Genomic DNA, 144,179 nt, shown 5'->3' with positions numbered 1-144,179 from the left:
ATCTGAATCAATGGAAGATAAGGGAGATTGACTGCCTGGGCTGTGTGCCAAGCCCTCCTCTCCCGAGTCACTCCCACCTTCTTCTTCGTCTGAGGAAACTAAACTCTGAACTGACTCTGTCGGCAATAACACAGGCCTGTGACATGTTGAATTTTCCCCTGCATCCACCTCCCCATTCCCTGGGGCAGGAGCTGGGCCAGAGCCAACCACAACACCCAATAGACTTTTGGTTATTAAAAGGGTTAAATAAGGTTCAGGAGGGAAGTGTTTTTAATAGGAAAGGGAACACAAGAACAAGGGGGCTAACTATCTGAGGTTACCTGGGGGAAAGATCAGAAGCAACGTGAGAAAATATTATTTGACTGAAAGAGTAGTAGATGCTTGGAACAAACTTCCAGCAGACATGGTTGGTCAATCCACAGGAACTGAATGTAAACATGCCTGGGATAAACATAGATCCATCCTAAGATAATATACAGGAAATAGTATAAGGGCAGACTAGATGAACCAGGAAGTCTTTTTCTGCCGTCTGTCTTCTATGTTTCTATGTTTCTATCTTGACAGGCTTGAACATTGGGTGCTATCAAACAAAATGAAATTCAATGGTGAAAAAGTCAGGTTCTACATTGAATTTTGTGATAAAGAACATTGTTTTGAATTTTCAAACGTGTGTGTGTCTGAAATTTGTATCCTTGAATTTTTGGGAGGCTCCTACCAGAGAGCCTGGAAGAACATAAACTAATATAAACTAAACAAACAAATAAATAAATAAGGTTTCTATGTTTCTTTTGGCATGCAAACCAAAAAAGGTTCGCCATCATTGCCCTACATCATTTCTGACATATGTCAGTCTCTTCTTCAAACCTCCAGTGATGAAGCTCCCACAACCTCTGCTGTTCCACTGGTTTATTGTCCCCACTGTCAGAAATTTCCTCCTTCTTTCCATGTTTCCATCCGTGCCACACTACGCCGTAAATAAACCCTGCTGCAACCCACAGACCACACTAGCCCACCCGAAAAACCAACGTCAACCTAGCTAAACTTATCCCTGGGGCTAGCTAGGTAGGCGTTGATCAGCTCGGTTGTCTGAACGCCTGTCACGAAACAGCTGCGAAATGTCATTTAAGTTTAAGCCCCGTGTTGTTTCTGATCTGGGCCTCCTCATTTAGGAAGGACCGAGCAACCTTGGGAACTAAACGTTTTGCTTCCTTGCCCTTTACGGAAATGAATCACCAACCGGCATAGCCTCTCCTTGTATAAACTAATTTATGGAGAGATGCACGTTGAGAAGCAGCATCCTTTAAATAGAATTTTTTTAAACATGGGATTTTGCGCCTGGAGGGGCAAAAGAGGGGGGCAGAGGTGAGCGTGCTGTCTTGTGCCCCTGTCGAGGTGCAGCTAATTATAGCTGTCGAATTAATGCCCCTTGGCTTTCCTCTCCACTGGTTAATTCAATAATTAAACAGCCCTCGGAAAAGCTTTTTAGCCGAGGAGGAAGGGACGTTGAAATCAAACACTTGCAACAGTCAGCAGAACTTCAAAGCTTTTTGCTAACATGTGGTGTCGGGCAGGGGTCTCCAACCTTGGAGTGTTTTTTGTGGATAAAATAATAACACCGACCGGTTAGGTCCCACAGAGTTGGCCTTCTCCGGGTCCCGTCGACTAAGCAATGCCGTCTGGTGGGACCTTCTCTGTGGCAGCCCCGGCCCTCTGGAATCAACTCCTCCCAGAGATTAGAACTGCCTCCACCCTCCTTGCCTTTTGCAAGCTCCTAAAAACAGACCTATGTCGCCAGGCTTGGGGAAGTTGGTATTCTCCGTAGCTACTATGATTAATGTATGGTTTGCTTGGGTTGTGTGATTAATTTTTATGATAAGGGTTTTAATCTGTTTTTTTAATGTATTTAAATGTTTCGATCATGTCCCCCCTTTTCCTTCTGTCCTCCAGACTATACAGATTGAGTTCATGAAGTCTTTCCTGATACGTTTTATGCTTAAGACCTTCCACCATTCTTGTAGCCCGTCTTTGGACCCGTTCAATTTTGTCAATATCTTTTTGTAGGTGAGGTCTCCAGAACTGGACACAGTACTCCAAATGGGGCCTCGCCAGCATTCTATATAGCGGGATCATAATCTCCCTCTTCATAGAAACATAGAAACATAGAAGTCTGACGGCAGAAAAAGACCTTGTGGTCCATCTAGTCTGCCCTTATACTATTTCCTCTATTTTATCTTAGGATGGATATATGTTTATCCCAGGCATGTTTAAATTCAGTTACTGTGGATTTATCTACCACGTCTGCTGGAAGTTTCTGCTTGTTATACCTCTTCCTGCTTGTTTTACCTCTAGCTATGCAGCCAAGCATTCTACTTGGGATGTGTGTGTGTGTGTGTTAGCATATGTGCACATGCCCACACCCCTTTCCTCCCGCCCCCATGCATTGTGCATCCCCACGGCACTGCCCCCTGCGCATGCACGCAGGCCTTTCTAAAGCCTGGTAGGTGAAAAAAATGCCCAACGGGTAAACTGTAAGTTCACAAAATGCACTTCCGGTTTGCCCATTGTGCTGTTTTTTGCACTCCGGGGCTTCAGGAAGCTTCCCTGAACCGTCCAGAATGCAAAAAAACCAGGACAGTGGGCAAAACAGAAGTGTGTTTTTTCCAAACTTCCGGTTTGTAGAGTGGGCTATTTTCTTTGTCTCTGGGGTTTCAGGGCAGCTTCCTTGAAGCATCAAGAGGGTGAAACGGCCTTTCCCAAGGCTGAAAATCAGCTGGTTAACACATGGCAAAGTCTCACGTGTCCTCCGATGTGGCTCCATGCGCCACCTGTGGCACCCATGCCATTGGTTCACCATCATGGGTATAGGGTCTCTTGTTTGAGCAGGGGGCTGGGCTAGAAGACCTCCAAGGTCCCTTCCAGCTCATTCTATTCTATTCTATTCTATTCTATTCCATTCCATATTTTCTTTTCTCTTCTATTCTATTCTATTCTATTCCATTCCATATTTTCTTTTCTATTCTATTCCATTCCATATTTTCTTTTCTTTTCTTTTCTTTTCTATTCTATTCTATTCCATATTTTCTATTCTATTCTATTCTATTCCATTCCATATTTTCTTTTCTATTCTATTCTATTCTATTCCATTCCATATTTTCTTTTCTATTCTATTCTATTCTATTCCATTCCATATTTCTATTCTATTCTATTCTATTCTATTCCATTCCATATTTTCTTTTCTATTCTATTCTATTCCATTCCATATTTTCTCTTCTATTCCATTCCATTCCATATTTTCTTTTCTATTCTATTCTATTCTATTCCATTCCATATTTTCTTTTCTATTCTATTCTATTCTATTCCATTCCATATTTTCTATTCTATTCTATTCCATTCCATTCCATATTTTCTTTTCTTTTCTATTCTATTCTATTCCATTCCATATTTTCTTTTCTTTTCTATTCTATTCTATTCTATTCCATTCCATATTTTCTTTTCTTTTCTATTCTATTCTATTCTATTCCATTCCATTCCATATTTTCTTTTCTATTCTATTCTATTCTATTCCATTCCATTCCATATTTTCTATTCTATTCTATTCCATTCCATTCCATATTTTCTTTTCTTTTCTATTCTATTCTATTCCATTCCATATTTTCTTTTCTTTTCTATTCTATTCTATTCCATCCCATATTTTCTTTTCTATTCTATTCTATTCCATTCCATATTTTCTTTTCTTTTCTTTTCTATTCTATTCTATTCCATTCCATTCCATATTTTCTTTTCTTTTCTATTCTATTCTATTCCATTCCATTCCATATTTTCTATTCTATTCTATTCTATTCCATTCCATTCCATATTTTCTATTCTATTCCATTCCATATTTTCTTTTCTTTTCTTTTCTTTTCTTTTCTATTCTTTTCTATTCTATTCTATTCTATTCCATTCCATTCCATTCTATTCTATTCTATTCTATACTATACTGTTCTATTCCAATTTCTTTTCCAATTTATATTCTTTTCCAAGCCAGATACACTTAACAACCGTGTTTCTAATTTAACACCTGCAGTGCTTCACTTAGCAACTATGGCAAGAAAGGTGGTAAAACAGGGCAAAATTCACTTAACAAATGTTTCACTTAGCAACAATGATCTCCATTGTGGTCATAAGTCGAAGACTACCTGTATCCCCAGGGGATCAAGCTGCCATTGAGCGACTCTAGTTTCCGCCTTTGATTTTGCTTGTCGAAAGCCGGCTGGGGAAATTGTAAAATGGTGATCACGTCTGTCATAAGACGTGGTGTCATAAGAACATGCCAGTTACCAGGCAACCAAATATTGATCCTGTGACCAGTGTTCCCTCTAATTTTTTTGGGGGGTGGGCGGAAAAGTATAGTGTCTGAGCGGCAGTCCCTTCGGGACTGGGCGGCATAGAAATAATAAATAAATAAACAAACAAACAAACAAACAAATAAAAAACCCACCCTGTTTTGCCTCAGAGAATTTCAAAATAAAATACTGTACTGTGTGTCTATAAGAGTGAGCTCATAATAGGGCAACTCTATCAATATCAAAATGCCACTTAAATAGTTGAGCTAGTTTCAAACTAGATTTTGATTTTCTTTCTCTCTTCCTTACTCCCATTCTTTTTCTTTCTCTTTTCCTTCCTCCCTTTTTTCTATCTGTTTCTCTCTCTTCCTCTCTCTCTCCTTCCCTCTCACTCTTTCCCTCTCGGCTTCTGGGCAGGTTTGGAAAACTCTGAGTTGATGATGATTTTTAAGTGAGCGATTGCTCACTGCTCAGCTTACAGGGAACTATGCCTGTGACCATGGGGATGATGCAGTGGTCATAAATGTGAAACTGCTTATAAGAGACGTTTTTCAGTTCTGTTGAGACTGAAGTCACTTGGTTGTAAGGATGTAATATCACATCGACCAATAGGGCAAACTTTAAATTTCCCCAAGAATGTCTGTTTTGCCAAACTCTCAAACCATAAATGCAGCCAGCCTGCCACCTTCAGGTGTTTCCCAGAGCTGCAACTTGGAAGCCAAAATAAGAGAATAAAGTGGTACCTCTACTTACAAACTTAATTCGTTCCGTGACCAGTTTCTTAAATCAAGAGTCACTTTTCTCTCTCTGTTTCTCTCTCTTTCCTGTCATTCTCTGCCTCAATCATTTTCTCATTTCTCTTTTTTTCTCCCCTTTTTTCTATCATTCCTTTCTCTCTTCCTTCCACCCTTTTCTCTCTCTCTTGCTTTCTCTCTCTCCCTCTCTCCCTCTCTTGCTTTCTTCCTCTCTCCTCTCTCTCTTTCTTTCTTGCTGTCTCTCACTCTCTCTCTCTTCCTCCCTTTCTCCTCTCTCTCTCTCTTTCTTGCTGTCTCTCCCTCTTGCTTTCTTTCTCTCTTTCTCTCTCTCTCTCTCCCCTCTTGCTCTCTCTTTTTCTCACATTCTCTCTCACTCTCTCCTTTCTATCTCCCTCTGTCTGTTGCTCTCTCTCTTTCTCTCTCTATTGTTCTCTCTTTCTCTCTCTTGTTTTCTTTCTCTATCTCTCTTGCTTTCTCTCTCACTCACTCTTTCTCTCGTTTTCTTTCTCTCTCTCTCTCTTGCTTGCTTTCTCTCACACACACACTTTCTCTCTCTTGTTCTCTTTCTCTTGCTATCTCTCTTTCTCTTTCTCTCTTTCTCTCTATCTCGCTCTGTCTGTTGCACTCTCTCTCTCTTGTTCTCTTTCTCTCTCTTCCTTTCTTCTCGGCGGAGGCCGGCGAAGGTTTTTCTTATTTTGAATGTTCCAGGTGGGCTGGCAGAGGGATGGAAGCACACGCACGCGCGCCCCCAACATTCAAATTAACCTTCGCTGGCCTCCGCTGTGAGAAGAATGGCTGCCACGTCTCTCCTGCAGCCCGTTCGCTGACAGCCCGGGATGAACGCTCTCAGCGAAGGGACTACGAGAGGGGCTGGGCAGGCATTCCCAAAGCGCTCGGAGCGGCTAGCAGCCGGATGAAGAGGACGAGAAGCTGCAGCCGCTACTGCCACTGCAGCCACCGCTGCAGGAGGAGCCACGCCCCAAGGCGGGAGCCGGAGGAGGAGAAAGCCGGAGAGAGGGGTGGATTGGGCTGGGGACAGCGGCGAGAAGCCAGCGGCACGAGGGGGCCGGAGGCACTGGAGGGCAACCGCAGCCGCCATTCAAAATAGCCTTTGCCGGCCTTTGCACTTTTGTCGTTCCCTGCCCCCAACTCCAACCCCCAGCTCCTTGCACGGCCTTGGAAAAGGGTGCGCGGGGTGGTAGTTTTTGTGTGTGTGGCTGAACATTTCCCGGAGTGTGAAAAACAGCACAACGGGCAAAATGGAATTCTGTTTTCTGAACTTCCAGTTTTCCCATTGGGCTTTATGGACAGTAAACGGCTGCAAAAAATTTTACTACCACACTGTGGGCGTGGCTCATTTTGTGGGTGTGGCTTGTCAGCCATGTGACCAGGTGGGAGTGGCTTTGACGATCTTGTGACTGGGGTGGCTTAAAGGTCATGGGACTGTCTTAAAGGTGGCCAACTTGACGTCACTCACGTCAAGGGTTTGGGTTAGAGTGCCTAGACTCTTCTCACCTCAAAGAGACACAATTTTCCTATTTATTATTACTGAACATCCAAAATATACTATTTAATTCTATGTATATATGCCACATGTGTACATACGTATTACACACAGGCACACAAAAATATACATTATCTACTATATAAACTGTGTGTATATGTACACATACACATGTACATACAGCTATACTAAAATTATACACATTCTTTTTTTAAAAAAAATATTTGTTATTATTTTTGAAAAAACAAGACAATACAAACATTAAAAGACCAAACAAAACAGATAACATGAAAAGGAGCTACGATTGCTCCGCTCAAGAGTAGAAGTCTTCTTAATACAAAAAGGAAAAACTAATTACAGGTTAGATCAATTCAGAGAATTAAATTCCACTACAAATCATCACTACATAACTTATTCTTTCCAATAAGTTTAACTATTTAACTTTATATTTTAACATCCTTAAACATTCTTTTTTATTCCACCAGATATAAACCATCTGCCAAATGTTATAAAATTCAGATTCTTCTTGGTTATTTAACCGCCTCGTCATCATATCTAACTCTGCACATTCAATAATTTTCCTAAACACCTCTTCTTCTTTCGGTGTTTCCATTTCTTTCCATCTTTGTGCAAAAACAATCCTAGTTCTCGGTTCGGACCCTCCAGGTCTGATTGGATTGCTAAATTGTGACCGCCAAGGAGAAAAAGGAGGTTCGGGGAATGAGCTCTGTCCCCAGCCTCTCAACGCAGTGCCACTGCCACCCGGAATTATTTCTTTAAAAAATTATTTATTTTATTTTATTTTATTTTATTTTATTTTATTTTATTTTATTTTATTTTATTTTATTTTATTTTATTTTATTTTATTTTATTTTATTTTATTTTATTTTATTTTATTTTATTTTATTTTATTTTATTTTATTTTATTTTATTTTATTTTATTTTATTTTATTTTATTTTATTTTATTTTATTTTATTTTATTTTATTTTATTTTATTTTATTTTATTTTTATTTTATTTTATTTTATTTTATTTTTTATTTTTTTATTTTTTTATTTGTTTGTTTGTTTGTTTATTTATTTATCCAATACACAAAACATATTGAGGGGAATGGGCATGAAGTATTACATATAAGGAAATGATATGAAATTGTAGGAAAGTGAGGAAAGATATATGACATATGGGATAAGGGGAGACAAATTGGACAGGGGACAAAAGGCCCACTGGTGCACTTATGTACGCCCCTTACTGACCTCTTAGGAACCTGGCGAGGTGAATCGTGGATAGTCTAAGAGAATAATGTTGGGGGTTGGGGGTTGACACTACTGACTCCGGTAATGAGTTCCACGCTTTGACAACTCTATTGCTAAAGTCATATTTTTTACAGTCGAGCTTGGAGCGATTAATATTGAGTTTTAATTTGTTGCGTGTTCTTGTGTTGTTGCGGTTGAAGCTGAAGTAGTCGCCGACAGGCAGGACGTTGCAGCATATGATCTTGTGGGCAATACTTAGATCATGTTTTAGGTGTCATAGTTCTAAGCTTTCTAGGCCCAGGATTGTTAGTCTATTTTCATAGGGTATTCTGTTTCGAGTGGAGGAGTGAAGGGCTCTTCTGGTGAAGTATCTTTGGATGTTTTCTAGGGTGTTGATGTCCGAGATGTGGTGTGGGTTCCAGACAGATGAACTGTATTCAAGGATGGGTCTGGCAAATGTTTTGTAGGCTCTGGTGAGTAGTGTGAGATTGCCTGAGCAGAAGCTGCGTAGGATCAGGTTAACAGTCTTAGAATTACACACATTCAATCTCATTTACTGTGATAGCAAAAAAGAAAAGAAATCAATTTTTTTCTACCTGTTCTGCACACCTGATGGTACTCGTAGGAGCCTATCACTGACTCATGGGCTTGAGGGAAGCTTCCTCGGAGAGGGGCGGCATACAAATTTAATAAATTATTATTATTATTATTATTATTATTATTCCCTGAAACAAATAATATGAGGCTAAAAATCAGGTAGCTAGCACGCGTGTGTGTCAAAGGGCAATGCCTCACGTGTCATCCGATGTGGCTCCATGTGCCGCCGTTGTTGGCATGCATGCCATAGGTTCGTCACCACGGCTCTAAAGGGTCAGCATGACAATTCTCTCCATAGTCATAGCTGTCTTATCTTGTCCTCCAGTAGTTTTGCTCCTGGGCAACATTCTTATCTTACTGTGATTATAGCCTGAGCAGGAGTCTACCAGTGGCCGGGCCTTGGGTGTGTTCCAGGAGGAATTAACTCAAGTCATTGAGATAATGGAGTCGTTGAGACTCTAGAAAGAGTGCAGAGAAGAGCAACAATAGATAATTAGGGGACTGGAAGCCAAAACATAGGAAGAACAGTTGCAGGAACTGCTTATGTCTGGTTTAATGAAAAGAAGGACCAGGGGAGACATGATAACAGTCTCATAGATATCTCTTGGGGATGCACTTGGGGAAAAGGAATCCTCAATCTGAGTATTGCATTGGCAGTTCTGTGTTAGCAAAAACTTCAGAAGAGAAGGATTTAGGAGTAGTGATTTCTGACAGTCTCAAAATGGGTGAGCAGTGCAGTCAGGCGGTAGGGAAAGCAAGTAGGATGCTTGGCTGCATAGCTAGAGGTATAACAAGCAGGAAGAGGGGGATTATGATCCCGCTATATAGAGCGCTGGTGAGACCCCATTTGGAATACTGTGTTCAGTTCTGGAGACCTCACCTACAAAAAGATATTGACAAAATTGAACGGGTCCAAAGACGGGTGTACAAGAATGGTGGAAGATCTTAAGCATAAAACTTACCAGGAAAGATTTAATGAACTCAATCTGTATAATCAGGACAGAAGGAAAAGGGGGACATGATGAAAACATTTAAATATGTTAAAAGATTAAATAAGGTCCAGGAGGGAAGTGTTTTTAATAGGAAAGTGAACACAAGAACAAGGGGACACAATCTGAAGTTAGTTGGGGGAAAGATCGAAAGCAACATGAGAAAATATTATTTTACTGAAAGAGTAGTAGATCCTTGGAACAAACTTCCAGGAGACGTGGTTGATAAATCCACAGTAACTGAATTGAAACATGCCTGGGATAAACATATATCCATTGTAAGATAAAATACAGGAAATAGTATATAAGGGCAGACTAGATGGATCATGAGGTCTTTTTCTGCCATCAGTCTTCTATGTTTCTATGTTTATAAGAGGAGATTGGACTGCCATTTGTCCGAAATAGTGTAGGGACTCTCGCCTGAGAGATGGGTTTTTTTTGCCTAGATGACCTTCAAGGTCCCTTCCAACTTTAATAATCATGTAATCTAATATGATCTCCTTGTGGTTGAATTGCAGAAAGTCTACTGCCATTTGGAGTATGCAGACATGGTCAGCCTGCCCAGTAATAAAAAATGGGCAAAGTTGCGCGATAGCTGGAGGCTCGCCAGTTGTGGTCTGAAGTTTCAAGAAAGTTGTGATTTTCCAGAGCGAAGAATGCCTATGGAAAGGTAAGCAGGATAGGTTTCTATGTTTCTATCTCAGGGATTGCCACAAAGAAGAAGGAGTCAAGCTATCCTAGGTCTAGAAAGCTTAGAACTACGACGCCTAAAACACGATCTAATTATTGCCCACAAAATCATATGCTGCAACGTCCTGCCTGTCAATGACTACTTCAGCTTCAACCGCAACAACACAAGAGCACGCAACAGATTCAAACTTAATATTAATCACTCCAAGCTTGATTGTAAAAAATATGACTTTAGCAATCGAGTTGTCGAAGCATGGAAGTCATTACCGGACTCAGTAGTGTCAACCCCTAACCCCCAACATTTCTCCCTTAGACTATCCACGATTGACCTCTCCAGGTTCCTAAGAGGTCAGTAAGGGGCGTACATAAGTGCACTAGCCTGCCTTTCGTCCCCTGTCCAATTGTCTCTCCTTATCTCCTATATCATATATCTTTTCTTCCTTCATATATCTTCTCCTCTATTTTTATATCTTCTCTTTATATACTTCTCTTTATATTCTCTTCACTGCTCACAGTCACTCATGCCCTCATCACCTCGAAGCTCGACTACTGTAATGCTCTCTACATGGGGCTACCTTTGAAAAATGTTCGGAAACTTCAGATCGTGCAGAATGCAGCTGCGAGAGCAATCATGGGCTTTCCCAAATATGCCCATGTTACACCAACACTCCGCAGTCTGCATTGGTTGCCGATCAGTTTCCGGTCACAATTCAAAGTGTTGGTTATGACCTATAAAGCCCTTCATGACACCGGACCAGATTATCTCAGGGACCGCCTTCTGCTGCACGAATCCCAGCGACCAGTTAGGTCCCACAGAGTGGATCTTCTCCGGGTCCCGTCAACTAAGCAATGTCGCTTGGCGGGACCCAGGGGAAGAGCCTTCTCTGTGGCGGCCCCGGCCCTCTGGAACCAACTCCCCCCAGAGATTAGAATTGCCCCCACCCTCCTTGCCTTTCGTAAGCTACTTAAAACCCACCTCTGCCGTCAGGCATGGGGGAATTGAGATCCTCTTTCCCCCTAGGCCTTTACAATTCTATGCATGGTATGTCTGTATGTATGTTTGGTTTTTATATTAATGGGTTTTTAATCGTTTTTAACATCAGATTACTATTGTACACTGTTTTTATTGTTGCTGTTAGCCGCCCCGAGTCTCCGGAGAGGGGCGGCATACAAATCCAATAAATAGATAGATAGATAGATAGATAGATAGATAGATAGATAGATAGATAGATAGATAGATAGATAATACTTCATGTCTATTTTCTTCAATATGTACTGTGTATTGGACAAAACAAACAAACAAACAAACAAATAAATAAATAAATGTTATAACAGAGTTCATGTAGAACAGCAATAAAAGCCATAGAGGAAGTCCATTTCATCGCAATGTAAACTAGCAGGGAAGGTAAGTAGAATAAGACCTCTCCTGGTAATATGCCCAGTTGGGCTTTTGAGTGCATGGCAATAAGGCCCAGCACTTATTTCGGGGTTCAAAATAAAATCTATAAGACAGAGTTTTATTTTTGGGGAAACATGGAGTTTCCCCACCAGCTGGGAAATTCAAAACATTAATTAGAGGATGCTGAAGATGATAGCAATTACAATAGCCGTTATATACTGCTTTACAGTGTTTTATAGCCCTCTCTAAGTGGTTTACAGAATCAGCCTCTTGCCCCCGACAATCTGGGTCTTTATTTTAATGACCTCAGAAGGACGGAAGGCTGAGACAACCTTGAGTCGGTCAAGGCCAAACTCCTGGCTGTAGGCGGAGATAGCCTGCAATACTTCATTATAACTACACCATCACGGCTTGCTGGCTGGCTTGTTTGCTTGGCTGCCTCTTTCCTTCCTTTTTTCCCTTTCTTTTCCTTTCCTTTTTCCTTTGCCCTTTTCTTTTTGCTTTTTCATTTCCCCTTTCCTTCCCATTTCCTTCCTTTTTCCTTTTTCCTTTCCTTTTTCCTTTCCCCATTTCCATTCCTTTTTCCTTTTTCCTTTCCTTTTTCCTTTCCTCTTTCTTTTCCCCATTTCCGTTCCTTTTTCCTTTTTCCTTTTTCCTTTTTCCTTTTTCCTTTTTCCCTTTTCCCTTTCCACATTTCCTTTTTCCTTTCTCCTTTCCCCATTCCTTTCTTTTCCTTTCCTTTCAATAGCCCTTAGACTTATATCTATATATCACTTCCCAGTGCTCTACAGCCCCCACTGGCCCAGTGACAGGTGCCTCCCGGTTCGGCACGATGATGTCACGCAACTAGTTCGGTCAGTGACAGTCCATGAGTGCCACCATCTTTTACAAAAAGGTTAATTTAATTTTGGGGGGCATGTGCATGTGCAGAAGCTAAATTCCCAGCATTGTTCATGAGGTCGCCATCTTGTTTTTGACCTTTTAAAAAAAGATTGGATTTTTTGCCCCAAGAGGTGCAACTGTGCGACGTGGGAGGAAGCGAACCACCAGCGAGGTAAGAGAGACCCCACCCCCTGCCTGGCCTTTTTCACGAGTCAGCATCTTGCTCCCAGCAATCTGGGTCGTTGTTTTACCGACCTTGGAAGGTGGTAAGATGGATGGTCCCTAATCTTTCCCACTCCTTCTCCATGGATTTTTCTTTTGGTTTTTAAAATACCACCCGGTTGGCAGTAGAGATAGCAATGAGCTTGATCTAACTCTGATGGAAGAAACCTTTTTTACATTAGCGTTAAATTGTGGGGCCCTTTGGTGCTCTTTGAGCAGGTGGAGGAAGAGGAGAAGGAAGAAGGAGGAAGAAAGAAGAAGGGAGGAGGAGGAAGAAGGAGGGAGGGAGGAGGAGGAGGGAGGAAGGAGAAGGAGGAAGAGAAGGAGGAGGAAGGAGGGAAGAGGAGGAGGAGGGGGGTCAGAGGAAGAGGAAGGAGGGAGGGGGAGGAGGAGGAGGGAGGAAGGAGAAGGAGGAAGAGAAGGAGGAGGAAGGAGGGAAGAGGAGGAAGGAGGGAAGAGGAGGAGGAGGGAGAAAGGAGAAGGAGGAAGAGGAGGAGGAAGAAGGGAAGAGGAGGAGGAAGGAGGGAAGAGGAGGAAGAGGAGGGAGGGAGGAGGAGGAAGAAGGAGGGAGGGAGGAGGAGGGAGAAAGGAGAAGGAGGAAGAGGAGGAGGAGGAAGGAGGGAAGAGGAGGAAGGAGGGAAGAGGAGGAGGGAGGGAGAAAGGATAGTGATCTTGTTTGCTGTGTTGTATTGATGATGATGATTATTATTATTATTATTATTAAATATTAAATATTTTTGTTAATAATAATAATAATAATAATAATAATAATATATGGATGACTTGGAATCTCTGCAGAGTGGAGTAGGTGGACACGGATAGGAGAAGGGTGTGGCACATGGGCTTTGTTGTCTCACAGTTACTAAGGGAGGAATGCCCAACAGAGACAGAAGGAAGATCTGGTTCCATCTGGACCACAGACCAACTGATGCTGCTAGGAACTGACACGGTGGGCCGCCATTGGCCGCCATATCAACTGACAGAACCTTCAGGCGGACAGGCCACGCCCACAGTGAACGCCCACCTCTGCTTTCCTTCTGAACAGGAATCAATCTAGATGCACCGATCCAGATGCTCGTCTCCGTTGCAAGTGACCGCAAGCCCACTGACCTTCTACTAGCTGATTGAAGCCACTGTCGGAGAGGCTACGGCCAGGATGGTGCCCATCGAAGTGAGGCTCGTCCACTACGTGGGCGGGTTCACCGAAGACACCTTTAAAATAGCAAGTGTCCCCAAATCCACGTTACTAACGTTTTCAGTGTTCAGAAGTTACAGGCAGCCCTTGACTTACGACCATTCGCTTAGCAACCTTTCGAAGATTAACAATGGTGTTTAAAAAAGGAGACTTCAGTGGTACCTCTGCCTAAGAATGCCTCTACTTAAGAAATTTTCTAGATAAGAACCGGGTGTTCAAGATTTTTTTGCCTCTTCTTAAGAACCATTTTCTACTTAAGAACCCGAGCCCAGAAAAATTTCCCAGGAAATTTGAGAGCGACACAAAGGCCCGTCCAGTTTCCTGCCATTCCCCCTGGGTTTCTCTCTCTGGCGCAGTGGATGGGAGGCAGCCTCACGCCGCGTGTATGGGAGGCGCGTGCTCCTCCTCGCCGTCTCAGAGTCCCTCTTATTTTTTTTAAGCCTTAAAGTTTTGGATTTTTTTGATTCCCCTCCCCTTACCTTCTTCCTTCGGCAGCGACTGTCCTCCTCCTCTTCTTCCTCCTCCTCCTCCCACCCAAATTCCGAGCTTTTATTTCTTTCCTAATGGGTTTGCACGCATTATTTGCTTTTACACTGACTCCTATGGGAAAAATTGCTTCTTCTTACAAACCTTTCCACTTAAGAACCTGGTTGCGGAATGAATTAAGTTCTTTTTAAAAAAAAATATACTTTATTAATTTATACAAAAAGGAATAAAACAGGGAAGGGGGATGGGAGTACAGAAAAGAAAAGTGGGAGGGGAGTGGGGTAAACAGTATTGTTATATCACAGTTTATATATATTATTGTATATACATTTCAGGTATTTGTCCATATATAAATATTTCGTATTCAGAGGTCTTATTTAAATATCTTATAGCTGTAATATTTAATACTCCAACAGTAACGTGGGAAAAGAAAGGGTAGAAAGGGAGAAAAGGGAGAGAAAAAAACAGAGAAGAGAGAAAGAAGAGAGAGATAGTAAGATAGAAACATAGAAACATAGAAACATAGAAACATAGAAGTCTGACGGCAGAAAAAGACCTCATGGTCCATCTAGTCTGCCCTTATACTATTTTCTGTATTTTATCTTAGGATGGATATATGTTTATCCCAGGCATGTTTAAATTCAGTTACTGTGGATTTATCTACCACAACTGCTGGAAGTTTGTTCCAAGGATGTACTACTCTTTCAGTAAAATAATATTTTCTCATGTTGCTTTTGATCTTTCCCCCAACTAACTTCAGATTGTGTCCCCTTGTTCTTGTGTTCACTTTCCTATTAAAAACACTTCCCCCCTGGACCTTATTTAACCCTTTAATATATTTAAATGTTTCAATCATGTCCCCCCTTTTCCTTCTGTCCTCCAGACTATACAGATTGAGTTCATTAAGTCTTTCCTGTAGTACCTGCAAGCAAGCAGGCGTTTGAATTGTGACGACTTAGATGGATTATATTTATTGTTTTTGTTAGTGAGATTTAATCATAGGTTGTAATATTAGTAGATTTCTAATAACTATCAAATGAATTGAACTCAGACAGGGATTAAATTATTTTTTATTCGATTTTTGGTTATACATATCTTTATTTTAGTTTATATTAAACAATTTTGATTATTTTTCGCTTTGTCATTTTTAGAGTTAGATAGCCATCTGAACCATTTCTCCCAGGCCTTGTAGAATGAATGGATTAAGTTCTTAAGTAGTTGCCCTGGTTCAGAAACAATGGTCTATTATAATGATGACAATGGCATATTAATGGTATATTATAATGATGACAATGGCATATTAATGGTATATTATAATGATGACAATGGCATATTAATGGTATATTATAATGATGACAATGGCATATTAATGGTATATTATAATGATGACAATGGTATATTAATGGTATATTATAATGATGACAATGGCATATTAATGGTATATTATAATGATGACAATGGCATATTAATGGTATATTATAATGATGACAATGGCATATTAATGGTATATTATAATGATGACAATGGCATATTAATGGTATATTATAATGATGACAATGGCATATTAATGGTATATTATAATGACGACAATGGACCGGGACTCATTGCTCACAGTCACTCATGCCCTCATCACCTCGAGGTGATGCTCTCTACATGGGGCTACCTTTGAAAAGTGTTCGGAAACTTCAGATCGTGCAGAATGCAGCTGCGAGAGCAGTCATGGGCTTACCTAGGTATGCCCATGTTTCACCATCACTCCGCAGTCTGCATTGGCTGCCAATCAATTTCCGGTCACAATCCAAAGTGTTGGTTATGACTTTTAAAGCCCTTCATGGCACTGGACCAGAATATCTCAGGGACCGCCTCCTGCTGCACGAATCCCAGCGACCGATTAGGTCCCACAGAGTGGGCCTTCTCCGGGCCCCGTCAACTAAACAATGTCGGTTGGCGGGCCCCAGGGGAAGAGCCTTCTCTGTGGCGGCACCGACTCTCTGGAACCAACTCCCCCCAGAGATTAGAACTGCCCCTACTCTTCCTGCCTTCCGTAAACTCCTTAAAACCCACCTTTGCCGTCAGGCATGGGGGAATTGAAACACCTCCCCCGGGCATGTTCAATTTTATACATGGTATGCTTGTGTGTGTGTCTGTTAGTATATGGGGTTCTTTTAAATCTTTAAATATTTTAATGTTATTTGGATTATTTATGATTTGTTCTATCTTGTTGTGAGCCGCCCCGAGTCTTCGGAGAGGGGCGGCATACAAATCTAAATAATAAATAAATAAATAATTAAAAAAAATATTATAATGACAAGGTCTCCTTTAAGTAAAACATGACTCCTGGGATTTACTCAAGTAATACTGTCAGCAGAAACTATTTATCCTTTCTTTTTTTTCCAACTTCTCTGCATTCCAGTGCAAGGATTACTTGAGACCTTTTAAAAAAACCCTCCAGAGGCTGAATATGCCAAAAGATTACCCGAAGGAAAGGAAGCTACTCAGCACCAGAAAGAATCTCAACATCCTTGGGGAACATATCAATATGTTTCTTGTGTATAACTGCAAATCGTGGGAAGTGAAGCACTGGAAAAAGTAAGGAAATAACTTTTTCTTTGCAGAAATCGTTAGCTGTAAAATCAAGAGGGGTTTTATTTAGTCTGCTGAGCCCTTTGGTAAAATAGGATCTGAGCCAGAAAGGTAGATTGGTCCCTTTCCGTTTGTGCATAGGTAAAGGATAGCTCTCCTACAGATTCAAGGTGAGAAGACTTTTAGGAAATGTTCCCCGAAGCCCCGGAGTGCAAAAAAACCCCCGCCCAACGGGCAAACTGGAAGTTCAGAAAACAGACTTCCGGTTTGCCTGTTGTGCTATTTTTCACACTCTGGGGTTTTATGAAGCTTCCCTGAAAGTTCTGGAGTATGAAAAACCGGGAAACCGGGAAACCTGTTTTTCCAAACTTCCAGGTTTGCCCGTTTGACCATTTTAGAAACAGAAACACAGAAGATTGATGGCAGAAAAAGACCTCCTGGTCCATCTAGTCTGCCCTTATACTATTTCCTGCATTTTATCTTAGGATGCATACATGTTTCGTAAGCTACTTAAAACCCACCTCTGCCGCCAGGCATGGGGGAATTGAGATGCTCTTTCCCCCTGGGCCTTTACAATTTCATGTGTGGTATGTCTGTATGTATGTTTGGTTTTTTATATTAATGGGTTTTTTAATCATTTTTAGTATTTATTGGATTATTATTGTACATTGTTTTATTACTGTTGTTAGCCGCCCCGAGTCTCCGGAGAGGGGCGGCATACAAATCCAATAAATAAATAAATAAATAAATAAATGAATGAATGAATGAATGAATGAATGAATGAATGAATGAATGAATAAATAAATAAATAAATAAATAAATAAATGTTTATCCCAGACATGTTTAAATTCAGTTACTGTGGATTTACCAACCACGTCTGCTGGAAGTTTGTTCCAAGCATCTACTACTCTTTCAATAAAATAATATTTTCTCACGTTACTTCAAATCTTCCCCCAGCTAACCTCCGATTGTGTCCCCTTCTTCTTGTGTTCACTTTCCTATTAAAAACACTTAAACATAGAAACATAGAAGATTGACGGCAGAAAAAGACCTCATGGTCCATCTAATCTGCCCTTGTACTATTTCATTCATTCATTCATTCATTTATTGGATTTGTATGCTGCCCCTCTCCGTGGACTCGGGGCAGCTCACAACAAACATAGAATACAAAATAAAACAATTTGATCCATTTAAATAACAGTTAAAAGACTTAAAAAACATCCTAAAAACTAAAAACATTCAATTATCATTCACTCAATTAATAGATTATTCTAAACACATTTGTTGGTGGTGGGGGGAGAGATCTAATGGCCCCAGGCCTGGCGGCAAAGACGAGTCTTCAAACTATAAAACTATATTTTATCTTAACATGGATCTATGTTTATCCCAGGTATGTTTCAATTCAGTTCCTGTGGATTTACCAACCACGTCTGCTGGAAGTTTGTTCCAAGCATCTACTACTCTTTCACTGTCCCAGGTTTCTGTGAGACCTGTTTGCATGCATGGGGACTGGGGGAAATTCTGTGCATGTGCAGGGGCAGTGAGTGTGGGAGTGCACATGCATGGGAGGGAGGAAACACCCTTTTGACACGTGAACCAAACAAGGTTCGCCATCATTGCCCCATACAATCTCAGATAAGTGATTGCCCCAGCTCTTCTTACTATCTAGCTCAATGTTTCCCAACCTTGGCAACTTGAAGATAATTGGACTTCAACTCCCAGAATTCCCCAGCCAGTGAATGCTGGCTGGGGAATTCTGGGAATTGAAGTCCAGATATCTTCAAGTTGCCACAGTTGGGAAACACTGATCTAGCTTTCTAACCTTGAAACCACATAATAAAGCCAGCTGCAGTTTATTTACACAGCCTAGTTTGTGCCACAGATTTGATATTATTTTTTACTTTTGTTTGGAGAATTTATTTTGAAGATACCTAGAAACCTCTTCCTGTGATTTTATAAATAGAATATTGAAACCTATAGTTTTTATTTTTATGTTGGGGCTTTTTTGACTTTGAGTCGGAGTTTGATTAGGAAACTTTTTAGCGTGATAGCTATATTCATATAGCTATAGATATATAATTATGTAATTTTTCTTTTTTCCATTTTCTTGTTTTTTATTCAAGTTTTTTATTTAGATGGAAATCATTATAGATTTTTAAATTTATAAATGTTTGTTTAATTTTTTTAAAATTATTATTTTATTTTTTTCCTCTTTTTTCTGGTTCATTTTTCCTTTTTTCCTTCCTTTTTTTGGGTGGACAATTGCTGAATTTCTTGGGGTTTTTTCTTCTTCTCACTTTTAAATATTTATCTTGGTAGATTTAATTTTTTGGAGCTTTTTTTTCCCCTTCTCCTTTTCATTTTCCTTCCACTATTTTTTAAAGGTATTTTGGGCCCTTTTTTGTATGGTTGTAATTGCAAGGCCTGGTTCTTTTCCCCCCCCTGTTGTAAGTTTGGACCGTCACTAAAGGAACGGCCGTAAGTCGAGGACTCCCTGTAAAATGCTTCCCTCTCCATTTCAGACTGCTCTGGAGGTTTGTCTCCCTTTTCTCAACCCTGGATGAGAAGCAGCTATATAAACTGTACAGATACAGCAAGACAGACCAATTCACCAAATTCCTGGTAAGGATTATATTATTTTATATTTTTATAAAATTTATAGTCTATCCCCGGAACCTTCAAGGTCCCTTCCAACTTTAATAATCATGTAATCTAATATGATCTCCTTGTGGTTGAATTGCAGAAAGTCTACTGCTGTTTGGAGTATGCGGACATGGTCAGCCTGCCCAGTAATAAAAAATGGGCAAAGTTGCGCGATAGGTGGAGGCTCGCCAGTTGTGGTCTGAAGTTTCAAGAAAGTTGTGATTTTCCAGAGCGAAGAATGCCTATGAAAAGGTAAACAGTCTACTACGCCCTGGTCAGACCACACCTGGAGTACTGTGTTCAGTTCTGGTCACCACACTTCAAAAAAGACATTGAAACTCTGGAGAAGGTGCAGAAAAGAGCAACCAAAATGATCAGGGGTCTAGAAACCAAGACTTACGAAGAGAGACTGAGGGAACTGGGCATGGATAGCCTAGAGAAAAGGAGGGCCAGAGCGGACATGATAGCAGTCTACAAGTATACGAGGGGTTGCCACAGAGAGGAGGGGATCACTTTATTCTCCAGGGCACTAGAGGGCCGGACGAGGAACAACGGCTGGAAGCTGACCAAGGAGAGATTCAACATGGAGATAAGAAAGAACTTCCTGATGGTCAGAACGATCAACCAGTGGAACAACCTACCAGCGGACGTTGTGAACTCCAATACTCTGGACATTTTTTAAGAAGAAATTGAACTGCCATTTGGCTAGGATGCTATAGGGTTCCTGCTTAGGCAGGGGGTTGGACTTGATGACCCGCATGGACCCTTCCAACTCTAACAGTAAATAAAAAAATAAATAATAAATAAATAAGAGAACTGCTCTGTCCAAAGATTAAGGCATCTGGCTAGCTAGAAAGTGGGGAGATCATGAGTTCAAATCCTGCCGTAGGCATGAAAGTCGACTGGATATCTTTGGGCCAATTACCAGGAGACAGTGAGTTCTAGTCCCGCCTTAGGCATGAAAGCTGATTGGGTGACTTTGGGCCAATCACCAGGAGTTGGTGAGTTCTAGTCCCACTTTAGGCATGAGATCTGGCTGGGTGATTCTGAGCCAATTACCAGGAGACAGTGAGTTCTAGTTCCACTTTAGGTATGAAAGCTGGCTGGGTGATTTTGAGCCAATTACCAGGAGACAGTGAGTTCTAGTTCCGCCTTAGGCATGAAAACCAGATATTTAAGTCATGTAAAGTGCTAATGCTATTTTATAAGGCCTTGGTAAGACCACACTTGGAATATTGCATGCAGTTTTGGTTGCCACTGTACAAAAAAGATGTTGAGACTCTAGAAAGAGTGCAGAGAAGAGCGACAAAGATGATTAGGGGACTGGGAGCGAAAATATACAAAGAACGTTTGCCGGAACTTGGTATGTCTATTTTAATGAAAAGAAGGACTAGGGTGAGACAGGATAGCAGTCTTCCAATATCTCAGGGGTTGCCACAAAGAAGGAGTCGACCTATTCTCAAAAGCACTTTAAGGTAGAAGCAATGGAGAAGCAATGGGTGGAAACTAAACAAGGAGAGAAGCAACTTAGAACTAAGGAGAAATTTCCAAATAGTTAGAACAATTAACCAGTGGAACAACTTGCCTCCAGAAATTGTGAATGCTTCAACACTGGAAGTTTTTAAGAAGACGCTGGATAACCATTTGTCTGAAGTGGTGTAGGGTTTCCTGCCTAAGCAGAGGGGTGGACTAGAAGACCTCCAAGGTCCCTTCCAACTCCTCCTCCTCCTTCTCCTCCTCCTCTTCTTTTTCTTCTTCTTCTTCTTCCTCTCCTTCTCCTCCTCCTCTTCTTCTTTGTCTTTTTCTTCTCTTCTTCCGCCTCCTCCTCTTCTCTTCTTGTTCTTCTTCTTCTTGTTCTTCTGTTTCTTTTTCTCCTCCTCCTTCTCTTCTTCTTTTTCTTCTCCTCCTCCTCTTCTTCTTCTTCTTTGTCTTTTTCTCCTCCTCCTCCTCCTTCTCTTCTCCTCCTCCTCCTCCTCCTCCTCCTCTTCTTCTTCTTCTTTGTCATTTTCTTCTCTTCCTCTTCCTCCTCCTCTTCTTGTTCTTGTTTTTGTTCTTCTTGTTCTTCTTCTTGTTGTTCTTCTTCTTTCTCCTCCTCCTCTTCTTCTTTTTCTTCTCCTCTTCCTCCTCCTCCTCCTCCTCCTCCTCTTCTTCTTCCTCTTCCTCTTCTTCTTCCTCCTCCTCTTCTTGTTCTTGTTTTTGTTCTTCTTGTTCTTCTTCTTGTTGTTCTTCTTCTCTTTCTCCTCCTCCTCCTCCTCCTCTTCTTTTTCTTCTCTTCCTCCTCCTCCTCCTCTTCTTCTTCCTCTTCCTCTTCCTCCTCCTCCTCCTCCTCTTCAGGTAAGATAGACTTAGCTCCTTCAAACGTTCATCATATGATTTAAGAACCTAAGAACCTAAGAAGAGCCCTGCTGAATCAGGCCAAAGCCCGTCGAGTCCAGCATTCTGTCTCACACAGTGGCCCACCAATTGTCCATGGGGATCTTGAGCAGAAAGAGAAGGCATATTTAGTCTCCAGCCCCTTCATCATCTTTCCACTTTTTTTAGAGTCTCAGCATTGCTTCTGTACCACGCTGACCGGAATTAGATGCCCTGTTCCAATATCCTAGTGAGGTGTACAGCACGTTCTTTCAAAATGCCCAAAACTGTTCCTGTTGTTCCTCCATCAGGTGCTCAACGATCCAAGGCAAGAGATTTATGAAGCAACGATGTGCCACCTGCGATGAATTTGATGAGCTTTCTTTTACCACGAATGAAGAAACAGCTAGTTCTTCATCATCAATTCTCTATTAAAGACAGCTTTTTAAAAAAAAAAAAAAAAGTGTATTAAATAAAATAATAAATCACATTATTGGATGACCTAAATTAGACTCTTTTGAATTTTTTGAAGGTGCTCATGGTTAAGGCTTTTGCAGACATTTAGTGAAATATCCAAAATCTCACTCTCTCTGGCATGAAATGTTTCTGGCAATTAGCATTAAATTTAGCATCTGGGTGGCAAACATTAATGGCGAGTATTCTGAGCAGAGACAGGTTACAAGCGGTGTGCCACAAGGGTCTGTTCTGGGTCCTATTCTTTTTAATATGTTTGTGAGTGACATAGGGGAAGGTTTGGTAGGGAAGGTTTGCCTATTTGCCGATGACTCTAAAGTGTGCAATAGGGTTGATATTCCTGGAGGCGTCTGTAATATGGTAAATGATTTAGCTTTACTAGATAAATGGTCAAAGCAATGGAAACTGCAGTTTAATGTTTCCAAATGTAAAATAATGCACTTGGGGAAAAGGAATCCTCAATCTGAGTATTGTATCGGCAGTTCTGTGTTAGCAAATACTTCAGAAGAGAAGGATTTAGGGGTAGTGATTTCTGACAGTCTCAAAATGGGTGAGCAGTGTGGTCGGGCGGTAGGAAAAGCAAGTAGGATGCTTGGCTGCATAGCTAGAGGTATAACAAGCAGGAAGAGGGAGATTGTGATCCCCTTATATAGAGCGCTGGTGACACCACATTTGGAATAATACTGTGCCCAGTTCTGGAGACCTCACCTACAAAAAGATATTGACAAAATTGAACGGGTCCAAAGACGGGCTACAAGAATGGTGGAAGGTCTTAAGCATAAAACGTATCAGGAAAGACTTAATGAACTCAATCTCTATAGTCTGGAGGACAGAAGGAAAAGGGGGGACATGATCGAAACATTTAAATATGTTAAAGGGTTAAATAAGGTTCAGGAGGGAAGTGTTTTTAATAGGAAAGTGAACACAAGAACAAGGGGACACAATCTGAGGTTAGTTGGGGGAAAGATCAGAAGCAACATGAGAAAATATTATTTCACTGAAAGAGTAGTAGATCCTTGGAACAAACTTCCAGCAGACATGGTTGGTAAATCCACAGTAACTGAATTTAAACATGCCTGGGATAAACATATATCCATCCTAAGATAAAATATAGTAGTATAAGGACAGACTAGATGGACCATGAGGTCTTTTTCTGCCGTCAGTCTTCTATGTTTCTATGTTTCTAAGCTAGTCTCTTCTTGAAAGCCTCCAGGGTTGAAGCTTCCCCAACTTCCGAAGGCAACTTCTGTTCCATTGATTGATTGCTCTCACTGTCGGAAAATCTCTAATTTCTAGGTTGAATCTCCCTTTGTTTAGTTTCCATCCATTGCTTCTTGTCCTGCCTTCAGGTGCTTTGGAAAATAGTTTGACCCCCTCCTCTCTGTGGCAGCCCCTCAAATATTGGGAGACTGCTATCATGTCTCCCCTGGTCCTTCTCTTCACTGGACTAGCCATGCCCAGTTCTAGAATAGAATAGAATAGAATAGTTTATGGCCATAAAACATAGTTTTATGCTTTAAAACATAGTTTGTATGTTTTAGCCTTCAGTCCCGATTGATCATCTTTGTTGCTCTTCTCTACACCCTATTCAGACTCTCAAAAATCTTTTTTACAATGTGGTGACCAAAACTGGATAATAATAATTACTAATAATTTATTAGATTTGTGTTGTAGTTGGCTCTGGCCCAGCTCCTGCCCCAGGGAATGGGGAGGTGGATGCAGGGGAAACTTCACCATGTCACAGGCCTGTGTTATTGCCGACAGAATCAGTTCAGAGTTTAGTTTCCTTGGACGAAGAAGAAGGTGGGAGTGAGTCGGCAGAGGGGGGCTTGGCACACAGCCCAGGCAGTCAATCGCCCTTATCTTCCGTTGATTCAGATGATGACATTTTGGACCCACGCAAGCGCAGAATTATGCGTAGAAGAGACCAAGTAAGGACATATTACAGAAAATAAGGGAGGCCACCTGTGTTTGGGTGGGGCTCCAGTAATTAGGGCTGCTGCTATAAATAGCAGCGTGTGGGTTTGGCCATTGTGGAAGAGTATCTGATCGCAGTTCTTCAGGAATCGTGTGTTGCTGTTTTCTGGACTTTGTCAATTTTTCACGCCTTTGAAACCAAACCAGAGCAACGTGTGTGTGTGTCTCATTTTGGTGGAAGAAGGGGTGTGAAGTTTCTTCACAGCTGCTAGCTAAGTACTTAATGACTGCTTAAGGGAAATTGTACAGACTACCCGGTTGTTTTGGGAAGAGTGCTCTTTGCAATACAAAAAGAGTGCTTAGTTTATTTTGCCTTTTGTGATAAAGAACATTGTTTCGAATTTTCAAACGTGTGTGTGTGTGTGTCTGAAATTTGTACCCTTGAATTTTCGGGAGACTCCTACCAGAGAGCCCGGCAGAACAATAGATATTATTTTCTATCGGTGTCTTTCTAAATCAGCCAAACATCACACACCCCAACACACGTGTGCAGGAACACTATATTTATTAAGTCAATAGTTCATTTTAGCAATACAGTTACAGAATATCACAATGTTGGTTACAAACATACTCAGGATGCTTGGATGTGTACAAAGAATAAAATTCAAGCACGGCGGTCTGGCGTGACATCGGATACAAAAGAGGGGCATGGGATGGCTGAGGATGATCAAAAACCCCTTCATATAAGTAACAGTGGCACAGAAAAAGATGGATTTTAAGAGATACTGGGTGGCGTGACTCAGCTGTCGGCTGGTTCCTTCCCAACCGCATTGCTGATAAAGACAGTTTCTGCTTAATATATATGTACATATTTTTAATCCCCTTGTTAAGATCCATGGAGTATTAAAAAAATAAACAAGTACTGAAACGGGTAATATTAAATAAAAAATAAAAAGTTCATCCAACGCGCCCCCCCCCATCACCCCAAGAAATAACGCTAAAGTTTTTTCCTGTTTTAAAATCTTATTTTCATGGCAACGTAGTTCAATAACAAGGAAGATACATACAAAGGAAGCTGTGAGATGGTTACACATATGGTGCCTAGTGAGGGTTAGTGATCCAACACTGAAAAAAAAACCTGGATGTCAAAACACCAAGTTTCTAGATATCTCTATATATTTATATAGCATATATATTTTTTCCATCTTATTATTATTATTTTTTAATGTCTTCAAACCAAAGAAATCTGCACTTAAAAACAACGCACTAAGGCCGCTTCATGCGATTTAAGATAAACCTACAAATTGCCATGATAGTACTTGTGTTTGCTAACAAGAATCCGGACGTGGGGTTTAGGAGGGGAAAGGAAGGTGGGCTTCGCTGCCTTAAAAAACATTTCCTGAGTTTGGGGAGGGGGAAACGAAACACACTACTGATCCCCTTCACTGTCCAAAAGGAACCCTACTGCAAAAGCCCATTTGCCCCACTTGACCTTCACCCTTTTTCTCCACCGCAAGGTTTATTCCTCCCCAAGGCCAAGGGTCAACCCCTGCCACAGAATCCAACTTGTGTCCAAACCCAAACCCAACTGAAGTTTAAAAAAAGAAAAAAAAAGAAATAGCCAGTTAACAAGCAAAACAGACACTTTCTATTCGGGCTTGAATGTCGAAGCCAAGGAACGTGACCCCCAAATTGATCTCATCTCGGTCCCTTCTCCTCCGTGCCCAGTATTGGGGCAGCTTTGACCACAAGGCAAAAAAAAAATTATTCAGCATCTAACCTGGGGTGCTGTTTTGTTTTGTTTTTAAACTGGGAGTGATGGGAACGGTGGTCCAATTCATGTGGAAGGCACCAAGTTTGGAGTGGCTTCAATGTCCGAAGAGAAGGCACGAAGGCTGTGCACACTTAAAAAACAGAACAAAATAAATAAACAAAATTCAGAGGAATTGCTAAACACCCCACTGCAGTTCATTCAAGCAACTCTTCTACTACTATTATTATTATTTTTCCAGGGTGGGGTGCGGGGAGAAGAGCTGTAAGAAAGTTAGCACTTTCTGAGTTTGTTAACCGAAAGGGATCACACGATTCCTTCAAGCGGTTGGCTCTATTTTCAGGGGGCCTTGTTAGCGGCCCGGATGAATTCACGACTCCTTTCATAGGTTGACCAGAGGTCTTGGGAGTTACTTGAGGTCTGCAGCAATTCTCCTGAGCCCAATTTGAAGTCTATGTCGCTCTAGGACAGCGATGGCAAAACTGCGGTATGTGGAGCTATATCGGAGGGCACACGCAAGGCATTGCCCTATGTCAGGCCCAGCTGATTTTCGGCCTCGGGGAAAGCCGTTTTGCCCTAATTTGGAAAAAACGGACTTGTGGTCTCCCCTTTGTGTTGTTTTTCGTACTCCGGAGGCTTTAGGGAAGTTTCCTGAAGCCCCAGAGTGTGAAAAACAGCCACAACAGAAGTTTGGAAAAACGGATTTCCGGTTTGCTTGTTTTTTCGCCATCCCAAGGTTCGGTGAGGTGGGGGGTGGGGGTCTGCATGTACGGCAGGGAAGGGAATGGGTATGCGCACATGTTAGTGCACACACATTCCCTTTTGGCACGCGAACCAAAAAAAGTTTGCCATCACTGCTCTAAGAGGCACGTGAAAGATGTATCAACTGCTAAGCGCCGTCTTCTCTCCCACCCCCGTGGTACGAGATCGAGTTCTGCCATGCACGGAGAGCGAAACGTAGTCATCGGTGGTGCTAAAAAGGCATGGTCCGAAGGAGAGGGAGCTCGTTGCTCTCCCAACTCCTGGTCCTCTTTTTATAGCATGTAATTTTATCTGCCCTTAAGATAACAAAAACCCAGTTGGGATGGGATTAAGGGAGAAGGACATAGATGTGATGACAGTTACAAAGAAATGAAACATCCAAGGGGGAAGGCAATCACACGGAGTTTAGACACGGTGCAGAGAAAAGAGCAAATGGTGTTTTCAGGATTTATTGTTTCGATAAGTCTGGCCAATTATAGAAGACAGCGTTTGGGGTCTCTCGGTTTTGGTGAGAGACTCCGAACCAGAGGTCTTCAAACTTGGCAACTTCAAGACTTGTGGACTTCAACTCTCAGATTTCTGAGAGTTGAAGTCCATAAGTCTTAAAAGTTGCCAAGTTGGGGGACCCCTTGCTCCAAACTGACTGAAGGAGTCTTCCACTTTGGCAAGATTATGTCCTTTGTGTACAGAAGCAGACAAGTTCAAACTATTGTTCCCTACTGTATACAAGCCAAGAAAGGAATTTGCATCCTTCGAAGCAGCAGATTTTAAAAACAGTCGCCTCAAACCGCAAGCAACTCGGTTCCAGTTCCAAGAATGCACCTGGGGGGTGGGTGGGAATGGCTCCTCAACCACCTGTTTGGTGACCTCTGCCCTGTAGATATGCACCAAAAGTAAACACCACCTTCTACGCTCACAAATAGGTTTCTACCGAATCAATATCTTAAATCCAGAAATTACTTAACCTAGATTTGATCATTCCTATTCTGGTTGCCTAGCTAAAGCATCCGTCCACCAACTTCCATTTGGAACCAAGTTCTGAAAATTCACAAAGGATTACCAACAAGTATACAGTAGTCTTTGCTTAACTAGGGCACCATGAAGAAAGCAAGCTGGGTGAACTGGATTATCCCACTCTCTTGCTTCATCACCTCCAGCCAAATTTCAACTTAAGGCCAAAATGAAAGAGAAATTAAAACAAATGCAATGCCTCTCAACAAGACCTACACCTGAAACGTTCTTTCAAGAGCCGTCTAATTCTTTAATAGCAGCTGCGAGCCGCTCTGTGGGAAAAATTCTGCAATAATTGTAATTTTATCGAAGGAAGAGGAAAAGGACCTACAACAGCAACATGTCGTACCTGGGTCAGATTTTAAGCCTCTGCTCCACTACTGCCCCTGTTTCTCAAATGCCCCTGCTCAACAATCACAATCCTGATCAAATGGGGCAAAGAATTGGAAGTCCAACATGTTTTCAGGAACACCAAAGCAAAGGAAGGAGCAAATATTTCCTGGGAGGAAAAACATTTCACTTGCAAAGGTGCATCTTCATATATTTATTACAGTTTTGACTAAACCTTAATCAGAGCAGTTCCCACGACTGTGCAAACTTATTTCACAACTCGAGTTCTCAGAAGTAAGGAGAAAGTGGGGGGGGGGGGGGAGGAATGGCACACACCCTGCCTTAAGACTTACAAAACAACAGCAACAAAACCCCACTAACTTTCAAAGGGTGCAATAACCGTAGTTTCTCTGTGTGGCCTACACTTGAATACCCCCTGTACCCTCTCAACTGGCCTACACTTGAATACCTCCTGTAACTTTAACTGGCCTACACTTGAATACCCCCTGTACCCTCTCAACCTTTAATTAACATCAACACACCTGAGGTTCGGTGTAGTTCTTCACACCCACATAGCGTTTACCTTTCACTCTATTTTTCAATGGTTATCGTAGCACGCTGGCAGTGTTCAAAAGTGACTCTGAAATAAGACCTAACTTTTTCTTCTTCTGCTCCCAGTTGCTCTAGATCAGGGAGTCTCCAACCTTGGCAAAAGACATGTGGACTTCAACTCCCAGAACTCCCCAGCTAGCCATGAGAAACTCTGGGAGTTGATGTCCACAAGTCTTAAAAGTTGCCAAGTTTGGAGATCCCTTGATCTAGATAACAGCTTACCAGGATTTCTGGATAGGTGAAGGCAAAGGGATGGGGGAGAAAATATTTTTTGCTAAATTACTTTAAATACCTGGATGTCAGGGTTGGAGGAACAGATTAGATAAACAATTCCTTGCAAATATTGAAGGCAGTACTTCACAACTGGCTCCTTCTGGTGCCACTATGCGTGATTCACTGCAATTTGGATCTCCTATTTTAGTGATAAACACATTCTCATGCTCCGAAATCCACCACTGGTGTAAACAAAGCAAGTGATATGGACTAGAAAATAAATATTTATATCACTGGCAACAATAGCACTGGCACGGGAAAATAACCCCACCTCAAAAAAACATCAACTAAGGCTTAAAGCCCACCAATATTTCCAGTCATGTCTTTCCTGCAGCCAAAAGATTAAAAAATATATATCTTGTGAGGTTTGCCAAGTTTCTCCATTCGAATTTCAAAATATCCATCCAGTTTCCCACCCCCCGAGTTTTAATTGTCGTTTCAGGAAAAAAGAAAGCAACCGCAGCCAATTTTCCACAAGCTTTATATTACCGCATCATCCCTCACCTCCAGTGACCCGCAATAACAGGTGGGGGAGGATGGGATTTGTGGTCTGATAGATCTGGAGAAGGCAAGGGGTAGAAAAGACTGGTCTAAGATTCAAGGAGGCACACCCTGGAATTTGCGAGAAAGAAAAGGCTTTCAAGAGAACCACAGAGGAATTGAGAGCAGTCTACTCTCAAAGGATTTGGAAAGGATAGGGGGAGCGGGGAATCAAGGATTTTGCACGACTTTATTTGGCTGCGAGATTTTAGTGTGTCATGATATTCAAAATCAAGGAACCTAAGAGCCAGCATCCGAGAGCTCAGTTCATGCCATCAACATGGGTCTAATTCTGCAATGAAAAATTTGGGAGGATGGATCTACAAGTGACAAACCAACTCTGAATATGGGGGGGGGGGGACTTTATCTAAAGATAGTGACAATATTTCCTGTGTTTTCTTGGCAAATTTTTTTTTGGGGGGGAGAAGTAATGTTCCAGGCACATTTCTTTTGGATATTGTCCTTCTCTCTTCTTCCTACTGTTAGCCAGAATGACTAGGGTGATGTAACATGCCAGCACAAAAAAACAACATGGATTGATTTAATTTTCCCTTCCAGGATTTCGATTAATTAAATGCGACTCAGAATACAATCGTCATGATTTAGGAAAGAGGCAGCATTTGTGTGAGAGGAGATAGGGAAGGAGAGAGAAGCAATGGTTTTAAAACCTACGATGGGAAATAAAACAAAGGGAAACGTTTGCACTGCCATCTCTAATGCAGAATCCCACTTAAAGACAAAAATGAACAATGGGAATGGAAAGGGCCAGGAAAAGCCCAAAGATCCAGAAACCAAAGAAAGAAGGAAAGAACTCTTCAGACAAACTAGCCAACTCCTTTGTCCCTAAAACAGTAAATCTTAGAAACATATATTTTATTATAAGACGGGTGGGGTGAGGGGTGGGGAAACAGCCTTAAAATATTAACAGCACCCATACAGCTGTCTGCAAAAACAGAACTGAAGATCTGCAAATTCTTACTAGAGACACTAGTCCAGGTGGAGGTGTGGTTTTCACCTGTCATCGCTGCCCCAAATCTTTTGGTCAGAGTCCCAAGACAAGCGGAATATCTGCTTGCCAATGTTCACCTCCTAACCACCTTTTCAAGGGATCGATCCAGAACTCAAGACACCATGCCCCAAACCAAATACCAACCTTCGTGGAACCAACCGTCAACTTTCTAAGTATATTTTTGCCTGGTCTGTCCCTGCTTCATAAAATTTGCTTCTAAATTTTTTATTGATGGATGGAAGGAAGGAAGGAAGGAAGGAAGGAAGGAAGGAGAGAAGGAAGGAAGGAAGGAAGGAGGGAGGAGGGAGGGAAGGGAGGGAGGGAGGGAGGAAGGGAAGGAAGGAAGGAAGGAAGGAAGGAAGGAAGGAAGGAAGGAAGGAAGGAAGGAAGGAAGGAATTCTTAAAAGGCACTAGTTTAAAACCAAAAGGACTGTCCTGCAATATTCTACTTTAAAAGCCAATGGTATTGCTATATTCGGGATAAATAGGAATATATAAAGTCACTCATTGCTATTCTTTGTGGAATCCATGACTTTAAGACAGACATGCAGATCTTTCATTTCCATCACCCCAAAATTAAATGGTAAATAAAATTCATTCCAAATCCTAGAGGTGCTTTCTGCTAGCCATAGCTCTTTCCCTGGCAGCTTATAAAACCCCTGAAAATAGGGGTGGCTACCCACCGATACTTTAACATACAGAGACAATGTCAGTGTCTCCATATTTAAAACTGAGGTAAGGGCAAGTATTTTTGTTTCTGCTTTCCAAACCGGGCACAGATTCCCCAGGTCTTTCAAAATTTCAATTATTACCTCAATATTTAAAAGACAGTTCATTTAAAAGAAAAAAAGGCAAGTCCACCCTCAAATTAAGACAAGCTAGTGAGACAGGCATTAATGCTTTTTAAAAAAAGAGAAAATGACAAGCATATAAGAATGAAGTTAAGGAAATCGCGTTGTGGTCGTTGGTTCACTGTAACAAAAATAATGAGGCTTAAAAACAGAAAGGGAAGCAAACGAAACGGTTTGCCTTGCTTGCTTTTTTTTCTTCTTTGGATATTATTTCAGTGACCTCTGAAAGGATAAAAGGAATGGTCATCTCCAAAGATATAAAATAAAGCCGGATATTTTAGAAGGAAAACAACAACAATTCAGTTAACACAAGCAAGTTGCAACCTTTAGTTTGAAAAGGCAGAAAGATGGAGAAGCATTTTGAAAAAGTTTTTGTTTATGCAAAATAACATTTAGTATGTATCCATCATAGTTTAAAAGGCTGAAAACGGTGGAATCTGATAATATATTCTGTGTGTTTGTCTTGCCGTGCCTTGGATATTGTTGAAAATGCACCTTTCGTTAAATTAATCTATTGGGTCAAAGGGAACAGTTGTGGCGGGCATGAAAAACAGTACACTGTTCCACAACTTCTTTTTCAAAGGGCTGGCTGGTCCCCTTTAATTTATCCTGGTCCTGTCACACACGGAAAAAGGAAAACCCAAAGAAACCGAATAAACACCTTGCCAATATTACAAGAAGAAAGCAAGTTGAGGCCCAGGGGCTATTTTGGAGACTTCTCACCATAGTAGTGTGAATCTACTGGTCCAGTTCACACACTCTTCTGAAAGGCCCAAAGAGCTGCTCACAAACACGTGTTTCTTCTCCAAAGAAATCTCCCTTGCTTTAAAACAGAGGTCCCCAATCTCGGCAACTTTTAAGACTTATGGACTTGAATTCCCAGAATGCTGGCTGGAGAACTCCCAGAATGGAAGTCCACAAGTTTTTAAAGTTGCCAAGTTTGAAGACCTCTGCTTTAAAAGATGAGAAGGAAAATCTTTCCCAGCTTCTTACATGTGCAGGTTTTTGCTTTTCAATCTTTTTTTTTTAAATCATCCATACTGTGGAGAGATCTGGGTGCAGAGGACAAAAAAGAGTTTAGGAGCAAGCTTGACCAGGCAAGGAAATTCTTACACCATCTATTTCTGGCGTTGTGGGTCAATGGCAGATTGCTATTGCTGCGTCAACCTGGGAAAATATATTCCCCCCACCGCCCCCGAACGAAGCTAGGTGTCTGTCTGGACACCTGATAATGCTTTTCCCCTTTGCATCCAGATTCTGCAGGCCCTAATACTGAATAAAACTCTTCTGTTTATTGTAGAAAGAAAAATAATCCTGGCACCCTCTTGTTCTCAATTAAGAATGCAACTCTTTAAAAACTGTTAAATGGTTTTATTTCTCTCTAGTCAGTAAAGTGGCTGTTTTTTAGAACAAAAAAAAATTAGAGAAGATTATTAGAGATCTTTTTTCCCCCTTCCCCCGTGTACATGCTTGTGTGTAGGTGTTTGTGAACCATACAACTACACACACACGCACCTTGAATCCAAACAAAATATGCTGTGCTCATGTTCGTGCATATTAAGCACGTCCGGCTCATGGTCACTCCATCAAAAGTTGACATCATCCCCCCCAAACGGGGGATTATTTATGGACTGGACCAGTGTTTCAATGCAATTTTTTAAAAAACAGCTCCGGGAAAGGAGGGGAAAAAGAAAAATATATATATATGAAATTTTCAAATTTCACAGTATGACTTTTCCCGTGTAAATCTGGAGGGGGGGGGGACGAAGAAGGAAACAAGAATTGGTAAAATTGACCAAGTTCCTTAGCAAATGGGTCCTTCGACGGTCTGAGACATCAGGAAAGACTGGACCACTTGTTCAGTTGATTGAGAACTGGTGCTTACATCCTCCAGGGCATCTGTGACCGAAAACTGCCGATCTCGCAATCGGTTCCAGTTGGCTAAGATGTTGTGGTATTCAAATACTTTCTCGTAATTGCCAATGGAGTTGTACAGTTTAATGAGGCCCCTGTAGTCATATTCTAGTCCGCTGTAACCTTCCCCAAAAAGCTTTTTTCCTAAAACAGCAAAATCAGAAAACCAAGAACAATATTATAAAGGCTGCCATATTGAAGTTGTGGTTTCTGAGTTATAAAATTACAGATAGAATTATATACAGTATATAGATAGGATAGAATTTTTAAAAACTAGAATTATTTTTTTTGGAGTTTGAATAAATAGTTCTAGAAACGGACCTCTTCAGATTCTTTCAAGAGAGTTTGGACTTGTAAACAGATTAATCCATGGGGATGGGGGAAAGAGATCCTGGAAGAACGCCAAAGTTTCTTTTTCTGGGAAGAAGTCATCATCTCCAACGACTACAAAAAAGCTCAACTGTTTGCTAAAAACCCTCCATTATTCTTCCTGCTTTTTTCTTCAAAGGGAATTTACATCCACTGATTAACCAGTTAATAATTTAGGTCTAAAATATAAATCTGGGGTCTTATTTTAAATGCTTTAAAACACAATCATCAGGAGAAGCTAAGTGATCAGGAGGATCTCCCAAGAGGCTTGCTTCAACTGGATTATAAAAATCAATCCATGTATATGTGTGTGTTTGTGGTATGCATGTATGTATGTATCATCTATTTGCCTGTCTGACCATCTATCTATCCTTCCATCCATCATCTCCCTCTTCCATCTCTCTCTCTCCAAATCTATCTGTCTGTCTGTCTGTTGTGGTTAGCTCTGGCCCAGCTCCTGCCCCAAGGACTGTGGATGTGGGGGAGACATCCACATGCTGCAGGCCTGTTTTGCCCCCAGTGGAATCTGCTGATGAAGGCTCCTCTGACCAAGAAGACATGAGTGACAGGGAGGAGGAGAGTGGGGCAGACAGCTCAGAAGGAGATCAATTATCTAGCTCCTCCTTGGATTCAGAACAAGAGTTAATGATACAGCCCGGCATGCGGAGAGCGATGCATAGGCAACAACAACTGAGAGATTATTATCAAAGAAAATGAGGCCACCTGTGGTTGGGTGGGGCTGTGGTCATTAGTGAGGCTGCTATAAAGAGCAGCCTGTGGGTTTGGCCATTGTGGAGGATTATCTGATCGTTGTGTTTCGTGACTGCTTTACTGACTTTGACCTTTTGTGTGCTGATTTTCCCCCGCTTTGAAACTAAACCAGGGCAAAGTGTGTTTCACTTTGTGAAAGAAGAAGGACTGTGAATTGCCTCACAGCTGCAAGCTAAGTATCACAGAACTGATAAGGGACTTGTACAAATTACCAGTTTGTTTGGAGACCAGTGCTCTTTGCTATACCAAAAGAGGGCTTGGTTTAAGTGAATTTTCATTATAAAGAACCTTGTTTTCAATTTTCAAACGTGTGTGTGTCTGAAATTTGTACCTGTGAATTTTTGGGAGGATTCTACCAGAGAGCCCAACAGAACACTATCTATCTATCTTTCTAATCTATGATCCATCATCTATCTGTGTGTCTGTATCAATCTTCCTCTCTCTCATCATCTGTCTGTCCGTCCGTCCATGTCAGTCTCTATCTATTTGTCTATCAATTTTTTATAAGCGAGGGTCAAGGGACTCCCAGCACCCCGGTTGCCACCCCTCCCCTGAACAGTTAAAGAATTGACCCACCAATTGCGATGGATCTCAAATAAAGCTTCTCAGCGTTTTCGTACTGATTCATGTCATAGTTGTAGAGCGAGGCGAGGTGTCCCACCGAAAGAGCGACTTCGTAATCTTCTTGACCGAGCAGCTGCTCCTTGATCTGAATTGCTTTGATGTGCATCTCTTCTGCTTCCTGCAATAACCCAAAATGGTAAGATGCTGACTTTGGAGTCATTATGGCTATATATATATATTTTTATCAAGCCCAAGTAAGTTACTCCGCCTGCATGAGAATAGAAAGCTAATGTTCTTAAAAGCCTAAAACAAAAAGCCTAGCTTAAAACTTTTCGACAAGAGGGGACCCGGCTGAACAAGAATTTTGAGATGGAGTGAGATAATTTGGAAGAGGTGGTGGGGTGGCTAAAGTTGAACTTGCTGTATTTTGGCAGTGAACATCTGTAAAACATTTATTATATTCTTGGGAATGCTGAAAAAGGCGCTTGTCTAAATTAAGCGCAGAGGTAGAGAGAAGGAAGCAGGTATACCAGATATTCCCCAACCGCTACTATTTCTTCCAATCAAGATTTTTTTTTTAACAGCTGGGTCCATAATGCCGTCTCAGTAATACACCTGCCTTCCTTCTACATACAGGCAGTCGACGACGTAGAACCGTTCGTTTAGTAACCGAAGTCACAATGGCACTGATGACAGTCTTTTCACTTACAACTGCATGTCTCACTGAACAACAGAAATTTAGGGTTCAATCATTGTCATAAATCGAGGACTACCTGCAATGGAATACATTAGCTGACTTATTCTAATATCATATTAACAGGTCTGACTTATTTTGGAGCCATATAAATGCATGTCATTAAAAAAAAAAAAAAGAATAAAAATGAAGTAAAAGTTATTTATTTTCATGTCACTTAATTAAAAAAAACCAGGCAGTGAATGCAGAAAACTTGAGCATCAAGCCAATGATCTTCTTCATAACCTGTCATTGTAGCATGGACAAGTTTAGTACCTTTGGCGATTCAAATACAAAAAATTAATTAGCATAGAAACATAGAAGATTGACGGCAGAAAAAGACCTCATGGTCCATGTAGTCTGCCCTTATACTATTTCCTGTATTTTATATTAGGATGGATGGATGTTTATCCCAGGCATGTTTAAATTCATTTACTGTGGATTTACCAACCACGTGGGCTGGAAGTTTGTTCCAAGCATCTCCTTCTCTTTCGGTAAAATAATATTTCCTCACGTTGCTTCTGATCTTTCCCCCAACTAACTTCAGATTGTGTCCCCTTGTCCTTGTGTTCACTTTCCTATTAAAAACACTTCCCTCCCGAACCTTATTTAACCCTTTAACATATTTAAATGTTTTGATCATGTCCCCCCTTTCCCTTCTGTCCTCCATACAGATTGAGTTCATTCAGTCTTTCCTGAAAAGCAGTTGTTATAACAAAGTAATACATTTCAGAGAAAATACAAGTAGTCCTCAACTTACGACTAGTCGCTTAGCAACTATTTGAAGTTATGATGGATCCTCCAAGAGCTGCTCATGACCCTGTTTTGAAGTGAATACATGACTTTCCTCTCTGCCCCCCCCCACCGCCCCACCGGGATATTACTGCATCTCGGGCATTTGGCAACTGGCCCATATCTATGGCTGTTTTGCAACATCTAGGCGTGACTGTGATTTATGATGTTTTTGCCCAAAACCAGTCATGTCGAAGACTACTTGTATCCTGTTGTGACAAATTGACCATTTTAGCGAAACTCCTGCCCACCGCCCTGAGAAAGCTTGGCTTTACCTTAAATTTCCTCATTGACTGATAGAGCCGGCCAAGGTTGCCGTAGTGTTTTGCTGTCTGAACGTTGAACTCCCCAAACGCTTTCTTGGCCAGCTGGAGAGAGGAGAGGTGCAGGTCGTGAGCTTCTTGGAGCAGCCTTTGCTCAGTTTCCTTATTGTGGCAGTCGATTGCAATCTCCTCCAATATAAGCGCTTTAAAAAGGGGAGGGAGTGGGTTAGCAATAGCACTTAAGACTTATATTGATTTATTTATTAAATTTGTATGCTAATAGCTGCAGTAATTGCTTCACAGCCCTCTCTAAGCGGTTTGCAGAGTCAGCACATTGCCCCCCAACAATCTGGGTTCTCTTTGACCCACCTCGGAAGGATGGAAAACATCCTTGGAAAAGTGTTCGGAAACTTCAGATCGTGCAGAATGCAGCTGCGAGAGCTATCATGGGCTTTCCTAAATTTGCCCATGTCACACCAACACTCCGCAGTCTGCATTGGTTGCCGATCAGTTTCCGGTCACAATTCAAAGTGTTGGTTATGACCTATAAAGCCCTTCATGGCACCGGACCAGAATATCTCCGGGACCGCCTTCTGCCGCACGAATCCCAGCGACCAGTTAGGTCCCACAGAGTTGGCCTTCTCCGGGTCCCGTCAACTAAACAATGTCGTTTGGCGGGACCCAGGGGAAGAGCCTTCTCTGTGGCGGCCCCGACCCTTTGGAATCAACTCCCCCCAGATATCAGAGTTGCCCCCACCCTCCTAGCCTTTCGTAAGCTCCTTAAAACCCACCTCTGTCGTCAGGCATGGGGGAATTGACATGTTCCTTCCCCCTAGGCTTATAAAATTTATGTATGGTATGCTAGTGTGTATGATTGGTTTTAACTTGTGGTGTTTTAAAATTAATTTAAATATTGGATTTGTTTACATTGTATGGCGATTGCTGTGAGCCGCCCCGAGTCTGCAGAGAGGGGCGGCATACAAATCTGATTAATAAAAAATAAAAATAATAAAAATAATAAAAAAATAATCAACCTTGAGCCAGTGGTGAGATTTGAACTGCTGAACTACAGCTAGCGATTAGCTGAACTAGGCTGCACTGCTACACTCTAACCACTGTGCTACCCTGGCTCTGGGGGGAAAGAATGATGTTTTAAGGGTGCCAACCTATTCCTACAGGTTTCTAAAGAAAAGTTAAACATATGTTATAAGGAAATTAATACCATATAAGGCTGGGTGGTTCCTATTAATTCAAAGTGTTGGTTATGACCTATAAAGCCCTTCATGGCACCGGACCAGAATATCCTCGGGACCGCCTCCTGCCGCACGAATCCCAGCGACCGATTAGGTCCCACAGAGTTGGCCTTCTTCGGGTCCTGTCGACTAAACAATGTCGTCTGGCGGGACCCAGGGGAAGAGCCTTCTCTGTGGGGGCTCCGACCCTCTGGAACCAGCTCCCCCGAGATTAGGATTGCCCCCACCCTCCCTGCCTTTCGTAAACTCCTTAAAACCCACCTCTGTCGTCAAGCATGGGGGAACTAAAACATCCCCCCCTTGCCCATGTTGTTTTGCCGTTTGATTGATTGACTGTGTGCCTGTTTTTTATATATATTGGGATTGTTTTATGATTTTTTTAAAAATTTAAAATTGTAATTAGATTGGTGGGAATTGGATTTGTTACTATGTACTGTTTTTATTATGGTTGTGAGCCGCCCCGAGTTTGCGGAGAGGGGCGGCATATAAATCCAATAAATCTAATCTAATCTAATCTATTACTGGCAGCCAGGATTTGGAGGTTATCTGCTAGCCATCTCTCTGTCCCATCACTTCCAAATGATGTTTTAAACCAGCTCTCTCTTTTTTCCAGTTGTTTTTCTTAACAACCACTCAACTTATCTTAACATGCCTTCAAATGATCAGTCCTTTCTGCAGGCACTCCTTAAGTCCAGTTATGGTCTCCCCAAGACACATTTATTTATTTGTATCCCACTATATAAGTATTTCAAGGAGGCAAACATACCCACCGCTTCATCCTTCCATTTCCCCACAAAAACCCTGTGAGGTGGGTTAGGCTGAGAATGACTGGCCTGAAGTTAACTTAGCTGGCGTTCATGCCTAAGATGGGACTAGAACTCACTCTTTGTCTCCTGGTGATTAGCCCAAAGTCACCTAGCCTAAAGTGGAACTACAACTCACTGTCTCTGATGATTGGCCCAAAATCACCTAGCCAGTTTTCATGCCTAAGACGGGACTGGAACCCCCAATCTCCTGGTGAAGTCACCTAGCTGACTTTCATGTCAGAACGCAGCCGCAAGAGCCATCGTGGGGCTTCCCAGATTCGCCCACGTTTCTTCAACACTCTGTGGCTTGAATTGGCTGCCGATCAGTTTCCGGTCACAATTCAAAGTGTTGGTCATGACCTTTAAAGCCCTACATGGCAATGGACCAGATTACCTCCGGAACCGCCTGCTACCGCACGAATCCCAGCGACCGATAAGGTCCCACAGAGTTGGCCTTCTCTGGGTCCCGTCGACTAAACAATGTCGTTTGGCGGGCCCCAGGGGAAGAGCCTTCTCTGTGGCGGCCCCGGCCCTCTGGAACCAACTCCCCCGGGAGATTAGAACTTCCCCCACCCTCCCTGTCTTTCGTAAACTACTCAAGACTCATTTATACCGCCAGGCGTGGGGGAGTTGAAATAGCTCTTCCCCCTAGGCCATTACAAGTTATGCATGGTATGTTTGTGTGTATGTTTGGTTTTATAATAGGGGTTAGTTGTTATTATTGGATTGTATATGTTGTGTTTATTATTGTTGTTAGCCGCCCCGAGTCTGCGGAGAGGGGCGGCATACAAATCCAATTAATAATAATAATAATAATAATTATTATTATTATTATTATTATCATCATCATCATCATCATCATCTCCTGGTGATCACCTTGGTTTTCATCTCTAAGGTGAGATTAGAATTCACGGTCTCTTGGTTTCAAGCCTGGTGTCTTAACCACTACTAGTCCTCGGAGAGGGGCGGCATACAAATCTAAATAATAAATAAATAATAAAATAAATAGACCAAACTAGCTCTCTTTCTGAGAGATAAACCTCTCACAAAGGTTTGTCTCACTTATCACTGTTTCCTCCAACTGTGGAATTCTCTAAAGCCGCTAGTAGCCATTTCTGTTTCCTTCCCGTGGCAGCTAAATCCAGCCGGCAGGTAATACCTTTAACTCTTTTGGAGGAGGCCAGGAGCAGATGGTCTTCCGGGAGGATGTGGGTGATGATGCCAATCGCACGTTCTGCGTGGAATCTAGAAGATCAAAGACAAGCAAGAGGGAAACTTGAGCTCTTGGACCTTAACCTGGAACTTGGCTAGTCCATCTGTGTGACTTGGTGAAAAGCCACGACTTTCCCACTTGAAACAAAGAATACTGTATGTCCTGGTGATAGAAAAGGACCGTTGTACCTACCTGAACGGTCTTCTCGATGCACTGGAAGGAGTGTCCAACGTGGGTAGTTTCACCAATCCCATTGGTAGAGACTGAGTTTAATTATCATAACTAAGCACCGCCCCCTTGCAGCCCCCATGAGCTCAGTTTTAAAAACTCAGTCCAAGTGTAGAGACTGTTGTTTTTTGCTTCTAATAAAGATAGAAACATAGAAACATAGAAGTCTGACGGCAGAAAAAGACCTCATGGTCCGTCTAGTCTGCCCTTATACTATTTCCTGTATTTTATCTTAGGATGGATATATGTTTATCCCAGGCATGTTTAAATTCAGTTACTGTGGATTTATCAACCACGTCTGCTGGAAGTTTGTTCCAAGGATCTACTACTCTTTCAGTAAAATAATATTTTCTCATGTTGCTTTTGATCTTTCCCCCAACTAACTTCAGATTATGTCCCCTTGTTCTTGTGTTCACTTTCCTATTAAAAACACTTCTCTCCTGGACCTTATTTAACCCTTTCACATAGGTTATATTTTAGAATAATGTACCTTTTTAATGTTTTCTTCTTTGTTTTTCAGATTCCTGGAGATGTTCAAGAAGAGGTCTCTGCCCTCCGCGGGCACCCCCCCCCCCATCGTTTCTCCTCAGGGGCCTCTTCCCTCAGAGGGAATAGCCCCGGAGAGGAGTGACCAGCCTGGGGTCCCTGGCCTCTGCGGCCAAACCCGGCTGCAAGCCGAAGGTGGGGGGGTCCATCCCTCCCCACTGGGAGGCTTGAGGCAATCCCCGGGATTCCCCAACGTGGATCGAGCCGAGGAGCGTGTCTCAGCTGTTAGGCGGCTGGAGCGCTTTGCCGCTGCCCCTAGCGCCATGCCCAGCGAGGGGAAGAGCACGTCCCGGAGAATATGCGGCTATCATTCACTAGACCACTCTTTCTCAACCTTGGCCACTTTAAGATGGATGGACTTCAACTCCCAGAATTCCTCAAGCTGGCTGGGGAACTTTGGGAGTTGAAGTCCACCCAACTTAGACAAGTTGAACTCCATCCAAACTAGACAAAAGTTGAGAAACACTGCACTATGTAACTTATGGAATCTTCTGGACTGGTACCCAGAAGCAAACTAGCAATGGCCCCGGCCCTCTGGAACCAACTCCCCCCAGAGATTAGAATTGCCCCTACCCTCCTTGCCTTTCGTAAGCTACTTAAAACCCACCTCTGCCGCCAGGCATGGGGGAACTGAGATACTCTTTCCCCCTAGGCCTTTACAATTCTATGCATGGTATGTCTGTATGCATGTTTGGTTTTTATATAAATGGGTTTTTAATCGTTTTTATTATTGGATTATTATTGTACGCTGTCTTATTATTGCTGTTAGCCGCCCCGAGTCTCCGGAGAGGGGCGGCATACAAATCCAATCAATCAATCAATCAATCAATCAATCAATCAGTCTTATATGGATATCTGGAGGCATGCCCATCATTGCTTGCTGGAGCAATTGGAAGCTTCCAGATGGTCTTTAAGGGCTGCCCCATCTAGAGACATTGCAGTAGTCAAGCTACAATGCGACTGGGACATGAATTACTATCTGAAGAACTCCCTGATTTGCAGGAGTTGTTTATTGGCCAAGTGTGATTGGACACACAAGGAATTTGTCTTTGGTGCACATGCACTCAAAAAGATACTTTTGTCAAGAATCAATTAAGAATCAATTAAAATTCAAAGAATTAAATAGAAAAGCTGAAAGGCAAGTTGAAGGGCAGGGGCCACAGCAAAAAAGGCTCTTCTGCTGGATCCTGCAGGCTGAAATTCTTGGGATCTGAAGTAAGCCCTTCTGCTGGGCTATGAGATGGTTCTGGGATACCCTGGGCCCATGAGATAAAGGACTTTTAAGATTCACAGAGTTGTGAATCTTAACTCTGACCTCCAGATTGTATACACGTAATCCTGGACTTACGGTCACAATTGAACCCAAAATTTCTGTTGCTATGTGAGAGATAAATTAAATTAATCTGGTCCCATTTTACATCCAGATGTTAAGTTAATTACCGCAGCGTCAGGATTCTCCACGGACTCTGCTTGTCAGAAGAAAAGTCAACCAACCTTCCACTTAGCAACATATACCCTGTGCTGAAGTGGGGTTGTAAGTTGAGGACTACCTGTACTTGTTTTAAAATGTGAATAGCCTGATTTTGTTCTATAGGGAGTCCTCAACTTAGGACCACAATTGGGAATCATGCCTGATTATTACGATCTTTTTGCCACAGTTGTTAAGCAAAGCGGTAAATATAGCTAGTTCTCATCTTACAACAACAATTGAGCCCAATATTTCTCGTTAAGTGAAAAATTTGTTAACAACAGGCAATAGCATTTAGGCATATATATTGCTTCACAATGCTTTTACGGTCCTCTCTAAGGTAGGGGTCTCCAACCTTGGCAACTTTAAGCCTGGCAGACTTAAAACTCCCAGAATTTCCCAGCCAGCAAAGCTTTAAGAGACCTCTGCTCTAAGTGGTTTACAGAGTCAACTGTCAGTGTTCCAATTAACATCTAAGTTTAAATCAGAGTCCAATGCAAAGACTTCCTCAAAGTTCCAATTTATTCTTAGGGTCATCTTGGCACATCTCTGGCGAACCCCAAATCTGATTTCCCCAGGATTTCTACTTCCAGGTTACAGTTCATTCTCCTGTCCCACACGCACAAGTTCATTACATGGATCACTAATCTTCTTCCACTAGGTCTGTGCATGTCCATCTTCTTCCCACCCGCTGACAAAAGATGACCTTGAAACGCTAAAAGGATTTCGTTTTGTCTACTTCTAACTCCTCATGCAACCGCCCCTCCCAAGTTCCTACCGCAAAAAACTTTCCAAAAGAACATAACATAGCATAATGGGGCAGGCTAAGACCTCCAAGCATTCTGGCTTCGGCCTGACATCAGCCCCTTGTCCCCAACAAGAGTCCTCATTTTACCCACCTCGGTAGATTGGAAGGCTGAGTCAACCTTGAGCCTGATGAGATTCAAACCTCCTGGTTATGGGCAGAGTTAACTTTGGTGTGCAGTGCTAAGAGTGCAGTACTGCAAGCTACTTCTGCTGATCACCGGCTGCCAGCAATTTGGCAGATCAAATCTCACCAGGCTCAAGGTTGATTCAGCCTTCCATCCTTCTGAGGTGGATAACACTTTGAAAAGTGTTCGGAAACTTCAGATCGTGCAGAATGCAGCTGAGAGAGCAGTCATGGGCTTCCCTAGGTATGCCCATGTTACTCCAACACTCCGCAGTCTGCATTGGTTGCCGATCAATTTCTGGTCACAATTCAAAGTGTTGGTTATGACCTTTAAAGCCTTTCATGGCATTGGACCAGAATATCTCCGAGACCGCCTCCTGCCGCACGAATCCCAGCGACCAAATAGGTCCCACAGAGTGGGCCTTCTCCGGGTTCCGTCGACTAAACAATGTCGATTGGCGGGCCCCAGGGGAAGAGCCTTCTCTGTGGCGGCCCCGACTCTCTGGAACCAGCTCCCCCCAGAGATTAGAACTGCCCTTACCCTCCTTGCCTTTCGCAAGCTCCTTAAAACCCACCTTTGTCGTCAGGCATGGGGGAACTGAAATATCTCCCCAGGGCCTATACAATTTATGTATGGTATGCTTGTATGTATGTCTGCTTAATAATGGGTTTTTAAAAAATATCTTAAATTGTAAATTATTAGATTTGTTATGAACTGTTTTTATTGTGTTGTGAGCCGCCCCGAGTCTACGGACAGAGGCGGCATACAAATCTAATAAACATAAACATAAAATGAGGACCCAGATTGCTGGGGGCAAGGTGCTTACTCTCTGTAAACCGCTTAGAGAGGGCTGTAAAGCATTATCTGTCACACTGGCAAAAGGATGTGAAATGAGTTCTGAGATTTACCATCAGAGTAAAACATACAATTTTCCAACTTCAGAATGGACTTTGAAATAAAGAACCAAATTGTTTAGGTCCTAAATGAATACAATACTCACAGTGCATTATCAAATTTCCCCGAACTGTATTGGTGAACATAAGAAGAGTATGCTAGGTCTTCATGAGCTGTAGCTACATGGATGTTTTTGCCGCCAAACACCGATTGTCTGATGTCCAAGGCTGTCTGAAATGATTTGTGCAAAAAAATATCTAAGCCAGTAACTCAATTTGCAGTCAAAATATTTTTTTTACATATCAGACTAGTTGCAAACAGAATCTTCTGCCCCTTATCCTAGGGTTGATTACAGCATGTTTTAACATCATAGGGACTTGTCCCAAGTGTGTTTTTTTCAAAAGGCAACTGGACCTTCGCTTCTCATCCAGGAAGCTTCTTCAGCTTCAACAGAACTGAGGAAGCTTCTTAGATGAGAAGCAAAATGTCTTCAAAGAAAAAAAAACCAAGAAAGTCCAGCTGACTTCTGAAAAAGTAGTTTTGGGACAACTCATGCCCTCATTACCTCGAGGTTCGATTACTGCAACGCTCTCTACATGGGGCTACCTTTGAAAAGTATTCGGAAACTTCAGATCGTGCAGAATGCGGCCGCGAGAGCCATCGTGGGGCTTCCTAGATTCGCCCACGTTTCTGCAACACTCCGCGGCCTGCATTGGCTGCCGATCGGTTTCCGGTCACAGTTCAAAGTGTTGGCAATGATCTTTAAAGCCCTACATGGCATTGGGCCAGAATACATCCAGAACCGCCTTCTACCGCACAAATCCCAGCGGCCAATAAGGTCCCACAGAGTTGGCCTTCTCCGGGTCCCATTGACCAAACAATGTCGTTTGGTGGGCCCCAGGGGAAGAGCCTTCTCTGTGGCGGCCCTGGCCCTCTGGAATCAACTCCCCCCAAAGATTAGAACGGCCCCCACCCTCCTTGTCTTTCGCAAATTACTGAAGACCCACCTTTGTCGCCAGGCATGGGGGAGTTAGGATATTCCTTCCCCTAGGCCATTACAAGTTATGCATGGTATGTTTGTTTGTGTGTATGTTTGGTTTTTATAATAAGGGTTTTTAGTTGTTTTATTAAATTGGATTGTTACATGTTGTTTTTTGTCATTGTTGTTAGCCGCCCCGAGTCTGCGGAGAGGGGCGGCATACAAATCCAATTAATAATAATAATAATAATAATAATAATAATAATAATAATAATAATAATAATGACTGAGTATCTCCACAGACATAGCATGGATGCCATTGCCTTAACTAAGCATGTAAGACTGAAAAGAGGAAACTTGTTCCAGGTTTGGGATAAGATAAATATTTTAAACTATAATTTAGATTTGTCATGAATTGTTTTATTTTGTTGTGAGCCGCCCTGAGTCTGCGGAGAGGGGCGGCATACAAATCTAAATAATAAATAAATAAATAAGACAGCTTTACTTGGAACATTCCAATGGAATTTGGCCAAGGTCAGGTATCACATCAGAGGGAACAAGTGGAGAGGTGACACTATAACCCCCCTTACTCTTTTCTTTTCCATCCTATGGTCCCAAAGGGAGGTAGAATAATACTACCAACTGTATGTTTTATTTTAAAATGTGGGGGCCTTGGTGCTCTCTGAGCATGGTGGTTTTCTTGCAGACGTTTCATTACCCAATCATCAGTCATCATTTTATATACAGGCATCATGGGATCACCATTTGCAACCATCCCAGCTAGTTTCCAACTAGCAAAGTAATGGTGGAAGCCAGATTTGCTTAATGAGTGCATGATTCACTTAACAACCACAGTGATTTATTTAACAACCGTCCCAAGAAAGATAAAATAGGGCAAAATTCACTTAACTGCCTCGTTTAGCAACAGAATTTTGGGGCTCTATTGTGGCTGTATGTCGAGAACTACCAATATATAATTTTTAACAGGGATGAAATGCAGCCGGTTTCTCTATCGGCTTGGAAGTGCACATGCCGTCATCACATTGAGGTTTTGACCCTGTGTGCATGCGCAGGCTTTGTGCATTCGCAGAGAGTGAGAAAGCAGCATTTCACCTCTTGTTTTTACTTTTTTTTTTTTTACTTTACTCTTTTCTGTCTTGCTTTGTATTGCCAGCTTGTTCTACTTAAGGTCCAAAATTGGGCATGAAGATACTAAAATATTTTCTGTTTTGACTTACTTACTTACTTATTGGATTTATATGCCGCCCCTCTCCGAGGATTCGGGGCGGCTTACAAGATATAAAAGAAAATAGAAGCGTTCTAAATCCAATTAATTAAAACTAACTAATCTAGTCTAAAATCCCGTTATGTTAAAATCAAGAGTTCCCACTCAAACAACACTTATTTATTTATTTATTTATCAGATTTATATGCCGCCCCTCTCCGCAGACTCGGGGCGGCTCACAGCAGTAATAGTACAATGCAAACAAATCTAATATTTAAGTTTAAGTTAATTTAAAACCCCAATTTAAAAACCAATCATACATACTAGCATACCATGCATAAATTTTATAAGCCTAGGGGGAGGGAAAGTATCAATTCCCCCATGCCTGACGACAGAGGTGGGTTTTAAGGAGCTTATGAAAGGCAAGGATGGTTGGGACAACTCTGATATCCGGGGAGAGTTGGTTCCAAAGGGTCGGGGCCGCCACAGAGAAGGCTCTTCCCCTGGGTCCCGCCAAACGGCATTGTTTAGTTGACGGGACCCGAAGAAGACCCACTCTGTGGGACCTAACTAGTCGCTGGGATTCGTGCGGCAGAAGGCGGTCCCGGAGATATTCTGGTCCGGTGCCATGAAGGGCTTTATAGGTCATAACCAACACTTTGAATTGTGACTGGAAACTGATCGGCAACCAATGCAGACTGCGGAGTGTTGGTGTGACATGGGCGTATTTAGGATTTAACACGAATCCCAGCGACCGGTTAGATCCCACAGAGTTGGCCTTCTCTGGGTCACGTCGACTAAACAATGTCGTTTGGCGGACCCCAAGAGAAGAGCCTTCTCTGTGGTGGCCCCGACCCTCTGGAACCAGCTCCCTCCAGATATCAGAGTTGCCCCCACCCTCCTTGCCTTTCGCAAGCTCCTTAAAACCCACCTCTGTCGTCAGGCATGGGGGAATTGAAATTTTCCCTTCCCCCTAGGCTTATAGAAGAACCGTTGTACCTACCTGAACGGTCTTCTCGATGCCCTGGAAGGAGAGTCCAGCATGGGTTTAGCTCAAGTCTTATTGGTAGGACTGAGTTTCAAATTAACATAAATAAATAATAATTAGGTACCGCCCCCTTGCTGCCCCAAGTACCCAGTTTTAAAAAACGAAAAGATGTAAAGGTAATGAATTTTATTAACAACCATAATAACATAAGAAACCAGTATCATCAAACCAAACTCCCATGGTTCTTCGGGAGGGTATGGACTCTCCTTCCAGGGCATCGAGAAGACCGTTCAGGTAGGTACAACGGTTCTTCTCCCATGCCTCCTGGAAGGAGAGTCCAGCATGGGATATACCCAAGGTCCAAGGTTCAGGGAGGGAGATTGTGAACCATGGGTGGTACCTCCCCGCACACCTTCTGGAGTACCCGTCTGCCAAAAGCAGCTTCAGCTGAAGCGAAGGTGTCCAATTTGTAATGGCGAATAAAAGTTGTGGGTGAACTCCAGGCCGCGGCTCTGCAGATATCTTCAAGGGGGGCTTGTGACGCCCAAGCTGCCGAAGAAGCCGCACTCCTTGTCGAATGAGCCTGTATACCACTCGGTGGAGTCCTGGCGCTCGCCTTGTATGCCTCAACTATACATAGTCTCACCCACTGGCTGATAGTATTAGAAGATACCTTGAGGCCCAGTTTGCTAGCACTAAACGAGACAAACAAAGCCTCAGTCTTGCGTGAACTGCCGGTACGCCTGATGTAAAGCTTCAGTGCTCTGCGTACGTCTATCTTGTGCCATTTAAGCTCTAAAGGATGAGTACCGTGAGCACAGAAATCCGGTAACACCAGCTCTAGAGCCCTGTGAAAGTGAGTGTTAATCTTTGGAAGAAAGGTGGGGTCCAGACGTAAACAAACTCTGTCTGGATAAAATTGACACAAGTCTGATCTGACCGACAGGGCGGACAGTTCGGAAACCCGCCTTGCCGAGGTGACTGCCACCAAAAAGGCCGTCTTAAAGGAAAGGTAACGCAATGGAACAGTTCTCAATGGTTCAAACGGTGGCCCCGTGAGGGCCTGAAGGACCAAGGTCAAGTCCCATGTGGGAAAACGACGAACAGGAGGGGGATGCGTGTTGGTAGCCCCTCTGAGAAAATCCTTAATCCAAGGGTGACTAGTTAAAGGTCCCCCATCGTCCCGCTTTATAATGGTGGCAAGCGCTGCGACCTGGCGTTTTAGCGTGTTTGGCGCCAAACCGTTCTCCAAACCCTTCTGCAAGAATTCCAGGACAGGGATGACTGAGGAATCCTGTGGTCGAAGGTTCCTGTCATTGCAGAAGGAATGAAAGGCTGCCCATGTTGCCTGATAAATTCGGACTGTGGAAGGGCGTCGAGCCGCTTGAATAGTCGCGATAACATTCTCGGGAAGGAGACAGCTCCTCAACCTGTCCCCTTCAAATGCCATGCGGTTAAGTGAAACCATTGAGGTTCCGGGTGGTACACGAACCCCTGGCTGAGGCATATCCGGTCGTCCGGTATCCTCCACGGTGGAGAAATGGACAGTTCTCTGAGGTCCGCAAACCACGGTCTCCGAGGCCAATGAGGCGCTAGCAAGATCACCTCCGCCTCCTCCGACAGGATCTTCCTTACCACTGATGGAATGAGTGGGATCGGGGGGAAGGCGTACAGTAGGACCTTTGGCCACTGAAGATGTAGTGCATTGACTCCTTCGGCTCCCGGGGTCGGAAACTGGGAGTAGAACCTCCGGAGTTGGGTATTCTGGGGGGTAGCGAAGAGATCCACCACCGGTTCCCCGAACCGACGCGAGACTTCCTGGAACAGGTCCGGATCGAGCCGCCACTCCGCCGGGTCCAGTTCCTGGCGACTGAGCCAATCCGCCTGCATGTTGTCCTCCCCCGCGATGTGCTCTGCATGGAGGGAGGAAAGATGAGTCTCCGCCCAGTTGAAGAGGAGGACCGTCTCTTCCATCAACCTGAGAGAGCGCGTTCCGCCCTGGTGATTTAAATGCGCCCTGGTCGCAACGTTGTCCGTGCGTACAAGGACGTGGTGACCTTCCAGTAAGGTGGCGAAGGCCAGCAAGGCCAAGCGGACAGCTCTCAACTCCAAGAAATTGATGTTTATTGGACATAGTTCCTGGGGGCTCCAGAAGCCCTGAGCCACCTGAGACTGGGTGTGAGCCCCCCACCCCAACAGGCTGGCGTCTGTGGTGAGGATCGTGTGATGGCATGGTCCGAAGGAAGTGCCCTGCCGCAGTGCTGCAGATCTCCACCAGCGGAGAGAGTGTTGCAACTCGCGTCCCACGACGGTTAGACGGTGTGTATGGCTCAGTCTGCGACGCTGAAACGGAAGCAAGGTCCACTGGAGCAGTCGATAATGGTAGCGGGCCCAAGGGACAATGTCCACACAGGATACCAGGGTCCCGAGTACCTTTGACAGGAAGGACAACGGCACCGTTCGGCTCTGCTGAAGGCCGCCTATGAGAGAACAGATGCGGTGCTGTCTCTCCGGAGATAGATACACTCTTTGAGAGACCGTATCTATCACCGCACCCAGATGAATGAGTCTGGTGACAGGAGCCAAATGGCTTTTTGGCATGTTGATGGTAAAACCATGACGCTGTAGACAAGACATCGTGGTTCGTAAGTCCTTGTGCGCCCTCTGGCGGGTTGGAGACAGAAGTAAGATGTCGTCCAGATATGCGAGAATCCGTATAGGTCGGGACCGCAGATCGGCCAGTAGTGCATCCAGTACCTTCGTAAAGGTACGTGGGGCCGATGATAGGCCAAAGGGCATGGCCCTGTACTGGTAATGGACGTTGTGTAGACAGAATCGAAGAAATTGTCGATGGTACGGGTGTATGGGGATGTGCAGGTAGGCCTCCTTTAGATCCACCGAAGTAAGCAGGTCCCCTGCCCGAACAGAGGCCAGGATGGAGCGGAGGGAGGCCATCTTGAACCGTCGGTACAGAATATACTGGTTGAGACGTTTGAGGTTCAAGATGAGCCTGCAACCCCCGGAGGCCTTGGGTACAAGGAACACCCTTGAATAGAATCCCGTACCCTTGGAATTGTCCTGAACGGGTTCGATCGCCTGGATTTGTAAAAGGTGGAGAATTTCCTGATCTAACAGAGACCTCCTTTCGAAGTCTCTGGGGACCGGACAGGCAGTAAAATGGTTTGGAGGATCGTGTAGAAACTCGATCTTTAGCCCCTGCGAGATAGTGGCTAAGACCCAAGGGTCTGAGGTGGTAGCTCGCCATCTGTCGCTGAACTTTTGTAGCCTGCCCCCCAAAGGAATGTCGTCCAGGCAGTCAATTGGCACGTCTGGCGTTCCGTTGTTGGTATCCCCGGTATGGGCGTCTCGTCTGGGAGAAGCCTCTGCCTCGTTCCTGGGAATACTGTCGGTCATTCCTATAGGATGTGGAAAAGGCCCCCTGCGAGTAAGGTCTGGTCTGCTGCGAAGGGGCGGACCACGAGTCCCACCGAAAGGACTGCCTACGGGAGTACGGGCCAGCCCTGCGGTCCTGGCGGCGGAAAGATCTTGGGAGGACCTTTCTTTTATCCTTATCCTCCACCAGGACAGGATCTAGGGCCTCCCCGAACAATTTTGTACCCTCAAAGGGAGCTGAAGACAGAGTCCACTTGGACTTGGCATCCACCTGCCAGTTCCTGAGCCAAAGCAGGCGCCTTGACGCAATGGTGGAAGCCATAGCCCTGGAGGCAAATTTCGCGGCATGCAGAGTGGCATCTGTGGAAAATTCCGCAGTCGCGAGGAGCTTATTCAGGTCCTGCCGCAGTCGAGTCTCCTCAGGAGCCAGCCTCGCCTGAACCTCCTGAATCAACATAATGGACGCCCGACTGAAGAAGGAGGCCGTGGAAGCTGCTCGAAGAGCCCAAGCGGCCATCTGGTGGGTCTTTTTGAGAAGAGTTTCCGCTCTCCTTTCATCCGGTTTCAAATTGTCCGCCGTCTCTGAAGGCACAACCGTGCGGGAAACCAAAGTGGCCACCGGCTTGTCCACGGGGGGGAACTGGAGCAGCGTCTCCATGCTGTCATCAAAGGTATAAAAACGGCGTTCCAGGTTAGAAGGCCCTTGCGCCGCCGCCGGATGTTGCCACGGGCGCTTGACATTTTCAAGGAAAATCTCCAATGCAGGAACCTTGTCCGATTCCTTAGCGGGTTCCTTGCATAGAGCAGCCGAGGTGCGTGGCCCGTCTGAAGACTCCACTAATGACGTTGCTCCTGGTACATCTAAGGCTTGCTTTGCCTTGCGCAATAAAACCCTATACAAGGAGGGTTTAAAAAGTCCCGCCACTGCTGGCTGCTCTGGAACAGTGAATTCATCATCTGACAGGCCGTCACCGTGGTCACTGTCCTCCTCAAAATCAGTGTGGTCAATGGATACAGAACCCAACCCAGTCGGGGGCGGTGGTGCTGACCAAATGTCTCTGGGCTGGATAGGCTGAGAGGGAAATACATTGGCTCGTTGTGATGCCGCAGCTATGCCCTGCGTAAATGCATTGGCCACAATGTCCTGTATGGCAGGGGCAAATGCCTGCCAAGCATCTGCATTGTCTCTAAGCCCCGCTGCCGTGGGGGTGAAGGTAGATGAAGGCAAATAACATGGTGCCTGTAACTCCACTTGAGACAGAACCTGCCTATGAGAAGAGGTAGGCCTCTCAGACCTCGCTGCAGGTGATGGCAATGGAGGGGGGATCTGCCTGTCAGGGGACCAGTCTCTCTCCGTTGCGGTGCCCTGGAGACCCATGGAAGCAGCAGGTGGAAGGGCAGATGGAGGAAGAGGCTGGAAAGGGCCTATAGTGAGTCCACCTACGATGGGGGGGGACAAGGCCGCCTCCAAACGTTGCTCTAGGGCCTTGATCTTCCTCTCAGCCTCACGAAGGGAGGAACCTGATTGGGAGGACTTATTCTTAGGCTTGGTGGCCTTATCCTTCCCTTTGATAGGAGTGACAGTCTGGGCCTGTTCCTCTGCAATGACCAGTTGGTCTGCCATATTCATGAAATTAATATGGGGCAGCGTACTCACGATCGAATCCACAAAACGTGCACAGCCACAGTTATATTGAGAAACAGAAGGCTCTCACTTGCAAGCAATGGCATGAATACAGAGCTGACAGTGAAAAAGGAAGCGTTTCAATAGGCTGACAGCCTACCACGTGACCTCGTCGGCTGTCTCCGGGCAGGTTTCAGGAGACTGACACTTGGCCCGCTGCCATTTCGCGCCTAATTAAAACGGCAAGGCTATGCCGTTCGCGCTCTTGGCCCGTTGCCAACAAAAAAACATGGCGGCCAGAGGAAAAACGCCTCACAGGGCGAGTATGTACTTCAGCGAGGTCGGGAAGCCTCGCCGCCGCCGCCAGCGACAATTGCCCGTCGCAGGGAGGCTGCCAAAGCCTCCTCTTGCCGCTCGCCCCTGCGAGCTATCGAACAGCTGTTAGGCGGCTTTAAAAGGCCGCCGCGGCTTTCCTTAGGCGCTCTCTGTCCCACGCCGCCGCTCTGAGGCTGCCGACGCCTCCCTTTGCCGCTCGCCCCTGCGAGCGGTCAATCAGCTGTTAGGCGGCTTTGAAGGGCCGCCGCGGCTTCCTTCAGGCGTTCATAGCCATCCGCAGCCCCCGAAAATGGGGAGGGGCGGACCCCCCCCATCTGGGGTGATTTGGGCTTATTGGACCATCAGGCCCTATAATGACTCCATTATAGCCCCGTTGCTCCTCGGTGGGCAGTACCCGCTGAGAGAAGAGGCCCCAAAAGGAGAAAGGTGGGGGTGGTGCCCGCGGAGGGCAGAGACCCCATCAGATCAGGAACCTATTGAAAAGAAAAGGGAACAAAATTAAAAGGTTCACATAATATTTATTATACATTAATTCACTTTATATACTCAACCTAAAAGGGAGAGAAAAAACTCATGTCCTTAACCTCGACTGAGTTTTTTAAAACTGGGTACTTGGGGCAGCAAGGGGGCGGTACCTAATTATTATTTATTTATGTTAATTTGAAACTCAGTCCTACCAATAAGACTTGAGCTAAACCCATGCTGGACTCTCCTTCCAGGAGGCATGGGAGAAGGGCTTTATAGGTCATAACCAACACTTTGAATTGTGACTGGAAACTGATCGGCAACCAATGCAGACTGCGGAGTGTTGGTGTGACATGGGCGTATTTAGGATTTAACACGAATCCCAGCGACCGGTTAGATCCCACAGAGTTGGCCTTCTCTGGGTCACGTCGACTAAACAATGTCGTTTGGCGGACCCCAAGAGAAGAGCCTTCTCTGTGGTGGCCCCGACCCTCTGGAACCAGCTCCCTCCAGATATCAGAGTTGCCCCCACCCTCCTTGCCTTTCGCAAGCTCCTTAAAACCCACCTCTGTCGTCAGGCATGGGGGAATTGAAATTTTCCCTTCCCCCTAGGCTTATAGAACTTATACATGGTATGCTTGTATGTATGATTGGTTCTTTAAATTGGGGTTCTTTAGATTATTTTTAATATTAGATTTGTTTACATTGTCTTTTTTATTGTTGTTAGCAGCCCCGAGTCTTCGGAGAGGGGCGGCATACAAATCTAATAAATCTAATAAATCAGATAGATAGATAGATAGATAGATAGATAGATAGATAGATAGATAGATAGATAGATAGATAGATAGATAGATTTATTTATTTGTCGGCCAGGGGGCTGGGGTCTAATAGCCCCAAGCCTGGCAGCATAAATGAATTTTAAGATTCATGCGGAAGGCAAGGAGGGTGGGGGCAGTACGAATCTCTGGGGGGGAGCTGATTCCAGAGGGCTGAAGCCCCCACAGAGAAGGCTCTTCCCCCAGGCCCCGCCAAGTAACACAGTCTAGTTGATGAGACTTGGAGAAGGCCGACTCTGTGGGACCTAACCAGCCGCTGGGATTCACGCGGCAAGAGGCGGTCCCGCAAGTAATCTGGCCCGATGCTCTGTAGGGCTTGAATTGCACCCGGAAACCAATCGGCAGCCAATGCAGTCCACGGAGTGCTGAAGAAACATGGGCATGCCTAGGCAGGCCCATGATCGCTCACACGGCTGCATTTTGCACGATTTGCAATTTCCGGACATTGCAGTAGTCGGACCTTGAGGTGCTAAGGGCAGGAGTAACTGTGAGTAGAGACTCCCTGTCCAAATAGGGCTGCAACTGGTGCACCAGGCGAACCTGGGCAAACACTTCACTTTGGCACGCCTATTATCTGACCTCAACACTGTCAGACTTTCTACTAAATCTGCACTTAGAAACATAGCAACATAGAAGACTGACGGCAGAAAAAGACCTCATGGTCCATCTAGTCTGCTCTTATACTATTTCCTGTATTTTATCTTAGGATGGATCTATGTTTATCCCAGGCATGTTTAAATTCAGTTACTGTGGATTTATCTACCACATCTGCTGGAAGTTTGTTCCAAGGATCTACTACTCTTTCAGTAAAATAATATTTTCTCACGTTGCTTTTGATCTTTCCCCCAACTAACTTCAGATTGTGTCCCCTTGTTCTTGTGTTCACTTTTCTATTAACTATTCCTATTCTATTCTACTAGTTTTTCTCATCATTCCTATCATCCTTTTCCTCCCACTTAGGACTGTATGACTGTAACTTGTTCCTTGTATCCTAATATTTTTATTAATATTGTTTCTTCATTGCTTATTTGACCCCTATGACAATCATTAAGTGTTGTACCACATGATTCTTTGAGAGCATATGCAGCAAGACAAATTCCTTGTGTGTCCAATCACACTTGGCCAATAAAATTCTATTCTATTCTATTATGGAGAAGAAAGCATGGCATACAACAGTAGCATATACTTACTGGCTTGCGATAAATTACAAAACCAAAACCGTACCTGATAAATGGCAACTGACTGGCATATGTTATCTACATTGAGTAAATAAAATCCATAGTCAAGTAGTGTGTCCGAATATTTAGGATGCTTGGCTCCAAAATGCTCCCTGAAAGATTAAAACAAAAGAACAAAAACACTCCAGGTTAAGAACATCACAAAATTTTCCCAAAAGGACTGAGCAGGTTGTAGCATTTGAAGAGACCTCTTACGTACCGTGCTAGGTACACTGCGTGTTTTATCAACTGCTCAGCTTTCTTAAATTCACGTTTCACAACGCAAGCCTAAAACAGAAGATATTAAGAGATTAAGGCTCCATGGATATTCAAAGGCCTGTCTTGTCTGCTATACCCCACACCTCAAAGGAGGTCCCAAAACACAACCTGTGATCTCAACTACAGAGTGTGAAGGCAGAGTCAATGTTTAGGTACAAGTAATCCTCGAGTTACAACAGTTTATTGTATATTGTTTATTGTTTGCCGCCCCGAGTCCTCGAAGATGGCCAGCATACAAATCCAATTAATAAATTTATTTATTTATTTATAGAAACATAGAAGATTGACAGCAGAAAAAGACCTCATGGTCCATCTAGTCTGCCCTTATACTATTTCCTGTATTTTATCTTACAATGGATATATGTTTATCCCAGGCATGTTTAAATTCAGTTACTGTGGATTTACCAACCACATCTGCTGGAAGTTTGTTCCAAGGATCTACTACTCTTTCAGTAAAATAATATTTTCTCACGTTGCTTTTGATCTTTCCCCCAACTAACTTCAGATTGTGTCCCCTTGTTCTTGTGTTCACTTTTCTATTAAAAACACTTCCCTCATGAACCTTATTTAACCCTTTAACATATTTAAATGTTTCGATCATGTCCCCCCTTTTCCTTCTGTCCTCCAGACTATACAGATTGAGTTCATGAAGTCTTTCCTGATACGTTTTATGCTTAAGACCTTCCACCATTCTTGTAGCCCGTCTTTGGACCCGTTCAATTTTGTCAATATCTTTTTGTAGGTGAGGTCTCCAGAACTGAACACAGTATTATTCCAAATGAGGTCTCACCAATGCTCTATATAAGGGGATCACAATCTCCTTATTTGACTTCTATGCCGCCCAATCCTGAATGACTCAGGGCAGTTCATTTATTGACTGCTCAAAGTGACAATGGCACTGGGGAAAAAATGACTTATGAGCATTTTTCACACTTAGAAGCATCCCCATGGTCACATGATGAAAATTCAGAGGCTTTGGCAACTGGCGTGTACTTATGACAGTTGCAGTGTTCCAAGGTCATGTGATCCCCTTTTGCGACCTACTGGCAAACAAAGTCAATGGGGAAGCCAGATTCACCTAACAACTGTGTTACTAACTGTAACAACTGCAGTGATTCACTTAACAACCATGGTAACAAAGGCCGTAAAAAGAAGCAAAACTCACTTAACAAATGTCTTGTTTAGCAAACATAAATTTTTGGGCTCAATTGTGGTCATAAGTTGAGGAGTACCTGTATTCTTCCCTCTGCCTTTAGGAACAGTTTTATTAATTTTGCAAATATTTATTTTTCCCTCAAGAAATCGGGTTCTTGTAGGCTCTGCCCTCAAGGAAAAATGTGTCTGATTTCCTGTCCTCCTCAGTAAGTGGTCAGTAAGGGGCGTAGATAAGTTCACTAGCCTGCCTTTCATCGCCTGTCTTGTCTCTCCTTATCTCATATATCATATATCTTTTCTTCCTTTCATATATCTTCTCCTCTACTTTTATATCTTTTCTTTATATATAATACTTCATGTCTATCCTCTTCAATATGTATTGTGTATTGGACTAAACAAACAAACAAACAAACAAATAAATAAATAACATCAACAATTGTTCAACTTACCTTTGAGGCTTGCCGTAAAACATCCACAACTACTTTTACAGGCAAACCAACCGAGATCTCCTTCATTGCTTCTATACACCATTTGTAAGCCTGTGAGGTACACAACAAGAGTTTGGAAAAGTATTTGTTACTAAGGCTATAGAGATTTCAAAGAAACACACACTGGTCACATCCAACAATTTTACAACTATCTTCCATTAACTGGGACCTCTGGGGAAGGCAAACGTCAATCCCTATAATCCCCAATCAACACAACCAAGGCTGCCTTATTGTCAAACACAAAACCCAAGAGTGCCTGGAAGCTACCAGATCTGGACACAGAGATGAAAGTCTCAGATTTTTCGGGGAATCGTTCTGAATGCAGAAGCTGTTTTCAGGAATACACTAATTTTAATTACTGGTTTGATTTGTTTTTCACACATCTCACCTCAAGGTGATTCTTTTTGATGATGTTTGATGGACTTGATGGATGTTTGAATCGTTTGTTTGGGGGGGAGGGGAAGGACAACTTAAACTTGGGGAAAGGGTTAAATAAGGTTCAGGAGGGAAGTGTTTTTAATAGGAAAGTGAAGACAAGAACAAGGGGACACAATCTGAAGTTAGTTGGGGGGAAAATCAAAAGCAACGTGAGAAAATATTATTTCACTGAAAGAGTAGTAGATCCTTGGAACAAACTTCCAGCAGACGTGGTTGGTCAATCCACAGTAACTGAATTTAAACATGCCTGGGATAAACATATATCAATTGTAAGATAAAATACAGGAAATAGTATAAGGGCAGACTAGATGGACCAGGAGGTCTCTTTCTGCCATCAGTCTTCTATGTTTCTATGAATGTTACTGGAAAGAAGTGGAAGCTGTAGACAGAAGATTGTGAATACTAGTCCTGTCTCAGGCATGAAAGTCAGCTGGGTGACATTGAGCGAATCACCAGGAGATGATGAGTTCTATCCCCACATCGGGCAGGAAAACCGGCTGGGTGACTTTGGGCCAGTCACTCTCTCTTTCAGCTGAAGCCACATCACAGAGTTGCTTTGTGGGGAAATAGAAGGAGGATGCATATTTTGAGAGACTTGTAAAATAATAAAGCAGGATAGAAATCTAAACAAACAAGAACTAATAAAGAAGATTATTGTAGCTCAGGATTGACATGAGAGGTCCTTGGTGCTCCCTGAACTTGGTTGGTTTCTTGCAGACGTTTCATTACCCAAACAAGGTAACATCATCAGTGCTAGTGATGTTACCTGACATATAAGCACTGATGACATTACCTAGTTTGGGTAATGAAACATCTGCAAGAAAATAAGGAAGCTCAGAAAGCACCAAGGACCCCTCCTCAAATAGAAACATAGAAACATAGAAGATTGACGGCATAAAAAGACCTCATGGTCCATCTAGTCTGCCTTTATACTATTTACTGTATTTTATCTTACAATGGATATATGTTTATCCCAGGCATGTTTAAATTCAGTTACTGTGGATTTATCTACCACGTCTGCTGGAAGTTTGTTCCAAGGATCTACTACTCTTTCAGTGAAATAATATTTTCTCATGTTGCCTTTGATCTTTCCCCCAACTAACTTCAGATTGTGTCCCCTTGTTCTTGTGTTCACTTTCCTATTAAAAACACTTCCCTCATGAACCTTATTTAACCCTTTAACATATTTAAATGTTTCGATCATGTCCCCCCTTTTCCTTCTGTCCTCCAGACTATGCAGATGGAGTTCATGAAGTCTTTCCTGATACATTTTATGCTGAAGACCTTCCAAATAAATAAATACGTTCAACCTCATCCCACACTTCTTTCATACATGTCCATTTGGGCATTCAAACTTTGAGTCTTGAGGTACTACTGTTTTAACCAGTCAAGTGTTGCAGGACCGACCACTGAATCAAGACACACCAGAGGCTTAGACCATCTACTGTCGACCTCACCCCATTCCTAAGAGGTGTGCAAAAGTGCACCATCGTGCCTACTGCCCCTTTTTTACTGTCCTATTGAGCTCATTTATCTGTAATTGCTTTGCTTATCTGTACGTTTACAGTATACCTATACCTGCTATCTTGTACATATTTGACAAAGAAACAAGCAAACCAACAAGCAAGCTAACAAACAAACAATTATATAAATAGACGTTTGGTGCTGAAATCAAGGGAAAAGAGTTTTAGGAGCCGGGGTGGCGCAGCAGGTGGAGTGCTGTACTGCAAGCCACTGAAGCTGACTGTAGATCTGTAGGTCAGCGGTTCAAATCTCATCAAGGTTGACTAAGCCTTCCATCCTTCCGAGGTGGGTAAAATGAGGACCCGGATTGTGGGGGCAAAGGCTGCCTCTGTTAGAAAGTGCTATTGCTAACATGTTGTTGTAAGCCGCCCTGAGTCTAAGGAGAAGGGCGGCATAAAAATCGAATAAATAAAATAAATAAATAAAGGCTGGCTGAGGCCAAGGAATATTGGCTAAGGCCCTGATAGCGGACCTGTGGCATATGTGCCACAGCTGACATAGAAACATAGAAGACTGACGGCAGAAAAAGACCTCATGATCCATCTAGTCTGCCCTTATTTTCTGTATTTTATCTTAGGATGGATCTATGTTTATCCCAGGCATGTTTAAATTCAGTTACTGTGGATTTATCTACCACGTCTGCTGGAAGTTTGTTCCAAGGATCTACTACTCTTTCAGTAAAATAATACTTTTTCATGTTGCTTTTGATCTTTCCCCCAACTAACTTCAGATTGTGTCCCCTTGTTCTTGTGTTCACTTTCCTATTAAAAACACTTCCCTCCTGAACCTTATTTAACCCTTTAACATATTTAAATGTTTCGATCATGTCCCCCCTTTCCCTTCTGTCCTCCAGACATGCAGAGCCCTCTCTGTGGGCACACACGCAGTTGCCAGCTGCTCTTCTGGTTTCCGGTGTGCATTTCAGCTGGTCTTTGTGAGTGCCCGAGCAAAGGAAAAAGGCCGGAAAACGGCCAAAACCCAGACCATTTTTCAGGCTGTTTCTGGGCCTTTTTCAGTCCGGAAACACTGGCCAAAAAAACCCCATGCATGCATGCACTGGTCAGCTGGTCTTCAGGTTTCCGGTGGTCTGGTGCACAGACATGAACTCACGTTCCAGTTTGGGCAATCGGTACTGAAAAGTTTCGCCATCACTGGGCTAAGGTGTGGAAAGGAGACCTCAACAGCCAGACCTCAATAGCTGGTAAGTGAAGTGCCAGTTCCTGCTAGCCCGGCCTTACTAGGGCCAAGACAAACTCGGTGTTCATGCAGATCTCAACATTTACACCTGGGAAGGCGGCTAACTTTACCCAAGCACTGTTTGCATCACGTGAGAATCTTGCTGCAAAATCATCGGAGCATTTTCTATTGTGGTTAGCTCTGGCCCAGCTCCTGCCTCAAGGACTGTGGATGTGGGGGAGACATCTACATGCTGCAGGCCTGGTTTGCCCCCGGTGGAATCTGATGATGAAGGCTCCTCTGACCAAGAAGACATGAGTGACAGGGAGGAGGAGAGTGGGGCAGACAGCTCAGAAGGAGATCAATTATCTAGCTCCTCCTTGGATTCAGAACAAGAGTTAATGATACAGCCACGCATGCGGAGAGCGATGCATAGGCAGCAACAACTGAGAGATTATTATCAAAGAAAATGAGGCCACCTGTGGTTGGGTGGGGCTGTGGTCATTAGTGAGGCTGCTATAAAGAGCAGCCTGTGGGTTTGGCCATTGTGGAGGATTATCTGATCTTTGTGTTTCATGACTGCTTTACTGACTGACTTTTTGTGTGCTGATTTTTCCCTGCTTTGAAACTAAACCAGAGCAAAGTGTGTTTCACTTGGTGAAAGAAGGACTTTGAATTGCCTCACAGCTGCAAGCTAAGTATCACAGAACTGATAAGGGACTTGTATAAATTACCAGTTTGTTTGGAGAGAGTGCTCTTTGCTATACCAAAAGAGGGCTTAGTTTAAGTGAATTTTCATTAGAAAGAACATTGTTTTGAATTTTCAAACGTGTGTGTGTCTGAAATTTGTATCTGTAAATTTTTGGGAGGATTCTACCAGAGAGCCCGACAGAACAATTTTCTATCTGTGTGTGGATGCGCTGTTGGCTCGGTTAATTGAAAGCAAAACTCTCGCTTGGAGAGAAAGCATCTGCCTGTTTTTCAGACTCACCTCATCGTAGTGACTCTTGGCAAAGAGGAGAGCGCACAGCTCTCCGTAGAGGGCAGCTTTGTTGGCTTGCTGGCCGTGCTCAGCTAGTTTTTCCATATAGGATTGTGCTAACTTGAAGGTTTCTTCTCCCAAGTGATATTTACAGTTGCCATTCCGGACATGCAATAACCTAGGGAAGAGATCCAGGAAATTGTTTTAGCACCCAGAATTTCTCATACAAGGCTACAGAGGATCCTCAGCGTACAACAGTTCATTTAGTGACCATTCAAAGTTACAACGGCACTGAAAAATGTGACTTACACCATTTTTCACACTTACCACTTTTACAGCATCCCTACAAGTCATGTGATCAAAATTGAGATGCTACAAATTGACTTGTATTTATGGTGGCTGCAGTGTCCTGGGGTCATGTGATCTCCTTTTGAGCACCTCCTGACAAGCAATGTCAATGGGGAATCCAGATTCACTTAACGATGAGGTTATTAGAGCCAGGGTGGCACAGTGGTTAGCAGGCAGCACTGCAGGCTCCTTCAGCTAACTGCTAGCTGTAGTTCAGTACAGTAAGACCTCACCTATCGCTGGTGTTACGTTCCAGATCCGGCCACGATAGGTGAAATCCGCGATGGGGAATTTATCGACTGATAGTACTTATTTAAGTATTTATATTGTAATTGTTTGGTAAGTTTTCATTGTTTTCAGTGTTTATAAACCCTTCCCACACAGTATTTATTTTAGATACAGTATTTAAATACAGTATTTACAATTTTAGATATATATTTTTTTTAAAACCTGCCAATCGAGTTCGGCGGGCTGTTTAAATCTGCCGATCGACTTCCTTAGAAACCCGCGAACCAGCAAAGATCCGCGAATGATTTTTCTCATTAATATTTCTTGAAAACTCGCAATGAAGTGAAGCCGCAGTAGGTGAAGCGCGGTATAGCGAGGGACTACTGTAGTTCCAATCTCACCCTTACTCAAGGTTGACTCAGCCTTCCATCCTTCCAAAATGGGTAAAATGAGGACCCAGATTGTCGGGGGCAATATGCTGATTCTGTAAACCGCTTAGAAACGGCTGTAAAAGCACTATGAAGCAATATATACAGTGGTACCTCAGTTCTCGACCACAATCTGTTCCAGAAGTGTGGCCGAGAACCGATTTGGTCGAGAACCGATTTGGTCGAGAACCGAATTAATTTATCCCATAGGAAATAATGGAAATGGATTTAATTGGTTCCCAGCCCACTGACTTGGGCCTTCTCCGGGTCCCGTCAACTAAACAATGTCGTTTGGCGGGCCCCAGGGGAAGAGCCTTCTCTGTGGCGGCACCGACTCTCTGGAACCAACTCCCCCCAGAGATTAGAACTGCCCCTACTCTTCCTGCCTTCCGTAAACTCCTCAAAACCCACCTTTGCCGTCAGGCATGGGGAAATTAAACATCTCCCCCTGGGCACGTTTAATTTATACATGGTATGCTTGTGTGTGTGTCTGTTAGTATGTGGGGTTTTTTAAATCTTTAAATATTTTAATTAATTGGATTATTTATGATTGTTTTCACTTGTTGTGAGCCGCCCCGAGTCTTCGGAGAGGGGCGGCATCCAAATCCAAATCCAAATCCAAATCCAAATCCAAATCCAAATCCAAATCCAAATCCAAATCCAAATCCAAATCCAAATCCAAATAAATAAATAAATAAATAAATAAATAAATAAATAAATAAATAAATAAATAAATCTACAGTATTTCCTATGGGATAAAGATCTGAGGGGACGGGGTGAGAGGGAATGGGAGTCGGAATCCCGACATGCCCCTCCTGGCCGCCCTCTTAACAGCCTCCCAGTCTCTACCTTGTAACTGCTCCAAGCTGCAGGAAGGGTAGGGCTGGCTGCAATACCGGCAGCTTCGGGGGGCTCCTTTCCACAGCGGTTCCGTTCGTTGCCTCCAGGCAGCTGCACCAACTTTTTCTTTCCCAGCGGCAGCGGCTCCGGTAGCTTCCCTTCAAGGAGCAGCAGCAGCGTCAGGAACGTCACGTGATGAAGGGAAGCTGCTGAAGCCGCCGCCGGCGGCGGGAAAGAAAAAGTTGGTGCAGCTGCCTGAAGGTAATGAATGGAACCACTGAGGAAAGGAGCCCCCCGAAGCTGCCGGTATTGCAGCCAGCCCTACCCTTCCTGCAGCTTGGAGCAGTTACAAGGTAGAGAATGGGAGGCTGTTAAGAGGGCGGCCAGGAGGGGCGTGTCAGATCCCGACTCCCATTCCCTCTCACCTCGTCCCCTCAGATCTTACATTTCGGATAGTAAACAAAATTTTCTGTTCAGTTTCCGAATTTTTGTTTGCCTACCGAAGCAAATTTTTGCAGAAAATTTTGTTCGGTATCCGAAATGTACGAAAACCAAGGCGTTCGAGAACCGAGGTACCACTTTAAGTTTAAAATGCACTTGCTATGCTATCAGTTTCACAAATACAATTATTCGCTTAACAACGGTGGCAAGAAAAGTCGTAAAATGGAGCAAAACTCACTTAACAAATTTCTCACTTAGCAACATAAATTTTGGCCTCAATTGTGATTGTAAATTGAGGACTGCCTTTACACACAGTCCTCGACTTACAACAATTGAGCCCAACATTTTTCTTGCTAAGTGAGACAGTTGAGTTTTGACCCGTTTTTACAACCGTTCTTGCCACAGTTAAGTAAATGACTGTAGTTGTGTTAAGTTACTAACAGTTATTAAGTGAATCTGGCTTCCCGGTTGATTCTGCTTGCAAAAAGACTGCAAAAGGTAATCACACACATGACCCCGGGACACTGCAACAGTCATAAATATGAACCAATCACTAAATATCTGAATTTAAATTATGTGACTGTGGAGATGCTACATGGCTGTTAAGTGTGAAAAACAGCCACAAGTCACTCTTTTCAGTGCTGATGTTAGGTTTGCCATCATTGCCATATACCATTTCAGTCAAATGTTTTTTCCAATCTCTTCTTACAACTTTGTGTGTTAGAGCACCCACAACTTCTGGAGGCCAGTTGTTCCACTGATTAATTGTTGCAAATGTCAGGAAGTTTCTCCTTAATTCTAGGCTAGGTCTCTCCTTAGTTAGTTTCCATCCATTTCTTCTGATTCTGCCCTCAGGTGCTTTGGAGAATAGCTTGGCGTGGCAGAGGCATCCCCTCAGATATTGGGACACTGCTATCACGTCTCCCCTAGTCCTTCTTTTCATTAAACTAGATATATCCAGTTCCAGAAAACATTCTTTCTACGTTTATCCTCCAATTCTCTTATCATCTTTGTTGCAACATCTTTTTAAAATTGTGGCGACCAAAACTGGATGCAATATTTCAAGTGTGGTTTTACCAAGGCATTGTAAAGTGGAACTATATACAACAACCGATTTGTAAATCTTCAGACAGCCCAGCAGGCTTTTCTACATGGAGATGTGTTTTCAGAGGGGGGGGGACACAATAACAATGACATTTGTCATTAGCTTAGTGCATATGACTAATATTTCCTCCTCCAATTTTGAAATCAAGCTTATCGTCTTTCACATACTTAATGCATGCAGGCTGAATAAATAAACAGACAATAAGCAGCCTTGTCTAATTTCTTTGCCAACCTGAAGCCAATGGATCTCATCATATTCTGTCTGTAGTGCAGCTTCCTGATCTGCACATAGGTTTCTCATAAGGAGACGTTCTGTGACTGCCATTTTCCTAACCACATACCACAGCTTGACACAATCAAAACAACTCACAGTCCATTTCTCCATTTTTTTGAAGCACATAACTGCCTTCTTTTGGGTACTTTTCACCTTTCCCAATTATCTAGCCCGCATCTGGCACTTCCTTGTTCAGGTAGGGCCCTGACCTGCATTGGCTAATCCTAAACATTATTTTGCAAGCCTGTGAAATTAAAAGCACTGTATAATACTATGCACATTCTGTTAAGTCCCTTTGGGGGGTGGGGGGTGTTGTGTGTACTCCCTTAGAGCATGAGGAGTTTTCCTGAAACTTGCTCTGAAGTGTGATTTATTATCTATTTCTTTATGACTCCTGGCTAGCCTTAATTAGCCATAAATTTTAGAATGACTTGTGGAATGTCTTTCATGCTACTTCCAGGCTTATCTACTTTATTGCTGAGATAATAATGATGAGGAAAGAAAACTGTGTGCAGAGTTGAAATGTAAGGAGAAATAAAGAGGATATGTTTTATAATGAGATTCATTGAGAATCCCTTTATTCCAAGTACAGTAATACCTCGTCTTACGAACCTAATTGGTTCCAGAAGTAGGTTCGTAAGGCGAAATGTTCGTAAGACGAAACATTGTTTCCCATAGGAAACAATGTAAAAGCGATTAATCCGTGCAAAAAGGGGGGGGAAATGGCGCTCCGCTGGGCGCCGCCGCTCGGCTGTCACCTTTTAAAACAGCCGGAGGGCTTCTCGTGATGTGAAAGCTCCGCCCATGGAATTCCCTATTGGGATTCCCCACCTCCTTTCTAGCCTCCAGATCGGCCGAGAACGACGACGCCAATCACAAAAACGGCGCTCCGTTGAGCGGCGGCGCCCAGCTGTCACCTTCTGAAACAGCCGGGCGCTTCTCGGCGGACTCCAGAACCCAAACCCGAACTTTCGGGTTCGGCGTTCAGGAGAACTCCGAGAAGCCCCCCGGCTGTTTCAGAAGGTGACAGCCGGGTAGCGGCGCTTCTCGGCGGCCTCCTGAACCCAAAAAGTTCGGGTTCGGGTGAATGCCGAGAAGCCCCCCGGCTGTTTTAAAAGGTGACAGCTGTGCGGCGGCGCCCAGCAGAGCGCCATTTTGCGATCTGCGGTGGGTTCGTAAGCCGAAAAAAGTTCGTAAGAAGAGGCAAAAAATTTCCAATCCCCGGGTTCGTATCACGAGGGGTTCGTATCACGAGGTACCATTGTATTATGCGAATCAGCCTGAAATCAGAACAGGTGGATATCTATTAGAATGCATATTATATCCAATAGGTTAGCCAGTGCTGTTCTCCCCGTTTCCTGATATAGCTTCATTAATGTTGGGCTGGAAAGACCATATCCATACTTCTCAATTAACAGTCAGCACTTGGTTAAAATTAGATAAGGGTTAATGGCTCTCAAGGAAGGCTGGACTTAGCTTGTGGCTACAAAAGAATTCTAAGGCTGATCCCTCTTTTAACTCCAATGCCTGATATAGCCAGTCCTTCTCCTAGTTAGAATTTGTACTGATTCTTCTTCTGTTGCTTGTCATATTTCTATGGGTAAAGTATTCCATTGGTTCCCGCAATCCTCCAACTTGGGAATGAGCAGAGCACTGTTCTAATTTTTAATCATCTAGTTCTAGAGGGTCTTGTAAATAAAGAATATATTCTAAGGTATCTTGGATGTTGGTATCTCTACTGAATTTCAGTATATACGGAGTCTTTTTCAATGACATCAGTTAAGATCAGCAACTGTTGTTAAGGAAAGTGTCACTAAGTGAGAAATCACATGACTCACAAGACTAATCAGGTTCATACCTTTCACTTTTGTTTGCCTGCTAAGCACTCCGCTGCTCCCTGGAATTAACATTGGAATAATTTTAATTAATTTGCATTTACATTCATTGGAGGAAGGGATTACAAGAGAGTAAGTAGATAAAAAATGGGAAATATACATAGAAAGCAATGTGGTGGCACCCGCAGCTGCAAGTGCACTACACAAACATTCTGACATATTCCCCAACTGCATAAGTCTCTTGTAATCCCTTCTTCTCCAATTTTGTGCTCTGCAAGTGTTGGGAATGAGTCAGATGCAGGAGACTGTTTAAAGAAATCACTTTTTTCTTCCTCCATCTCAGTGTTCGGAGGACAGGGAAAACAATCACATATTCTAACAACTGAGTAATTCCTTCATAGTGGTGAAATTATATTTGCAATTGGAGAGGAATGGATTACAAGAGAATATGTAGGCACACAATGTGGAATAGACATAGAAAACGATGTGCCTGCACCAGCAGCTGCAAGTATACTACACAAGCAGCTTGGTGTACAGTGTTCCCTCGATTTTGGCGGGCTCGAACTTCGCGGAAAGTCTATACCACGGTTTTTTAAAAATATTAATTAAAAAATACTTCGCGGGTTTTCCCCCTATACCACGGTTTTTCCCACCCGATGACGTCATATGTCATCGCCAAACTTTCGTCCACCTTTAATAAATATTTTTTAAATAAACTTTAATAAATAAACATGGTGAGTAATAATCTAAATGGTTGCTAAGGGAATGGGAAATTGTAATTTAGGGGTTTAAAGTGTTAAGGGAAGGCTTGTGATACTGTTCATAACCAAAAATAGTGTATTTACTTCCACATCGCTACTTTGCGGAAATTCGACTTTTGCGTGCGGTCTTGGAACGCATCCCCCGCGAAAATTGAGGGAACACTGTATTACCAACTGCTTACTCTCTTGTAACCCCTTCTTGTGGGGAATGGGTCAGACAAAGGAAAGAATGTTTACAGAAATATCTTTTTCCCTTCCTCCATCGTTTTACTCCTGTTTGGGGAGGACAGAAAAGGCAACCATTTATTTATTATTTATTTATTTATTATTTAGATTTGTATGCCGCCCCTCTCCGCAGACTCGGGGCGGCTCACAGCATGTGTTGTAACATCTGGATAATCCATTTATGTAAGCAGAGGTGCATTTTGCTGCTTGAAATTTCAGCCTTCAAGACAGAGCAGTGCTTACCTGACGCAACATTCAACAGCACGAAACCAGTGGAGCATCTCATCATGAAGGGTACATAACTGAAGGCAGGAAAGGAAGACCTTTTCAGCATCACTGTACCAGCCAGCATCAGACAGGAACCCTCCTGGAAAGATCAAGGTATCACTGCCTATTTCCAAAACACAACTGATCTTATTTTAAAAGACTTTGACGTCCAGTCTTGACTTGAGTCCCACGGGATTAGGCGGCATATAAATTAAATAAATTAAATTGAATGCTAATACAATAAATGTTGGGTCACATTTATCCAGTCTGTAACCTCAGGAGGTCTAAATAAGAAATTCAAGCTGTCGGCTAATATTTAAGCATGCTGACTAAGAAAAGAGGTCAGTTACTGGGGTGATTTTTCAATAGTCATAAAGAACACATCGATTGATATATAAACGATGATGGTAAGATTCTGCTTTGTTTTAAACCCCACTGACAAAAAATGGTGGCGTACCCAAAACTGAATGTTTGCTACTTCCAGATGGTCTTCTAGGACAGTCCCATGTACATTATTATTATTATTATTATTATTATTATTATTATTATTATTATTTATTAGATTTGTATGCCGCCCCTCTCCGTGGACTCGGGGCGGCTCACAACACAATAAAACAATTCATAATAAATCTAATAATATACAATTTAAAATTTAAAATAGTTAAAAAAACCCATTTTTAAGCAGACATACCTACAAACATACCATACATAAATTATATAGGCCCGGGGAAGATATCTCAATTCCCCCATGCCTGACGACAAATGTGGGTTTTGAGAAGTTTACGAAAGGCAAGGAGGATAGGGGCAGTTCTAATCTCTGGGGGGAGCTGGTTCCAGAGAGTCAGGGCCGCCATAGCAAAGGCTCTTCCCCTGGGGCCCGCCAACCGACATTGTTTAGTTGACGCGACCCGGAGAAGGCCGACTCTGTGAGACCTAATCGGTCGCTGGGATTCGTGCAGCAGAAGGCAGTCTCGCGGATACAGTGGAACCTCAAGATACGAACCTAATTGGTTCCAGGGGGAGGTTCGTAAGACGAAAGGTTCGTAAGACGAAACATTGTTTCCCATAGGAAACAATGTAAAGTCAATTAATCCGTGCAACCAAAAAAAAAAACCCCCGCAAAAAAATCGCTGCCGCCCGGCTGTGACCTTTTACAACAGCCCCGCGGCTTCCCAGCCGGGCTGGGAGGCTTCCCGGCAACCCCCCAGCCCGGCTGTGACCTTTTAAAACGGCCGCGCGGCTTCCCAGCCATCTCCCGAAGCCAAATGCCAAACCCAAACTTCCGGGTTCGCCGTTCGGAGGCTCCTGGGAAATAGGAAGGAGTGGGGCCAATTGAAATTCTCCCATCTGCAGCGTCATCGGTCTCCAGGCAGACTCTCTCTCAATTTCGGCCGAGGGAGAGTCTGCCCGGAGACCGATGACGCTGCAGATGGGAGAATTTCAATTGGCCCCACTCCTTCCTGATTCCCAGGAGCCTCCGAACGGCGAACACGGAAGTTTGGGTTTGGCGTTTGTCTTCGGGAGATGGCTGGGAAGCCGCGCGGCCATTTTAAAAGGTCACAGCCGGGCTGGGGGGGTTGCTGGGAAGCCCCCCCAGCCCGGCTGTCACCTTTTAAAACAGCCGGTAGCCCTCCTTCTGGCCTCCCTTGCCTGGCCCCGCCCTGCCTCACCCCTCACCTCCTGAGGTCCTTCCCGCCCCCCTCCAAGGAAGATCCTGTGAATCCCTTTGGATCAGGCAGTGGGATTCCCCGCCGGTTCCTTCTCTGCGCCAAGGGAAGGGATCATGGAAAGGCTGCTGAGCGCAGAATGGGGCTTCCTAGAAGTTAGGAATTAGCAACCTCCAGGAAGGAGTGGGGCCAATTGAAATTCTCCCATCTGCAGCGTCATCGGTCTCCGGGCAGACTCTCCCTCGGGCGAAATTGAGGGAGAGTCTGCCCGGAGACCGATGACGCTGCAGATGGGAGAATTTCAATTGGCCCCACTCCTTCCTATTTCCCAGGAGCCTCCGAACGCGTTCGTAACTTGAAAAAAGTTCGTAGGAAGAGGCAATTTTTTTCTGAACCCCGGGTTCGTATCACGAGTTGTTCGTAAGACGAGGGGTTCGTATCTTGAGGTACCACTGTATTCTGGTCCGATGCCATGAAGGGCTTTATAGGTCATAACCAACACTTTGAATTGTGCCCGAAAATTGATCGGCAACCAATGCAGACTGCGGAGTGTTGGTGTGACATGGGCATATTTTGGAAATCCCATGATTGCTCTCGCAGCTGCATTCTGCACGATCTGAAGTTTCCGAACACTTTTCAAAGGTAGCCCCATGTAGAGAGCGTTACAGTAGTCGAGCCTCGAGGTGATGAGGGCATGAGTGACTGTGAGCAGTGAGTCCCGGTCCAGATAGGGCCGCAACTGGTGCACCAGGCGAACCTGGGCAAACGCCCCCCTCGCCACAGCTGAAAGGTGTTTCTCTAATGTGAGCTGTGGATCGAGAAGGACGCCCAAGTTGCAGACCCTCTCTGAGGGGGTCAATAATTCCCCCCCCAGGGTGATGGACGGACAGATGGAATTGTCCTTGGCAGGCAAAACCCACAGCCACTCCGTCTTATCCGGGTTGAGTTTGAGTCTGTTGACACCCATCCAGGCCCCAACAGCCTCCAGGCACCGGCACATCACTTCCACTGCTTCGTTGATTGGACATGGGGTGGAGATGTAAAGCTGGGTATCATCAGCGTACTGATTGCAGTAATCCAAAACGGGAGCTGACTATGACTAAGGCCTGAAGTGGTAACTGATATAATGGCATTTAACATTTAAAAAGAATGAGCTATAAATTAGGGAGTGTCCTATTATAGTTTAAATATATCTTTCCTCCATACTTTTTCAGAGTGAAGGCTACATTTCTCTTTCTTCTTGACAATTCATCAGGACAATTGATTTGAGAAATGCCTTGTCATTATAACGTGTTTGTTGCATGGATTCTCCTAGAGGCTAAACTGCCCATTCCTATTTTTGAAGCAGAGACAAGCAGACAGAGCAGTTTCAAGAAAAGAGACCTTCCCTTCATCTTCTACGCACATCCCTACTGCTGAAGCCCCAGAAGGGGTGAAAAAGGGATGGAAGCACTGGATAAATGACGGCAACAATGATGCTGAACCCAGGTAGTCCTTGACTTACAACCATTCGCTTAGTGACCACTTGTAGTTACAATGGCACTGAAAAAAGTGACTTATGACAGCTTTTCACACCTAGGATTGTTGCAGCATCTTCATGTTCAAGTGATCAAAATTCGGACGCTTGGCAACTGGTTCATATTTATCATGGTTGCCACGTCCCGGGGTCATGTGGTGATCACACGACAAGCAAAGTCAATGGGGAAACCAGATTCATTTAGCAACTGTGTTAGTAACTTAACTGCTATTATTCACATAACAACTGTGGCAAGGAAGGTCATAAAATGGGGCAAAACTCAACAACAGTCTTGCTTAACAATAGAAATGTGGGGTTCAACTGTTGGTTGTTAAATCGAGAACTACCTGTACACCACACAATTTTCTGTTTCAAAAGGGAAAAGCGAAAGCTTGCAGCCTTGCTCCTATAGAAAATAGTTATTCCTTGAATATGATCAGCGGGACACCTGATCATTATTATTATTATTATTATTATTATTATTATTATTATTATTATTTATTAGATTTGTATGCTGCCCCTCTCCGTAGACTCGGGGCAGCTCACAACAATAACAAGAACAATGTAAGAACAAATCTAATAATTTAACAAACACTAAAAACCTCATTATTAAAAGCAAACACACACACATACATTCCATGTATAAACTGTATAGGCCCAGGGGAGATGTGTCAGTTCCCCCATGCCTGGCGGCAGAGATGGGTCTTAACAACTTTACGAAAGGCAAGGAGGGTGGGGGCAGTTCTTAACTCCGGGGGGAGCTGTTTCCAGAGGGTCGGGGCCGCCACAGAGAAGGCTCTTCCCCTGGGTCCCGCCAAACAACATTGTTTAGTCGACGGGACCCAGAGAAGGCCAACTCTGTGGGACCTAACCGGTCGCTGGGATTCGTGCGGCAGAAGGTGGTCCCAGAGGTATTCTGGTCCGATGCCATGAAGGGCTTTATAGGTCATAACCAACACTTTGAATTGTGCCCGGAAATTGATCGGCAACCAATGTAGACTACTAAGCAAGTCTACACTCGACTACGAATTTGAACCGGAATCTGGCTAACTTTCTGGCTTCTCTTTACAACATCTTCAACTATTCATTGGACAAGGCCATTGGAGCTGTGAGTTCCGCCACCTGTTTACTGGATCCGTGTCCCTCTTGGTTCCAGAATACCTCCGGAACCGCCTTCTAATGCACGAATCCCAGCGGCCGATAAGGTCCCACAGAGTTGGCCTTCTCTGGGTCCCGTCGACCAAACAATGTCGTTTGGCGGGCCCCAAGAGAAGAGCCTTATCTGTGGCGGCCCCTCAACTCCCCACAGAGATTAGAACGGCCCCCACCCTCCTTGTCTTTCACAAGTTACTCAAGACCCACCTATATCGCCAGACATGGGGGAATTAAGACATCTCCCCCAGGCTTTCTTATATTTTATGTTTGGTACGTATGTGCTGTATGGTTTTTAAATTGTTGGGTGTTTTTTTAATATAATTTTATTATTAGATTTGTTCCATTGTTATACTGTTGTGAGCCACCCCGAGTCTTCGGAGAGGGGCGGCATACAAATCTAATAAATTGAAATTGAATTGAATCTACTTAATGAGACAAACTAAACTTTCCCTGTTCAGTTTGCTGGAGATGGTTTGTTTTTAAAACAACAAAGTGCTAAATTTTCACATAACCCTTAAAGCAACAGCAGTAGCACTTAGCCTTCATTGTGCTTTAAAGCCCTCTCTAACATGTTTACATACTCTGCATATTGCCCCCTACAATTTGTCTCCTCATTTTACCAATCTTGGAAGGATAGAAGGCTGAGTTAACCTAGAGCCGGTCACGATCGAACACCTAGCAGTCGACAGAGTTAGCCTGCAATACTGCATTCTAACCACTGCGTCACCATGGCCCTTTTACCTATAAGGAAGTGAAGTGGCTAATATTTTATCTGCAGAGAGTTACCTAAGATGAACCCAATCTGGATCGCCTTTTCTTTTACGGCAGCATCTGATTCTGCGATGTAGGAACACCTCCGGCTGAATGAGTAGGCCAAGACTGAAGCAACTTTTACGCCGTGATCCATCAACGCCTGGAAGCAGTGATGAAGGAGATGCCTAGAAAAGAAAAAGCACCACCAGGGAGATAAGAGCATCTTCTTGCCTTCTATCAATACTAGAGATTTGAAGTCTTTTTTAATGTCTATTAGCAATGTAGGTGGTCCTTGACTTGCAACTGCTCCTTAAGCGACCTTTCAAAATTAGGATGGATCCCTCCCAAGGATATGTGCAACTCAGCTCCAAAGTTCTGACACGCAGAGGTCATGTGACCAAATCTCAGGCACTTGACAACTGCCCTGTATTTATGGCTGTCTGCAGCATCCCGCAATCATGTGACCACAATTTAGATTTTTACTGAAAACTGGCATGTATTTTGGGGGGTAAAACTGCACCATGGGCAGTAATGGGCTAAATATAGGTAGTCCTTATGACCACAATCAAGCCCAAAATTTCTGTTGTTAAATGAGAGATTTGATAAGTGAGTTTTTGTAGTTGATAAATTAGTAGCCCTGCTGTTAAGTGAATCTGGCTTCCCCATTGAAGTTGTCAGAAGGCTGCAAAAATTGATCACATGACCCTGGGAAGCAGCAATGGTCATAAGTATGCACCAGTTGTTAAGCACGTGATCCTAGGAGATACTGCAATGATCATAATGATGAAAAACAGTTGTAGGTCACTGTCAAGGTTCCAGGTATTATTATTATTATTATTATTAATAATAATAATAATTTATTTATTTATTAGATTTGTATGCCGCCCCTCTCCGCAGACTCGGGGCAGCTCACAACAATAAAATTAAAACAATATTATTACTATTATTACTACTATTATTATTTATTAGATTTGTATGCCGTCCTTCTCCGAAGACTCCGAGGTAACATCCGAAATAAATCTGAGTCCTCAAAAGTTCCAATGTATTTCCGGAGCCATCCTGACACCTACGCAGGGAAACCTGAATCTGAGTTTCCACTCAGTTGAAAGTTCACATCCCCTGTCCCCCACCCATAAACTTGGCAGACACATTTTTCAGTGCCATTGTAACTTTGAATCGTCACTACGCAAACTGCTGCAAGTCAAGGACTACCTGTAATTGTTGCAAAAAGGTCATAAAATTGGATCCGGTCATGTAGTTGCCTGCTGTATAAACTTCACGATGTAGGACCCTAACGGGTGGGCTTCATTACGGTCATAAGTCAAGTACTCTGCCTGCCATATAAATTAAATATAAATATCTATCTATCTATCTATCTATCCTATCTCTCTGTCTGTCTGTCTGTCTATCTATCCTATTTATCTGTCTGTCTGTCTGTCTGTCTGTCTGTCTGTCTGTCTGTCTGTCTGTCTGTCTATCTATCTATCTATCTATCTAATCTCTCTCTCTCTATATATATATATATATATCCTATTTATCTATCCTATCTCTCTCTCTCTCTCTCTATCCTATTTATCTATCCTATCTCTCTCTCTCTCTCTCTCTCTCTCTCTCTCTCTCTGTCTATCTATCTATCAAGTTACAGCCTCTTGCAAATTTTGGAGGTCCACTGGAACTTTTTTTAAAAATAGCACATTCAGGACGATGATTATCAAGAGAGATATATTCTTGAAAAACATGCTTAGGGTGACCCTGCATCTTCCTGTTTAGTCAACAGATACTGAGATCAGCAGTGGAGCCTGATTGGAAGTCTCTGCATTGATTCGTTTAATCCCTCTCAAACAGATTCCCACCCACTCCTCAAACTGGTATTATTTTTTTTCCTCTCTGCAGATGCAGAGGAAGTCAGAACAGCAGGTGAAATTTTAACACACTCACCCAACTCATTCCAACAGCCCCCACGTTTTATATTACGGAAGAAACTCCTGCCACGTCCTCAGCGAAGGGGGAAACACAAACACAAAATGCAATCTACCCGGAAATTGGAACTCTAATCCAAGTCTGCTAAACAAGGAGGGCTCCATCAGTCAGCATTACAGCCAGAGATGGTATACGCTACCCAGTGGAAAATGTGAACCCAAGAAACTTAATGGAATTTTAACAAAATTTTAAATACATGGTCCCTAGTTATTGTTTTATATGTTTTATTTGGTATTTTTATTGAATCCCTCTATAGTTGCCACGGAAAAATGGGAGGCATAGTAGTCAAACAAAGCAAGCAGGCACATGCATAAGTAGTCCCTATGAATACATTATGGAATTTTGAGGGGGGGAAACTTAGAGTCAGGTGCAAAAAATGAGGAGTCAGGGAGTTCAAAAGCGCTGCAAGTTTATTCCATGCAACCTATACACAAGAATCTGACCTTTTAAATATATGGAGCTTTATTCAAGCCACATGTTCGGTAGTGTAAGAATGCATTTTAAAGGAGGAGAAAAAAACTAAAATATGTTAAAACTATGTAGGTGAATTTGGGGTGAAATTTTATGTTTGCCTAAGGAATATACATAGAGACTTAATTAGTAAATTTAATAAGGGGAATGAAATAATGGGTGCAACTCAGATGACGAAACTAGATAAAGGAGGAAGCATTAGATAAATGGCATATACTTAAAATTAAAATATAATGGAATGAATATATGGATATAATAAAGGAGAGTTATGATAAATTTAGATTGAAAATTAGTTTTTTCAGAATGCTAAATAATTGAATTAGAAACCTTCCACTCATAGAAAGGTTTTTGAGGGTGTAAGGGGAAGGAAGGAGAGGAGAAGGGGAGCTAGGGAAGAAAGAAGAGAGAGATGGAAAAGGAGGACGAAGGAAGGGGAAGGAGAGAAGGAGTAAGAAAGTAGGAAATGGAGGTGGAATAGCCATCTGAGATGGAAAGAGGGGAGTGGGGAGAGAAAAACTTGGGACAAACTTAGCATTATAATTAAAAAAATGTTTTGTAAATTTAGGTTTCTGTTTGTTAGAGATAATACATGATTATTATTCTATAATGAAGGTTTATGTAATACAGTAGTACCTCGTGATACGAACTTTTCGAGATATGAACCCGGGGTTCGGAATTTTTTTGCCTCTTCTTACGAACTTTTTTCGCCTTACAGGCGGAGCTTTGACGTCACGGAGACGTCCTTCCTGGCCGGCTGAAACGTGGACTCCAGGAAGGACGTCTTTGTGACATCAAAGCTCCGCCCCTGGAATTCCCTATTGGGATTCCCCACCTCCGTTTGAGCCTCCCGACCGGCCGACAGCTGCACGGCTCTTCTGCGAAGGTGATAGCCGGGCGGCGGCGCTTCGCGGCGTTCTCCTGAACCCAAATGTTGAACTCAAACTTGTGCCGAACTTTTCAGGTTCGGCGTTCGGGAGAATGCCGAGAAGTGCCTGGCTATTTCAGAAGGTGACAGCCGGGCGGCAGTGCCCAGTAGAGCACCATTTCTGCTATAGAAGACTGACGGCAGAAAAAGACCTCATGGTCCATCTAGTCTGCCCTTATACTATTTCCTGTGTTTTATCTTACAATGGATATATGTTTATCCCAGGCATGTTTAAATTCAGTTATTGTGGATTTACCAACCACGTCTGCTGGAAGTTTGTTCCAAGGATCTACTACTCTTTCAGTGAAATAATATTTTCTCATGTTGCTTTTGATCTTTCCCCCAACTAACTTCAGATTGTGTCCCCTTGTTCTTGTGTTCACTTTCCTATTAAAAACACTTCCCTCCTGAACCTTATTTAACCCTTTAACATATTTAAATGTTCCGATCATGTCCCTCCTTTTCCTTCTGTCCTCCAGACTATACAGATTTGAGTTCATTAAGTCTTTCCTGATATGTATTTATTCATTTTTTTGCTTGCACGCATTAATCGGTTTTACATTGTTTCCTATGGGAAACATTGTTTTGTCTTACGAACATTTCACCTTACAAACCTCCTCCCGGAACCAATTAAGTTCATAAGACAAGGTATCACTGTATGTTGTATGACTGCAATGGTGGAGAAAAATAAAAATCAATGCAAACTGCCATCAAATAAGAGCCAACAGACCTGAAGGGGAAGAGGCTGGAATTAGATCTTATTTGAAGGTGTAGGGACTCATGGTCCATTTGACCCTGCCCTTGGGTTCAACTTCTATACTAACGGAACACATCCAAGAAACATTTGAACTGTTCTGTGGAAGTTTTTACTGGCAAAACTATTAGATATATAATACGGGAAGAGCAACATTTGTAAAATGTACCTTTTATCTAAAGCTCGAAGCACCTTTGCGAAAACTTCTAGTTCGCAGAATTCGCTACCCAGCTGGCATAGTCGGCCTTGTTGGTAAAGCTGCATAAAAGAGAGGAGAAAAAAAGAGATGGTTTTTATTAGTATAACAACAGGTGCTAATTTCATGCACAGGTTGGGTAGAGTGTTTGCTCAGTTTCAAGACTCCCCTGAAGAGCTGGATCCTGAGCAGCTTTTCAAGCCAAAGACATGTCACAATTTCCTGAATTTGGCAAATTTCAATTGGGGTGTGCCCCCCATTCCTTCCAACACAATTATTCTTTTTCACACATAACTCTTGTAGAGCCTCACTTGGCAATTGACATGTATTTAGGATGATTACAGTGGCCCAAGGTCATTCGATAACCTTTTGCGACCTTATGAAAAGCAAGGTCAATGGGGAAGCCAGATTCACTTAACAACCATGTTATTAACTTAACAACTGCTGTAATTCACTTAACAATTGTGGCAAGGGAAATTGTGAAATGATCTGGCTTAGCAATGGAATTTTTGCACCCAATTGTGGTCATAAAAGTTGAGAGCTACCTATAATTAGATTAGATTAGATTTATTGGATTTATATGCCGGTAATGTAGGTACCTACCTACATATAAAGGCAGTTTATTTCTGATTACCAGATACTACAAGCAAACAAAATGATGTTATTTTATTTACTATCTGCTTTATTTTCCCTGCACACACACACCCTTCACATTTTAAAATCTTTTCCAATTTAGAGTTTTCATTTCATAAGATTTTTGAGATAGTGTGGCTACTGCTGAAAATTCTGGGACTTGAAGACTATACATTGGGAGTATAGTAAATTTAGGGAAAGCAGCTCCAAACAGATAACTAATGGGACCATGAAAAAAAGAGAAGACAGGAAGACAATTCGACTAAGCAATGTCATTTGGCGGGACCCAGGAGAAGAGCCTTCTCTGTGGCGGCCCCGACCCTCTGGAACCAGCTCCCCCCAGATATTAGAGTTGCCCCCACCCTCCTTGCCTTTCGCAAGCTCCTTAAAACCCACCTCTGTCGTCACGCATGGGGGAATTGAAATTTCCCTTCCCCTAGGCTTATAGAATTTATACATGGTATGCTTGTATGTATGAGTGGTTATTTAAATTGGGGGTTTTAAGATTATTTTTAATATTAGATTTGTTTACAAATCGGGCAGTAGGAAAAGCAAGTAGGATGCTTGGCTGCATAGCTAGAGGTATAACAAGCAGGAAGAGGGAGATTGTGATCCCCTTATATAGAGCGCTGGTGAGACCACATTTGGAGTACTGTGTTCAGTTCTGGAGACCTCACCTACAAAAAGATATTGACAAAATTGAACGGGTCCAAAGACGGGCTACAAGAATGGTGGAAGGTCTTAAGCATAAAACGTATCAGGAAAGACTTCATGAACTCAATCTCTATAGTCTGGAGGACAGAAGGAAAAGGGGGAGGGCATGATTGAAACATTTAAATATGTTAAAGGGTTAAATAAGGTTCAGGAGGGAAGTGTTTTTAATAGGAAAGTGAACACAAGAACAAGGGGACACAATCTGAAGTTAGTTAGGGGAAAGATCAAAGGCAACATGAGAAAATATTATTTTACTGAAAGAGTAGTAGATCCTTGGAACAAACTTCCAGCAGACGTGGTTGGTAAATCCACAGTAACTGAATTTAAACATGCCTGGGATAAACATATATCCATCCTAAGATAAAATGCAGGAAATAGTATAAGGGCAGACTAGATGGACCAGGAGGTCTTTTTCTGCCATCAGTCTTCTATGTTTTTATATTGTTGTTAGCCGCCTCAAGTCTTCGGAGAGGGGCGACATACAAATCTAATAAATACAAATACAAATTCTTAAAATAGCTCCTTAAGGCTACTACTTTCATCCCAGGATGTTTTTTTCTCATTGGGGAAAGGATAGACTACCATTTTTCCCTATTAAAACTGTATATTTGGATTGTGATTTAATTAGTTTTTTAAACACTCAAATAATTTGGCAGCTTTGCTTTCCCTGCCTTAGCAAATAAAATATTGTTCTCCCAGGAATCTGGAGAACTGTATTGGGCGGGAGGGGGGGGGGGAGAGAGAGAATAGGCGTTGATTGCTTACCTGAACGCCTCTTCTCGTACGGTGAGTGGGTACAGCAGTCACATGGGTTGCTCCTGTCCAATCCGTTGGAACTGAGCCTAGTATTAAAAAAGAGTGCTGGATCCGCCCCTTCCCCAGAATTCGCGAATCCATAGACTAGGCTCAGTAGTGAAGCTCTTTAATGTTCAACTGTCATGTGTTATAAGAAAATAGAATAGAAGGTAAAGAAGACCACACAAAGGGAGGGAAGTGACTGCTGTACCCACTCACCGTACGAGAAGAGGCGTTCAGGTAAGCAATCAACGCCTATTCTCCGTACTGAAGGAGTGGGTCCAGCAGTCACATGGGACATACCCAAGAGATAGGTCCCTAGGGTGGGAGTACATAGCTATCGTGAGAGATAACGGATTGGAGTACTCTTCTGCCGAAGGCAGCGTCCGCTGATGCGTACGAATCGTTGATGAAGGAATTTGGCGAGGCCCAAGTGGCTGCTTTGCAGACTCCTTCCAACGGAGCCTGAGTCGCCCAAGCGGCAGATGTGGCAGCACTTCTGGTGGAATGCGCTGTAATATTCCTTGGAATGGAAAGGGAAGCTGTCTCGTAGGCCTTAGAGATGGTCCCTCTGATCCAACGACCTATTACTGTAGAAGACACTCTGGATCCCAAGGATCTGGGATGGTAGGCTATGAAGAGTGCTTCAGACCTCCGGATGGATCCTGTGCGTTGGATATAAACCTTTAGCGCTCTAGTGAGAACCAGAGTGTGCCATCTAGTTGCCAGGGGATGCTCTCGTTGGAGGCAGAAGGAAGGTAATATGATATCCTGAGATCTGTGGGACATGGAACTGACCTTTGGTAGAAAGGTGGGGTCCAGTCGCAGAACCACCTTGTCCTGGTGAAACTGACAAAGGTCCTGTCTGATAGAAAGGGCTGCCAACTCAGATATGCGTCGGGCGGATGTAATCGCCACCAGGAATGCTACCTTGAAGGATAGGTACCTGAGGGACGCAGAGTTCAGGGGTTCGTAAGGTGCCTGAGTAAGAGAATGGAGAACCCGTGGCAAGTCCCAGGTGAGATATCTGTGGATCTTAGAAGGCCTGAAGTTGGCCACTCCTCTTAGAAATTCTTGGATTTCTGGAAGGGAGCGGAGGGGCTGCCTGCGAGGCCCCGCCAAGACGGAAGAGATGGCGGCCAGGTGTCGGCGGATGGTGCTGGTAGAGAGGCCTTGGTGGGAGCCTTTCATGAGGAAGGTGATTATCCTGTGGGTGGGAAGACACAGGGGAGACAAGCCCTTCTGCAAGCACCAATGATGGAATTTGGACCAAGTATGGTCGTAGATCCGGTTGGTAGACCCTCTTCTAGACTTCAGGATGATTTCCACTGTGTCCGGGTCATACCCTCGCAGGTCTAAGTTCCTCCGGATAATAACCAGGCGGTGAGGTGAAACCACTCTGGGTCTGGATGGAAGGAGGCCCCCTGTCGCGACCTATCCTCCGAAAACGGGGAGTCGCCAGGGGTCCCGGACGGACATTGTTGGAGGTCCGCGAACCAGGGCCTGCGAGGCCAGTGAGGGGCAATCAGAGTTACTCGGGCCTTCTCCAGGAGGATTTTGTTGATCACGTCTGGCAGAATTGGAATTGGAGGAAAGGCATACAATAGACCTGGAGGCCAAGGGCTCCTGAGGGCAGTGATTGCCTCTGCTCCCGGAGACGGGAACCTGGAGATGAAGTGAGGGAGCTGGGCATTGGCTTTTGGTCGCCAATAGATCCAGCACTGAATGGCCGAACCTGAGGCAGACTTGGTGGAACAGTGACTGATGGAGATTCCACTCGCCTGGATCTATGGTCGCTCGCGAGAGCCAGTCCGCTTGGACGTTGAGGCTCCCCGAGATGTGGTCGGCTAGAAGCGACTGGAGATTCTTCTCTGCCCAAAGGCCTAACTTCAGGGCCTCCCTCCTGAGGGCCTAGGCTCCTGTGCCTCCCTGTCTGCAAATATGGCTTTTGGTGGCTATATTGTCGGTGAAAATCGGCACATGCTGGTTGGAGATGTGAAATTGGAATTGTTTTAGAGCTAGAGACACGGCTCTTAATTCTAATCAATTGATGGGCCTGGAAGCCTCCTCCAGTGCCCATGTGCCCTGAGCTAAAAGACCCTGGGCGTGGGCTCCCCAGCCCGAGAGGCTGGCATCTGTGGTGACTACAACTGGTCGGGGCACTGGAAGGGAGATCCCTTGTCTAGGGCTGGAGAAGTCCACCACTTGAGGGATCTGCGAACCGTCGGTGGAATGGCGACGATTCGAGTTGCTGTGGCCCGATCTCTGGGAGGTAATAGAAGCCCCTGTAGTTCCCTGGCGTGAAGACAGGCCCAGGGGACAATACCAATAGATGACACCATTTTACCCAAAGGGAAGATAGGGTGGCAATGGAGGTAGATTGCTGGGGCAGGATGCGAGCAATGAGATCCAAAAGGCTGCGTTTTCTCTCAGTGGAGAGGAAAACCTGGGATAACTCAGAATTAATGATAGTTCCCAGATGCAGAATGGAAGTGGATGGATCAAGGTGGCTCCTTTTAAGATTTATGTAGAAACCATGATTCTGTAGAACCGACATGGTAAAAGAGAGGTCTGCCGGCACCCAGTTCTGGAATTTCCATGAATTAAAACGTCATCTAAATAACATAAAATATGAATGGGAGAAGCCCGGATATGAGCCGCCAAGGATCCCAAGAGTTTAGTGAAGACTCTGGGAGCTGAGTAGAGCCCAAATGGCATGGCCTTACACTGAAAATGCCTGCCTTGAAAGGCAAAGCGCTGAAATTTCCTATGGACCTTGACAATGGGGATATGGAGGAAGGCCTCCGTGAGATCCAGAGACACCATAAATTCTCCCAGATGTAGAGCTGCTAAAAAAGGAAGATAAGTAATGCATTTTGAAATCCTATATTTTATAAACCGGTTCAATTTTTTTTTATTTTTTTTTTTTAGATCTAAGATGGCTCTCCAGCCTCCAGAGGTCTTAGGGACCATGAAGAGGATGGGAGAAGCCTAAACCTCTCTGGAGAGAGGGGACCGGTTGAAAAGCTCCAATAGTCAACAAAAGAGAAACAGCCTCCTCCATTCGGATACGAGATGGAGGGGAACTGGGAGAAGGACACGAAAGAAAACGGTTAGGGGGAGGTGAAATGAACTCTAACCTTAGGCTCCTTTCCACAGTGTCAATGACCCAGGGGTCCTTACAAGAACGGTGCCAGGCGGAAGAGAACCAGGCTAGGCGACCGCCTATGGGAAAGGAGGAAAACTTACCATCTGGCTCTTTTGGAAGCCCTGGTAGAAGAGGATCCTCTCTGATAACGGGAACCTCTGCCCCTGGTGGTTCTAGATTGGGATCGAACCGAGGAGAAAACTGACCTGGACTCCTTTGAAATGCGAAGCTCTGATCCTGTAGACGCCCTGTGCGCCGAAAGGGCTACGGTTTAGGGACCTTCTAGGTGGTAGGTCCCAAGACCTTTTTCTTGTCTGTGGTCTCTGTAAGGAGAGGGTCCAGAAGGTCTCCGAAGAGGAGGTCACGTTTCAGCGGACCCATGGCTAACTGCCACTTCTGTCTTACTCCCGCCTGCCAAGGGCGGAGCCATAGACGTCCTCTGGCCGTTGTGGAGGCTGCTACTGACCTGGCTGCAAACCTGAAAGATTGGAGGGTAGCATCTGCTACATATTGGGCAGCTGCGAAGATTTTGTTGAAATCCTGTTGGCCCCGTAAGTCATCTGGAGGCAGGTGTGGTTGGAGCTGACGAAGTCACAAGAGCATAGCTCTGGAAAGGAAGGATGCCGCTGCAGCACTCTTAAAGGCCCATGAGTCTGCAAGAAGACTCCTTTTGAGCATTGCTCAAGTCGTTTGTCCTCTGGCCGGAGGACCTCCTCTGCTTCGCCAGGCATGGCGGCAGTCGAGTGGAGGGTCTTCACTGGTTCATCTGGCTTGGGACATGTTAGGAGTTCCTCATAGACGGAGGAGAGCTTGTAGAGCTTCTAGTCCTTGGGAGTGGGAGTAAAGCCAGCAGTTGGGTGGTCCCACTGTTTAAGCAAGGCATCCTTAAACAACTTGGGCATAGGAATTACCTCATTGTCTTCCTGTTCTTTCATGAAAAAAAGGAAGATTATCCTCCGGAGGATTTGAGGAAGAAGTAGCCTGTTTTTCTTGCCCGGCTAGCCCCGTGGATACTCTAGCCTTAAGCAGGGGAGATTTGAAAGGCTGCGAAGGAAAGATAGCAGCTGGGGCTGGAATCTTAATCTGAGATTCCTCATCTTCCGACAGACGCTGAAATGGGTCATCATCCTCTTCTGCATCCACGTCCTCATCCTCTTCCTGAGAGGAGTCAGAGACCTCCATGGCTGGGGCTCTGTAGGAAGGAGAAGAACTCACGGGACGGGAGGAGCGTGGAGAGGGATGAGACAGAGAAGGCACATTGAAAGATGAGAGTTTAGCGTCAATGGTGTTAGTCAGAATAGTCAAGATAGACTGAAACTCCGGTGGCAAGGAAGAAATATCAGCCGGAAGGGCCGGAGGATCCCTGAGGGCCTGAGCAGGTTCTGGCTGGGAGGAATCCTCGGTAATATCTGGCTCCTCTGGACCTAAACCCCATAGGTTAGGTTGGGGTGGATTTAGGTTTGGCTCATCCAGGGATAGCACAGGAACCCCAGAAAGAGGCAGGTTAGAGGCCTCCGGGGGGGTTGGATTGATATGCACTTGGGCCTGCACCTTAAAAGTTTGGTTTATCATGTATTTCTTGTAGGGCTGGGTCCCTTCTCTTCTCAACCCTGGTGGGCTTGGCTAAGGAATGGGTGCCTGAGAAGGAGGAGGAAGAGGCCTGGGGAACTTCAGTAGAATTACCAGTAGGCCTAACCTCTTTGGGACCTTTGGTAGTGCCTCTCTTGGGAAAAGTAGCCATAGTCTGACAATTAACAGAAGACAAGGCTGAGCCAATAACTGAATAATAAGGAGAAGAATTTCAAGGACTTCCCAAGAGGAATGGATCCTGCTTCGAGGCCTCGAAGCTGCTGAAGAGTGAGGACAATCTGGGCAAACCCAGAGTTCGTGCCCCCAAATCCAGCGGGGCCAGCCTCCCTAAACTTTATAATTAAGTAAACCAAGGCACTCTGGTTGGAGGCTTAGCCGGTGGAGAATTTAGCCTGGGACCCCCAAGGCCCGCTCCGGGATCCACGCGGTGGACTGAGGCCTACGCGGCTGGCAGGAGGCCAACACGAGAGGCCTAGATTTAAAAAAGGGCGCGAAGGCCTTCGCGCCGAAAAGATCGCTCCGTAGAATTTCTTAAGGGAAAAGCGATCGACTAAGTCCAGGAGACTGGAAGGCGTCTCACTCCGCAGGAGGTATTATTTTAAGCCCTTAATATATTTATACGATAAATAATCAATGTAATCGATAAATACTTGCACCAGGACCTCCGGGCCAAGGGATTAGAAGAATCCACTAGCGGCCGCAGGAATCGTAACCGGCAAAACCGCCGGGGGAAAACGAAACCGCAACTTCTCCTAAGGGAAAAAGCCGAGCCGCTTTTTTACTTTTTTTCTTTAAACGGCTGGCGCAATGGTGCAAGTAATAAATAAAGACAATAAATCTTACTATTTTTTGAAGGAAAGATCGAAGGGAAGGTGTTAGAATGTTGAACGAGCTATCACAATACAACCGCAGGATATGCGAACTGAGCGAATTCTGGGGAAGGGGCGGATCCAGCACTCTTTTTTAATACTAGGCTCAGTTCCAACGGATTGGACAGGAGCAACCCATGTGACTGCTGGACCCACTCCTTCAGTACGGAGAATGTTTACAGCGCTGCATGCTTTCCCCAAGACAAACAATGTGTTCTAGTTTGAGGGAACTAGATCTAATGTTCTATTAAAAAAGAACATTTCCTTGGGTTTTTTTTAAAGAACAACTTTTACACAGAAAAAAAAGCAAGCAAGTAAATTCAGTAGCATTGAGAGGTTGCTACAAAGAAGAAGGGGTCAAGCTAGAATGGTGGAAGGTCTTAAGCATAAAACGTATCAGGAAAGACTTCATGAACTCAATCTGTATAGACTGGAGGACAGAAGAAAAAGGGGGGACATGATCGAAACATTTAAATATGTTAAAGGGTTAAATAAGGTTCAGGAGGGAAGTGTTTTTAATAGGAAATGAACCCAAGAACAAGGGGACACAATCTGAAGTTAGCTGGGGGAAGAAAGATCAAAAGCAACATGAGAAAATATTATTTTACTGAAAGAGTAGTAGATCCTTGGAACAAACTTCCAGCAGACGTGGTTGGTAAATCCACAGGAACTGAATTGAAACATGCCTGGGATAAACATATATCCATTGTAAGATAAAATACAGGAAATAGCATAAGGGCAGACTAGCTGGACCGTGAGGTCTTTTTCTGCCGTCAGTCTTCTATGTTTCTATCCTGCAAAGGCAAGACAAGAAGCAATGGATAAAAACTTGGTCAAGGAGAGAAACAACTTAGAAATAAGGAGACATTTCCTGACAGTGGGAACAATTAAGAGAAATTTCCGGACAGTGGTGGAATAAACTGCCTCCAGAAGTTGTGGGTGCTCCAGCACTGGAAGTTTTTAAGAAAAGACTGGGCCGTGATGGTGAAGCTATGGCATGCGTGACAGAGGTGGTAGAGAGAGCCATCTCTGCTAGCATGCATGCCGTTGCAGATCAGAGCTCCGTGGCATTTCCTTTGTGAGCTTCTGTCTCCCTGCAAACAACGAAACAGAAGCTCACGAAAGAAAAAGATCTTACCACTGGCTACATGCTGCTGGTGTTGCAATGCTGTCTCCCGTCAACCAGGTGGTCTTCAGGTCTCGGCTGCGTGTGCACGCATGCCTGCACATGAGCACATTCGTGCATGTCCAAGCCCGTCCCTTTCAGTTTGGGTGGCGCGCATGCGCAGTTTGGGCACTCAGTGTCTAAAAGGTTCCCCACCACTGGTATAGGGTCTCCTGGTTGTGCATGGGGTTGGATTTGAAGACCTCCAACGTCCCTTCCAATTTTTTTCTTCTGTTAGCAAACTGTCCTATGTAGTGAAGTTAGCAGACTGAAGTAAATGAAAATGGCTATTTAGCTTACAGTCCAAATAAGTACATTATCAGCTTATATCAGCAAATAAGTACATTATCATCCACGAAGCAATGGAAGTGATGTGCCGGTGCCTGGAGGCTGTTGGGGCCTGGATGGGTGTCAACAAACTCAAACTCAACCCAGACAAGACGGAGTGGCTGTGGGTCTTGCCTCCCAAGATAATTCCATCTGTCCGTCCATCTCCCTGGGGGGGAAACTACTGACCCCCTCAGAGAGGGTTCGCAACTTGGACGTCCTCCTCGATCCACAGCCCACACTTCTTCAACACTCCATGGCTTGCATTGGCTGCCAATCAGTTTCCGGTCAAAATTCAAAGTGTTGGTCATGACCTTTAAAGCCATACATGGCAATGGACCAGATTACCTCCGGAACCGCCTGCTACCGCACGAATCCCAGCGACCGATAAGGTCCCAGAGAGTTGGCCTTCTCCGGGTCCCGTCGACTAAACAATGTCGTTTGGCGGGCCCCAGGGGAAGAGCCTTCCCTGTGGCGGCCCCGGCCCTCTGGAACCAAACCCCCCCCAGAGATTAGAACTGCCCCCACCCTCTCTGTCTTTCGTAAACCACTCAAGACTCATTTATACCGCCAGGCATGGGGGAGTTGAGATAGCTCTTCCCCCTAGGCCATTACAATTTATGCATGGTATGTTTGTGTGTATGTTTGGTTTTATAATAGGGGTTTTTAGTTGTTTTTTATTATTGGATTGTACATGTTGTGTTTATTATTGTTGTTAGCCGCCCCGAGTCTACGGAGAGGGGCGGCCTACAAATCCAATAAATTATTATTATTATTAAATTATTTAAACTTTAAATCCACCTATTTTTCCTCACATCCCAAAATTTCAGTTTTGCCACATTCTAGTGGCATCAGTGCTGCCTACAAATATGAAATAAACAAATGAAAAAAGGCTGTAGCTTTTAGCTCAGTGACGTATGTTAATCATGCTACACTAACTTGTTTAACAAATCAAAGATTAATGTAGGTCTCAAGCTCAAAACCCACTCATGCTGTTGCAGCCATTATCGCTTCTCAGCTTGCCAACAACCAGGGGGGAGGGATGGGTGAGAAAATATGCAGACTCCAGACTTCAAGAAGGAGAGGCCTGAGTGAGACTCAAGGAGGCATCTGCAGCTGTCTGCCAAACTCATAGACGTTTTCTCATAACAATACAATATCATTTATTTATTTATTTATTTATTGGATTTGTATGCCGCCCCTCTTCGTAGACTCGGGGCGGCTAACTACAGTAAAAAAAACATCATGTAAATCCAATATTAAAAACAACTAAAAAACCCTTATTATAAAACTAAACATCCATACAAACAAACATACCATGCATAAATTGTAAAGGCCTAGGAGGAAAGAATATCTCAATTCCCCCATGTTTGACGGCAGAGGTGGGTTTTAACAAGCTTACGAAAGGCAAGGAGGGTGGGGGCAATTCTAATCTCTGGGGGGAGTGGATTCCAGAGGGCCGGGGCCGCCACAGAGAAGGCTTTTCCTCTGGGCCCCGCCAAGCGACATTGTTTTGTTGACGGGACCTGGAGGAGGCCCACTCTGTGAGACTTAACCGGTCGCTGGGATTCGTGCGGCAGAAGGCGGTCTCGTAGATACCCTGGTCCGGTGCCATGAAGGGCTTTATAGGTGATGACCAACACTTTGAATTGTGACCGGAAACTGATCGGCAACCAATGCAGACTGCGGAGTGTTGGTGTTACATGGGCATTTTTGGGAATGCCCATGATAGCTCTCGCAGCTGCATTCTGAAGTTTCCGAACATTAAACAAACAATGTGACCTGCACTAATATAGGGGAGGGGAATTTTGTGGGTTTGCATGGGAAGTAGGTGGAATTGGTTTTGCCTTCAACGGTGCCGAAATGATGTTCCATGATTCAATCAAGTTTTACACCGAGATATTAGTACGTCTTGAGTGTGCTTTAACAAGACCAATAAACATGTCATTAGTACTAATAATTTTAATATTAATAGTTTGATTAATCAGGTTTTAAAGTCATAGTATTCTGCTTTGCTATGTATAATGTACATTACAAATATTACACACCTTTGGCAATTTCCCTGTATCTTAACTGTTCTTTAAAATAGCAGGAAACATTAATTATTTAGCAATTATATAATGGAAGTATTTATCAAGTAACCTCATTTGTTATTAAAACCCTTCAAGAACAGGCCACCTTGTTTTAGACGGCTCATTTAATTGGCCAGGTGCTAAATTTTACATGTAGGGCAATTCCCACCAAGACTGTGGGAACTAAAAAAAAAGATTATCAACTTGATTACGATTGAAATGAATAGCAAGTGCATGAATTAGGTAAAACATAAGAACTATAGTGCTCAAAAAAATAAAAGGAACACTTAAACAACAGAATATAACTCCAAGTAAATAAAACTTCTGTGACATCAAACTGTCCACTTAGGAAGCAACACTGATTGACAATCAATTTCACCTGATGTTGTACACATTCAACTTTGCACAGAACAAAGTATTCAATGAGAATATTTCATTCATTCAGATCTAGGATGTGTTTTTTGAGTGGTCCCTTCATTTTTTTGAGCAGTATATTTAAAGCTGCACTTTTAATGTCAAATTCACCCAAACCAACACAGCCTTCACATTAAAAAAAGAAACCTATAGTGCAGTGATGGCGAATCTGTTTGGCACAGAGTGCCCAAAATGGAATGCATGTACAGTGTTCCCTCGATTTTCGCGGGTTCGAACTTCGCGGAAAGTCTATACCACGGTTTTTCAAAAATATTAATTAAAAAATACTTGCGGGGGTTTTTCCCCCTATACCACGGTTTTTCCCACCCGATGACGTCATATGTCATTGCCAAACTTTCGTCTGCCTTTAATAAATATTTTTTTAAATAAACTTTAACAAATAAACATGGTGAGTAATAATCTGAATGGTTGCTAAGGGGATGGAAAATTGCAATTTAGGGGTTTAAAGTGTTAAGGGAAGGCTTGTGATACTGTTCATAGCCAAAAATAGTGTATTTACTTCCGCATCTCTACTTCGCGGAAATTCAAGTTTCGCAGGCGGTCTCAGAACGCATCCCCTGCGAAAAGCGAGGGAACACTGTACACACACTGGAGCAGCGAAAACCCAAAGACCAGCTGGCTGATGCATGTATGCTTGTTTCGTTCCATTTTCCAATCATAGCCTGAAAACGGCCCCCCAAAGTGTCCAAAAAAACATGCATGCGCACTCCATTCAGATGATCTTTGGGTTTCCGGTGCTCTGGTATGCATGAGGACCCGATGCTTGCCAGAAGCCCGAAAACTAGCTGGCTGGCGCACTCATGTTCACCGGCCAGCTGGTCTTCGGGTTTCCAGCATGCACATTCTGGTTTGGACATTTGGAGTCAAAAAGGTTTGCCATCACTGCTTTAGGAAGGGTGCTGAGAAGAGCAAAAAAGAGTAGACACTAAATGTTTAAATGGGAGAGTCCTACTGAATGAAAAGCAGCCAAAAACGGCCTGAAAACAGCCCAAAAAAACAGTCTGAAAATATTCATAGAAACATAGAAGACTGACGGCAGAAAAAGACCTCCTGGTCCATCTAGTCTGCCCTCATGCTATTTCCTGTATTTTATCTTACAATGGATATATGTTTATCCCAGGCATGTTTAAATTCAGTTACTGTGGATTTATCTACCACATCTGCTGGAAGTTTGTTCCAAGGATCTACAGTACTACCCTTTCAGTGAAATAATATTTTCTCACGTTGCTTTTGATCTTTCCCCCAACTAACCAGATTGTGTCCCCTTGTTCTTGTGTTCACTTTCCTATTAAAAACACTTCCCTCCTGAACCTTATTTAACCCTTTAACATATTTAAATGTTTCGATCATGTCCCCTCTTTTCCTTCTGTCCTCCAGACTACACAGATTGAGTTCATTAAGTCTTTCCTGATACGTTTTATGCTTACGACCTTCCACCATTCTTGTATCCCGTCTTTGGACCCGTTCAATTTTGTCAATATCTTTTTGTAGGTGAGGTCTCCAGAACTGAACACAGTATTCCAAATGTGGTCTCACCAGCGCTCTATATAAGGGGATCACAATCTCCCTCTTCCTGCTTGTTATACCTCTAGCTATGCAGCCAAGCATCCTACTTGCTTTTCCTACTGCCCGACCACACTGCTCACCCATTTTGAGACTGTCAGAAATCACTACCCCTAAATCCTTCTCTTCTGAAGTTTTTGCTAACTCAGAACTGCCAATGCAATAAATACTCAGATTGATGATTCCTTTTCCCCAAGTACATTATTTTACATTTGGAAACATTAAACTGCAGTTTCCATTGCTTTGACCCTTTATCTAGTAAAGCTAAATCATTTACCATATTACAGACCCCTCCAGGAATATCAACCCTATTGCACACTTTGGAGTCATCGGCAAATAGGCAAACCTTCCCTACCAAACCTTCCCCTATGTCACTCACAAAGAATACAACGAAAATACAATGAATACAAAGAATACAATGAAAACAGCCTGCAAAATAGCCATTTTTCAGGATGCTTTCCTGCCCTCCAGTGCCCAAAGACCAGCTGACCGGCGCACATGTGCGTGCCAGAAACTAAAAGACCAGGTGGCAATGATGCCCATGCCCACGGAGAGGACTTTGCATGGATGGTGGAACTGCATTATTTATAATAATAATCTCTGGTCAGAATTTCAACCTGAAACACCAGGATTCAAGAGCATTCATGAAGCATAAGTGTATCATTTTGCTTTAAATTCCATTTCAATTCATCATCACTCATGCAGTTAGTGAGTGCCTGTTGGCAGGCATCTAGGAAGGTTAATGACCTGACTTCAGAAGGATGACACAAATTGTTTTGAGTGGCACCAACATCTTAATAATACACAGCACCAAACCTTCTGGTGACCTTACTCAGTAATTTTATAAAGGCATTACACCAAGCACTGGTGACAAGAGGGAGTCCGGAGGCATTTCAGTTGAAGATAATGCACTAAACCACTTCCAAATTTCTCATACAGTTCAGGGTATCATCACCAGTCCAAAGAGATCAGGAAGGGGGGAAAACAAAACAAATCCAGGTCTATTATTGTGTCTGTTAAAAGCCAGTACTGTATGTTAGTGAAAGTCACCTACAGTGTTATTTTAACACTAGTTTATTCTAAACCAAATCAGTGTTATTTTAACACTAGCTTATTCTAAACCAAGGGGGTCACACTGGATTGACATTCTGCAGGCCAGTGGGGAGGGGGTGTGTGTAGGGAGGGAAGAGAGACAGGACAAATGCCTCCTGCAGCACCTTGCTGGCCAAAATGTTTTGGCTGCCAGAGGCATCACAGGCTGGTCCTTTGCTATTTCCAGGCAAGCCCCACGGGCCAGATTTAAGCACCCTGCAGACCAGCCTTGAGTTTGACCCCCTGTTCTAAACCCCTTTTTTTAAAAAAAAAAATTTGATTTGTATGCCACCCCTCTCCGCAGACTCGGGGCGGCTCACAACACAATTTTGAAATGGGTATTAATAATCTATTTTATCCCGGAATTGTTGAAGTTAATTAGTCACCTGTTGCCACTGATTCAAAGCCCATCACAAGATTTATCTGAGATAGATTTGGCTAATACTCTTGTAAGTCATCTAGTCCACACACACCCTCCCCCAAAGCAGGAGACCCTACACCAGTGATGGTGAACCTTTTTTTCCTCGGATGCCAAAGGAGCATGCATGAATGCCCACACCCATAATTCAATGCATGGGGAGGGAAAAAACAGCTCTTCCCCCCCCCCAAAGCCGGAAACGGACCGTTTCATAACTTGTGGTGGGCCCAGTAGGCTCGTGTTTCACCCTCCCCAGGCTCCAAAAGCTTCCCAGCAGCCGGGGGAGAGTATAAAGGCTCTCCCCCTCCCCGAGGCTCTCTGGGAACCAAAAACCAGCCTCCCAGAGCCTTTGTGTGAGCCAAAAATCAGCTGGTCAGCACACACATCCACACTGGAGCAGAGCTAGGGCAACAGCTCGCATACCAGTAGATATGGTTCTGCGTGCCACTTGTGATACCCATGACATAGGTTCACCATCACTGCCTTACACCATTTCTAACAGATGGCAGTCCAGGCTCTTCTTGAAAGCTTCAAGTAATGAAGTTCCACAACTTCTAAATGTGGTAGTTACAGTCTCTGTTCTGATGGCCAAGGGTAGCATTTTTCTGTGATGGTTCCCCAGTAATGGAACTCTTTCAACGTGGGAAATATGACATGCGTCCATGCTGTCATATCTCTCCCCTAAGTCATCACCCATAGTAGCTAGATTAACTGCATTAATACCATTATACCAAACCAAGAGCACACAAGGCTTAGCATGAAATCCAATCTTATAGAACCACAGTATTTCAAGGGTGAAAACTGCCTAAGTTGGCTAAAATAAAGTTCTAAGTTCTGAAAAGATAATCAACTAGTTAGTGTTGATTTATAAGTTAAGAACCAGCTGACTGCTCTTCTTCGAATCAGTATACCTTAAGTAATTTCTGAAATTCTACTTCCCAAATACCTGTCATGTTTTACCGAGGTCTTACATCCAAAAGAGTTGACTATATGTCCCCTGAGTTTTCCAAGCAAAGGTCAGTCCTACCAGGAATAATTGATGTCATCAAAATAAAACAGGTACACAGATCAGCATTTGGAATTTTATCAGAAACAGAAGCTGGTCAAGCAGTGCTTTGGACCACTCCTAGCTAGAGCCACCTTGTCATCAGATAACTGGGTGTTTCAGGGCCTAACAAAGAGCTCCCACAACATACTAGAAAGCCATGTACAGTATTATAATCTTTTGAAGTCTCTTATATCTAGTATTCCATCTCTTCCTTTCTGAAAATAATTGTTTGCACACACCATGTCATTTCTTTCTAGATTAAAATCCAAGTTGTGACTTGAAGGCTTCTCTCTTTTACATCTTGCCTTTCAAAACATCAGCCTCTATGTAATCTCTCTCAGAATTATTATTATTATTATTATTATTATTAGTAGTAGTAGTAGTAGTAGTAGTATGCCATCCATCTCCGGAGACTCGGAGCGGCTCACAACAACAAAACACAGTACAAATCCAATTATTAAAAACTCTTCCGGAAGGGGAGGAGTGTGGGGGCAGTGCAAATCTCTGGGGGGAGCTGATTCCAGAGGGCCAGGGCCGCCACAGAGAAGGCTCTTCCCCTGGGTCCCGCCAGACGACATTGTTTCGTCAACAGGACCCGGAGAAGGCCAACTCTGTGGGACCTAACCGGTCGCTGGGATTTGTGTGGCAGAATCCAACACCATCCCGGAGGTATGGTGTTGGATTGGTGCTGCAATCTAACCAAGATTAAGACTATTATTGCGGGTAGAACTCTGCATGCCAGGATCCAAAACTGCCACAGGAAAGGAGAAACTGTAGGCCAAAGATGAAAGGAAGCAAAGTTATAAAGACACTACTGGATAAGCAGGCAAAACGTTTCAAATCAAAGAAGAAAAGAAACCCAATTCCCATGACTCAAACTCCTGACATCGCAAACCAAAGGATTAAAACAATTGTGTTTTGAAGGCAAGACCCAGGCCAGATTCAAACATGGTACTAAACCATATTTTCGTTTGCTTCCTGGCTTAGTATCATTTGTTTATTTTTTTATTTATATTTGTCAAACAATTATAGAATTGTAATTTGTATAAATAGAACATTAGATAAGTAATGATAAAAAAAACAATGATAGAAGACAATGGAACAGTAGGACAGGGACGGTAGCCACAATGGTGTGCTTATTATGCACACCCCTTACAGACCTCTTAGAAAGGGGGAGAGGTCAATTGTAGATAATCTAAGGTTAAAGGTTTTAGAAACCAGGCGTTGATTACTCTATTGCTGAAGGTGTATTTTTTGCAGTCTAGTTTAGATTGGTTGGCATTTGGTTTAAATCTATTACGTTGTTGCAGTTGAAGGCCATGACTTCAATAACCAATGATTTAAAAAATACTGGATAAATTAGGTTTAGCTATAAATCAGGGAAAAAAGGAATTTGTTCTGGAGATTAAAGGGAAACAAATGATGTTAGTGTGATTAACATTTCAGAGAGAAAAAATCAATCAAACTGAGTTGCGGCTAAAAAGGACTGATTGTTCTGAAAGCTGCATATGAATTTAATTTTAATGTATGTAAACTTTGTGTCAGTCGCTCTTTCTCAGCCTAACTCACCTCGTTGTTGTGGTGGGGAAAGGAGCAGGAAGGATATTTGGTATGTTTGCTGCCTTGAGTTATTTATAAAAATAATAAAGGTGGGATGAAATGATCTTTAAAAAATTAAATACACACATCTTATTTGCATGCAACTCCCAGATACCATAGAATTTCCCCATCATAGTAGAGAAAGGTAGAATAATCACATTGGATTTGCACCAGAGCAACATTTTGATGAAAAAACTGGATGATGTATTCTATTCCGTTTGGGAGAAAAAGCAGAAAGTTAAATAAATATTCCAATTTTTTAAAGAGCTGCAGTTTAAACATACAATATTTATTTTATACAACACAGCAACTGTGATGCTCTTTCATGCTCTGCCCCAAGGAGGAACCTTCTGGCTCCACCACAGGAATAAGCATTTTAACAAGGCCTCCATGATGTTCTTTTGAGAAGAAGGCACGGCCTCAGGGGTTATTTTGTCTTTTTAAATTTTTTTCTAAATATAGCTTTTTTCCCTTGCAAATAATGCCTCTGCAGCATTACCACCCTGTCAGATTTTCCAAACATTATTTCACAACTTCCTAGTCACATTTTGTAAATGATTTTTTTCCCTTCTGCTTCGTGGAAAAACAAAGATAACACAATTCCATTTAGTTGGCTCTAGAATTAGTTCAATGAATCTAAGGATATAAATGCTGGGTCAGACAAAGGCTAGCTTCAAATAATGCGGTATTAAGAGTTGCTTGGCTGGCCGTGCATATTGTATTGCCAATCATTGCATTCTAAACCATGGTTTATATCTTATTTATTTATTTATTTATTTATTCATTCATTCATTTATTTTATTAATTAGACTTATATGCCGCCCTTCTCTGAAGACTCAGGGCAGCTCACAACATATAAAAACAATACAAATAATTATAAAACCCAATTATAAAACCAATCTAAAAACCCAAGTCATAAAATCATATAGCCACACCCATTCACATCACAGTCACATCCATATTTCCCACTACATTGAAATTTAATTTTGAAATGAAATAAATACCATGTAAAGGACCCGGCAAGTGACTTTCCTGCTTGAATAATAATTTAAAGTTACCCCCCCCAATCCTTAGCAGTTATCTTAACTGCTGCTACCCTAGCTGATGAGCTAAAAGGTTAATTAATGGAGCCACGGTTGATTTGATTTGAAGGTAACAGTAACAGAGTTGGAAGGGACCTTGTAGGTCAACTAGTCCAATCCCTGCTCAAGCAGGAGTCCCTACACCAGTGATGGTGAAGCTTTTTTGGCTTGGGTGCCAAAAGGGTGCGTGCATGCACGATAGTGTGTAGGCACGTGCCCACACCCATAAGGCAATACCCTCCCTCCTGTGCATGCGCACGACCCCCGTACTGGTCCCCAGCTCTCCTGAACCCTGGGTAGAACAAAAAATAACCAAGAAGAAGGCCGAAAATCAGCTGGCCAGCGCACGCATGCATGCTGGAGCTGACATAGGGCAAAGCCTAATGTGCCCTCAGATATGGCTCCATATGCCATTTGCGGCACAGGTGCCATAAGTTCACCATTACTGCCCTACACCATTTCAGACAAATGGCAGTCCAATTTCATCTTGAAAAACGCAATTGTTGGAGCTCTCGCAACCTCTGAAGACAAGCTGTCCCACTGGTTGATTGTTCCCACTGTCAGACATTTTCTCATTTCCAGGTTGATTCTCTCCTTGGTCAGTTTCTATCTATCTAATTTATCTATCTATCTATCTATCTATCTATCTATCTATCTATCTATCTATCTATCTATTTATTTGATTTGTATGCCGCCCCTCTCTGAAGACTCAGGGCGGCTAACAACAATAAAAAGACAATGTAAACAAATCTAATATTAAAAATAATCTAAAAAACCCCAATTTAAAGAACCACTCATACATACAAGCATACCATGTATAAATTCTATAAGCCTAGGGGGGAAGGGAATATTTCAATTCCCCCATGCCTGACGACAGAGGTGGGTTTTAAGGAGCTTGCGAAAGGCAAGGAGGGTGGGGGCAACTCTGATATCTGGGGGGAGTTGGTTCCAGAGAGTCGGGGCTGCCAAAGAGAAGGCGACTTTTTGATGGCTTGGAAAATAGCCTGACACCCACCCACCCTTCTGTGGCAGCCCCTCAAGAATTGGAAACACTGGAACACTTAATTGGTTGGATTTTCATAACACATTTTCGTCTAATGAGTTGTGTGACCCAACTAAAGTACAAGTAGTCCTTGACTTACAATGACAATTGAGTCTAAAATTTCCATTGCTAAGAGTTATTATGTGAATTTGACCCATTTTCTGACCTTTCTTTTTTGTTAAGTCATCGCAATTGTTAACCTAGTAACACAGTTGTTAAGTGATTCTAACTTCTTCATTGACTTTGGTTGTCAGAAGGTCGCAAAAGGTGATGGCGAGACCCTAGGAGAGTCCAACTGTCATAAATGTGAACCAGTGGCCGAGTGTCTGAATTTTAATAGAAACATAGAAGACGGACGGCAGAAAAAGATTTCATGGTCCATCTAGTCTGCCCTTATACTATTTCCTGTATTTTATCTTACAATGGATATATGTTTATCCCAGGCATGTTTAAATTCAGTTACTGTGGATTTACCAACCACGTCTGCTGGAAGTTTGTTCCAAGGATCTACTACTCTTTCAGTAAAATAATATTTTCTCACGTTGCTTTTGATCTTTCCCCCAACTAACTTCAGATTGTGTCCCCTTGTTCTTGTGTTGGCTTTCCTATTAAAAACACTTCCCTCCTGGACCTTATTTAACCCTTTAACATATTTAAATGTTTTGATCATGTCCCCCCTTTTCCTTCTGTCCTCCACGGAACCATGGGGATGCTGCGATCGTTGTACAGTCTCTAAATGAATGGTTGTAAGTCAAGGACTGTCTGTAGTTAAAAACCAAAAGTCAGCTTGATGTAATGGCAAAAGCACCAGGCTAGAAACTGGGTGACTTCAAGTTCTAGTCCCACCTTAGACCCTAACCCTCACTTCTCTCTTAGCCCTCAGAAGACAAGAATAAACCACTTCTGAAAATCCTGCCAATAGAACTGCAGGGACCAGTCCGAGCAGTTGCCAGGAGTCGGCAGCGACTCAACGCTTCACCAGAAAGCATTCATGTTACATAGCATAAGCTTCTGTGAACTGGTAAAGAATTATCCAACATAAAAATCTAATAAATAATAATAATAAACCATCCAGATGACCTGAATGTAAGGCCCATCCTTCTGATCTGAAGTCCGCATTGGCTGAGCTTGGAGGAACTTAAGTGTCTTCTGCCATTTTGAGTGACTCATTAGACTCGTAAACATCATTCATTGACACTTATAAATTAATCAAATTATATTTCCAAATAGTCCAAAAGATAAAGCATTAATCTGTATTGTCTGTGCTATACAGACTATTCCGGTCTTAGAATAAATATCATTTATGTTTCTCTGCTATTTAAAAAAAACAATATTTCTTCCACATTTAAACATCCCAGAAGCAGAATTACAGTAGTCCCTCACCTATCGCTGGTGTTACGTTCCAGACCTGGCCGCGATAGGTGAAATCCGCGATGGGGAATTTATCGACTGATAGTACTTATTTAAGTATTTATATTGTAATTGTTTGGTAAGTTTTCATTGTTTTAACCCTGCTGTTCTGTTCGGGTCGTATGCGACCCGAAGCCAAGTTTGAGTCCCTGTAAAAAATTTTCCCTGCATATCTGAAACTTGAAATTTCATGACTTTTCATCATTTCAGGGGTTCTCTCTATGAGATTTTTTTTTTTTTTGGGGGGGGGGGGGGGGCTTAGTTTTTGCTGGGCAAAAAAAGTTACAAATCTTATGTTCCTGGGTCACCCTGACCCGGACCGAAAACTCTTCATTTGCAGTGCTTATGTTTGGTCTTTTTGAAAGCTTTTTTCACTTGGAAAGTAGTCTGAACATTTCTGCACACAATGATATGAAAATTGAAATGAAAAAAGTAAATCTTATTGGTTTATTTTGCGGATATAATGCACGCCCCCCCCCTTTTTTTGTGACATTTTTTTCAATTTATGGATAGTTTTGCTTGCAAAATGCATTCTATTTTACTAAAGTTGGTGTGGGATTGGTAGCTTGAACATTTCTGAATATAAGAAAAATATAAAGGAACTGAAAAAAATGATTCTTATTGGTTTTTTAATATCAGAAATAAGGCCTCCCCCCCATCGGCTGCTTGCAACCATTTTCACTTTTTATTTTTTTATGCTCCAAATCCGAAATATTCTTTAAAATCTTAGGCATTCATTTACTCAATTTAACAATGCTGATCATCAAAAAATATTTTTGGGGTGGTGGCTAATTGTTTTCTGGGCAAAAAAAAATCATAACTTCGAGTCTGTTTCTGTTCGTATATGACCGGACCAAAAATATTTTTTTTAGGTACTTGAATTTGATCTTTTTGAAAACTTTTTCAACTGGAAAACTAGTTTGAACATTTATGAACATAATGATATGAAAATTGAACTGGAAAAATTGAGACTTATATTTTTATTTTGATCAAAAAGCCCCTCCCCCCATCCTTTTTTAATTTCGTGTCAATTTCTATTTTTTAAGGCTACAAATCCCTAAGGAATTTTCCCCCAAAAGGTTTGATATACTAAATTGAACATTTCTGAATATAAGAAAAATATAAATGAACTGAAAAAATGGTTCTTATTGGTTTATTTTTGTCACAAAAGGGCCACCCCCCACCACCCGGCCTTGCTATGTGCCATTATTGTCACTGTTTATACATATTTGTCTAGAAATATTTGGAATATCCTTTTGAAAATCAACCACATTGTAGCCAGAGAACTAATTTTATGAAACAAATCCATTTTACTAAAAAAAAGTATGTAAGTTTGAAATTAACAGCATAATTTTTATATAAATTGAAATAATTGAACACGGGGGGAGGCATACATTTATGTGCAAAATAAACCAATATGCATCAATTTTTCCAGTTCAATTTTCATATCATTATGTTCAGAAATGTTCAAGCTACCAATCCCACACCAACTTTAGTAAAATAGAATGTATTTTGCTAGCAAAACTATCCATAAAGTGAAGACTATTTAAAAAAAACGGGGGGGGCGTGCATTTCATCAACAAAATAAACCAATATGCATCAATTTTTCCAGTTCAATTTTCATATCATTATGTTCAGAAATGTTCAAGCTACCAATCCCATACCACCTTTAGTAAAATAGAATGTATTTTGCAGGCATAATTATCAATAAACCTAAAGAAAATTCACAAAAACGGGGGGGGGGGGGAGGCATATTTATGTGCAAAATAAACCAATAAGGATTAATTTCTTCAGTTCAATTTTCATATCATTGTGTGCAGAAATGTTCAGACTACTTTCCAAGTGAAAAAAGTATTCAAATTGACCAAACATAAGCACTGCAAATGAAGGGTTTTCGGTCCGGGTCAGGGTGACCCGGGAACAGAAGATTTGTTACTTTTCTTAAACAGAACCAGGAGGGTTAAGTGTTTATAAACCCTTCCCACACAGTATTTATTTTAGATACAGTATTTAAATACAGTATTTACAATTTTAGATATTTTTTTTTTTAAAAACCTGCCGATCGAGTTCGGCGGGCTGTTTAAATCTGCCGATCGACTTCCTCAGAAACCCGCGAACCAGCGAAGATCCGCGAATGGTTTTTCTCATTAATATTTCTTGAAAACACGTGATGAAGTGAAACCGCAGTAGGTGAAGCGCGGTATAGCGAGGGACTACTGTATTTAATGAAAGATTGAATTTGGGTTGGTCACCTCTGGTCACCAGGACTAGAGGTTTACTCTTCTGAGATTTTGGATTTGTGCTAGATAGAGCCCATTCTCAGAAAACTACTCTCTACTGAAATATGTGCTTTGGGCTGTTCTGAGTTGTGTTTATGTGGTGCCTATCCTATTGGCTTTCTACAGGAAGGCACCACGTAAACATGACTCACAGAACAGTCCAGAGCACACACTTTTCTAGAGAGAAGTTCCCTGAAGATGGGCTCTAGCATTAGTCCAAAAGCTCGGAAGAGTGACCGACCCAAATTGAATCCTGCAACATTATCCTGAGATATTTGCCTTCATTCGTGAGAATTATTTAAAGTGGATGTTGAAAAAAAACAGCAACCACTGAGAGACATCCATCTAATAATTGATAGAAGGATCACCCAGTAAATTCATTGCCAGGGGTTCAGATTGATTGATTGATTGATTGATTGATTGATTGATTGATTGGATTTGTATGCCGCCCCTCTCCGTGGACTCGGGGCGGCTAACAACAGTGGCAAAAACAGCATGTGACAATCTAATATTAAACAGCTAAAAACCCTTGTTATAAAACCAATCATACATACAAACATACCATGCATAAATTGTAGAAGCCTAGGGGGAAAGAATATCTCAGTGGGTTTTAAGAAGCTTACGAAAGGTAAGGAGGGTGGGGGCTATTCTAATCTCTGGGGGGAGTTGGTTCCAGAGGGCCGGGGCCGCCACAGAGAAGGCTCTTCCTCTGGGTCCCGCCAAACAACATTGTTTAGTTGACGGGACCGGAGAAGGCCCACTCTGTGAGACCTAACTGGTCGCTGGGATTCGTGCGGCAGAAGGCGGGTCCCGGAGATCTTTATGTCTGCCCACAGGCCCCCTCCCCTGATCACTGTACAAAACAGGACTATGGCATGTCACAAGGCACAAAACAAACGCTTACTCAGCAATTCACAACTCCTATGAAAACATACTAAAGCTGGAGGGCTTGTTTTCTCCCTCACTGATAAGCTATGAATTATGCTGTGATAAGTAGCAAGAATGGACAACATTTTTTAAGGCAGAGGAGACATTTAGCACTACCATCACTTTTTAATATAGGCAAATAGTAAAATTTAAAAAGTGGAAAGGGCTAGGGCAAGGATTAATAGAAGACATGTTTATTTTTTTAATGATCTCTTTTATTTGTTTGTTTGTTTGTTTTGTCCAATACACAATAATACACAATGAGGGTTATAGAGGATATAATCAAGTAGAATGTATTAAAGGGGAAATAGAAGGGAAAATAAAGGAGTGAAATATAACTATGAGCGAATAGCAGAAAAATATATAGGTATAGAAGATATAGGAGATATAGGAGAGACAATAGGACAGGGGACGATAGGCACTCTGGTGCACTTATGTACGCCCCTTACTGACCTCTTAGGAACTTGGTGAGGTCAACCGTGGATATTCTAAGGGTAAAGTGTTGGGGGTTAGGGGATGATACTACAGAGTCCGGTAGTGAATTCCACGCTTCGACAACTTGATTACTAAAGTCGTATTTTTTACAGTCAACTTTGGAGCGGTTAATATTAAGCTTGTATCTGTTGTGGGCTCTTGTGTTGTTGTGGTTGAAGCTGAAGTAGTCTTTGACAGGCAGGGCGTTGCAGCATATGATCTTGTGGGGAATACTTAGATAATGTTTGAGGCGTTTTAGTTCTAAGCTTTCTAGACCCAGGATTGTAAGTCTAGTTTCGTAGGGTGTTCTATTTCGAGTGGAGGAGTGAAGGGCTCTTCTGGTGAAGTATATTTGGACATTTTCGAGGGTATTAATGTCAGAAATGCAGTATGGGTTCCAAACAGATGAGCTATATTCTAGGATGGGTTGTTCAAATTTTAATTCAAGGACAATATAAGGGGGGATCAGGTGGGAATCAAATTCAACACCTGTATAGCTCTGTTAGCATACAGCGAATTTATATTTTTCTTCAACTTAGACAGATTTATCTAAAGTTATCTTTCCATTTCTAAATAATGAAACTGATTACCCATCATGTGATCACTTTAATTCCTAGGACAGGTATTTCAGATAAGAAAAATCCTTATTAGAGAAAACATATTAAAGCAGTCCTTGACGTTCAACAATTCAATTAGTGACTGAAAAAAAAGGGAATTATTACGGTTTTTCATACTTACGACTGTTGCAGCATCCCTAGTCACATGATCAAAATCCAAACATTTTGCAATTCACTCATATTTATGATGGACGTGATCACCTTTTCCTACCTTCTAGTTATCACCTTTTTCTACCTTGTAAAACATAAATAGGGAGGCCAGGTTCATTTATTTATTTTTATTTATTTATTAGATTTTTATGCCACCCTTCTGGAGATGACTTAGGGCATTTGACAACCATGTTACTATTTTAACAGTGATGATCCACTTTACAACTATAGCAAGGAAGGTCGTAAAATGGGACATTAGCAACATTTTCAGGTGGAGAGAAGAATAAATCAGAAACCTTACCTTCTCTCAACCAGAAGTTCTAGCTAAATCATCATCATCATCACATTCTACTGTCCAAGTGATATATCCTGCACTTGGAACTAACTCATGGAACCTTAAAGATTTACTCCTAAGTGAAAAGGATGGGAGATTTTTTTTCCTGGAAGAAAAATTAAGATAGATATAACATGCAAACATGTACTCCAGTGTAGGAAAATAACTGATAGGTGGGAGATTACCTATTCCTATTTTTTTAAAATACAAAACCACATATTGTCTCTACACTGCCTCAAAACGGACAGAAGGTAAACAAGGTTTCCACCGCCACCAAGAAGATAAATATGAATTATGTTTCAAAGGAAAATTCTATGTAAATAGGTGAAGTGATTTGCTATATAACTAATATGAAAAACAAAGCCATTGAATAACACAGCGATTCTAGTCTAGATAAACACCAGGGATTATTGCCTAATTTGTTTGGAGCCTTCCTGTAGATCTCTCACTGAAAATATTCAGATACCAAAAAGCAGGGACTGCTGTAAACAATTAAATGGTCATTTAATGACCATTAAATGGGGGTAGGGGGAAAACCCCCCAAAGCACACCTTCTCTATTAAAGGGCTGTTTCCAATTAATGCCACCAATCTCAGCCCCCTGATGGGGTCCAATCTGTGAACACATTACAAACACCAAAGTTTATTTATTTATTTATTAGATTTGTATGCCGACCCTCTCCGAAGACTCGGGCGGCTAACAACAATATAAAAAGACAATGTAAACAAATCTAATATTAAAAACAATCTAAAAAACCCCCAATTTAAAGAACCACTCATACATACAAACATACCATGTATAAATTCTATAAGCCTAGGGGGAAGTTAAAAAAAACAACCAGTCCTTCTTTACAGGTAGTTCTCTACTTACAACCAAAATTTTGCCCAAATTTCCACTGTAAATAAGGCAGGCAGTTGTGAAGTGACCTTTGCCCCATTTTACATCTGTTTGCAGCAGTTAAAGGAATCAGTGTAGTTGTTAAGTGAATCATTAAGCCAAACTGGCTTCCTCCATTGATTTTTGTTTGTCAGAAGGTGGCTGGGAAAGTGACAAATGGTAATCACATGACCCCAAACAAGGCAACTATCATAAATACATGACAACCATGGACCTGACCCAAGTAGTTCAGGGTCCGACTCATTATTTGGGGGGGGGGGGGGGTTGTCACACACTTGACCTAGTGTTTTTCTCCGGGCAGTGGAGAAATGATCTGAGATTAAGGAGTCTAACTGTTTCTCCCTTGTCGTGGTCTGATCATTTCTTGCTAAGATAGACTTTAAGGCCCCACTCCTCCATCGCAAGGAGGCGGAACTGATTATGTGGTTCCGCCCCAGATTCCTAATGGACCCAGAAGGGTTCCAGAAGGAGCCTGGGGAAGATACCCGAATCCCTTGTCCGCAATCCGTCTGAGTCCCTAGTAGATGCATGGAATAGGGCAGCATCTGGGACACTGGATTGGACTGTGTCTTTGCGACCTCTCCACAGCAGTAGATTCACGAAACCAAGGAGCTCCAGGAGATGAAACACCAAAAGAGATGTCTAGAGCAACGCTGCAGGACCAGTAACTCTGAATCTGACCGAACATTACTAAGAACCTTTATTAGGTCTTATTTAGTGGCGGCAAAATGTTCACATTTTTCCACACTTATTGCATCCACTTACTCATGCCCACCCACCCTCCTTATTAGGGTGATTTGTTCTTTCCTCCAGGTAGAGGGAGCAGAGGAACCCTTGCAGGGTTTGTGCAGTTTCTGTCGGATAAAATCACTCGGATTGGGATGGACCTGAACAGACTCCGATTGGGCAATGCAGACAGAGATGACCAGGTCAGATCTGTTATGTAGAATGAGTTTGAGCCTGTGACACCTGAGGAAGTGGACAAGGCTATGAGAGCAATGAGTTCCTCCACTTGTTTGATGGACCCGTGCCCCCCTTGGCTGGTTTCACCCAACAGGCAGGTGTCACGAGGCTGGTTCCAAGATTTGGTCAACGCCTCCTTGAAAGGTGGGTGTGTCCCACAATCAGTATACGGATGATACCCAGTTATACACCTCCACCCCATGTCCAGTCAACGAAGCAGTGGAAGTGATGTGCGGGTGCCGGGAGGCTGTTGGGGTCTGGATGGGTGTCAACAGATTCAAACTCAACCCGGATAAGATGGAGTGGCTGTGGGTTCTGCCTCCCAAGGACAATTCCATCTGTTCGTCCATAACCCTAGGGGGGGGAATTATTGACCCCCTCAGAGAGGGTCCGCAACTTGGGCGTCCTCCTCAATTCACAGCTCACATTAGAGAACCATCTTTCAGCTGTGGCGAGGGGGGCGTTTGCCCAGGTTCGCCTGGTGCACCAGTTGCGGCCCTATCTGGACCGGGACTCACTGCTCACAGTCACTCATGCCCTCATCACCTCGAGGTTCGACTACTGTAATGCTCTCTACATGGGGCTACCTTTGAAAAGTGTTTGGAAACTTCAGATCGTGCAGAATGCAGCTGCGAGAGCAATCATGGGCTTCCCAAGATATGCCCATGTTACACCAACACTCCGCAGTCTGCATTGGTTGCCGATCAATTTCCGGTCACAATTCAAAGTGTTGGTTATGACCTATAAAGCCCTTCATGGCATCGGACCAGATTATCTCTGGGACTGCCTTCTGCCGCACGAATCCCAGCGACCGGTTAGGTCCCACAGAGTTGGCCTTCTACGGGTCCCATCGACTAAGCAATGTCGTTTGGTGGGACCCAGGAGAAGAGTCTTCTCTGTGGCGGCCCTGACCCTCTGGAACCAGGTCCCCCCAGATATCAGAGTTGCCCCCACCCTCCTTGCCTTTCGCAAACTCCTTAAAACCCACCTCTGTCGTCAGGCATGGGGGAATTGAAATTTCACTTCCCCCTAGGTTTATAGAATTTATACATGGTATGCTTGTATGTATGAGTGGTTCTTTAAATTGGGGTTTTTTTAGATTATTTTTAATATTAGATTTGTTTTCATTGTCTTTTCATTGTTGTTAGCCGCCCCGAGTCTTCGGAGAGGGGCGGCATACAAATCTAATAAATAAAATAAATAAATAAATGAAATAAACCGTTAAAGATGGAGCTTCCTCAAGAAGCTCTCTCTGGATCCAGCTATAGGAAAGGTTGCAGAGAACGTGGTGGTGCTCCAGCTCCTACCGTTGTTGGATGAAACGGATTATCCAGAGTAGTGATGGCAAACCTTTTTTTGGCTCAGGTGCCGAAAGGGCATGCACATGCGTGATAGTGTGCACATGTGTGCCCACACCCATAATGCAATGCCCTCCCCTGTGCACGTGGCCAACCCACACCCTGCCCCCACACACGCACACAACTACCCACATTGCTCCCCCCCCCCCCCATGCATGCATACAGACCTCCCTGAAAGCCGCCAGGCTTCCAGTAGGCTGTTGGGCCGTTTTTGACCATCCCCAGGGTTCAGGAGGCTTTCCTGAAGCTTGAGGAAAGCAAAAATGGCAGAAAAGAAGGCCAAAATCAGCTGACATAGGGCAACGCCTCGCGTGCCCTCACTGATCAAGAACCTTTTCAATCGGGTTTTCAGACCTTGCTACAGCACGGAAACTGCTCTGGTCACTCTGATGGATGATCTCTGGCGGGCCAGAGATGGGGTCATTCCTCTACCTTGATGCTACTTGACCTCTCAGCTGCTTTCAATACCATTGACCATGGTATCCTGCGCCGACTAAGGGAGCTGGGATTGGTAGGCATTGTTGGTTTTTACCTTGGTTCACCTCCTATCTCTGGTCGATCGCAGTCAGTATTGGTGGAGGTGGAGGTTGACTCCTAGACCCCCCTCGTTTGCGGGCCGCCTCAAGGTTTGGTCCTCTCACCCCTACTATTTAACGTCTACATGAAGCCACTGGGTGAAATCATCCAACGACATGGAGTGAGGTTTCAGCAATATGCTGATGACACCCAGCTACACATCTCCACCCAATGTCAATTCAGTGAAGCAGCGGATGTGATGTGTTGGTGTCTGGAGGAGTTGGGGGTCTGGATGGGTGTCCAACAGGCTCAGGACAAGACCGAGTGGCTTTGGATACCGCCTCCAAAGGACTATGTCAACTGCCCTTTCTTGCTTCTGGGGGAGAGAGAAATTAACTCAGAACGGGTTCACAATTTGAGTGTCCTCCTAGACTCACAGCTAAGAATAGATCAACACCTGACAGCTGTAGTTAGGAGGACCTTTGCACAGGTTTGACTAGTGCACCAATTGCAATCCTACTTGGATTGAGAGGCTCTTCTCACGGTCACTCATGCCCTTATCACCTCACAGCTGGACTACTACAATGTGCTCTACATGGGGTTACCCCTGAAGATTATTCAGAGACTATAGTTGGTCCAGAATGCAGCTGCGTGAGTTGTGGGTGCCCCTAGGTACACCTACACTACACCAATTCCTCGTGAGCTGGCCTCCTATTGGTCTCCGGTCACAATTCAAGATATTGGTTATCACCTTTAAAGCCCCACATGCTCAAGGCCAGAGTATCTCAGAGACCCCCTTCTACCACACACCTCCCAGAGACTGGTAAGAGCCCATAGGGTTGGCCTTCTTCAGGTCCTGTCAGCTAAACAATTTCGGCTGGTGGGTCCACGGGGGAGAACCTTCTTTGTGGTGGCCCCGAATCTCTGGAATCATCTACCTCCTGAGATCCGCATCACCTCCACTTTATTGGCCTTCCGGAAAGTTGTAAAGACCTGGCTTTTCCAACAGGCCTGGGACCACTGACCTCAGGGGGATGATTAGTGAGGTCATCCCATGAAATGTATGGATGACTGTAACTACAGTAGTCCCTCGCTATACCGCGCTTCACCTACTGCGGCTTCACTTCATCGCGGGTTTCTGAGGAAGCCGATCAGCAGATTTAAACAGCCCGCCGAACTCGATCGGCAGGTTTTTTTTTAAAAAATAAAAAATCTAAAATTGTAAATACTGTATTTAAATACTGTATCTAAAATAAATAGTGTGGGAAGGGTTTATAAACACTTAAAACAATGAAAACTTACCAAACAATTACAATATAAATACTTAAATAAGTACTATCAGTCGATAAATTCCCCATCGCGGATTTCTCCTATTGCGGCCAGGTCTGGAACGTAACACCAGCGATAGGTGAGGGACTACTGTATTTTATATTGACCCTTTTTTAAATATTGATCTATACCTGGAAATTTAAATAAATAAATAAGTCGCCAAGCATCCGAATTTTGATCATGTGACCGTAAGAGTGCTGCAATGGTCATAAGTTAGAAAACTGGTCAGAGGTTACTTTGTAACCGATGTAACTTCAAACAGTCACTAAACAAATAGTTGAGGACTATCTGTATTATAGCAGATTAAATTTACCAAAACATTACAAACCATAGTGCATTCTAAAAAAAATACAGATAATAAAAACAACGCAAATTCCAAAGCAATGACATTACAGTATTTCATGTCTGGGATGGGCAGGAAGGTTGTAAATTAGCCCTTTAGGATGCTACAAGGCATATCCACGGCTCCTAAATTGGCCTTCCTGGACCAGTGCCCTCCAGCTGTGTTGAGCAATGCCTCTTAAAAATGGCAGGCAGTTGGGCAGAAGTCACAAAACCCGAGAAATCAGGACATTTGGAGGGCGTCCTATAGAAACAAATCTCAAAGCATCAATAATGAAATGATGGTAGTTATCTGGAGGAAGTTTTTAAAAATCATAAGGTCACCAACTGAGGAAGGGTATCAAAGTTGGCCAACTTTAGAAGTGAGAATAAACTTTAAATGAGCCAATAAAGTAGGATACACATAGCCCTCAACTTCTGCCCATAACTGAACCCAAAATTTCCCTTGCAAAGCGAGATGTTTGTTTAAGTGAGTATTGACCCATTTTACAACCTTTCTTGCAACAGTGACTGTAGTTTTTAAATTAGTAACATGGTTGCGTTCCCATTGGGAAGGTGATCACATGACCTTGGCACACTGCAACTGTCATAAGCACCTGAATTTTGTCAAGCATCTGAAGTTTGATCATGTGACCATAGGGATGCTTCAACCATCCAGTGAAAAATGGTGATGAATAACTTTTTTTCAGTGCTGTTGTAACTTCGAACTGTCTCTAAATGAACTGTTGTAAATCGAGGACTACTTGTACTTGTAGCTCAGGATTGAAATTAATCACTTTGAAGGGGAAGGGAGCAAAAAAGTCCAAGGAGATGTAATCATGAAATAGTTGGGTGAGATACAGGCAGGAGAGAGAGAGATCCCTGGGAAGCACACTGAAAAGCAAAGGAGAGCAATCATGCAGCAATGGGCTGGGACCAAGCCAATTATTCTGATGGGTGCAAATCATTTTTTAGAACAGAGAACAAGAGGTATTTCCAAAGGAGGGAGGGAAATCCCACTGCAAAGAAACCCAGGAAGAAAACAAAATTCCACCAAAGGCCAAAAGGTCCCAAGGCGACTTAAAAAAAACAACATGTGAATGGGAGCAGCTCCCAGGTGCAATTCCTAAAATGACAAGCAAAGGCATAGATTACAGCAGTGTCATTTTCCAGGAAAGAAGAAACAAGAGAATTCAAGGAAAAAGGATGGAAAATCACATGAATCCACAGAACTGGGTGCAGGATAAACAAGGCCCATACTTAGGGGAGGAGGGGAGCCAGTATTTTTCAAATTTCTATATGCAATATTTTTTTTTAAAGCTGCCCAGGCCCCCATCAGGTAGACGGAGGGGTTCAATTATTTACAGAGCCGGGGAAACAAAACGGGGTGAGAGAACCAAAAAGATGGGAGAGGGTGCAATTCTCTCCAGAAGGGGTGCAGAGCTGTGAAGGGGGGCTAACTAATTCTTAAGAGGGGGGTGCAATGCCAGGAAGAGGGCTAACCAATTCTTGGGGGGGGGGGGGTTAAACAAACAGGGTTGGGGGAACCAAGAAAATGGGAGGGGAGTGTAATTTCCCCCAAAAAAGGGTGTAAAAGAGGTGGGAGAACCAAAGACATGGGAGAGGATTGCAAAGCTAGGGAGAGGGATAAACAAAGGGGTGGGGGAACCAAGAAAATGGGAGAGGGGGTGCACTTCTCCCCAAAAAAGGGTGCAGACAGGGTGGGAGAACCAAAGAGATGGGAGAGAGGTGCAATTCTCCCCACAAGAGGTGCAAAACCAGGGAGGGGGCTAACCCATTATTGGGGGAGGGGAACAAACGGGGGAAACCAAGTAAATGGGAGGGGGTGCAATTCTCTCCCCCCCAAAAAAGGGTGCAAACCGGGGAGGGAACTAACCAATGAGGGGGGAGGGTTGTAAACAAACAGGGTGAGGGGAAACCAAGGAGATGGAAGGGGGGTGCAATTCTCTCCAGAAAGGGTGCAAAGCCGAGGGTGGGGGTTGAATCAGCAGACGGGGAGGGGAGGTGGAGTGCTTGCAAGTCCGATGATGGATGACGGTTTGGGGGAAAAGTTGGGGCGGCCTTGCAGAGGAGACGCCCTCTCCCCCTCCCTGCCTTCCTTTTTTCTCCCCCCTTGCCTAAAAGGGGGGTGCAATTCCGGCACTCTCCACCCCCCCCCCCCCACCGATATCCGAGTGTCATTCCAGCCGGAGAAGGGGCGAGGGGAGGGAATGGCAGGGCCGGGCCTCCACCTTCCTCATCCTCATCCTCCTCACCTTGTAATAGACGTCGAATTGGATGTTCTCCGGCAAGGAGCGGATGTCCCTCCGGCGGGATCGGCCGTAGCTGTCGACCACGGCCGAGATGGCGGTGTTGTAGAGCGTCTCGGGCACCCACTCCAGCTCCACCGCCGCCATCTTGCCTGGCTCGGGCGGCCGCCCTCAGCAGGAGACGGGCAGGCCGCGACCGCCTTTCACCGCTCGGGCCTAGTCGCTCCGAGCCCACCCGCCGCGGCTCTCCTCCTTCTGGCTTGCTTTTCCCTCACACGACCGGGCTGAGGCGAGGCGGGAGCCGCTGAGGGCGGCCTGACGGAGGAGGAGGGGGGTAGGAAAGGAGGAGGAGCAAGGAAGAGGAGGCGGCAGCCGCCGCGGCCTGGCAGGGACCAGCCGTCGCCCGCGTGAGGGGCGAGTCCGCGCCGCGCTTCTTTTTTACCCCCTCAGCGCGACTGAGTCCCGCCTGAGGGAAAAGCCGCGGGGGGCCGGCTTTGCCCGGCGCGCGCAGGCCGCGGCGGCGGCGGGGGAAGAGGGAGGAAAAAGTGGGCGGGGTTCATGGAGGGCCCTCTAAGGGGAGGGGCGACCGCCCCCCCTAAACGTCCCCCTTGCTGGATCGGCGCGCGCACGCGCAGCCTCGGAGGGACTGGCCCCGCCTCCCCCCCGGCGGGGTGGGGAGAAAGGAGGCGCGCGCGACCCCGTCAAATTGGCGGAGGGAGGGGGGGTGAGAGAGGCTGCCGTTGGAACAGCTGGTGGAGGACACACAAACAAACACACACAAAAAACACATTCAGGAGCGCTTTGGGGCTGATGGACATCCTTTGAGGGCGGGTTAAAAGGGATGGGGTGGGGGAAACAGAATAGAATAGACGTTGGGGGAGCTTCATCACTGGAAGCTTTGGGGCACTGGACTGCCCTCTGTCAGAAATGGTGGAGGGCAGGGCTAGGCCAAGTTGGCTCTTCTATGACTTGGGGACTTCAACTCCCAGAATTCCTGATCCAGTCATGCTAGCTCAGGAGTTCTGGGAGTTGAAGTCCACATGTCCTAGAAGAGCCAACGTGGCCTAGCCCTGGTCTAGGGCAGTGGTGGCGAACCTATGGGATAGGTGTCATATGGAACCATATTTGCTGGCACGCAAGCGTTGTCCTAGCTCAGCTCCAATGGGCATGTGTGTGCCGGCCAGCGGATTTTTGGCTCACACAAGAGAGGCTCTGGGAGGGCGGTTTTGGCTTCCAGAGAGCCGCCAGGGGAATGGAGGATGGCGTTTTTTACCCTCTCCAGCTCCAGCGAAGCCTTTGGAGCCTGGGGAGGGTGAAACACGAGACTTCTGGGCCCACCAGAAGTTGGGAAACAGGCCTTTTCTGGCCTCCAGTGAGCGGGGCAAGCTGTTTTCGCCCTCTGCAGGCATTGAATTATGGGTGTGGACACTTGAGCATGTGCAATAGTGTGTGCCCACACTCTTTGGGCACCCGAGGAATAAAAGGTTCACCATCACTGGTATAGGGTCTCCTGCTTGGGTGAGGGGGTTGGATTAGATGACCTCCAAAGTCCCTTCCAACTTTGTTGATCTGTCTGAGGATGAATAGAATAGAATAGAAAAAAGAATGAGAAAAGAATAGAATAGAGCAGTGATGGCAAACCTTTTTTTCTTTGGGTGCTGAAAGATTGTGCAAGTGCGCTATCGTGCATGCGCGAATTCCCGCACCCATAATCCAATACCTGGGAAGGGCGAAAACAATTTTCCCCACCCCCTGGAGGCCCTATGGAGGCCTGAAACAGCCTGTTTCCCAACTTTTGGTGGGCTCTGTAGGCTCGTGTTTTACCCTCCCCAGGCTCCAAAGGCTTCCCTAGTGCCAGGGGAGGGTAAAAATGACCTCCCCCACCCCCCCGGAGGCTCTCTGGAAGCCAAAAATGCCCTCCCAGAGCCTTTTTGTGAGTCAAACATCTTGCGTGCCAGCAGATATGGCTCCACGTGTCACCTGTGGCACCCATGCCATAGGTTTGCTTTCATTGGTGTAGGGTCTCCTGCTTGGGTGAAGGAGTTGGATTAGATCAGTGCTTCTCAATTATTTTCTGTTACTGCCCTTCCAGGAAGAAGTAAACATTTCTTTGTTTATTTTATTTTTATTTTATTTTATTTATTGGATTTGTATGCCGCCCCTCTCCGCAGACTCGGGGCGGCTAACAACAATGATAAAAAACAATATGTAACAATCCAATTTAATAAAACAACTAAAAACCCTTATTATAAAAACCAAACATACACACAAACATACCATACATAACTTGTAATGGCCTAGGGGAAGGAATATCCTAACTCCCCCATGCCTGGCGACCAAGGTGGGTCTTGGGTAATTTGCGAAAGACAAGGAGGGTGGGGGCCGTTCTAATCTTTGGGGGGAGTTGATTCCAGAGGGCCGGGGCCACCACAAAGAAGGCTCTTCCCCTGGGGCCCGCCAAATGACATTGGTCGACGGGACCCGGAGAAGGCCAACTCTGTGAGACCTTATCGGCCACTGGGATTCGTGCGGTAGAAGGCGGTTCTGGATGTATTCTGGCCCAATGCCATGTAGGGCTTTTGTTTGTTTTGTCAAGTACGTATTGATGGTATACAGAGATTTAATAATACAGTGATACCTCTACTTAAGAACTTAATTTGTTCCATGACCAGGTTCTTAAGTAGAAAAGTTAATGTGTAATGTGTAATGCCCTTATAAACAACACTACAACGTTTAATAGGTCTGTCACTAAGGATTTTAGCCTCAGGTGCCCATTCTGTAAATTATTTCCTGTGACAGAAGTGCCATTGGGCAATAATACGGCTTAGTGAATATCAGGAAGAGAATTGGTGTAATTATGGGGTTTACACAGTTATAATATCGGATAATACAGGAGTTAGGTTTATGAGTTAAAATTAGATTTAAAAATGGTAAAAGCTGAATGCTTTCCACTTTTTTAAAAATATTTTTGGCACTGTATACATATGGGCAGGCATAGCTAGCAAATCTGGCAAAAAAAATAATCACAAGAGTGCACCATTTCTGAGAAAATACTGTTTTCAGTTGTCTGAATCATTTAATTATATTGTCTGACTCAGCTCAAGGCAAGTCACAGACAATAAAAAAATAAAGCAGGCAATGAACACCAAAAAAATCCCATGTCGTCCTTGACTTACAGCAGTTCACAAGAGTCTTCGGAGAGGGGCGGCATACAAATCTAATAAATTATTATTATTATAAATTATTATTAATTATTATTATTTAGTGACTGAAGTTACGACGTCACTGTTAATAGTGATCTTGAGACATAGCAACGGTTACACAGGTGAAACTCACAAAATTAGAATATCGTGCATAAGTTTGTTTATTTCAGCAATGTAACTTAAGAGATGAAACATAATATATGAGAGAGACTCATTACATGCAAGGCAAGATAGTTCAAGCCATGATTTGTCATAATTGTGATGATTATGGGGTGTTACAGCTCATGAAAACCCCAAACCCACAATCTCAGAAAATTAGAATATTACATGCAAGCAATAAAACAAGGATTGCACATAGAATATTGGACCTCTGAAAATTGAAAGCATGCATATGTACTCAGTACTTGGTCTGGGCCCCTTTTGCAGTGATTACTCCCTCAATGTGGCAATGCATGGAAGCTATCAGCCTGTGGCACTCTTGAGGTGTTATGGAAGACCAGGATGCTTCAATAGCGGCCCTCAGCTCTTCTGGATTGTTCGGTCTCATATCTCTCATCTTTTTCTTGACAATGCCCCTAGAAAATGTCCAAAGATACTTCACCAGAAGAGCCCTTCACTCCTCCACTCGAAACAGAATGCCCTACTTAAGCAGACTATCAATCCTAGGTCTTGAAAGCTTAGAACTACGACGCCTAAAACACGATCTAAGTATTGCCCACAAAATCATATGCTGCAACGTCCTGCCTGTCAATGACTACTTCAGCTTCAACCGCAACAACACAAGAGCACGCAACAAATTCAAACTTAATATTAATCGCTCCAAGCTTGATTGTAAAAAATATGACTTTAGCAACCGAGTTGTCGAAGCGTGGAACTCATTACCGGACTCAGTAGTGTCAACCCCTACCCCCAACATTTCTCCCTTAGACTATCCACGATTGACCTCTCCAGGTTCCTAAGAGGTCAGTAAGGGGCGTACATAAGTGCACTAGCCTGCCTTTCGTCCCCTGTCCAATTGTCTCTCCTTATCTCATATATCATATATCTTTTCTTCCTTTCATATATCTACTCCTCTACTTTTATATCTTTTCTTTATATATAATACCTCATGTCTATCCTCTTCAATATGTATTCTGTATTGGACAAAATAAATAAATAAAATAAATAAAATAAAAGATTCTCTAAGGGGTTCAGGTCAGGCGAGTTTGCTGGGCAATCAAGCACAGTAATCCTACGGTCATTAAATGAGATTTTGGTGCTTTTGGCAGTGTGGCCAGGTGCCGAGTCGTGCTAGAAAATGGAAGTCGGTATCCCCATAAAGCTCGTCTGCGGAAGGAAGCATGAAGTGCTCCAAAACCTCCGGGTAGACGGCTGTGTTGACCTTGGACTTAATGAAGCACAGTGGACCAAGACCAACAGATGACATGCCGCGCGTCCGAGCGAGAATTTGCTTCTGAGCATGCGCGGAAGCAAAAAAAATGACCAAAATCCCCCTCACGTGTCCCCCTATGTGATTCAGTTAGCAACTGCATTTTTTTTTTTTTAGCAAAGGTGGCATTAAAAAATAAAAATAAAAATGGGACGAAACTCACTTAACCAATCAAAATGTAAATGTGTGACCGTTGGTCAAAGATTGTCTGTAAAATCGGGCACGATTCATTTAACAACCACTTTGTTGTTTCCTCATCTGTGAGGAGTTTGTTTCTGAGCGTGACATTACGCATCCCGAAGATCAAGCCATCTATCAGTCTGGATTCTGGATTCTCAAATTTGCATTTGGATAAGACACTCCGCAGACGAGTGGCAAATTGGTTGATGGATTCCCCTTCGGTTTGGGACATCAGGGAGAATTGGTGATGGAAAACCCCGGCTGGTTTGGTTGGCTTGAAATGGGCGGCCAGCTTTGTAGTGAGGGTTGTCCAGGAGACAGAATTCACCGGGTCTGGATCCGTAAGTGTTTGAGCTTGAAGCAGAATACCCTACGAAACTGGACTTACAATCCTGGGTCTTGAAAGCTTAGAACTACGACACCTTAAACATGATCTAAGTATTGCCCACAAGATCATATGCTGCAATGTCCTGCCTGTCAAAGACTACTTCAGCTTCAACCACAACAACACAAGAGCACACAACAGATTCAAGCTTAACATTAACTGCTCCAAACTTGACTGTAAAAAATATGACTTTAGTAATCGGGTTGTTGAAGCGTGGAACTCATTACCGGACTCCGTAGTATCATCCCCTAACCCCCAACATTTTACCCTTAGACTATCCACGGTTGACCTCTCCAGATTCCTAAGAGGTCAGTAAGGGGCGTACATAAGCGCGCTAGAGTGCCTATCGTCCCTTGTTCTATAGTCTCTCCCATATCTCGTATTTCTTCTCTGCTATATCCTCCATAACCATCATTGTGTATTATTGTGTATTGGACAAAATAAATAAATATATATGGGACTCGCAGTGGTTCAGGAAGATGGCTCTCTTCCTGCTGTTTTCGGTGTCTTTCAGACCAGAGGCTTCTAAGAAGACATCAAATTTTGCCACATAGGTTTGCCAGCTGGTCTTCTTGGGGTCGAAGTACTCCGGAACCTTCGCAACTGAGGAAGCTTCCATGGTTAGATTGCTCACATCGGTTCGAGTCAGCAGTGTTAAGCATTGATTAAAAGGCCAGACACGTTATAACCAAAGTCTGATTTATTTGAGACTTGGCTGTAACATTCCAAACTGTCAGCTGTCAAAACCACTAATCGTGAGATAAGAAAAAGGCGTGTGCAGGCTGCCTCTATTTATATTTTTACTATTGGCAGAGGCGCGGCTTTGACAGCCGTTTATTCTCCCGCTTATTGTATCGCAGCCAATCAGAGGCCGTTATTTAAATACTGAACTTTTGTCCAACCCTGCTATTTACATATTCATACTATATTTACATACACAACATTTACCAGTGGAAATTCTGGTCCCAATTGTGGTTGTAAGTCGAGGACTAGCTGCAGCGTATCACCTTTTGTGGATTACATTCATTGAAGGACTGCTGCCGGAACGGTAAGGAGCTCCATTACGGTAGCAATTTTGAGAATGCGTGTGCAGCTGTTTGCTCCTGATGCACACATGCATGCCTCCGCATGAGATTTTGCTTCTGCGCACAGCAAACAAAATTTTGCATAAGGATGCTTGTGCGAGTGAGATTTCAGTGGTTTTTGCCAATTTTCTGCTTCTGCGCATGCCCGGAAGCAAAAATATTGGTGAAAATCGCCAAAATCTGGACCGGGACTCACTGCTCACAGTCACTCATGCCCTCATCACCTCGAGGTTCGACTTCTGCAACGCTCTCTACATGGGGCTACCTTTGAAAAGTGTTCGGAAACTTCAGATCGTGCAGAATGCAGCTGCAAGAGCGATCGTGGGCTTTCCTAAACATGCCCCTGTTACTCCAACACTCCGCAGTCTGCACTGGTTGCCGATCGGTTTCTGGTCACAATTCAAAGTGTTGGTTATGACCTATAAAGCCCTTCATGGCATCGGACCAGAATATCTCCAGGACCGCCTTCTGCCGCACGAATCCCAGCGACCAGTTAGGTCCCACAAAGTTGCCCTTCTCCGGGTCCCGTCAACTAAACAATGTCGTCTGGCGGGACCCAGGGGAAGAGCCTTCTCTGTGGCGGCCCCGACCCTCTGGAGCCAACTCTCCCCAGATATCAGAGTTGCCCCCACCCTCCTTGCCTTTCGCAAGCTCCTTAAAACCCACCTCTGTCGTCAGGCATGGGGGAATTGAAATATTCCCTTCCCCCCTAGGCTTATAGAATTTATACATGGTATGCTTGTATGTATGATTGGTTCTTTAAATTGGGGTTTTTTAGATCATTTTTAATATTAGATTTGTTTACATTGTCTTTTTTATTGTTGTTAGCCGCCCCGAGTCTTCGGAGAGGGGCGGCATACAAATCTAATAAATAAATAAAATAATAAAATAAATAAATAAATAAAATCTCACTCACACAAGCATCTTCACGCAAGATTTCACTTGCTGCACATGGACAGAAGCGTAATCTTGCATGGGGGCACACATGCGCGTGTCGAGAGTGCGCAGCTGCGCACGCATTCTCAAAGTCGCTAACATAATGGAGCTCCTTACCGTTCCGGCAGCAGTCCTTCAATGCGTGTAATCCACAAAAGGGGATACGCTACAGGCAGTCCTCAACTTACAGCGAAATCAAAATCGCACACCGAAATTGAAATCGCACACGGAAGTGAAATCTCACACCAATGGTGGTGTGCGCGCCCACAGCAGCATCGGGAGGCACACGGGTAGCACCAAAGAGGGCAGGCCTTCCGTGATTTTATTTATTCATTCATTCATTCATTCATTCATTTATTAGATTTGTATGCCGCCCCTCTCCGAAGACTCTACATATTCTTGGAATGATTGCTTTGGGAACAGACGCGCCCACGCTGGAGTCAGGCATGTATAAATTGCGGGAGATACAGACAGCGATAGCTTCCCAACAATAACAGCAATTTACCTAATTGTTGGGTGTGATGCAGATGTTCTTATAGCGGAGAATTGATTAGCCAAGAGAAAAGGCTGGAGGTAAAAACGGTGCTAATTAGCTCCGCTGTGATGAAATGGGGTAGAGCAGGGATGTCAAATTCAACTTCATTGAGGGCCGCATCAGGGTTGGGTTTGACCTCTGGGGGGCGATTTTCCAAGGCCAGGTCGATGTCACTTGTGTCCGGGGGCACCTGTGATGGCCCAGGTGGGCCCGTGGCAGAAGTGGATTTCTCTTGGTTCGTATTAGTTTGCCCTATCCCTAACCTTAACCGTAACCCTAACCCGTAACTACCTAAGAACATAAGAAGAGCCATTCTGAATCAGGCCAAAGCCCATCCAGTCCAGCATTCTGTGTCACCCAGTGGCCCACCAACAAACGGTACTCAAGGGAATCCTGCCTGCCTCAACCAACATAGAGGCGGCACTTGGACATCCCTTTCAATAACCACCTATGATACACTTGGCATCCATGAATCTGTCTAATCCTGCCTTGAAGCTATGCAGGCTGGCAGCTGTCACGACCTCTTCTGGAATGGAATCCCATAAACCAAGGACCCTCTGGGCGAAGAAATATTTCCCTTGATTTGTCCTCACTTTCTTACTTATGAGCTTTATGGAGGGCCCCCTTGCCCTAGTATTGTGTGATAAAGAAAATAATTTTTCTCTATCTACCTTTTCTATCCCCTGCATGATTTTACACACTTCGATCAAGTCGCCTCTTAAACACCGTGTTTCAAGGCTGAAGAGACCAAGGCGTTGCTACCTGGTTTCATAAGAGAGGGGCTCCATTTCCTTGATCATTCTCGTTGCCCTTTTTTATTTATTTATTTATTTGTTTTATTTTATTTTATTTATTTATTTATATCAATGAAAGAATAGAAGAAGAGATATAGGAATAGAAGAAAGGTATAGGAGATATAGGACAGCAATAGGAGAGCAATAGGACAGGGGACGGAAGGAGTCTGGTAATGAGTTCCACGCTTCGACAACTCGGTTACTGAAGTCATATTTTTTACAGTCAAGTTTGGAGCGGTTAACATTAAGTTTAAATCTGTTGTGTGCTCTTGTGTTGTTGTGGTTGAAGCTGAAGTAGTCGCCAACAGGCAGGATGTTGTAGCATATGATCTTGTGGGCAATACTTAGTTGGGGGAAAGATCAGAAACAACGTGAGAAAATATTATTTTACTGAAAGAGTTTGGAACAAACTTCCAGCAGACGTGGTTGGTCAATCCACAGTAACTGAATTTAAACATGCCTGGGATAAACATATATCCATCCTAAAAACTCACTTCACCACTATTTCTCTCGCTTAGCTACATAAATGTTGGGCTCAGTTGAGATAGTAAATTGTAGAATGGAATAGAATAGAATGAAATGGATGGATAGGGAAGGGAAAGGAAGGCAAAAAAGAACAGAACAGAACAGAAGAAAACAGAAAAGTTGGAAGGGGCCTTGGAGGTCTTCTAGTCCAGCCTCCTGCTCAAGCAGAAGAACTTATAACATTTCAGACAAGTGACACTCCAGTCTCTTCTTAATAACCTCCAGTGCTGGAGCAACCACACCTTTTGGTGGCAAGCAGTTCCACTGGTTAATTGTCCTCACTTTTAGGAAGTTTCTTCTTAAATGCTTGGAACAAACTTCCAGCAGACGTGGTTGGTAAATCCACAGTAACTGAATTTAAACATGCCTGGGATAAACATAGATCCATCCTAAGATAAAATACAGGAAATAGTATAAGGGCAGACTAGATGGACCATGAGGTCTTTTTCTGCCGTCAATCTTCTATGTTTCTATGTTTGATGGAGCTGGCCTGGCCCCGTGTCAAAAGAGGGCCCTAAACATGGTAGCCTATGCCTGCGTAACCGAAAACAGGCTGCTGCAGCAAAAAATGCATCCAAACACGCAGCCGCATGTCGTTGACTCAGCCTTCCATCCTTCCGAGGTGGGTAAAATGAGGACCCGGATTGTGGGGGCAATAGGCTGGCTCTGTTAAAAAGTGCTATTGCTGACATGTTGTAAGCTACCCTAAGTGAAAGGAGAAGGGCAGCATAAAAATCAAATGAATGAATGAATGAATGAATGAATGAATGAATGAATAAATAAATAAATAAATAAATAAATAAATCAATGTGTTTTAAATCTGATTGATGCAGTGTTTTGGGATGCAATTTATGGACATCAGTGTCAGTGTTCCCTCTAATTTTTTGGGGGGGTGGGCGGAAAAGTATAGTGTCTGAGCGGCAGTCCCTTTGGGACTGGGCAGCACTCTTTCCCTCTCAATCTTTCCCTCTCGGCTTCTGGGCAGGTTTGAAAAACTCTGAGTTGATGATGATTTTTAAGTGAGCCATTGCTCACTGCTCAGCTTAGAGGGAACTATGATCAGTGTTATATATGTTCTGTTCGGGAATGCTGTGAAATTAAACGTCTCCTACGTCTTACTTTCTGGGGGATGCCTTATATTAGGGAATTCTATGAAACCTCTCCTATGCCTGTGTTGTGGTTGGCTCTGTCCCAGCTCCTGTCCCAGGGAAAGGGGAGGTGGATGCAGGGGAAAATTCAACATGTCACAGGCCTGTGTTATTGCCGACAGAATCAGATAAGAGTTTAGTTTCCTTGGACGAAGAAGAAGGTGGGAGTGACTCGGCAGAGGAGGGCTTGGCACACAGCCCAGGCAGTCAATCTCCCTTATCTTCCGTTGATTCAGATGATGACATTTTGGACCCACGCAAGCGCAGAATTATGCGTACAAGAGACCAAGTAAGAACATATTACAGGAAATAAGGGAGGCCACCTGTGTTTGGGTGGGGCTCCAGTAATTAGGGCTGCTGCTATAAATAGCAGCATGTGGGTTTGGCCGTTGTGGAAGAATATCTGATGGGAGTTTGTCAGGAATCTTGTGTTGCTGGACTTTGTTGCTTTTTCACGCCTTTGAAACCAAAGCAGAGCAACGTGGTTGTGTGTCACTTCGTTGGAAGAAGAAGGGGTGTGAAGTTTCTTCACAGCTGCTAGCTAAGTACTTAATGACTGCTTAAGGGCAATTGTACAGACTACCGGGTTGTTTTGGGAAGAGTACTCTTTTCAATAAAAAAGAGTGCTTAGTTTATTTTGACTTTTGTGATAAAGAACATTGTTTTGAATTTTCAAACGTATGTGTGTCTGAAATTTGTACCCTTGAATTTTTGGGAGGCTCCTATCAGAGAGCCCGGCAGAACATGCCTTACTTTCAGGGGTGACTTATTTTCGGGAAAACAGGGTATCAACACTAAAATTCCATTGGGGACCAGATCAGATATTTGGGTGTGTGTGTGTGTGCAAAACATTTACTTCTTCTTAGGGGGATGGTGTAACAGAAAATAATTGAAAAGCACTGACCTACACGAACCATACTTGGCCTTGTGTAATGAACTGCAATGATTTGCTTAACCACTGTGACAAAGAAAGATTGCAAAATTGGGCACAACTGGTTTAGCAACGGCTTAAATCACTGAGTTGGCTTTCATGGTTAAGGCAGGATTAGAATTCACCATCTCCTGTTTCTACCAGGGAGGTACTAATATCACTCTATAATGCCCTAGTTAGACCACATCTAGAGTGCTGCATTCAATTTTGGTCACCACACTATAAAAAGGACATTGAAACTCTAGAGAAAGTACAGAAGAGAGCAACCAAAGATACTTCACCAGAAGAGCCCTTCACCCCTCCACTCGAAACAGAATACCCTACAAAAGCAGACTATCAATCCTAGGTCTTGAAAGCTTAGACTTACGACGCCTAAAACACAGTCTAAGTATTGCCCACAAGATCATATGCTGCAACATTCTACCTGTCAATGACTATTTCAGCTTCAACCGCAACAACACAAGAGCACGCAACAGATTCAAACTTAATATTAACCGCTCCAAACTTGACTGTAAAAAATATGACTTCAGCAACCGAGTTGTCGAAGCGTGGAACTCATTACCGGACTCTGTAGTGTCAACCCCTAGCCCCCAATATTTCTCCCTTAGACTATCCACGATTGACCTCTCCAGGTTCCTTAGAGGTCAGTAAGGAATCAACTCCCCCCAGAGATTAGAACGGCCCCCACCCTCTTTGTCTTTCGCAAATTACTCAAGACCCACCTTTGTCGTCAGGCATGGGGGAGTTAGGATATTCCTTCCCCTAGGCCATTACAAGTTATGTATGGTATGTTTGTGTGTATGTTTGGTTTTTATAATAAGGGTTTTTAGTTGTTTTATTAAATTGTTTTGTTACATGTTGTTTTTTATCATTGTTGTTAGCCGCCCCGAGTCTGCGGAGAGGGGTGGCATACAAATCCAATTAATAATAATAATAATAATAATAATAATAATAATAATAATAATAATAACAACAACAACAATAATAAGTGGTGTGCATAAGTGCACCAGTGTGCCTTCCGTCCCCTGTCCAATTGTCTCTCCTTATCTCATTTATCTTTTCTTCCTTTCAAATATGTTCACCTATACTTTTATATCTTTTCTTCTATTCTTTTCTTCATTTATATTACTACATATCTATTCTCTTCAATGTGTATTATGTATTGGACTAAATAAATAAATAAATAAAATAAAATAAATAAAATAAACCAGGATGATAAAGGGACTGGAAACCAAAACATACGAAGAGAGGTTACTGGAACTGGGAATGGATAGTGTAGTAAAGAGGAGATCCAGGGGGGACATGACAGCAGTCTCCAGATACTTGTTTGTTTGTTTGTTTGTTTTGTCAAGTACGTGTTGGTGGTATACAAAGATATAATATTTATATACGTGATACTACTAAAAGGGAAACATTGGGACAGGGGATGGAAGGCACGCTGGTGTAGTTATGCACGCCCCTTACTGACCACTTAGGAATTGGGAGAGGTCAACAGTGGATAGTCTAAGGCAGTGTTTCCCAACCTTGGCAACTTGAAGATATTTGGACTTCAACTCCCAGAATTCCCCAGCCAGCGAATGCTGGCTGGGGAATTCTGGGAGTTGAAGTCCAGATATCTTCAAGTTGCCAAGGTTGGGAAACACTGGTCTAAGGGATAAAGTTTTAGGGGTACTACAGAGCTGGTAGTGAGTTCCATGCATCAACTACTCGGTTACTAAAGTCGTATTTCCTGCAGTCGAGTTTAGATCGCTTTACTTGAAGTTTGTATCTGTTGTGTGCTCGTGTGTTGTTGTTGAAGCTGAAGTAGTTGTTGACAGAAGGAAGTTGTAACAGGTGATTTTATGGACTACGCTTAGGTTGTGTTTAATACTTGAGAGGTTGCCACAGAGAAGAGGGCGGTCACACTATTTTCCAGGGCACCAGAGGGCCAGACAAGGAGCAACGGATGGAAACTGACCAAGAAGAGATTCAACCTGGAAATAAGGAGGAACTTTCTGATGGCGAGAGCGATCAACCAGTGAAACGGCTTGCCTGCGGAGGTTGTGAACGCCCCAGCACTCGACACATTCAAAAACAGATTGGACTGTCATCTATCTGAGGAGGTGTAGGGTCTCCTGTTCAAGCAGGGGTTTGAACTAGATTATTATTATTTATTATTATTATTTATTAGATTTGTATGCCGCCCCTCTCAGTAGACCTACAAAGTACCCTCCAACTCTAATAATAAAGTACAGTACAGTACAGTAAAGGAATAGAATAGAATAGAATAGAAATACCCTAGTGTCTTGAACATTAGACTACACTGGCTCTCTGGAAACCTCTCTCTCAGAAGTCCACACACTTTTAAAATGCAGTGGAAGTGATGTGCCGGTGCCTGGGGGCTGTTGGGGTCTGGATGGGTGTCAACAGACTCAAACTCAACCTGGATAAGACGAAGTGGCTGTGGGTTTTGCCTCCCAAGGACAATTCCATCTGTTCGTCGATCACCCGGGGGGGGAATTATTGACCCCCTCAGAGAGGGTCCGCAACTTGGGCGTCCTCCTCGATCCACAGCTCACATTAGAGAAACATCTTTCAGCTGTGGCAAGGGGGGCGTTTGCCCAGGTTCGCCTGGTGCACCAGTTGCGGCCCTATTTGGACCGGGAGTCACTGCTCACAGTCACTCATGCCCTCATCACCTCGAGGCTTGACTACTGTAACGCTCTCTACATGGGGCTACCTTTGAAAAGTGTTCGGAAACTTCAGATCGTGCAGAATGCAGCTGCGAGAGCAATCATGGGCTTTCCCAAATATGCCCATGTCACACCAACACTCCGCAGTCTGCATTGGTTGCAGATCAACTTCCGGGCACAATTCAAAGTGTTGGTTATGACCTATAAAGCCCTTCATGGCATCGAACCAGAATATCTCCGAGACCACCTTCTGCTGCACGAATCCCAGCGACCGATTAGGTCCCACATAGTCGGCCTTCTCCGGGTCCCGTCAACTAAACAATGTCGGTTGGCGGGCTCCAGGGGAAGAGCCTTCTCTGTGGCGGCCCCGACTCTTTGGAACCAGTTCCCCCCAGAGATTAGAACTGCCACTACCCTCCTTGCCTTTTGTAAACTCCTCAAAACCCACCTTTGTCGTCAGGCATGGGGGAATTGAGATATCTCCCCCGGGCCTATATAATTTATGTATGGTATGTTTGTAGGTATGTCTGCTTAAAAATGGGTTTTTTTAAACTATTTTTAAATTTTAAATTGTATATTATTAGATTTGTTATGAATTGTTTTATTGTGTTGTGAGCCGCCCTGAGTCCACGGAAAGGGGCGGCATACAAATCTAATAAATAAATAAATACAGTAAATATTTTAAAAGAACGCCATCTACTTTGTGTTTGTAACTGCCTCTCAAAAAATCTCGTATATCAGTTTCCTTTCCATTTTTTTAAAAGTTACTCAGCACATTTCCCTAAGTGCCATGCCTTGCTTCAAGAAAGCCTGTAATTATACCTGTATAATTGAAATAATTACAGCCCTCCTTGTTTTCTTATTTCTTCGGTTGCCTCTGTGGCACCACAGGTATATTGGATGTTCTTCCAGAGAAAAGCATATAATGTACAAAAAACGCCCTATGGAAAAATACAGATAATCAGAATGCTACCAATAGAACCCCAATCTTTTATTACCGGTAATAGTTAGGAGCGACGGTGGAATGGTATAAAGATGTGGTCTACATTACAAATGCATAAAAACTCTATTAGGATTCAATGGTCATTGTTGTGTAATGTAATAAAACTATCCCAAAGGTGTTTTTTCAGGAGGCAACCTGGACTTTCTGGTTTTTAATTTTGAAGATGTTTTGCTTCTCATCCAAGAAGCTTCTTCAACTCTGAGTGGATGGTGGAGAATGGAAGGATTTATACTCCTTGCAGGCAGCTGGTCATTTGCATCCTTTTTGTGGGTAGTTCAGGCCACTTGGAGGCTTGTCTGTGTCTTTGGTGGTCCCGAGGACACAGATAAACGCTCAAAAAGGATGCAAATGACCAGCTGTCTGCAAGGAGTATAAATCCTTCCATTCTCCACCATCCACTCAGAGTTGAAGAAGCTTCTTGGATGAAGAGCAAAACGTCTTCAAAGAAAAAACAAGGAAGTCCAGTTGCCTCCTGAAAAAGCACCATAACAACAACAACAACAACAACAACAACAACAACAACAACAGAGTTTGGAAGAGACTTTGGAGGTCTTGAACCTCCTGCTTAGGCAGGAAACCCTACACTACTTCAGACAGATGGTTATCCAACGTCTTAAAAACTTCCAGTGTTGCAGCATTCACAAATCTGGAGGCAAATTATTCCACTGATTAATAGTTCTTACTGTCAGGAAATGTTTCCTTAGTTATAAGTTGCTTCTCCCCTTGTTCAGCTTCTAGCCATTGTTTTTTGTTCTACCCTCAGGTGCTTTGGAGAATAGCCTGACTCCTCCCTTGTGGCAAGCCCTGAGATATTGGAAGGCTGCTATCCTGTCTCCCCTGGTCCTTCTTTTCAATAAACTAGCCATGCCCAGTTCCTGCAACCGTTCTTCATATGTTTTAGCGTCCAGTCCCCTAATCCTCTTTGTCGCTCTTCTCTGCACTTTTTCTAGAGTCTCCACATCCTTTTTTACATCATGGCGACCAAAACTGAATGCCATATTTCACGTGTGGCCTCACCAAGGCCTTATAAAGTGGTATTAACACTTATTTTTTATTTATTTATTTTATTTATTTGTCAAACAAGTATAGTATTATAGTATGCATTAACATAATATTAGTAGAATGTAGTAATAGAAAGGATAATAAGACAGTAGGACAGGGACAGTAGGCACTTCTGTCAGAAAGATAGAAAATATTTCACCAGAAGAGCCCTTCACTCCTCCACTAGAAACAGAATACCCTACGAAAATAGACTAACAATCCTGGGTCTAGAAAGCTTAGAACTACAAAGCCTAAAACACGATTTAAGTATTGCCCACAAGATCATATGCTGCAACGTCCTGCCTGTCAATGACTACTTCAGCTTCAACCGCAACAACACAAGAACACGCAACAAATTCAAACTTAATATTAACCGCTACAAACTTGACTGTAAAAAATATGACTTTAACAATCGAGTTGTCGAAGCGTGGAACTCATTACCAGACTCAATAGTGTCAACCCCTAACCCCCAACATTTCTCCCTTAGACTATCCACGATTGACCTCTCCAGGTTCCTAAGAGGTCAGTAAGGGGCGTGCATAAGTGCACCAGTGTGCCTTCCGTCCCCTGTCCAATTGTCTCTCCTTATCTCATATATCATTTATCTTTTCTTCCTTTCATATATCTCCTCCTCTACTTTCATATCTTTTCTTTATATATAATACTTCATGTCTATCCTCTTCAATATGTATTGTGTATTGGACTAAGTAAGTAAGTAAGTAAGTAAGTAAGTAAGTAAGTAAGTAAGTAAGTAAGTAAGTAAGTAAGTAAGTAAGTAAGTAAGCAAGCAAGCAAACAAACAAACAAACAAACAAACAAACAATCATTCCTTTCACTCATTTCCTCTCACTTAGGACTGTATGACTGTAAGTTGTTGCTTGTATCCTAAGATTTTTATGAATATTGATTGTTTCTTCATTGCTTATTTGACCCCTATGACAATCATTAAGTGTTTTTTACCTCATGATTCTTGACAAATGTCTCTTTTTCTTTTATGTACACTGAGAGCATCTGCACCAAAGACAAATCCCTTGTGTGTCCAATCACACTTAGCCAATAAAAATTCTATTCTATTCTATTCAGTGTTTCTCAACCGGTATGGCTGGCTGGGGAATGAATTCTGGGACTTGAAGCTCAGACATTTTCAAGTCGCCAAAGTTGAGAAATACAGCTATAAGTATCTCTATAATGCCTTGAACAGGGGGTTGAAGTCCTCCGAGGTCCCTTCCAGCCCTACGCTCTATGATAATTCCAGACAAAGGAAGGTCAAAATAAGAAAGCCCGCCTTCTTCCGCCACACTTCCAAGAGAAAGAAGCCGGCACGGACTCAATGCCACTGAAAGGGAGGCGGGCCGACGGGAACGAACCAATCCGTATGCGCAGATTTAAAAACGTAAAGAACAGAACTCTGGGCGCTTCTAATTTGCGTCATCAGCCGGCTCCAGGAAGAAGAGGGAAAACAAAAGAAACTTTCATCTGCCCGTGTGGTTTCCAGCGGCGACCGGTTCACACGTTGCTGGGGTTTAGCCCTCCAGAATGTCCGCTCAAGTGAATCAAAGGGGGGGGGGGGGGGTTTAAACAAGAGTTTAAACAATTTGCACCAAAGACAAATTCCTTGTGTGTCCAATCACATTTATTTATTTGTTTGTTTTATTTATTTTGTCCAATACACACTAATACACAAGTTAATACACAACAATAATACACAAATAATACTCGAGTAAAATGCATTAAAGAAAAAAATAGAAGGTAAAATATAGGAATAAAATATATCTATGAGAATAGCAGAAAAGATAAAGGGATAGAAGAGATGATATATGAGATATCGGAGAGGCTATAGGACAGGGGACTGAAGGCATTCTAAATAATTCTATTCTACTCTAATTCTACTCTATTCTATTTTCTATTTTATTCTATTCTCTATTCTATTCTTTCCCTATTCTATCCCTATTCTATCCTAGTATGTTACTAATTTCAACACAGCTTTTTTTTTACACAGTTCTTGCTGAGCATGTTCCCTTTGAAGCAGAGGTGGGGAACTGTGGTCCTTTTATGACTTATGGACTCAATTCCCAGAATTCCTCAGCCAGCATGGGAGTTGACATTCACAAGTCATTAAAGGGGCCATAGTCCCCACCTCTTGCCTTAAAGGAATATGCAGTCATAAATCATTAGGTCTGAGATGAATTCTTTCCACTGCTACCTGTCAAGCCAAAGCCATATTTTACTGATACAGCCAAAACTTTCACCAGACCAATCCTTGAATACAGCTCATCTGTCTGGAACCCACACTGCATTTTGGACATAAGCACTTTAGAAAATGTCCAGAGATACTTTACTAGAAGAGCCCTCCACTCCTCCACTCAACAGAATACCCTACACAACTAGACTTAAAATCCTGGATTGAGAAAGCTTAGAACTATGTCGCCTTAAACACGACCTAAGCATAGCCCATAAAATAATTTGCTACAATATCTTTCCTGTTAATGGCTTCAACCCACAACAACACCCCACAACAAGCACACAACAGATACAAACTTTAAGTAAACAGCTCCAAACTTGACTGCAAGAAATATGACTTTAGAAACCGAGTAGTTAATGCATGGAACTCACTACCTGACTCTGTAGTGTCATCACCTAACTCCCAAAACTTTACCCTTAGACTATCCACTATTGACCTCTCCCAATTCCTAAGAGGTCAGTAAAGGGTGTGCATAAGTGCACCAGAGTGCCTACCCTCCATTGTCCTAATGTTTCTCTCTTACTAGTATCATGTATATAAACATTGTTATACCTTTGTATACTAGTACTGTAATACATACTTGACAAAATAAATGAATGAATGAATGAATAAATAAATAAATAAATAATATTGCCCCTCTTTTCCCACTGTAGAAGTTTTTTTTCAAATACAGGCACTCTTCAATTTACAATTTACAACATTTTATTTAGTGGCCATTGAAAGTTTCAATGGTGCTGAAAAAAAGTGATTCTTTATCATTTTTCAGACAACCCTTGCAGCATCCTCCACCCCCCCATGGTCACGTGGCAACTGATTCATATTGACGACCATTGGAAGGGGGTTGTCACATGACTCCCCTTTTGGGACCTTCTGATGAGCAAAGTCAACAGGGAAGCCCATTTCACTTAACAACTGAGTTACTCATTCAACAACTGCAGTGATTCACTGAGGAACCATGGCAAGAAAGATAGTAAAAATAAGTTTTTAAAAATCACTTATTTTTTGGGTTCCATTGGTGGTTGTAAGTCGAAGGTCTCTTGCAGTTAGCACAATATGCTGGAAAGCATACTTCTCTATAGATACTTTTTGAAGACATTTTTATTCAGGGAAACATTTCATATTGCAAAGTGGGACAATTTTTAATGACTTTTCAGAGAGTTGGGTGTGGAGGAGAAACATTTGGGCTTTGAAAGATCCTTTTGCTTATATTTGAATGTTTGAAGCCCTCCTTTTTTTTGCATCATTTGGATCGAAAAGTGCCTTTAGGGTTATTAGCGACATTGTAAATTCAACATTTCAAAATAAACCAGCAGGGTTGCAAGGCAAGTAGGTATGTTTTAGCCTAACAAAGAAGGTGGCGGTGGTGTCCAAAATTCGGCCGACAGAGTTTAACAAGAGTCAAAAGGGGGCTGGGAGGTCATCTAGCCCAGGGGTAGGCAAAGTTGGCTTTTCTATGACTTATGGACTTCAGCTCCCAGAATTCCTGCCAATCATGCTAGCTCAGGAATTCTGGGAGTTGAAGTCCACATGTCATTGAAGAGCCAACTTATTCTAGTCCAACCCTCTGCCCAAGCAGGAAACCATAACGTCTGCCTCTACCTAGATTGGGAGGCAAGAATTCACCTCTAAAGCAGTGTTTCCCAACCTTGGCCACTTGAAGGTATCTGGACTTCAACTCCCAGAATTCCCCAGCCAGCATTCGCTGGCTGGGGAAATCTGGGAGTTGAAGTCCAAATATCTTCAAGTGGCCAAGGTTGGGAAACACTGCTCTAAAGTAATGAGAGCCCCCCCCCCCGTTTAATTTCTGCGCTTTGACACCGCCCCCCCCCCTTTCCCTGTTCCCACCGGGAGCAAATACCCAACCAGTCCCAGACGAGGAAACGCTTTTATTTTTCTTTGGTGGAGGAAAAAGAAGAGAGAGAAAGGGGTTGCAAGCGTGGTGGGGGCGGGGCTTGGGGGCGGGGCCAAGGGGGCGGGGCCCTTGATAGGCGAGCGGCGGGGGCCGGGGAAAGGGCGAGCGTGGTCCCTCCTCCTCTTGGAACGTTGGGCTCCCCAGCGTTCCATCGCCGATTGTTCCGCGCCGCTTTCCCTTTTCGCTTCTGCTCTCCAACGTTCCAGGAGGAGGAGGAGGAGGAGGAGAAGAGAAAGAAAAGGAGGAAGGAGAGGGTGGAAAAAGGAGGAGGGAAAGGAAGAGGAGGAGAGGAAGAACAGGAGGAGGAGGAAGAAGAGAAAGAGGAGGAAAGAGGAAGAGAAGGAGAAAAAGGAAGAGAGGAAGAACAGGAGGAGAAAAAGGAGAAGGAACAGGAGGAGGAGAAGGAAAAAGAGGAAGAGGAGAAAAAGGAAGAGGGGAAGAACAGGAGGAGGAAAGAGAAAAAGGAGAGGAAGAGGAGGAGGGAAAGGGGGAGGAAGGAGAGAAAGAGGAGGAAAGAGAAAAAGGGGAGGAAGAACAGGAGGAGAAGGAAAAAGAGGAAGAGGAGGAGAGAAAAAGGGAGGAAGGAGAGAAAGGAGAGGAAGAACAGGAGAAAGGAAGAAAGAGAGGAAGAGGAGGAGAGAAAAGGGGAGGAAGGAGAGAAAGAGGAGAAAAAGGGAAAGAGGAAGAACAGAAGGAGGAAAGAGAAAAAGGAGAGGAAGAACAGGAGGAGGAAGGAGGAGGAGGAAAGAGAGGAAGAGGAGGAGGGAAAGGGGGAGGAAGGAGGGAAAGAGGAAAAGGAGGAGGAGAGGAAGCACAGGAGGAGGAGGAGGAACGAGAGGAAGAGGAGGAGAGAAAGGAGGAGGAGGAGGAGGAAGGAGGGAAGAAAAACAGGGCATGTCGGAGCAGCGCCTGTGCCGCTTCTTCCTTGCCGGCGCGCGCCCGAAGAGACCCAGCCAAGCCCGGCCGCGGGGCAAAGGGAAGGCGGCGGCCAAGGGGCGCAAGGGCCGTCGGGCCAAGGGGGCCAAGCGAGGCCCGGGGCCCAGCGCCGCTTCCCCCGCCTCGTCCTTCTGCCGCCCGCTGGCGCCGCTCATGGAGGCGCCGTGCTCGCTGGGGGTGAGCCTCTTCTCCGACCAGGGAGGCAGGAAGTACATGGAGGACGTCACCCAGATCGTGCTGGAGCCCGAGGAGCCCGACGGGGAGGAGGAAGACGCGGAGGGCGAGGCCGGCAGGGCAGCGGGCCGGGCCGGGCCGCCGGGCGAGGAGCAGCCGCACCGCCAGCCGGGCTCCGTGGCCTTCTTCGCCGTGTGCGACGGGCACGGCGGGCGGGAGGCGGCCCACTTCGCCCGGGAGAATCTCTGGCCCTGCATCAAGAAGCAGAAGGGCTTCCGCTCCGCCGAGCCCGCCGCCGTCTGCGCCGCCCTCCGCAAGGGCTTCGTCGCCTGCCACCGCGCCATGTGGAAGAAGCTGCGTGAGTGAATCTTCCTTTTCCCCTTCCTTCCTTCCTTCCTTCCTTCCTTCCTTCCTTCCTTCCTTCCTTCCTTCCTCCTTCTCTATCCACCTTTCTCCTTCCTTTTCCCCTCCCCCCTCCCATTTTTACCGTTTCTTTCTTCCACCTCTTCCTTCCTTCCTCCTCTATATCCACCTTCCTTTCTCTTTCCTTCCTTTCTCCCTCCCTCCTTCCTTCTCTTCTTACCTTTTTCTTCCTCTCTCCCGCCCTTTCTTTTCTCCTTCCTTCCATCCTTCCTCCTTCTCTATCCACCTTTCTTGTTCCTTACTTCTTCCCTTTTTCCCTCCCCCCTCCCTCCCTCCCTCCCACTCTCCCTTCCTTCTTGCCTTTTCTTTCTTCCACCCTCTTTCCCTCTCTTTTCCTTCCTTCCTTCCTCCCCCCTCCTCTCAATCCACCTTCCTTTCTCCCTCCCTCCTTCCCTCTCTTTTCTTCCCTTTCTCCCTCTTCCTCCATTCCTTCCTCTTCCCCTCTATCCCCCTACCTTCCCCCTTCCTTCCTCCATCCTTCCTTCTGGTCCTCCATTTCTCTCTCTCTCTCTCTCTTGTCCTTCTTACCTTTCCTTTCTCTCTTTTCTCTTTTCATTCCTTCTCCTTATCCCTCCCTTTCTTGCATCCTCCCATCCTCCCTTTTTCCTTCCTTCCCTCCCTTCCCCCCTCCTCTCTAGCCATCTTCCTTTCCTTCTTTCCTTCTTTCTTTCCTTTCTTCCTTCTTATCTTTCCTTTCTTCCTCCCCTCTTCCCTTTCTTTTCACCTTCCTTCCTTCAGTCCTCCCTCCCTCCCCTAACTCTTCCCTTCCCCAGAGTCCTTGCCTCTCTCGCCTCTGGCATAAGCCTCCTCCCAGGCATGCCTTCCAAACACTATTTTTATTTTATTCCATCCTGAGAAACTTCCTTCTGAGTTGAGGGAGAGTTTGGGGGGGGGGGGGGTTTCTTCCAGACACCCATGGCTCCCCCACATTACATGCGAATGGGTTTTATGCTGGCTTTCTGTGGGGCGACAGATCACAGGCTTGAAGTTCAGGGGGTGGCAGAAGGAGTTTGCAGGGCCTTTAGTGGGTTTCAAAGGGGATGAGTGGGTTTTGTCCTAAGCTCTGTGTGTGTGTGTGTTTTTGTGTGTGTGTGTAAACAAAGAACCCTGGATGGTGGCTTGATGGATGGATGGGCTGCCTGGTTTTGTAGATCTCTCATTTCTGCTGGGGCAGCAAACCAACCAACCAATCAAAATGCATACTGTAGGGCAGTGTTTCCCAACCTTGGCCACTGGAAGATATCTGGACTACAACTCCCAGAATTCCCCAGCCATTAAATTATGCATGCTTAAGTGAAGATTGAGGCCGGTTGAAATGGATGAGTCACTCTGTATATTTTTCTAACCTGTAAGTCCTGTTGAACTCACTAGAATGAATTTCTGAATCCAGACCAGGAAGCATAGAGTTCTTGAAATACAGGTAGTCCTCGACTTACGACCACAATTGAGCCCAAAATTTATGTTGCTAAACGAAACATTTGTTAAGCCCATAGAATGTATGCTATTAGGAATCAGGAAGAAAAAAATATCTTGTATCTTGTTGTGAGCCGCCCCGAGTCTGCGGAGAGGGGCGGCATACAAATCTAAATAATAAATAAATATTTAATAACTCATATAACTACAGCTGCAAGGATATCATAGGCACCACTTTGGAAGAATAAAGAGACCCCGCCAGAAAACAATATTATAGATAAAATTTACAGATGTGCAGAAATGGATAGCATGACCACGGAGATTTTAGGGAACAAGCAATTCAGAATATCATGAGATTTGGAATAATTGGTATAATCAATTTCCAAGTGCCTGAATATTAATCACGTGACCAATGGGGATGCTTCCAAAAGTCGTAAGTGTGAAAAATGGTCAGTGAGGTTATAACTTTGAATGGTTACTAAGTGAATGGTTGAAAATATGTATGACCCGCTTTTGGAAGAATTTGAGTCCTCTGAGAGGGGCGGCATACAAATCTAATAAGTTGTTGTTGTTGTTGTTGTTGTTGTTGTTGTTATTATTATTATTATTATTATTATTATTATTATTATTATTACAGGTAGTCCTCGAGTTACAACAGTTCATTTAGTCCTGAAACAAAGCAACCCTATGGACATTTTTCACAGAATGATCCAGGAAATGGAGCCCCTCCCTTATGAAACCAGGTTGCAACGCCTTGGTCTCTTCAGCCTTGAAAGACGGCGTTTAAGGGGCGACTTGATCGAAGGGTATAAAATCATGCATGGGATAGAAAAGGTGGATAGAGAAATTCCCTATCCACCTTTTCTATCCCATGCATGATTTTACATACTTCGATCAAGTCCCCCCTTAAGCGCCGTCTTTCAAGGCTGAAGAGACCAAGGTGTTGAAAAAGATTCTTTTCTCTATCACACAATACTAGGAAGCGGGGGCCCTCCCTAAAGCTGATAGGTAAGAAAGTGAGGACAAATCAAGGGAAATATTTCTTCACCCAGAGGGTCGTTGGTTTATGAAATTCACTCCCTGAAGACGTCGTGACAGCTGTCAGCCTGGATAGCTTCAAGGCAGGATTAGACAGATTCATGGATGCCAAGTGTATCATAGGTGGTTATTGAAAGGGATGTCCAAGTGCCGCCTCTATGTTGGTTGAGGCAGGCAGGATTCCCTTGGGTACCATTTGTTGGGGGTCAAGGGAAGGTCTTGCCTTCTCTTTCTGCTCAAGATCCCCATGGACAATTGGTGGGCCATTGGGTGACACAGAATGCTGGACTCAATGGGCTTTGGCCCCATTCAGCAGGGCTCTTCTTAGGTTCTTACTTGTGACCACTGCCTCGGTCATGTAGTTTGCCTTCGGATACTTGACAAGCGGTTCACATTTATGACAATCGTGGTTTCCCCCCCCCCCCAAGTCACGTGATCCTCCTTGGTGACCTTCCTGATGAGCAAAATCAACAGGGAAACCAGATTCATTTAACGGCGGTGCTACGTAACTTAAGAACTGCGATGATTCACAAACGTGGCGAGAAAAAGTCATAAAATGGGGCCAAACTCACTCGATGACACAGATTTTGGGCTCAATTAAAGTCGTAGGTTGAAGAACACCTGTGTAGATTGGCTTCTATTTACTGAAGGGTAAAATTGGCCCATCATGAAATTGCTCCTGTTTCGCTCGTGCCTGTCAGTCGTCGGAGAGCCGGTTGCAAAGGGAGTACAAGGTTCCTGCCCATTGTAACTCTGAACAGTCATTAAAGCCGGGGTGGCGCAGCAGGTAGAGTGCTGTACTGCACGCCACTGGAGCTGACTTGTAGATCTGTAGGTCAGCGGTTCAAATCTCATCACCGGCTCAAGGTTGACTCAGCCTTCCATCCTTCCGAGGTGGGTAAAATGAGGACCCGGATTGTGGGGGCAATAGGCTGGCTCTGTTAAAAAGTGCTATTGCTAATATGTTGTAAGCCGCCCTGAGTCTAAGGAGAAGGGCGGCATAAAAATCGAATGAATGAATGAATGAATGAATGAATGAATGAATAAAATTAATGAGTTGTAAGTCGAGGACTTATCCATATTGACTGTGAACGCAGAGGTTGAGGAACAGTTGTTGATTTTAACTTTTATTTTTATATTTTATTTGGGGCTGTGGCCCAATGGGCAAGGCGACCCCATTTTGCTCTGTTATGTTGATTTTTAAAAAGGGAGAATAGCCACAATTTTTTTTAAATCTGTCAGATCAGAATTGCACCCCGTTGATTCTTTTCTTTCTTTTCTTTTTTCTTTTCTTTCCGTTTTTCTTTTCTTTAAATAATCTTTATGAATTTTTCAATCTTAAAAAGCACAAATACCAAATACAGTGGTACCTCGTCTTACGAACTTAATTCGTTCTGTGAGGATGTTCATAAGTAGAAAAGTTTGTAAGATGAAACAATGTTTCCCATAGGAATCAATGTAAAAGCGAATAATGCGTGCAATCCCAGAACTCACCCCTTTTGCCTTGCGCCGCTGGGAAACCCCACCTCCGGACTTCCATTGCTAGCCGAAGCGCCCGTTCTTGTGCTGCTGGGATTCCCCTGAGGCTCCCTTCACTGGGAAGCACCACCTCCGGACTTCCACTGCTAGCCGAAGCACCCATTCTTGCGCTGCTGGGATTCTTCTGAGGCTTCTGTTGTGGCAAACCCCACTTCTGGACTTCCATTGCCAGCCGAAGCGCCCATTCCTGCGCTGCTGGGATTCCCCTGAGGCTCCCTTCGCTGGAAAACCCCATCTCCGGACTTCCACTGCCAGCCGAAGCGCCCGTTCTTGCGCTGCTGGGATTCCCCTGAGGCTCCTCTCGCTGGGATTCAAAGCAGCGCCGGCAAAAATTACACGAATCCCAGCGAGGGGAGCCTCAGGGGAATCCCAGCAGCACAAAAACGGGCGCTTCGGCTGGCAATGGAAGTCCGGAGGCGGGCATTCCCAATGAAAGGAGGCTCAAGGGAATCCCAGTGCTTCGGCTGGCAACAGAAGTCTGGAGGCGGGGCATCCCAGCAGCAGCGGCTTGGGTTCGTAAGGTGAAAATAGTTCAGAAGAAACATAGAAACATAGAAGTCTGACGGCAGAAAAAGACCTCATGGTCCATCTAGTCTGCCCTTATACTATTTTCTGTATTTTATCTTAGAATGGATATATGTTTATCCCAGGCATGTTTAAATTCAGTTACAGTACTGTGGATTTACCAACCACGTCTGCTGGAAGTTTGTTCCAAGGATCTACTACTCTTTCAGTAAAATAATATTTTCTCATGTTGCTTTTGATCTTTCTCCCAACTGACTTCAGATTGTGTCCCCTTGTTCTTGTGTTCACTTTCCTATTAAAAACACTTCCCTCCTGGACCTTATTTAACCCTTTAATATATTTAAATGTTTCGATCATGTCCCCCCTTTTCCTTCTGTCCTGCAGACTATACAGATTGAGTTCATGAAGTCTTTCCTGATACGTTTTATGCTTAAGACCTTCCACCATTCTTGTAGCCCGTCTTTGGACCTGTTCAATTTTGTCAATATCTTTTTGTAGGTGAGATCTCCAGAACTGAACACAGTATTCCAAATGTGGTCTCACCAGCATTCTATATAGCGGGATCATAATCTCCCTCTTCCTGCTTGTTATACCTCTAGCTATGCAGCCAAGCATCCTACTTGCTTTCCCTACTGCCTGACTGCACTGTTCACCCATTTTGAGACTGTCAAAAATCACTACCCCTAAATCCTTTTCTTCTGAAGTATTTGCTAACACAGAACTGCCAATACAATACTCAGATTGAGGATTCCTTTTCTCCAAGTGCATTATTTTACATTTGGAAACATTAAACTGCAGTTTCCATTGCTTTGACCATTTATCTAGTAAAGCTAAATCATTTACCATATTACAGACGCCTCCAGGAATATCAACCCTATTGCACACTTTAGAGTCATCGGCAAATAGGCAAACCTTCCCTACCAAACCTTCCCCTATGTCACTCACAAACATATTAAAAAGAATAGGACCCAGAACAGACCCTTGTGGCACACCGCTTGTAACCTGACTCTGCTCAGAATACTCACCGTTAACAATAACTCTCTGATATCTACGCTTCAGCCAGCTGCAAACCCATTGAACTATCCAGGGATTAAGTCCAATCTTCACTAATTTATCTATCAGCTCTTTATGTGGAACCATATCAAAGGCTTTGCTGAAGTCCAAGTAGGCAATATCCACGGCACCACCTTCATCCAACACCTTTGTGACATAGTCAAAGAACTCAATGAGATTAGTCTGACATGACTAATTTGGGTCCAATAAGTTATTGTTTTTTAGGTGCTGATTTATCCTCTTTTTGAGTAGAGTCTCCATCATTTTAACTACCATTGATGTCAAGCTAACTGGCCTGTAGTTACCAGCTTCTTCTCTACTGCCCTTCTTGTGGATAGGCACAACACTGGCCATTCTCCAATCCCCAGGAACTTCTCCTGTTAACAAGGATTGGTTAAACAAATCAGTCAGGGGGGTAGCAATGACAGATCTGAGTTCTTTAAGAACTCTGGGGTGGATGCCACCCCAGGTGAAAGAAGAGGTGAAAAAATCTTAAACACGAGGTTCGTATCTCGAAAAGTTCGTTAGAAGAGGTGTTCGTAAGACGAGGTACCACTGTACAAAAAAAAAAAACAAAAGAAAGAAAAACAAATAAAAGTAAAAAATAGTAAGACAAATATATGACTTATAAAGCCTTCCATGGCATCGGACCAGAATATCTCCGGGACCGCCTTCTGCCGCATGAATCCCAGCGACCGATTAGGTCCCACAGAGTTGGCCTTCTCCGGGTCCTGTCAACTAAACAATGTCGTTTGGCGGGTCCCAGGGGAAGAGCCTTCTCTGTGGTGGCACCGACTCTCTGGAACCAGCTTCCCCCCGGAGATTAGAACTGCCCCCGCCCTCCTTGCCTTCCGTAAACTCCTTAAAACCCACCTTTGCCGCCAGGCATGGGGGAATTGAGATATCTCCCCCGTGCCTATACAATTTATGTATGGTATGTTTGTATGTATCTGCTTAATAATGGAGGTTTTAAATGTTTTTAAATTATTAGATTTGTTATGAATTGTTCTATTGCTGTTGTGAGCTGCCCCGAGTCTACGGAGAGGGGCGGCATACAAATCTAGTAAGTAAGTAAGTAAGTAAGTAAGTAAGTAAGTAAGTAAGTAAGTAAGTAAGTAAGTAAGTAAGTACGGTAAGTAAGTAAGTACGGTAAGTAAGTAAGTAAGTAAATAAATAAATAAACAAACAAACAAACAAACATAATAATAATAAATAAATAAATAAATAAATATCAAATTGAATACGTACAAATATAAACATTAAGAATACTATACAATATAGTTTACAGTATTTTACGTCAAAATATATATACCACTTTCCTACTTCACCGTTTAAGTTGATTTTCAGGGGCCTTGTTTTTTTATGTTCGGTTGTCCCAAGCGGAGCTCATAAGTGTAATTTTATCTTTCCTTTTGGCCCCTCAGCCTTCCTGATTATGCTTTGTAGAAAAGTGTGTCTTGCAAAATTGGCCACAGATGCTCTCAGCGGAAAACAAACCAGGCATGAATTAGTAATGGATGGAGGGCTGGAGGGTGGATAGAGAGAGGCCCAGATAACAAAGTGTAAGCTTAGGATAGTGAAAGAAAGGGGGATGGCGGGATTTCAGCTTTCTCAAGTTTCGTTCCTCAACTGGGATGCTTTATTACATCCTTATAGAAACATAGAAGACTGACGGCAGAAAAAGACCTCCTGGTCCATCTAGTCTACCCTTATACTATTTCCTGTATTTTATCTTACAATGGATCTATGTTTATCCCAGGCATGTTTAAATTCAGTTACTGTGGATTTACCAACCACGTCTGCTGGAAGTTTGTTCCAAGGATCTACTACTCTTTCAGTGAAATAATATTTTCTCACGTTGCTTATCACCTTCCTTCCTTTCCCTCCCTTAACTTAATTCCTCCTTTCGTTTCGTTTCATTTCGTTTCCTTTTCCTTTCCTTTCCTTTCCTTCCCTTCCCTTCCCTCCCTTCCCTTCCCTTCCCTTTATTTATTCAATTTTTATGCCACCCTTCTCCTTAGACTCAGGGCGGCTTACAACCTGTTAGCAATAGCACTTTTTAACAGAGCTAGGCTATTGCCCCTACAATCCGGGTCCTCATTTTACCCACCTCGGAAGGATGGAAGGCTGAGTCAACCTTGAGCCGGTGATGAGATTTGAACCGCTGACCTTCAGATCTACAGTCAGCTTCAGTGGCCTGCAATACAGCACTCTACTGCTGCGCCAGCCCGGCTCATCCCCCTTCCTTTCCTTCCTCCCTCCCTCCCTCCATCCCTCTCTCCTTCCTCCCTACCTGCCTACCAGTGATGAGTTCTAAATCCCATTGCTACTGGTTTATGCATGTGCTCACAGCTGACTTTAGAACATCTTTCAGCTGTGGTGAGGGGGGTGTTTGCCCAGGTTCACCTGATGCACCAATTGCGGCCCTATCTGGACAAGGGAGTCTTTGCTCACGGTCACTCATCACCTCGAGGTTCGACTACTGCAATGCTCTCTACATGGGGCTACCTTTGGCCTTCCAATTTTAATGTTCTTCTATCTTCTAATGCTATCCAATCTCTAATCCAAGTTAGAGCAGCTGCCTGATAGTATAACTTCCAATTTGGTAAAGCAAATCCTCGTTCCTTGATGTCTTCCAAAATATTTATCTTTATTCTTGCTTTTTTACCTTGCCATAAAAATTTTCTAATTATCGCGGTTAAGTTTTTAAAGAATTTCCCTCCTGGATTTATTGGTATTACCTGAAACAAAAATAAAATCTTGGGGAAAATATTCATCTTAATTGTAGCAATTCTCCCCATAAAAGATATTTTTAAATTGTTCCATATTTCTAAATCTTTTTTAATTTCTTCAATTAATTTCATATAATTGTCATTTTTTAAAGATATGGTTTTTGATGTTAACCATATTTCCAAATATTTAACTTTCTTAACTATTTTCATACCTGTAATGTTTTCAAGTTTTCTTTCTTGAAGTTCGGTCATGTTTTTGACTATAAATTGTGTTTTACTTTTATTTATTTTTAATCCTGCGACTTTTCCATACTGTTCTATCGTCTGTATCAAGGTTGGAGCTGCTGTTATCGGATCTTCTATAATAAAGGTCAAATCATCTGCAAATGCTTGGACTTTATATATTTCCTCCCCAATAGTCAAACCCTTTATTTTTGGATTTGCTCTTATTTTTATCAATAAAACTTCCAAAGATAGAATAAACAATAAAGGCTCACGGTCACTCATGCCCTCATCACCTCGAGGTTCGATTACTGCAACGCTCTCTACATGGGGCTACCTCTGAAGAGTGTTCGGAAACTTCAAATCGTGCAGAATGCAGCCGCGCGAGCGGTCATGGGTCTCCCTAGATGTACCCATGTTTCTCCAACACTCCGCAGACTGCCCTGGCTGCCAATTGGTTTCTGGACACAATTCAAAGTGTTGGTGATGACCTACAAAGCCCTACATGGCATGGGACCAGATTACTTATGGGACCGCCTTCTGCCGCATGAATCCCAGCGACTGATTAGGTCCCACAGAGTCGGCCTTCTCCAGGTCCCATCAACCAGACAATGTTGCTTGGCAGGGCCTAGGGGAAGAGCCTTCTCTGTGGGGCCCCCGGTCCTCTGGAATCAGCTCCCCCCAGAGATTCGCACTGCCCCCACTCTCCTCGGTTTTTAGCTTGTAGTTTTTAATTAGATTTGTTTGTACACATTGTTTTATATTGTATCTTGTGAGCTGCCCTGAGTCTTCGGAGAAGGCTGGCATACAAATCTAATAAATAATAATAATAATAACAATAACAACAACAACAACAATAATAATAATATCTATCTATCTATCATCTACCTACCTACTTATACCTACCTACTTACCTACCCATCTACTTCTGTCTGTCTGTCTGTCTGTCTATCTATTCATCTATTTCTATCCATCCATCCATATCTATCTATCTATCTATCTATCTATCTATCTATCTATCTATCTATCTATCTATCTACCTACCTACCTACCTACCTACTTACCTACCTACCTACCTACCTATACCTACCTACCTACCTTTCTCTCTCTCTCTCTCTCTCTCCCCCTAGCTATAGAATATATAACTTATAATTATTTCCCCCCTTTGCAGCAGAATGGCCGAAGACCATGACGGGTCTCCCAAGCACTTCAGGCACGACAGCCAGCGTGGTAATAATCCGTGGTTCAAAGATGTACGTGGCCCACGTCGGCGACTCGGGGGTGGTTCTTGGAGTCCAGGATGATCCGAAGGATGAATACGTCCGAGCCGTGGAGGTGACGCAGGATCACAAACCTGAGCTCCCGAAGGAGAGGCAGCGGATTGAAGGCCTTGGGGGAAGGTAACAGATCTCACTGGCTTAGTTCAAAATGTGCCTTTTTCTATTTATAAGTTAGTTCTGGACTTACGACCACAATGGAGCCCAAATTTTTTTCACTAAGGAAGACAGTTAAGTGAGCTTTGCCCCATTTTATGACTTTTCGGCCAACGTTGTTAAGCGAATCACCACAGTGTAAAGTTAGTGACACGGTTGTTAAGTGAATCTGGCTTATGCCCCCCTTGACTTTGCTTGTCAGAAGGTCACGAAAGGGGATCGCATGATCGTAGGACCACTGCAACCGTCATAAGTCCATGCCAGTTGCAACGTAGGGTAAATTTCACTTAACAAATGTCTTTCTTGGCAACAGAAATTCTGGGCTCAATTCAAGGTCTGTCTGTATGGGAGGCTATTTATTTATTTATTTATTTATACTTCTATGCCACCCAGTCCCAAAGGGACTGCCGTTCAGACACTCTACTTTTCCGCCCACACCGGAAAAAAATTAGAGGGAACATTGGCCCCCACCCTCCTTGCCTTTCGCAAACTCCTTAAAACTCACCTCTGTCGTCAGGCATGGGGAAATTGATTCCCCTGGGCCGTTTCTGTTTTATGCAAGGTTTGTATGAGATATATGATTGCTTTTTTATATTAAGGGTTTTAAATTGTTTTAACTATTGGGTTTGTTGTTGTGAGCCGCTCCGAGTCTCCGGAGAGGGGCGGCATACAAATCTAATTATTATTATTATTATTAATAATAATAATAATAATAATAATAATAATAGTAATAGTAGTAGTAGTAGTGGTAGTAGTAGTAGATGTAGATCTGTGTGTTGGACAGTCATTTCCAGGAGAAAACCAGAAAAAGGTGTATTCGGACAAACTGCGTGATGAAATACGGTGTGTTTTTTTTACCTTCATGAAAATAAAGCCCTAGATAAATCATGAAAATCTGTGCAAATGAGACAGAAGTCCACTGTATGCTCTATGGGGCTGGTGAGCTTTCTGATTAGATCTATTATTATTATTATTATTATTATTATTATTATTATTATTATTATTATTATTATGTATCATGTCAGACTAATCTCATTGATTTCTTTGACTATGTCACAAAGGTGTTGGATGAAGGTGGTGCCGTGGATATTGCCTACCTGGACTTCAGCAAAGCCTTTGATACGGTTCCACATAAAGAGCTGATAGATAAATTAGTGAAGATTGGACTTAATCCCTGGATAGTTCAATGGATTTGCATCTGGCTGAAGCGTAGACATCAGAGAGTTATTGTTAATGGCGAGTATTCTGAGCAGAGTCAGGTTACAAGCTGTGTGCCACAAGGGTCTGTTCTGGGTCCTATTCTTTTTAATATGTTTGTGAGTGACATAGGGGAAGGTTTGGTAGGGAAGGTTTGCCTATTTGCCGATGACTCTAAAGTGTGCAATAGGGTTGATATTCCTGGAGGCGTCTGTAATATGGTAAATGATTTAGCTTTACTAGATAAATGGTCAAAGCAATGGAAACTGCAGTTTAATGTTTCCAAATGTAAAATAATACACTTAGGGAAAAGGAATCCTCAATCTGAGTATTGCATTGGCAGTTCTGTGTTAGCATAAACTTCAGAAGAGGAGGATTTAGGGGTCGTGATTTCTGACAGTCTCCAAATGGGTGAGCAGTGCAGTCAGGCGGTAGGGAAAGCAAGTAGGATGCTTGGCTGCATAGCTAGAGGTATAACAAGCAGGAAGAGGGAGATTGTGATCCCACTATATAGAGCGCTGGTGAGACCACATTTGGAGTACTGTGTCTAGTTCTGGAGACCTCACCTACAAAAAGATATTGACAAAATTGA

General features: G+C 43.6%; 3 protein-coding genes across 3 annotated transcripts in view; 2 read left to right on the top strand and 1 right to left on the bottom strand.

Annotated features, from left to right (window-relative positions):
* The first annotated feature begins 11,920 nt into the window (after window positions 1–11,920).
* CHCT1 (CHD1 helical C-terminal domain containing 1) lies at window positions 11,921–22,310 on the top strand. The gene is made up of 6 exons (XM_070731127.1): window positions 11,921–12,566; window positions 13,662–13,838; window positions 16,711–16,886; window positions 19,403–19,502; window positions 19,624–19,775; window positions 22,187–22,310. Exons 2-6 carry the CDS (start codon window positions 13,773–13,775, stop codon window positions 22,308–22,310), a joined length of 618 nt encoding a protein of 205 aa, XP_070587228.1. The 5' UTR covers window positions 11,921–12,566; window positions 13,662–13,772.
* Window positions 22,311–32,781: 10,471 nt separating this feature from the next.
* Window positions 32,782–111,546, bottom strand: APPBP2 (amyloid beta precursor protein binding protein 2). The gene is made up of 13 exons (XM_070735301.1): window positions 110,888–111,546; window positions 77,418–77,506; window positions 73,152–73,303; window positions 68,004–68,127; window positions 61,286–61,454; window positions 57,118–57,207; window positions 55,455–55,522; window positions 55,242–55,347; window positions 44,278–44,402; window positions 40,050–40,135; window positions 36,844–37,034; window positions 35,056–35,221; window positions 32,782–33,483 (listed from the first exon to the last, which is right to left on the bottom strand). Exons 1-13 carry the CDS (start codon window positions 111,026–111,028, stop codon window positions 33,230–33,232), a joined length of 1,761 nt encoding a protein of 586 aa, XP_070591402.1. The 5' UTR covers window positions 111,029–111,546; the 3' UTR covers window positions 32,782–33,229.
* Window positions 111,547–131,016: 19,470 nt separating this feature from the next.
* The window catches only part of PPM1D (protein phosphatase, Mg2+/Mn2+ dependent 1D), a 39,912-nt gene continuing 26,749 nt past the window's right edge, over window positions 131,017–144,179 (top strand). The window contains exons 1-2 of the mRNA XM_070735382.1: window positions 131,017–132,370; window positions 142,129–142,357. Coding sequence (XP_070591483.1) covers window positions 131,797–132,370; window positions 142,129–142,357 — 803 coding nt within the window. The 5' untranslated portion in view covers window positions 131,017–131,796. The remainder of the gene's footprint in view (window positions 132,371–142,128; window positions 142,358–144,179) is intronic.

Source organism: Erythrolamprus reginae, chromosome 1 (assembly GCF_031021105.1).
Source record: "Erythrolamprus reginae isolate rEryReg1 chromosome 1, rEryReg1.hap1, whole genome shotgun sequence".
NCBI lineage: Eukaryota > Metazoa > Chordata > Lepidosauria > Squamata > Dipsadidae > Erythrolamprus > Erythrolamprus reginae.
This window is presented reverse-complemented; position numbering and strand designations above follow the sequence as displayed.

Excerpts from the sequence above, each read along its gene's own strand:
- APPBP2 (XM_070735301.1), bottom strand. The coding sequence starts at position 111,028 with ATGGCGGCGGTGGAGCTGGAGTGGGTGCCCGAGACGCTCTACAACACC. Across the intron at positions 77,507-110,887 it reads AATTCGACGTCTATTACAAG|CTTTACCAACAAGGCCGACT; the intron begins GTGAGGAGGATG and ends TCTTTTATGCAG. Across the intron at positions 55,523-57,117 it reads TTTTACGGCAAGCCTCAAAG|GCTTGCGTTGTGAAACGTGA; the intron begins GTAAGTTGAACA and ends CTTCTGTTTTAG.
- CHCT1 (XM_070731127.1), top strand. The coding sequence starts at position 13,773 with ATGGTGCCCATCGAAGTGAGGCTCGTCCACTACGTGGGCGGGTTCACC. Across the intron at positions 13,839-16,710 it reads CCGAAGACACCTTTAAAATA|TGCAAGGATTACTTGAGACC; the intron begins GCAAGTGTCCCC and ends TCTGCATTCCAG. Across the intron at positions 16,887-19,402 it reads GAAGTGAAGCACTGGAAAAA|ACTGCTCTGGAGGTTTGTCT; the intron begins GTAAGGAAATAA and ends TCTCCATTTCAG.